At 40.0% G+C, this 144,179-nt stretch overlaps 1 protein-coding gene across 3 annotated transcripts; it reads left to right on the top strand.

Annotated features, from left to right (window-relative positions):
• The first annotated feature begins 42,232 nt into the window (after positions 1–42,232).
• On the top strand, positions 42,233–133,016 carry ZNF608 (zinc finger protein 608). Of its 3 annotated transcripts, XM_074856488.1 has the most exons (11): positions 42,233–42,401; positions 45,170–45,263; positions 45,521–46,569; positions 85,337–85,592; positions 123,601–123,688; positions 124,164–126,615; positions 128,347–128,764; positions 129,326–129,498; positions 130,402–130,555; positions 131,811–131,892; positions 132,907–133,016. In XM_074856488.1, exons 3-11 carry the CDS (start codon positions 45,682–45,684, stop codon positions 132,911–132,913), a joined length of 4,518 nt encoding a protein of 1,505 aa, XP_074712589.1. In that variant the 5' UTR covers positions 42,233–42,401; positions 45,170–45,263; positions 45,521–45,681; the 3' UTR covers positions 132,914–133,016. The 3 variants fall into 3 exon arrangements, with proteins under 3 accessions (XP_074712589.1, XP_074712588.1, XP_074712590.1); XM_074856487.1 differs by lacking the exons at positions 42,233–42,401; positions 45,170–45,263 and adding an exon at positions 44,105–44,580; XM_074856489.1 differs by lacking the exons at positions 42,233–42,401; positions 45,170–45,263; positions 132,907–133,016 and adding an exon at positions 44,105–44,580 and having other exon boundaries at positions 131,811–132,204.
• The last annotated feature ends 11,163 nt before the right edge of the window (positions 133,017–144,179 follow it).

Below are 144,179 nucleotides of genomic sequence, written 5' to 3'. Positions count from 1 at the left end.
TATTTCTTTATCTCATGAAATACACTGTGAATTACTAATTGCTTGAAAATGTTTCTAGGTTGAAATTCACTGAATTTTAATATTCTGGGACAAGATCAGAGGGAATGTGATGATTTCTGTGTCATCAGTTCTACTTTCCTGTTATCATTTTCATAAATTAATGGAGGACTTCCTTGAAAATGGTAAGATTTTCTTCCTCTTGCTTTTTCCATGGACTTTCCAGAATTTCACTGTGCTGACAAATAGCAACCTCTTTATTTCCAGCATAAATGTATTTGTGAATAGCATATACCCAACAGTTCATAAGCCTACAAATCCTTCAGTTTATCTTTCCTATTTGCGATCAGTAATCCAGAATATGTATTATCCCCACCATGGGTCCAAATCCAGCTTGGATCTAATAGTAGTATCTATTTCTAGAACTGGAATCACTGGGAGAAGAAGGGGGCTACCAGGAGCAGACTCATCATTAAATGTGTCCTCAATGAGTGAGCTCAGACCAACAGCTTGATAACATCATCCTGCTGAGTCTGAGCCAACCTGAAGCTCCTGCTTTTGCATGAATGCCACAGGACATCTGGGTTTATGGACAGTCCTTATAACTGAGTTTCTTCAAGTCTTCTGCTGTTCTTTCATCAGACAGGCTGCCACAGATCTGGTTCAGAAGAGGATTGTAGAGACAGTAAGGGCACAGCCAGATGAGATCATAAAGTGTGTGCTTTGTGCTGCTGAAGATCTGTTCCTGCTGAGTTACCCTGGCATTCTACTCCATCACAGCTCATGCTAGCAGCTCTTGATCACTGTCAGTCTTATGTAGCTTTGAAAGAGACATCTCCCCTTGAGGAGAAACACCCATCTCTCATTGGTTGTTCACTCCCTTGTCTGTGTTTTATGACACTAGAAGTCAGCTTTACAGCTTTGTTTATGTACTTCTAAAGAAAAAAACTGCTACTATGCATGAGGGCTAAAGTGCCTGAGAGAATTAAGGCTGCTGTAATTTTCAGAATTTTCTTGTACTGAAAGCTAACAAGTTAACAAGATTTTGGAGGGCTAATGGGGTAGAGATGAGGTCAAGTCCAATGTTAATGTAGCATTTATTTGTTCTTGTTGTCTCATTTGTTAACCGTTATTATGGCATGGACCAAAGTACTTGAAAAGAATTGCAATCTCACTGCCAAATACTATAGCAGTAACTGACAAAAAAAAATTAGACAGTATGGAAATGGAAAATACTCGTCTAACAGGTTCTCTTTCCATTTCTAGACACTCACTAATATGTTACTCCAGGGTGCATGGCGGTATGAGCACTTAAGACAATGAACTGTGTACCCATTTAATGTCCTGACATTTAGAGTATATGCTTGAGTTATCATAAGGTTCAGATTTGCAAAACTGTTGCAGTGTTTCACCTGGCCAAAACTCTCCTTTGTCATCCTGTCTGTTTAGGACACTCTTCTAATAGGTTAGAGCTACTCTGCATGCATGGTGAGTGCCTCACTATGCCTGCCTTGGCAGGATGGGTGTTATTTGTAGTCACTGACCTTGTAGGTCTGGTGCATCCTATTACAGTAGGTTGGCTATGAATATCCTCTAAACCACATGTGCAATTCATAAGTTCTGGGCAGTGTCCCACGTCACCTGCTAGAGTCCTGGCTGGCTCAGTCCCATTTTCCTCTCCTGATTTGGACTGTAGCTACATTTGCCTAGGAACCAAACTTAACTGGTTTGCTGTACAACATAGTTTGTAAACTATAGGTTGGACAACTCTGGCATAATTTTTGACATGACACGTTATTGTTCTCATTTTTTTCTGTGGGATATGGAGCCTTGACTTGACTGGGAATGTAAATTAAATGCAACCAGTATTATTTCATGTACCTTTCATTTTACAGGCTTGATCCTTGATACATGGGTGTACCTGTGCCACAGGTACTATATTTTTCCTCATGTCCATAATCTTTCTAGCAATTTCACAAGACATCTGTAATAGAACTGTCAATCAAAAAGGAGTCAGAGGAAAACACAGTCTCAAAGCACAAGGTGGCCTTGGCACACTTTCAACAGTGCTAATTCTCAGACCAAATGGCAACTGCAAAGCTGTTGAAACAGCTGGCAACAGGGCTCACCAGGAATTCAGTTGCCATCACTAAAAACATGTTACCTACAGTCTCACATCATGGTCCTGAGAAAAACAGAAAAGTTACAACTTCTTGGATCAAGTGGCACCAATGTATCAAGGATCTTGTTTAAATTTCAATACAAACCCTCAATTTAGAATGTGTGTTTAAAATTATATCTTTATGCTTAACTAGTCTCAAAATCTTTTTCACAGAAGTAAAAGAAATCTGCTGCATGACATAGCCAGTTGAGAGCATTTGATCACAGAACAATTGCATAGGAATTTCACCAGTATAAGAAACATATAGTCTTGATGCATTTGTTCTACTTTTCCATTGTAACATATTCCTAAAAATTATATTCCTAAAATTAAAGGTCTTATGATTAAATAAACATCATGTCTGCAGATATGGATATGGATGTATAAATATATATATCATGAGTATGTGTATATATATATATATATACACACATACACATATACATACACATATGCATACCCATGCATATGAGTAATTTATGTGCATAGATATGTAGCTTCTTTTTGTTATCCAGACAGTTATCCTGTATGTAACAAAATACCCCCAGAAAGTCACTACAAGAATCATTTCCCTAAAAAAATTATACATAGATTATTTCTTCATGAAATCCAGGAATCATTTTCCTTTTTTCTTGAGAGTAGGAGCTCTCTGAATTTGTATATGATGTGGAGCTCTTACTCTTAGCTACGTATGCTGCTAATATTATTTCAAGGATAGAAAAGGCTGAGGGGAGACCTCATCGCCCTCTACAACTACCTGAAAGGAGGTTGCAGAGAGCTGGGGATGAGCCTCTTTAACCAAGTAATAAGCGATAGAACAAGAGATAATGGCCTCAAGTTGCACCAAGGAAGGTTTAGACTAGATATTAGGAAGCATTTCTTTCCAGAAGGGGCTGTTAGGCGTTGGAATGGGCTGCCCAGGGAGGTGGTGGATTCCCCATCCCTGGAGGTGTTTAAGAGTCGGGTTGACATAGCGCTGAGGGATATGGTGTAGTTGGGAACTGTTAATGTTTGGTTGATGGTTGGACTGGATGATCTTCAAGGTCTTTTCCAACCTAGACAATTCTGTGATTCTGTGAAATATGCACTTTTATTCAGTTTTATGTAATGTCATTGAAGGTGACATTTTACTTGAAAGTTAAGGAGAATAGAAAACATTTTATAAGAACAATCACTTTCAATACAGAATGCACTCATAACTTTTATATCCAAACACAGTCAACTGACAATTCACAGGCAATTAGTAATAAAAGCTGATTATTATATGGTTTGCATCACGTCTCTGTATGTTTTGACTCTCCTAACTGGGGAACAGCTCTGTGGAAAGGGACCTGGGGGTCATGGTGGACAAGCTCAATATGAGTGAACAATGTGCTGCAACAGCAAAGCGGGTTGCATAAACAAGGGCATCACCTACAGAGATGAAGAAGTCATTATCCCACACTACTCAGCACTTGTCCAGCCACACATGGAATACTGTGTTCAGTTTTGGTCCCTGCTATACAAAAAAGATTCAGACAGGCTGGAGAGGGTCCAGAGAAGGACCACAAATGATCAAAGGACTGGGAAGCCTGCTGTATGAAGAAAGGCTGAAAGAATAAAGTTTGTTCAGCCTCGAGAAAAGAAGGCTTAGGGGAGACCTTATCACTGTCTTTCAGTATTTAAAGGTGGCTACAAAGAAGATGGAGACTCCCTTTGTAACAAAGGAGTCACATGGAAAAGACGAGGGATAATGGGTATAAGTTACTCCTGGGGAGATTCCAATTGGACACAGAAGGAAAATTTTTCACAATGAGAACAATCAGCCATTGGAATAATCTCCCTAGGGAAGTGGTGGATTCCCCAACATTGGACACTTTTACAATTCTGCTGGACAGGGTGCTGCGCCATCTTGTATAGACCATGTTTTTACCAGGAAAAATTGGACCAGATGATCCTTGAGGTAACTCCCAACCTCTTATTCTAGGATTCTATGATAACTTCTTTTGGTAAGATCAGTCTTTGGGACTAATCTCTTTCATGTGAAAGACTGCCTTCACTACAGAGCAAAAGAGAAATTGTTTAAGTAAAGGTAGAGACTGTGTAAGTCATAAACCGCTTTCTCAGATAAAGGCCAAATTTGTACCAAAAGGTAGAAATTTGACACTTTGTTTCCTTGCTTTTGAGAGTGGTTTAGACAAGCTTAAATGTACAGGATCTGACTAAAGTTTTCAAAAATTCATCATGGAATATTTGTTAACCTTGTTCTCTGTGATAGCTGTAGAACAAAGACAATATTCTTCAAATAGAGATAAATTACTATCTTTCAAAAGATTATCACCAGTCTTAATTGAGTTTGCTCCTACAGCTAAACAGTTAGTGGTCTTGTTACTTGCACAACAAACATATCTGCTACTTTACATTTACAGGGAGTAAGTTTAGTCTAACCAGCCTGCTGAGAAGAACTCCACAGGTTTGCTATGGTTCTAACTTCTGTAGATAAATTAGGGAATTCAGCTAGCTGAAGGGTAATTTTTGAATTATTTAAATACCATAATTTGTGAGATTTAGGTAAATTTCAAATGGAGCTTCTGTATATTGATCAGCTGTTCAAAAGACATGCTGAATCCTCAGCAGATGTAAATCAGCCATGGCACCAGAGATTTCCAGGGTGCTGTACCACACCTACTCCTACTCGAGCTGAGAGGCTGCCCAGGCACCTGGCTGTCCTTTCCTTCAGCAAGAAAGAAGATCTGAACAGATAATGAGGGATCTTCCCATGTAGCTATTTGTCTTTTCAAAGGCCTTTTTTGGTTTTGTTTTATTTCAGCTAGGAGTACTCTTACACCTCGTTATTTGACATAAACCTCTCAGCATCCATTTTTCATATTGTAACATGCTGGCTTGGCAGCAACTGCACTGCAGGGATTTGGCACTCAAGCCAGTTATGTCCTGGCTCTTGTTCTTTGCAGAGGTGTTGGGGTAGAGATTAGATTGTTATTAATTATCTCCTAATGGCATTAAATCCCTCACTGTATGAAGTTTTGGACTGCCCATGACAGCCCAAGTTCAGCAGAATCAGATTAAACATCACAGGTTTAATATGCAGTTTTTGCAGAGAGAGCACTTTTCTTTTTTGTTTCCCCCCCATTAACAACATGACCTTTATTGGAATCGGCACCTCTTGATGTTGCACAGTGGCACAGCATGGTAAAAGATGAAGCTGGGGTGAGGGAACATCTCCTTCTTCTCTGAAGCAGCCTGTGCACTGGTGGGCAGAGCTGTCTGAGCACAGTTCAGAGTCAGTCCTGACATGAAAGTTAAGCCAAGGCGACTCTTAAGATAAAGCATTTAGCATTACAGCAGGTCTATACATCGTAGCTATGAGACTTCCTCTGCTTTCTTCTCCCGTCTTTTTAGTTTAATAGCTATTGGGTTTACTATTTTTTTCACACCTTTTAGAAAAAAAAGGCCCATTGTGAATGTTGCTGAGTGCTTAGCTGCCTCAATGGGAATGGAGGTCACCCAGCACCATACAGAATCAGGCCATTAGCAATGACATCCTCAGAAGTGGTGGTGGGGGGAAAAAAGCCCTTTATTGCACATTTCTCAAAACTGCAGCCAGGGAAATAGCAACATTTTGCCCTCATTATGGAATCTGGAAAAAGTTTCAAGGCCAATAATAATAATAAAAAATGACTACTGTCACATAGCCTAAAGACAAACCTTCATAGAAAACTGCCAAATGATGTTTTGTGCATTTGATGTTCCTCTGCCCTCTTTCATTTCTGATTAGTCTCCCTCTTCTCCTGGTTTCTTCTGTTTTTGTGATCTCTGAACTGTCCCTGGAACTGTTTCTTATACACTTCTACAGCAGGCTTTGAATAAAAGAAATAAAAAATCCTTTGAGGTCTTTCACTCATTTACTCACCCTGCTGCTGCATGAGTTGATTATGCCAGGAAATGGTTAATGGTGATAAGTGGGTTTATATGCTATAGCAAACCCCAGGATTTGACTGTTGCTTTTGTAAGTGAGCTCATGTGATTTTACTTTTTTAGGGAAAAGAGGCAGTTTTAATCATATGGCTATGAACTGAGATTCATTTTCTAACAAAACAGCACATGAGACTTTCTTCACAAAAGCAACAGTAAAACCTTAGATCCAGAGCGGGGGGGTTGTGGGTTTGACGCAATTATTTTGCATAACCTCAAAATAATGCTTACAAGGCAAAAATATGACAAAGCTAAGCAGATTCTAGTATTTATCTTTTTTTATCTATGCCTTTGGGTCAGCTAAGCTCTGCTTTATGAAGAGATAGTTGTGAATTATCTCTGCGTACTCCTTCCTTTGCAAGCAAAACCAGACCAGGGCCCTTAGCAGGACTGCTGCACTTATGGAGGTCACTGTTGCTTGACTTCTGGTTCGGAATTACAAGCAAACCCCTCTAAGTTCTCTGGGTCCAAGGATTACACTGGATTGCATGGCACACACGCAGGCAAAACAGATTCATGTCATCAAGGTAGACAGAGTCACAGCACCAGTCATAGCGCCCCTTGTTCAACTGCCTTTCAGAGCTCACAGCCCTATTTCCCAGGTGGAAGTCACGCACCTGCCAAATTCTGCCTCACAAACCTCAGTGCAGTTGCATGCTCAAGCAATCCACAGCTAGCCTCCCTTTTACTTACCCTTTCAGGCCCCTGTCGTGTCTCTGGTGTACTACTTGAGGACCACAAAGCTGTCTTAACACAGGTTCTCTTAACTTATCTTTGTTGTAGGTTTTGGCTAGCAGATTTAGTCTGGTGAGGCACGTTAACACTCACATACACCTGTGCAAACAGGAACTTGCAGACTGGTTAGTTAGGCTTACAAATGCAGAAGTTGCATGTATCTGCAGGTGTGTACATACATTTGGTAGGCATCCAAATCAGCTGCGCTGCTTGTTCTTTTAAATTTACACACAAAGATTTTGAGGAACTAGAATAATCATTTTACAAACAGCTGAGCATTTTCAGTTTTCAGCTGAAACCCTCAGTAGGAGCCATGGAGAGAGACCCCATATTAACAAGTTGTTGCTAGAGAATAAAGTTATGTTTTCTTTGCAAAGATAACTCTCAGAACTTCATCAGAATACCTCTGGGCATCACGACTGCACACTATTGAATACTAGTGGATAAACCCGCAGTGAGAGCAGAAAAAACTGTGAAACCTTGAGTAGTGCTGGGGCTTTTATTACGTAGCAAGTCTATTGCTTGTAACATCTGAGCTTCTGCAATTTTGAGCCAATTCATTCTCTTAATCAGTAACAATAACTGTCCTGTTGCTCTGCGTTCCCATATAAGAAATTCATTGAAATGGTGGAGACTAGAGATGTCTTTGATCTCCCCCACCCTTTTCCTGTAACTTATTCTCCCTTTGTTGTTCTATATGAAAGATTTGCTGAAGCAAAGTGTTTTGAGGCTGGTCATATGCATGAGAGGTGGGACTCAGTGCTCTGCTGTTGCCTGTAATCACAAGTGAGCAGGTGACAGCCCAGGTTTCTCATTCCTGCCACTTTCTGGACAAGAACTTCAGTCATCAAATACAGACTGAGCACTTTGATTGTTTTCAAGAGTCAGAAATACATTGCATACATAAGCACATATGTTCAGTAAAAAAGGCTGAGCATGTGAATTTGATATTTGCTGGTGGGGAGTTATGCAATTGTCAGGAGACAACTGCATGCACAAAGACCAATACACTCTCATTATGGTAGCTCAGGAACAGGTTAGGCGAGCTACTGCATGCAAGGTTCTTCTGCATGATTGCACATTTGACGTTTCAAATTCAAGTCCAAAATGTCAGTAATCACCATTTTTGTTTGTTATACAACTCTAGCTGCATAACTGTTTTTACTACTACTCTTTGTTTTTATTACTACTCTGTGGTTAACCCCAGGACTCTAGAGGAACTGTTGCTTGCTGTATCACACATGTTAATTTTGCTTATTGTGCACATTTTTGCTTTTGCATGACTCAAAAATAAGACACAGTGAATCTGTTGCAAGTAGCCACAATTAAGAAAGAGCCTGTGACTCCACAGAGCTGTTTGTTCAAAGGACAGCCAAGACAAAAATGGTTTGCAGAGATGTTTTCACAAGCATTCTTGAAGACTGGACTCTAATCTGCCTCATGGAGATTGCTTGTTTGCTTTTTTCTTGTTTGCTTGTTGTTTTGGCTTCCTTCTTTGCTGCTTCCTCCATCTGTTCATCTCTTTCCTTACTGTGTTTTTTCAGCTATCTGTGCAGGAAACATCATCCCTTCTTGTTTCACACCAGGACATCTGGACAATGCTCGTTTTTGTCTAGCATTAAAATGGTTGAATTAATAATAAGCTGGAACTTGAGGGAAGTTATGTAGAATTCCTATAAATTGTCCCCTGAATTTGGATAATATTTATTACAGATGTCTGTTATCACAACCTATTTTAGGCCTTTCATCATGATTCCGAAATTCTGCAAAGGAAAATATAATTCTCTCACTGAATTTGTGGCAAAATTTGAATCTTCATTCACAGTTTTCTTCTTGAAGATTTCACCCAAAGAGCAAGAAAAATAGAAAATGAATGTATCATTATACTCCAGGACAGGTTCTCATCTTCTATAAATATATCTAGCTAGACATAATTTTATGTGAAAACACACCTTCAACATTCCCTAAGTCCTTGCAAAAGCAAATGGTAAATCACTTACCTAACTAACGAATAACATGACTGAAACCTCAATTTGCATATATAACATGAGAATCCCTGTTTGATTTTCAGCACGAACAATTTATAGCAAATGCATATATTGCATTTGGGATAGTCTGACTAGTTATATTATATAAAACCTCCATATGCTCAATACAGTGATTTTCCCAATAACAGTTGTTAGGAAATTATTAACATTAAGGCTTCCTTTCTTCCACCAGTGTCAGCAGTGTTCACCTCTATCTGGATATACTTACATGTAATTCTTTTACAAAAGTTGTAGGAGAGAACATAGTTCTTCTAATACCAAAGAGAACTTGTCTCCTACTTCTGTGCTACTGCAGTATCGTATTACAGCTGTTTTAGGAAAGCAACATACTACCTAAATTAAATGCTTTTTCAGATCTGTGACTACTACACTAAGATCAAATATCAGCAAAGTGACACCAGAAAATCAGTGGGATCTAATCCACCAAACTGGCAGAGTCCAAGGGGAGTATTCCCTATGTGTGACGTTATATTTCTACAAAAAGTGCCTAAACCAGGATGTTAGAATGCAGTGGGTGAGTCAGCCTGTTTAAGTACCTGCTTCCCTAGGCAGAATCTATTTTTCTTTGCTAATTTGATAAGGAATGTAGAGAAAATAGTTTTCTAAAGGTACACACTGTAATTCAAGAGTTTTTCCAAATTTTATCATGACACCTCTGTTCCCACATTACTTACTTAGGGCCAGGTTTTCCAAACAACTCTAGACACAGAAAACAACTTTAAGTTACCTAGGGTCCTTGAGAGGGATGCCTGAGTGGGTTCCATGGTATTCCTATGGAGAGCTTGGTGGGACCTAGGTACATCCCACAGGGTGCAGCACAGCCAGCACAAGGAGCACTGAAGTTACTATCCTAGCAGGCCAACGGGCACTGCAGCCTTGTTCTGAATCTCCAGGCTGAAATCTCTTCCTGCAGAAGGCTATCTGAAATCTTTTGTTTGAGGATCATTTCTCTCTCTTGTAAATACATCTAGAAAGTATGAAGCTTGCATAGAATGTCATCTCATCAGGTGTCTCTCCAGCCAGAGGGAAATAAAACCATTTCCTCCCTCTTCTTTTTCCCCACCAAAATCACCAAATGACAGGGCATTCAGGGTCTGAGGCACTCATGAGTCTTTTTGTTGAAGATATTTTATTTCAAATAAAATAATACAGGATTAGCAGGATCATAGAAAGAGAGTAGATTGTCTAAACTTTGTGCTGATTCCTGCCTCAGGGGCTGTTCATATGGATGTGGAAAGGGCCAACGATAGACACGATGCATCTTATTAATCTGACAATTCTTGTTGTATTAGTCAACAAAGGCAGAGTTAGAAGACTGTAGCACTAGGTGAGTACATGAAATACTAACTTTAAAGGGGAGAAACATAAACAGGCAAAGTTAATTGCAAACTGATGAGAGTACCAGGGAGCATCAGAAGATGTTTACCCAGAAAGAAAGGATGACAAAAGTAGAAGAGTGAAGGAAATACATAAAAGCAAAGCTGTAAAAGGCCAAAAAGCTAAAAACAGTAAGAAAGGAGCTAAAGGGATCAGAAAAGCAATAAAAATGTTTATGAAAAATGATGAGGCCATTTGTGATTCCACTGTTAAAGCAGGACTGACTTTGTCTGATGAAATGAGGCTTACATCCTCATTTACATTAAGCAAAGAGCAAATGTGGATTGTAACCAAAATTATACCACCTACTCTGGATAATGACTCAATTTTATCAAAAGTTACAAGAAAATTGTTGAAGGAAATTGAACAAATACCTTTGAACTCAATGACTGTTAAAACTCACCTGAAGAAATTATTCTGAAGTTTCTTTACATGTCTTTGTGTGCCTTATATATCGAAAGGGAGGAAAATTGCAATTGCAGGTTTTTAGACTGAATAGTATACATCATTGGTTTAGCACACAAGACTGTCGTTGAAGCCAGTAGGAGAGGAAATCATGCCATGAGCTTCAATTTCTAAATGAGCAGGCCAAGCTTCATTGCACATTATTAGATGTATTTTCAATTCTACTTTTCCTCATGAGCAAAGCATAGGAAATTTGAAGATGGCAGATACACTCAGTCATTAATCGCTGTTTCAATTGCTTGTTGTTCAAGATGTTTCAATAACAGTCTTGTAAATGGCAATATGGAACAAAAACTCAATCCTGGACATTTTATTGCAAAAAAAAATGAAACAAATCAATACGAAAAATCCCACTGCATTATTTTTCATCTCAAGAAATGCCTCAAAGAACCACTGCGACTTTCTCCAGAGGATGTCTCCAGGAGCAAAGAAACCCAAATATTTTACTAATTTAATTGTTTATAGTTAATTTATTTATATATTCCTATTAAGTAAAATAATAATTGAAATAATTAAATACTAAACCTTATATATAGTAATAGTGAAATATGAACTACAAATAAACAGTAAAATAAAATATATTAGTATTTATACCAATTTTACCTTTGTGTTATTTATACCTAAGGTTAATGTTCATTGTACCTGAGAAAATCTCCCCTTTACATTCTGGGAAGTTCAGGATCCTATGGCCAGCAGGATTCTCTTGCCTGACATCCAAGTCACACTTTTAAGGAGCCACACTGAGAGGTACCCCTGGCCCCTGTACATAAAAAAATGAGTTGAAGTATTATTCCTGGATTTTAGAAAGTCTTCAGAGGGATTTAATTTGGGAGTAAAGAATACTGACCAGGGAACCATGATGAAGAAGAAGCTGCAGAAGTTTCAGCAACCATATAAAGAGTCATCGGAAAGACTTTAGCATCTTTGTTTACCTCCTCTGAAGCATTTTCATACCTAGATTTGTAAAAAACAAAAATGTCTGTTCTCATGCATATGTAGTGTTCATCCATATGCCCTACTCTTTCATGAGTTTTTCATTTTCCCCAAGACTTTGCTGATTCACTGCTCCTATTTCTAAAAAGTTAACATCTTCTGTTCTGTCTGAAGTATATTTGAGTCAACCACAGTTCATGGTGTCAGAACCAGGTGATCATTTATTCCTGTGGAATTCCTAATATCTATAATAGCTCCCACAGTATCCATAACAATGTTTCATGCTATTCTTTGGGGAAGACAACAATATGTGGAAATCCATTTTTGAAAGGTCATAACTGTCTATTAAGTTGGACAACACCACCAGAGAAAATTAATTGCAACTTTCCTTGATGCACCACTTGTGTATTAATTTATTTAGATTGTATATTACTTTTCATGAAGCAGCCTTTAATTAATACAAATCTTACAACACATGCTGGGACACAATGTGAAGTTTTTCCCTATACGCAATTTCTTCTTGGTTTACATGGCACTTTCCCTCAGCAGTTCTCCAGGTTCTCCATCCTGGAAGTAAGTGTTGTTTCTTTTACAACAAGGAAGCTAAAGGCAAACTTTCCACATAAGTATGGGAGATATCCTTTAAATAGTAAAACCCAACTTTTTTTTTTTTTTTCTTTAATATGCCATTTCATGCTCTAGGGAACAGCATGCCTCTCCCCCCCCCCCACCCCGCCCCAATTGCTGACCCACCCTTGCTGGAGGGCCAATAACCTTTGGTGTGCAGCTAGAAACAAGCAGCCAAGGACAGATGGAGGGAAGAACTTCTTAAGCTTGTTTCACCATCACAGAAAACATGTAATGTAATTGCAAACTGTAGTACAGACAGGTTATCCTATCTTTTAGTTTCACTGAGGAAAACATGAAATGACATGAAGCCATGACTTGAAACACTGAAAGAAATATTGTGAAAGCAGAAGCTGGACCATTTTCTATTTTAGTCAGTATGGTGTTGATGGCAGTTTGGCCACTGACAATACGCAGGAGAGATGGCAGAGATAGATCAGTGTGAGCATATGCTGTTTATTATAGTGCTTCCGGAGGTGTACTCTTAGAAGCTGCAGGTTTTTTTATGTGATCAGAGGTAGGGAATCACTTTGAATGACAACAGTGATAACTAGCGCTGGTGACCAGCTGTGTTAAAGCAGATCTTGTTGGCAGTTTATGGAGATTGAGAGGTTGTTGGAAAGACATCACTGGAGATTTAGGGACTGCTATCATAGGGATTTTAAGCATGTTTGTGGAGTCATTCTCAAGGGGGATTTTGCATCATAGTTGTTCTACAGGTTGTCATAGTCAGATAACGATCAACCTCAAAGGAATTCAGTTTGAATTCAAGAGCAGTTTCTGATGATAAAAGACTTGACTTTGTCCCATGCTGTACATTCATTGCTCTTCAGGGCATACTGCAAAGTCCTTATCTTTGTGGGTCTGCAAGTTTGTAAGAGAAGGAGCTAAAGATTATGGGTGATTCATCTGACTTTTTATAGCATCCTATTGTCAGGCCTCCTTTAGTGTTCTGTGAGAATCTGCTAACAGGAAAATGCATGATAGACAATCTAATGAATGAAGATTTTTTTACTGGGAAAGGTTACATTTTCTGATTGAGTATTAAATTTTAGAGGATTTCAAGAAGTCTGGATAGGTACCAGAAAATAAAGAAAAATGAAATTAAATAAATAATTCCCATCAATAAGAGCTGATGTTACAAAATGAGGGCAAGTCTGGATTGAAATGTTTAACATTGTTTAAAGAACATTTAAAGAGCTCCATCACTAACTCCTCCCTTGACAGGCTTATTCCTTTAGCAAATATTTTTTTGAAACATTTTTTTTCATGTGTCATTACCATATGTTTCATATTGTATAGAGTTCCATAAACAGAGCACATACACACATTTTACAGACTATTGGTCTTTTACCTGTTCTAAACAATGTTGATGAGAGTTTTTTCCCTGACTATTATAGGAAACATTTTATTATTTTTTAACAGATTGAACTATATCATGTGCTGTTGGGGAAGTCTATACTTTTCTAAGCTACTCCTTATAGTGACTATATAGAGACTAGGAAGTAAACTAATACAATTTCTTGTCTGGAGAAGTACATCCATCAGTCAGCCACCCCAAACGCTCATCCCGGTAAATTAGCTCTACCCTGAGCTCTGCTACAGTCACTGAGTAATGTCAGCCAAGAAATCCCACCTCTCTGCAGCCTATCCATATCCAGGCCTTGCCCGTCTTCTCTTCACACACTGAGACCACCACCTCCAATGCTTCCATTTTTATCATGAGACTTTAAGTAAGATGCAATTTTCCAAAAAATTACATCTTTTAAGGTATGCAGTTAAGCAACCTGAATCACAGTCCCTACTTTAAAAAAAAAAAATTCTAGGCTTAAATACATCTCTGAGCATTTATAGTGCCGTTGTCAGACATACTTCTCTAATTCATAGTTGCATTTCATTTGCAATAATGTTAGTTTCCATTATAGAGAAAAATGCTGAGGAAAGAGATCACAGAAATATGTCCAAATATTAAAGCCGTACTTTGAGATGCACTTATGCCATCCCTGTTGCTGAACTCTCTGCCTTCTTAGCTGCTGACTGCTCCTCTCCAGGCTGGTGTCACCTTGCAGCTAGGGCCAGCAGAAGTGCTTGCATGCTTGTGTTGTGAGGTGGGATCAGGAAACTGATACAGCTGAAAGACAGCCCAGCATGAAGTGTCTCCGTGTGTTTCAGATTGATCCGTTCCCTCAGCTCTTTTAGTCTCTGCTTCATAAATGCTACTTCCAGCATGTCACAGGTCAGCACAAGGGAGGGAATGGGCAACATTAGCTGTGCATGGGGATGACTGTGATTTTGGCAGCACTGTCAGCTTACAGATGTCTAAACCTGCAGCCTAAGATTTTCAATAAATGATGAGGCTTTATGGCATAAGGACTCCATGAATTCTTTCATCTTACAAATTAGACATGACTCAGAAATTCTGTATACTACTGGTACAGAATTTATAAATAAACTAGGAATGGAAACACAGAGGTAATACAGACCTAAGAACAATTTACCAGTGTTGCATTTTTCTCCCTTCTGTATAATACCTGTCTCTGTGCATAACATTAAGTCAATCAGTTAAGTCCCTCTTTAATAATCTCTTCTTAGTTCTACAGGATGGCCTTGTCTTATCATCTGCTTTAATGAGGGCAACAGTACAGAAGAAAGATCACTTACTGATGCAGCATTTCCTTTGTTAAGGTTATTCCAGGTAATGCAGAGGTGAACAAGGAATATATCTGTTTGAAAGAGCAAATTTTCAAGGTGTATCATGTTTATTTCATTTGAAAATGTCATCATGGTAGGGAAATATCTTCAAAAAGGAAAAACTGGTGCATATTGTTATATTCTGAAAGGATTGTGTGTGATTTTTAGAATAATAACAAAAAAGTTAATATATGTATTCCTTTAATTCCTCTTTCTCCACACAGACTATCTAGCCGATTATTATTGCAGCATTATTCCCTCTGGAACATTTTTACAAATGTTTTCTTTCCTGTGACCTGTCCATATATCAGTAAAATTGACTTGTACTTAAGGAAAAGGGAAATGAGCAGAATTTTCCATTACAATACCATCCGAAACCATCCTTTTAAGGCAATATCTTTCCTGATGATAAACACCATAAAACTGCCACTTCACACTCATTCCTCCAGCAAGTGGTAGCCACTGGAAATAAAAACAACACAGTTAGAAAAGTAAGTATTTGCCTTCAGCAGATATCACTAAAATGGAAGAGAAAATGGTGCCAGCTCTCACAACTGAATCTTAACCACCACTCCTAACAGGTCAAACGTTGACATGGCCAGAGAGATGTCAGAGCTGGTAGGGCTACAGCAATACAGTCCATTAGGCTGTGAACAGCTTCGACCATCTGACCAAATCCCTATTTGGTGTTGATTCAGCTTCCCCTGAATCTCAGTTTATTTTGCCTTGGTGAGGTCTAAGTTTTAGGACTTGGCCTAGAGCAATGCTCTGTTTACATGTGATTTTTAAGTGATGGTTACTGATTGTATTGTACTTGCAGAGATCTGAACTCTCTCAAAAGATCTTGAGTGAAATTTTTCATCTCGTTTCCTCTCGTCATGCTCCCAAATGTTGCAAAGAAAAAAAAATCTTGTTGCTTGTCATGGTTGATAAAATAAATATGTTTTTCAATCCGTTAGTGATATAGTGCTTTCAACAGAGGAGTGAATAATACCAGGTGTTCTGTGGGATAGAGACACTGTACTCACATTTCGTTTAATAGGAAACCATGGAATAAAGCCATGTTTGCATTCTATAGCTGGAAACAAAGAAGTGAATATTCTGGAAGTGGCTGCCTTCAGTGTGAAATGTGGAATGAGGGAGGTTTTGTTTACTGTGAGGAATGTCACTACCAAGTCTCTTAATCCTTTGTCAACACCAAGCTAATTCAGCTTTCATAAAGACAGGGTAGGGCAATGAGTAAATGGATCACTTACATCTACTATCACACTATATTAACGTTAGAGTTTGCAGGTTGCTATGCTTAAAGTGCTGTCTCAAATTTATGTTTCATGGGGATTTTTTGGCTAAATCTTTGGCAGACTGTGCTTTAAGAATATAAGAAAGCAACAGAAAATGTCTGTGAAACAAACATGACGCATTTCACAATTATCTCAGCTATGCAGTAAGCAATTAAGAGCTACAATACCACAGTGGTCATTACAATTAATGGCATTAAAGTAATTAGGCCCAGCAGCTGTAGGGTCAAATAAAGACAGCTTTGTAATGACAATATGGCAGAAGAAAATTACTGACATTTCCATCTAAATTATATTCCCTAAATTGTCATCCTAATGCTAAATAAATAAAGTTATGATAATTCAAAGACTGATTACAGATGAAATTAGTGCAACTACTTGCTCTGCAGTTGGCTAGGGTTAACGTTTTAAACTTAATTAATAGCCTTTACTCGCTGTGTCTGGTTATATACATGGTGTTTCTCATTTACATTCCTTTGCAATATGCTGACAGCACTAAATGTCTGAGAAGAAAGATCTCATCCACTGGAGGAAAATGGTTCTTCATGTTATAGTGCTTATAATGGACATGGTTGCTGCACTGTTCTAATAATAATGACCAGGAAAGGAATGTGGGAGAGAGAGGATCTATGCTGTTTTCTTTTCAGTTTTGTGTTCCAAGCCTTTCCTGGAGTCAACGTGAAATGTAATTGCTCTTTTGACCTCTATCTTCTCTCTCCCCAGGTCTGAGGAAGAGCTACACTGGTTGATTATTGCAGGAATGAAAGGCACTCTGACCTTGTCGACCGAACGCCTTGCTGCTTTCAATGTTGCCCATTATGCTGAAGGCAGGCAACTCCTGGAGAGAGGCTGAAATCTACAGGAGAGCTGCTTGCCGGGCAGCCTGCCAGCAAGGCCTTCGGCAGCAGCACGGCACACACCGCCAGGCAGCGAAGGAAGCCGGCTGGGGGAGGGAAAGGGGGAGACTGTATCTAAACATTGTTAGCACAGGGTATAAAGAGCTCTCAGATGCTGATCACAGATTGCTGCTTCATTAATATGACTTTACATCATCCACCTCAAATGAAAAGTAGCAGAGAAGCAAAGGAGAAAGAAGAGTGACTTTTTTTTTTTTTTTCCCCAGTGGAATGTGAGTCATTAAATTTTAAAAATTAAAAAACCTCACCACCTCAAACACACAGTTTTCACAAGAATAGAGAGATTGTTGCTGTATAAGGATCCGTTGAAAATACTCCTCCAAGGAAAACGGGTCAAATATTCAGTTGCTATAATTGCACTAAATCGGAAAACATTCACCATAAAATCTTCCTTAGAATATTTTTGGAGCTGTAAGAGGCTGGAAAACATACCACCTGGCAAACATTCTCTCTCTTTTCATGTGTGTGTGTTTTTATATATATACATATATTTCAGAAAACCAAAACCTTAGAATTCACAGTCATAAGAAGACATTATTTGAAATTATTTCCTATTACTCTGACTTTAACTTTCTTTGCTCTGAGTCAGCCATGATGACTGGATGAAAGAGGTTTCTAATTTGACCTGAGGATAATATGGGGACTCAGGCAAAGCTGTTGAAGGGCACTGATAGTGCAAAGGTGGTCGATTTTGAATGAAGCCATCCAAAAAGAAATTCAAATAACACAGGCATTTCATTTAGAAACAGAGCCTATCCCAGCAGGGTCACTACTGTTTCAATGTCATCATGACTTGAAGGCTGTCTAGTGACTCATACAAATGAATCAGTACTGGGTTTTTTTTTCTCAATCGTGTATCCCTATCACAAAAAAACACTGCTAAAACATGGACAAGAAATACTCATGTTGTTTCCTCAAGCTGAAGCAAGGACTGGATGATTGTTAGATTACACTCACATTCATGGAAGCTAATGCTGCCTGCCACAGTGGAAGAGACGAGAGACACAGGGTTAGAATGACAAACATACCATGTATCACATGTCCAGTGGTCATGTCACACATTCCCCAGTCCTGATAGATTCCTGCATGTCCTGCCAGGCTGTGGTCAGGGTTGATGGCTGCTCCTCATGGCAGTAGGGCCAGAATATGATGGCAAGTGGCTGCCCTGCATTGCCTCTTGCCATTCCTCTTCATGTCTAGTAGAGAAGGCACGTACTTTGTCTTCACAGGCACCTTCTACCTTGAGAGGATGGTTATAACCAGTCATTGCTGCTCAGAAAGAGGAGTCCTGTCCCACACTGATGCTGTATCGCTGCCCAAGAAGCCCAGAGCAAGAAAGCCAAAGAAATTGGTTGTAGGTCATGTCCAGAATTGGGCACAGATTCCCCTCATTTCTTGAGGCAGGTTGTTTGCACCAGCAATGGAGAATCTATCAAAAATCTTTGCATGTGGTAAAAATAGTTAATGGCCTTTACTGTTAAAAGGAATGCCTCCCATCAAGATTGCACTGAGATGGTCTGAGTTTGTCTAAGTTTATCACTGATTCATTCTATGCAGTTATGTCTCTGATGGAGGTCCATATCATCAAATTTCTGATTCCTTGTAGAAATTTGCAACTATGACCAATGCTCCCATTTAACGTTCTGTGATTGATAAACAAAACTGACTGCACACCTCAGAACTTTCATAGGGAGGCTTGTTGTCCAGTCTTTAAATTTATCTTCTGGTTCTCTTTTTGCGTTTTCTCCAGAATATCAACAACCTGTTTGAACACAGTGGTCCTGTACAAACCATCACACTGCAAAAAAAAAACCAAAAAAAAACCACCTTTAAGGTGAGATTTCATCTCTTGAATCTTATTTGAGAGTCACCCAGCTTTGTTATTCAGCTGTCTATTCCCCATAAGCCTCAGCTCATTTTCAGAGCTGCTGAAGTCCTCAATCCTGTAAGCAATGGCTTCTATTATTTGTTCCAAGCTGAATTGCTATATGGTATGGCTGGTCCCTTTCTCTTTCCTTTTGTTGGAAAAAGAAAAGTCACAGTGTTATGTCAAAGTGAGAGAAGGCATGTTTTAAAATAACATGTGTAAAGAACCTGAGTGTGCTAATACAGGGGATCCTTTCATGCAGTTACCATACCTTCAATAGTTTTTCCATGGAACAAATACAGACTGTAGACAGGAACTGTTATATTTACACTTCACCTTATAGTGAAAGGGCATTCATATTGAATACTATTTTTAATATTATTTTTACTCATGCCCTGTACATTTCAAGAAGAAGTTAGCAGGATTAGTGTTGGACAAGGGACCATATTGTACAGGCAGAATTGGCATAATAATAAGAATGAAGGCAGGTGAGCAGCACTCTAACACACAAACGAGAGTAAATATATTTTCTCAAACACGCTGCAGGAGCTAAGTGGCTTTTTTCCCCATTCTTTCCAGAGTTCATATCCCTGGCAAACAGCTTGCTGCAACTGAAGTTATTTTGTTTGAAGAAATCTAAAAAGGTTAAGCCAACTAACACCATGAAACAAATGGATCAGAGGTATTTGAGCTCTGGAAAGTCAAAGTATTAAATAAATTGTATGTTCATATGTGCCAGTTCTTAGTTTTCATTGCCTTAATCTGAAGGATGAAGTAAAATAAAACTGTGTCACATAAAAACAAAACAAAATAAAAAGGTATGAGTAACATAACATGACATATATAAAATAGAATTGTTTTCACTCAATCTGCTCACATAAAACCTCAGCAAATCAGCGTATTTTTCCTGAAAGCAGTTCAAAGAACATGTGCTGAAATTTGTAACCTATGTTTTTTGTGTCTCTCCACGCTTGCCATCTTCCACGCTTGCTACCTAAATGCTTTGTATTGTAAATACAAAATAGGAGTTTTGATTGTGAACCTGAGAATGTATCCAGGTTTTTTTGCAGTTTCGATGGGTGTGGTTCTCCACAATACAAGTACTCACTTACAGGAATGGCTTATGAATATATACAACGGCATGCACCTTTAAAACCAAATATCCCTGAATGTTGAATGCATTTTGCATGCATTGGCTTGAGGCACAGATCTTTGTTTTGCCTGTGAATCAGGCCTGGTAGGTATTCAAAGAGCTCAGAAATGCATATTATATAATACATTCTCCTGTACACCTAGACCTTCACTCTATTTAAAAGTAATAATAAATGTAATTTTTCTAAAGTGTGGTGGTATGTTCACCATGAAATCACTGGAGATAAAGCAAAATGTTTAAAAATTAGCCAGTATAACTCTAAAAACAACTTTATGAGGACTTTGTCTTGGTCCAAAAATGAAAAGTGAATACTAGCAAAATTGAAAAGATACATGTAGTTTTCCAGTGTGTGTGTGCATTTTGGTGTATGATCTATTTTGAGCTATTTTTAATCCTTATTTGCTCTGTTTGTTTGTTTTGATTGTCATTGTTCTCACACAGATGATGCTTTCTACTCTTAAAGCTTGGGGGAAGGGGTGTTAGTGAAAGATAACCAGAATGGAAACCCTGAAAAATACATTAAATTGTTGGTTCTTATGTTATCTGTCCAACCCTGCAAGGTGCTGGAGTTTTACTGTTGTCATTGAACTGACCTGGGAGAGATGATAAATCTCTGGAAAAATCATGCACTCCTGAGGGTTGGGCTCAAGTGTGTCTTATGGGTTCAACAAGTGGGATTGATGTGTACATACAACCTACGTTTGATCTTTGCTTTACTTTAAAGGTTGAAATGTGGCATTTCAAAAACATAATGTCAGGTAAGTAATAAGTCTGAATGTTAAGGGTTTACTGAATATCAGATTTCATCCAAGGAGATGAGAAAGGCATAATTTCTGCACTATTTGCTAGATTAGGGCTTTTATTTTTGTAGGAAGAGTAGATTTTGTCAGGGTGGCTTGTCAGCAGACGGGCAGAGTACAGGAAGCTTCCTTGTGTTTAGTTTCAGCAACTCCTGTTTAATTTGCATTTGAGGGAGTTTTTTCCATAGTGTATTCATTTGCCAGTGAGTTAATGTGTCTTTGCGTAATCAGATAAGAATGGAATAGAATTACTAATGATAAGAGGAGGTGGAACAAGGGCATGCCAGTAGAGCAGCCTTTCCTTCACCTGCCTAATCTGAATAGACCATAACTTCAACAGTCTCAGGTTTGGTTTGGTCTTATTTCTTTTCCCAAGGTAGGAATAGAGGTATTTTTTTCTCTCAAAACTGAGTTTAGAAAATTAAGTGCTGTGGATTGGCTATGACAGCTACTACTCCATTCTGTGAATCTGGAGTTAAAGAATAAAACACTCTCGCTTGCAGCTAGGCAAACATGTCACTTACCTTCTAAATCCAATCCAAGAGCTAATTAATTAAAGCAGAGTAAAAAACATTCTCTCTGAAGCATGAAGAAAAAAAAAAATTGCTCCCAGTGCAACATAAGTTTAATGTGTGCAACTCAATAGTTATAATTGCATTAGAGTAAATGCAAATGTCATAAATCTTTAGGGTTGCAATGTGCCGTTCATGAGGCAGGTCTGCACAGTGAAGGAAGGAGGACTACCAAACAGCTTTGTCGGCTGGTATGGGAAAGCAGGTTGTGAGCAGCAATGTGTGGGCTACCCTGCCAGACTTGTTGGAGTTCTAAAGGTGTGGCCTTGACCTCACTCCAGAGGTTATGGCTGCACTGCAGGGGTTTGTGCTGCAACGGCAGTCTATGCTTCAGGCTGTTTAGCAATGCACTGGTGGGCCCTTCTCTAACATTCGATAAGGGGGCACAGCGATGAGCTAAAGGCTGCAACATGAAGATGCAGCATTTTAAAACATCGCACAAAACCCCCAATAATTTACCACAAGTAAATTCATCCGTTCTAGTGTCTCTTTGACAAAGTAGCAGTACAAACACCCTGGAGTTTCATGTCGTATTATTAATTCTAAATTTCTGTAACTTGACATCGATTATCCCTGTAGCTGAAATACTTTGTAATGTAGATGAAGCTACTTTTGTATCAGAGACAGGTGTTAATGGCCAAGATGAAGCAGGCCCAATTTTAAACTCCTGTATGATGTCATTTCATTTGGCTTCATTCAGCTTCTAATTTGGTTTTGTCTGAGCAAATGCTCAGTTAACTCAGTGAGCTACACCCTTTACACATGATAGGTAATACAGAAAGTGCATAGTTCCTGTGTCTGGTAATTCAGCTTCACAAATGTCATAGTGATTTTAAAACTGTGAGCATATATGTGATGATATATGGGGGAGGGGGGAGGCAAGGCGGAGGCGGAGGCAGAGGCGGGGGAAGGGAAGGGAAGGGAAGGGAAGGGAAGGGAAGGGAAGGGAAGGGAAGGGAAGGGAAGGGAAGGGAAGGGAAGGGAAGGGAAGGGAAGGGAAGGGAAGGGAAGGGAAGGGAAGGGAAGGGAAGGGAAGGGAAGGGAAGGGAAGGGAAGGGAAGGGAAGGGAAGGGAAGGGAAGGGAAGGGAAGGGAAGGGAAGGGAAGGGAAGGGAAGGGAAGGGAAGGGAAGGGAAGGGAAGGGAAGGGAAGGGAAGGGAAGGGAAGGGAAGGGAAGGGAAGGGAAGGGAAGGGAAGGGAAGGGAAGGAAAGGAAAGGAAAGGGAAGGAAAGGAAAGGAAAGGAAAGGAAAGGAAAGGAAAGGAAAGGAAAGGAAAGGAAAGGAAAGGAAAGGAAAGGAAAGGAAAGGAAAGGAAAGGAAAGGAAAGGAAAGGAAAGGAAAGGAAAGGAAAGGAAAGGAAAGGAAAGGAAAGGAAAGGAAAGGAAAGGAAAGGAAAGGAAAGGAAAGGAAAGGAAAGGAAAGGAAAGGAAAGGAAAGGAAAGGAAAGGAGTTAACACAATAGCTCAACTGATCTGTTATGGTTTTTCAACCTTTAAGTCTCTAAATATGTATTACGTGGCAAATATTAAACAGTTACCACAGCCTAAAACTTTCTTGTGGATTTTGCTTTGGCCCCTTAAAAATGTATGTATACATTTCCTGTTTGCATATCATCTGCTCAGCAGGACAGATATGACAACTATAAAGTATTCTGCCTAAGTAACATAAACTGTACGACCTTGCACTGGCCTTTGCAAATGATTTGGACCAATGATGTGTTTAATTGAGAATTTAATGGGCAAACGAGATATTCCTGTGCTTTTCCAATCCACAATTATGTTCTTCTGTTTTTATTTCCAGATAACTCTACTCACTTTGAGGAAGGCACACTTCCGACCAAAGAAAAAAAAAAAAAAGTAAGTAGCCATGCAACAGTCTTATGACAACTTCACTGCTGAAAATCAGTGGAATTTGCACCACCATGGAGCAAGCACATCAAGCTGTAAACCAAAGTGAGTAACTATGGTGTCTGCTAAAGTAGCTTCCCCAAAAGAAGCACCAAATCCTTGAGAGATATTTCAGCCACTGTCACTAAAACTAAACTTTGTGACTGCTAACGCTGTGAAAAGCACTGAAGAACACTTGATCCTATCATTGACATTACAAGCATCTCCATGCAATACAGCTCAAGAACCACCGTAAAGATTACAACAGCCTAGTCCTTTCTGAAGAAAACCTATGCTTGATGCTACCAAGTTCAGCCTCTATAGTTCTCTTTCTTCTAAACTCTTTTCTTAGTAATATAATTGAGAAAAATATATAGCTATATAATCTGAATAGGTTTTTATACTTTGTCCGTTGCTGTAGTGCTTGAACACAGTACTGTCTTGAGAAATGTAGCGGTATCTATCTACATAAAGGGTTAGGGGATTCCTTGTTTAGATAGGAATATGCTTCAGACATCACCCTCAGAATTCAGATTCTATCCAAAAATTCTAGCTTTGATTACCTCCAAAGGCACCCTATAATTAGCAAACTACAGAGAAGATGAAATGTGCAAAAAAGCTGAAGGTATTAAGATCCAACCTAGCAGCAGGACACAGAGCAAGAGGGCTCCTCTTGTGGAAACTGGAGCACATCTCAGGCATTGTTTAATGCAGAGGTGCCAAGCTAAGCACATCTAGCACCTGAGGTAGATACTCATACAGAAGGAACAGTCCAAGTAGGATGCTTATTCTTTCTAAAAGAGAGAGATTCAACCTATGGACAGTGCGTTCAGATCACAGAGACATTGGGAGAAAAAGGTTTTGTTTCAGTGGTAATCTTCTGCACAGAGATTCTAATTTTCAATTGGTTTCTATTGGTGCCATTGCACCTCACCGGAAAAAAAAAAAAAAAAAAAAAAGTATGGTCTGACTGTGTTCACACTAGAATGACAATGATTAATCACTAACTCTTCATCCACTCATAGAGTTTATTTATGGTAGGCAACTAGTAAAGTGAAAAGAACTACATGCTTCTGATTTTTAAATATCATTTTGTTCCTTCAGTACTGAATATTCTTTTCAAGCCCAATACATCATTCAGTGAATCACTGAACTTAGAAGAATCTCAGGCCCGCACAAAATTTTCCAAGAATAGGTGCAACTTTGTTACTTCAACTTTCCCCCAGACCCTTAAGGCATTGGTGCTGCCCTTCAGGTACCCAGGGAATGTCTGGAAATGTCTGTGATGTTTAATATACAAAATTCCAGCTCCACTGTATTTGTATGAAAGCCAATTCTGTATTTTTCCCTAAGCCATAGAAAATGTCAAAATGTGTAAGATGCAATGATGGTCAGAATTAGATCCCTTATTGAATTATTTATAGACATTAAGAAATGTCACAGCAGTTGTCCTACATATCGAAGCTCAAGAAGCTTGTATTTTTAAAGTGGATATTTACATAATAATGATTGTAAAGGAGTAGGTGTGTTCTGCTAGGCAAAACTCTGTAAGTCATTTGTTTCTGCAATTGGCAAGATCTCTTTACAAAATGTTATAGGAATGTCTACAAAGTTGTTGCCATCTATCCAGGAAAAAAAAAAAAATCTGCCTTTTAAGAAGGATTTATTCATTCACATAACCAGACTCTAAAGCCATAAATGGCTGTGCTGTGCTGTATGTTTCCATTGTTCCTAAAGCTGCTGCACACATTCATTGAATTGGTCCTTTCCAGAGGTTAGTGCTGGTCAAGTCTGACTTTTTTTAACTAAAAGGGGAACAATTAAATAGTCCCCTAAGCTGTGGTCCTGAGTTCGCAGGAGTGCAAATCTATGTTTAGGATCTATTTTATCAAGTCTCTTCTCTAAACTCCAGTAACAATGTAAAGGCACTATTCAAGACACACAGCCTTAAAGAAAGTTATACTGAAGACTTTGAACAGCAGGGATTTTGATTCAGCAATAACAAAGATGAATATCCATGCCTGCCTTTTGATAAGCCATCAGAGGATTTCTTAAAAAGTGCACAGACCTTAACTTTCATGGAGAAAAGTCACAGACTGACAAACAGGATCCTCTCTAGAAACAGGATGATCTCAAATAATCAAAAGACATGGGATATGGTTTCTGTGCATACACAGTAAGATGGTAGGATCAGACTTCCAGTACATGGGCTGCTCTCCATTGTTTGCTGATCATCGCTGCCCAGGCAGCTGCAGGGACACCTGCAGAGTTGCAAAGCAGCTTTGTCCGGAATTCACCATAGGTCCGGCATGCCCGGTGGTAAGCTTCCTGCAATTGCTGTCACAGTCTCTGTGAATGGAGGCCTGCAGCTCCAGGGATTCCTGCTCTGAGATGACCAGGAATACTAGCAGTAAGAGTGAGAAGCACTCAGAAACAGATTCATTATCCTTGTTGATTGTTTTGGTCCAATCTTACTGAGTTGTGAAAAACAGACAAAGCAATCACCTTTATGCTTTTGAAATGTGTGTGGTGGTGACACAGACATGCATCAATTCTGCCAACAAAGTTCATTTCCCTTTAGTGCTTCATAGCAATCAACAAAAAAGTCCAACAGGCAAAAGGGAAAATAGTGTGCAGAATAGAGAGATGGTGTTAATAAACAAGCGTTCAAATATTTGTTCTTTTTTTCTCCAGGTTTTTGTCAAACAACCACAAATCAAAATCACATTATTTGATTACAGTGTCTTGTGGATCATTCTGTATAATTGGTTCTATTGCATTTCTTTAGCAGTGTGGAATACACGTCAATTACTATTTGCAGATTTAGAGATGTATACATTTGTTACATCTTCCCTGAAAGGCTTGAAAATAAAAGCATTTTCATTTAGCTTATTAACATTATGTAAATGGCAACATAACTAGCCTTGATTGCTGCCACTACCTTGAAAATATTTAAACATTATTATTACTTAGCTCAACATTCCAGTTTTATCTCTGAAATTAATGCTTTTAGGCTCGATTTATGCTTGTCAACAAATAATGATCATAGATGTGAGCTGGTTCATAATCCAGAGGTACTAGGTTACAATGTGTTGCCATGGAAACTGTGTTTTATTGCATTTTCTCTACTTGATTTAAAACATTTGACAATCATAGCAACTGTTTGCCTGTCTTCCCATATCATAAAAAATTCAAAAACACAAACAACCGATAGGTGACATTCATACAGTTCTTAGACCTCACTATAAAAATAAAAAAGAAATGACAACCTTATATTTAATAGGGACATTTTGTGAATAGTTTATCTCAGAGAATGTCTAGGAGTGTTGGAAAATTCAATCAGTGGTTAGTCATTGAATGGACCTGTCTTGCCTGTGGTTCATTTTGTTTATTGCATCATATATCTTTTATGATCACTGGGACTTTAGCCTGAAACAGCATTTTCTTTAACAAGAACCATGTTTCCTCTAACGTTGTTTATTGCATCTGAAACATTACTCTTTGAAACCACAGTACATTTTCAATTGAGCAAAGGTCTGTAACAGAATACAGCATGTCTGTATTTATTCAGGATCCTGAGTAAAAAATATCCCAGTTCATGTAACATTAATCACTTTGCCAGTGTTCAGCTGAGGTCATTGCCACATTCCTAGCAGTATTAAGCCGAGTCAAGATTAATCACGTACATTAAACACTGCAAGGAAAGCACGTGAAGCGGATCTGAAATTAGACATTTGGTGAAGGACTAAGAGAGCACTGTAACAAAATATGTTAGCAGTGCTGTAGCAAGCTTTCAGAATGATATGAGATTTTCCTAATATGAAGTTGTCAGCTCATCTATATTTAAGGCTTTGTTGCTGTTTCCTTCATTCAATGCATTTTTTAGAAGTTTTAAATAAAACCACCAAAATCCTTTCTAGATTGTAGGAGTGATTTTTTTCCCCTTTTTTACTTATTTGTATATTTAAAAATGCATTAATATATTCTTATGTAACTCAAACTAGGCTTCTGGGATTTTTAAAAAACAGGTAATAAAATCCTGCAATATTTTAAGACAGAAAAATTAATAATCAAAGAGTATTTAAGATCAGTTATCCTTTCATACTTTCTCTCTGTATGTGCACATACATTAGTACCATAATGCTTCGTATTTCATGCTGATGTTGCTGCAAGTGTAAAAAATGCATTTTACACTATGTCTTTATGTTCTACATGGTAGACTGTAACAATTCCTTCATCCATTCTTGTAAACTTCCATTAAACCTTTGTTTGCTTTTATTATGTTACACAGTCATAAAAGGATAATTGAAGCACAAATAATTTCCACTGAAAACCCCAAGGAGAAAAACCTATGGTGACATGAAGTTTACAGTCAGTATCTCTATCCTGAGAATATATTGAAGTGTCAAAACCACTACATTCATGGTTCTAAAAAATTAGGAAACTAGGCAATTCAGCAACAGGAGTGGAAACTAAACTCCTGATTATAAAATTAAAGCAGATTAACATTATTTTGCCATTCTACAATGGCCTAGCAATGGCCTGCAATATCAAATGCTCTCTTTTTCAATGACAAGAGAAAGCTTTCTCATACAGCCAACATCCAAAATCTGGACTTGTCCTAATTGTAGCTGTATAAGGTCGTGGCCTTATACAGCTCTACAGAGTCACAGAAGTAAATAAAACACAGTCTCACACAGTTGTCTCACTGGAGTACAAAAAAGGCTCCTGGCTGGGGCTGGATGGACTGAGAACTGAAGGCAATCCTTCTCTCCTTGGAAAGTCCCGTCCCCCCTACTTGGCTTCTGTGATGTGCAGGAGGGACATCACCACCTCAGGGTCCTCAACAGGGAAAGGCTGTTTTCTATAGAAAAGGTAAGTGGCATTTCATCTGGGTAACGACCCTCATCCTGAAAAGGACATGTAGCACCAAACAAGCTTTAGGAGAATCATGACACTTCTGCAAGGGTTCAGACACTATTAAGTTTTAATCTCCTTCCCTATGAACTTTCACTGAGCAAGAGTGGGTTTTTTGTAATAGACCAGCACAGAAAGCAGTGAGAAATTCTAATGCTTCCCTGCACTTAGAAAAGCATGTTCCCCTTGTGGATCATCAGAGGCTCTGGTCACAGCTGAAGGCAGGAGATGCTTCTAGTAGCAATGAAATTTATGAGACATCTGTTTCATGTGTGTTTGCCACAACTTTATGCCAAACTGATGTCTGGAAACAATCTTTATTCAGATCTGATTGGCATGTACTCTTGATGTTCCCCTACAGAATTAGTCTTTTTCCAGTGGTTGTCTGGGAGGTTTCTCTAACAAGTTTCCCTCTGCTGCAGAGGCTTACAACATTGGGGGGAAAGAAAAAAGTCTGCTGCCTTCCTGGGACATATTATAGATGTGGTTTTCGTTGTTTGGATATAGGTCTCATATTTGCTGTAGGACTTGGGAATTAATTCTGTGGCCTATGATGTTTCAGTATTGTGTAGAATACATATTCTGTGCACCTCATAAAATACTTATTGCATGGTTTTGTGCAATGGCAGGGATTTTGACTGCTGGTACAGTGCCCTTTCCAAACCCACACTCTGATGTTCTCTTACAAAATGGTTAGGAGTCCAATGATTTCAACTGTGCTCCTAATTCTGCCACAGACTCCACGCGTGGCACTTGAACTTGTACTTGTCCATTCTACCTGTCTATCTAGCAGTTTGTCTACTACATAATTCTGTCATATTTGGGCTTCTGTCCAAAGGGCTTTAGGTGATGCCATAATATTATATTGGGTTGGTAGTATTACTGCAGTTAAAGTTCTACCACCACAACAACCTGACAATGTTTTTCTGAGTTCTTTTTTTTAAATTAATTGATTAGATGACTGATATCCCATTACAGATTTAGAATTAATAGTGAGTCTATGCCAGTCGTAGAAGTAGGGATGACTCTTAGAGATATTTCTCCATGATGAACTTTAGAGCTGAAGAGACAAAGTGAATGTGTCAAGAATGTCACTAAAAAGTTCTGGCTTTGTTAAATTCACAGTGAAGAATAAGACTCTTGAAATCCTCTGTGAAAAAATATGAATCTGTGGCTCCATGTGTGCCAGTGAATGGATCCCAGACCGATCCACTGAAGGCCAAGAGAGATACAGCACGAAGTAGCCCCTGTGGGAGAGTCTGAGACAGGCATGTGATGCTTCAACAAATAAGTAGCCTGTCCAGAAGACAGGGAAGAAGCCAGTGGGCAACATGGCAAGAAATCAGGTGACTTTGTATCAGGTTCCTTGTATCTGAAAGAAATCATACAGAGATTTACTTTGGGTTTCACTCAACACAAAAATATGCAAATCAAGACAAGAAATAGTAACTCTTGCAATTATTTCCTCACTCCCAATTTCTTAGCATTTTGGAACATTCTTCTGTAGTCAATGGCCTGGCCCAGAATATTCTGTGTGATTCTTCCAAACCACTTGTATTCCAACTGCCTTCAGCTCAGCTCATCATCGATTACATGTGTTGATCTAACAGCCAAACCTCTCTGCTCTGCTATGAAAGCAGGTTTATTTCTTTCCTTCATTTGCCTAGGACTTCCCATGCACTTCTGTGAGTCCCTGTTCAACACCCTGATTTCTTTGCTCTTTTTTTTTTTTTTCAGTGAGGAAGGTACTCCAAAGTATACTGTTGTGAATTTATAGCACAGTCATTCTTCTGCACTAAATCCCTCACAGTGCAGATGCTCTACAGATAGAACCAGATAATTTCTTTTTACTGCAGCTATGCTAGAGGAAGTGGTTTCTATCTTTAGGTACCAAAAGTTTTTACCTGTTCCACTGAATGAGGTGCTTTCATAAGCATGTCTTAGTCTGCTCCTGGCAAAATGAACAGGACTCGTTTATATCTAAAATGTATTTTTTGGCAATTCAGCTGGCAGATCTGGTGGTGGCAGCTGGGACAGCAGTCTGAGAAGAGGCAGGTTTCTGTCCCTACAGTATGGTTAGATGAAAACCCAATTTCATGGTCTATTGTGACTCGAAGGAGTGGTCCTGCTCTGTTCAGCCCTGTTTCCTGTCCCTCACTACCGCCTAAACTACATGCTGCCAGTGACACCCTTAGAGGTGACACAACTGCCCCCCTGACTACAGAGTGAGCTGATTCAGCTCACTGAGCCAGCAGCAAACTAACCTCTCAAAACAGTCAACATTTTTTGTTGGCTTAACAAACTTCACTGATTCACTTAGGGGTCAAATGAGTGCTAGAGCTGTGCAATAGAGAGGATGAGACCACACAGCTTGAAGGGCTGGAGAAAAAGTGCGAAAGAATGGGACTGCCCCTTTTGGCAGCAGCAAGCTCTTAGAGCAGCTCAAGTGTCTGGCTGAGCTGCACCCTTACCGTGCACAAAGGATACCCATATGAGAAAGAGTGCAGTAGTCAGTGTGCTGTAAAGTCACACCCCTGCATACTTTGCAGTAACTTCACCTGATCCGTAAGTCTTTTGTTCTGTGTTTGTTCTCCAAATTCCCTCCCTGCAGGCAGGTAAGGGAAGTAGCTCCAGCTAATCTCCTTAGCATACCTACTGTCTGGCCAAAGTACAGTCATTATGTTCAACAATCCTCCATTGTAACCAATCTGGGAGAAAGACACAATCTATGTGAGTTGGATACCCACTTACCAGGGCATTCTGAAGTACAGCAAACCTGCAAGCTCGCCACACCAACCAGAACTCCTAAACCTTATGCATTCACCCCATCGCTGCATTATGTCAGAGTTCAAATTACTAGACGTTGATTAGGTGGGAGAAATGTTTGCCAGAAAACTTCTTCTGGCTGAATGCATATACATTGCACAGCAGAATATGTCTGGCCCCTTATCTAATTAATTCTGTAATTAACAGACATTGCCCAGTTTTGAAGAGATCAGCCTTTTAGTGAGCACAAATAATGCCAGTGACTGGGACAGAAAATGTGGGTTTGAATTAAATTTTCAGTGACCAGTTTTGACCTTATTCCTTTTAGTAATTAGTAAGAATATTCTACTAGAATCAATGGCTTAACAACAATAGAGGCAGCTTCAAGATATGACTATTAGACTGTAAACAACCATTGCAGATGAAATAGTTATTTTCTAAGAAGTCTACTGTGACTTGTTTATCACTGTACTCCCATGCTTCTTTCCAGAAGTTACTAAACTTCACCTCTTCCAGTAAGAACCCCCTCTAATTCACTTCTGCCTAAGCGGGTTCAACTACTTAAACAGTGGGGAAAATAGTTTTGCTAATTTGTCTCATTTTGGCTGGAATGGTCTAGGGAGTGCTCAGGTCAGGGAGAAGATGATGTACTATGCCCAGATAGATGATGGGCAGTATCTCTTCCACTGGCACAGCGATTTGCAGAGTAAATGTCTATCTCTACTGCTCCAGTCTCCCAGGGAGATATCCAGTGATGTTTACAGAGTAAAAAACTTTTAAGGAGCAATTACATATATATTGGGTAAGACATTAAAGCATCATTTCATTTTAATGATTTGTATCTGCAATAGGATGTATATTAGTAATGGCTTATCAAACTTTACAGTTGAAGTTATTAAAAAAGACCTCTGAGTAGTAGATTATTTAAAAAAAGTATATATATTCATATACATGCATATACATATACACATGCACATACATTACTGCAGGAAGAGCTAAAATCAGTTGGGGGGTTTTTGTTTCTCATAAAAGAAATGGTTCACACATGTTGTCCAGCTTGAAAGTTTCCAAGAGAGCTGATTGCCAGCAATTATTTTATATCTTATGGTGCATTCTTTCACTCTATATTTGGGTTTGTTCATATGGAGTGCTCAGTGCAATACAAAGGTTTGTAGAGGGCTGGAATTCCTAGAACCCTCCTGAAAGCTTGTTATTAACAGAGGCTGCTTAAAAGTACTTTTCATAGCTGCTGGCTGCTCCTGAAATGCATAACAACAACCTTGGGGTGGGGGGGGGGGGTGGGGGGGGTGGGGGAAGGAAAACCTTAAAAAGAAAAAAAATGAGAGAACACTAATTTTCCTCATTTTGAGTAGGAGGTATAATGTCTTTATAAAGTAATAATTAAAAGAAAAACAATTACTGGTGTCTTATCTGGACCTTGCAGCTGTACTTCCCCTTTTTGCATTAGCAGTGTGTGTTCTAAGGTTAGGAAAAACCATGAAAATTGCATCTTGAGAGAAGTTTTATTCTTTTTCCTAGGATTTGATTGAAGCAGACAGCTACATTTTGTGTATATATAATTAGGCAGTAAAATAGGCTTTGAAGGCAGATTTCTGTTTAGTATGTGAGTCACACGCACAACAGTCTTTCATTCAGCAACCGAAGACTGATCTTTTTAATGCCTCAACTCGCTCAACATGTTTTCTGAATGCTACATCTTGCAGGAAAAAAAAAAAAAAATAAGAGAAGGAAAAAAAAAAATCCAAACAGCTTTTAAGCCATATTTCTCTCTTTCTTTCTGTTTTTCCTCATTTCCCCAAATGGAAAACAATCTGAAAAGCCAATCTAGCTAGTCTGTGGTGATTTAACCTCATGACAAACTGATTTTTATCGTCTTTCTTTCCAGATTGTTGTCCAGGGCAGCACTGAATGCTGCACCAGCTCTAGGCGTATCTAATCCCTCTCATAAAAGGCCATTGTGGTAGTAAAACTGAGACCAATGGCTTTTTCATTCTCTACCTCTCAGCTCTCCAAAGTAATGGCAATGGGGTCTCCTCTTCATGTTTTTCTTTTCAGATGCATAGTTTCTCCTTTTAATAAGGCTAAAATAGAGAGAAATAAAAGGAACACAATCACATTTTCCTCAAAGCTCCTTCTATAAATACCTTCTGGAGAACTGAATTTAGGAACAATTACCTTCAATCTGAGTTGTTGTGACACTGTGTGTGAATACAGCAATATATCCTTGGAAGTTTCTGATCATTCTGAAGTATGTGAACATGTTAAAATGTTGGGCAGATAACACTTAGGGCTTCATATTTTCTGCTTAGGGTCACACTCTGGCATTCTTCCTCACCCTGAAGCCTGTGGAACTAAGGATGTGATAAGAGTAGTACTCCACACTGGCACAGTTCTCACACCTACTCCTTGCAAAGTAATCATGTAGAAGCCATTGTCCACTTATTTTGTGCACTTGCAATGCATTCCTGTCAACAATATTTTCTCCCTAAAAGACAAATTATAACTCAGTTTTTTTACAAAGTAAGAAGAGTAGACATCAAATATTCTCCTGAAAAAGCACACTTTCCTCTTTTTTTGAAGTCTTGACCTCAGTAATAAATGTTTTCATTACAATAATATACTAAGAGATTATATTTCAGAACTAGTTCACCATTTTGAAGGGCAATACAAGAGAAAGTTGGTCTGCATTTGATTATAAATTTTTATTTGTCCTCAGAGGAATGCTTTTAACCATCAAAATACAGAGTGCTAGATAAAAAGATTTACAGTTAGAATAGTTCACACAAGTACATTTTTCCAAATAAAACCACTGCATTTTAGTACTTCTTATTAATATCAATGTACTTACAGATATGTTTTAATATCACCATTAAAATTAAAACCCAGCAACACTGGTTAAAGGCTATAAAACTCTGGGCAAAATTTTAACACAAGTGTTTCAATTCTGAGGGCATTATATTTGTATACTTATAATTATAGAAGTGTAAAATGAAAAAGCAAAATTTTATAATAAAAATTATACAATTTATTCCTAAATTTCAAATCTGGAGAGAAAGGGAAAAAGAAGTATGCACTCTGCAAAATGCTGTTCTGTGGTCCACAGTATGGAATAATTCCTAAGCATTCTTGTCTTTTTTTAAGTGCAATTTGGAAATCTTCTGTTGGACATTCTTGATGGAGTTAGAACACACTCTGTAGAAGCAGTGATCTTCACAGGTTTTTTTATAATATTTCTGTAGGAAGATGGTTGAAAAAATATTACATCTGGCTTCAGGACATCACAGAAAACCTTAGCCTCCAGAAGGATCCCTGATCATCTCCTAAAGACTCAAGACTTCTTTAGAATTACAAAATGTGCACCAGGTCTTTTTTCACATGGCCATGGCTGTTCAGGGAATAAGACAAAATGTCTGCTGCCATCCCCAATTAAAGGGTTTGAAAGAACAGTCTTTACATAAGGCAGGTAAAGCTGAGACCTGTGTGTGACTCTGGACTGTCTTTCTCTTCTCTAGTCCCAAAGAAGAGAGCAGTTTCAGTCACTGGAAGGTCTGCTTTAATAGTAGTTATTGCAATACACATGTCTAAATCTAATGCAGATGTTCTTAATCACATTACTCTTGATCTCAATATGCTTAACAAGCAAGTCCTCAGGGCACCCTGTAAGGTAAGTAATCGCTGTTACACCAAATTACCAGTGAGGAAGCAGAAACATTGTGATGAGAAGACCCACAGGTTTCAAAGTCCAGATTGTACAGAAGCTCACCGGCTAAACAGATCACCTCTGCCTTGTGTCTGACACGAATAGTGCCAGCTTGAGTGCATGCCACTGTTTTAAAACATACATAAGTGATGCACTCAGTTTAGCTACAATCATAATTTTCTTTCCTAATAAGAAGAATGATCAACCAGTGATGAGCATGTTTGTTATTTTATCGTATCACAGCTGTGGTGTGTAACACCAGCCATGAAACTTACTTCATGGCCTCTGCTGCGGTACAATTCCTGGATGTTGAACCAAGGAGCATAACAAGACTACTGGAGTGTTGTACACATACCACATAATGCCAGAGTAAGACATTACTGAAATAATTTTGAATGCCGTGTAAAATTTTCTGGATTCTCAGGTGATTTATTGCCTTTTGTGGGAAATTCTCACAACATTAAATTGTTTTGTGACTTGATATTCCTTACCACCGGAATTCTAAATTTATGCATTGCTCAGAGGTTTTTTTTCTTGCTGCTTTCTTCTTTTTTTTGTCAGGCTTCTTCTCTTTTTAAGTATTCAGTCATATCTATACAGGAAATTATCTAAAGTCTGGTTGGGTCTTCTCCTCAAACATCAGGATCACAGTTCTGCAATGTTTCAGGTAGCTTCACGGAGAATGTAAGCCTTACAGATAAATAATATCTTATCTGATCCAAGCTCCCTTTCCACTAAAAAAGACAGCTGCATTATTTTTGACTGAGGCATTAGGGATGCTTTTACATCCACGCATTGTTTTAGTTACCATTTCAAGGCAAGATGGCCAAGTCACAGAGAGAAGCACCATGAACTTCCCAAGGTCACATAATAATTGTGAGACAGCTGAGAGAACAGACCACCCCAATCCCCCATCCTATGCACCGAGATCATTCTTCCACTTTTGTATTTACACTGTCCTCTTTTCTGTCTCCCTCTCTTGGTCTCAACCTCTCCCCCACTACTTTCCTACCGCCTCCATCTCTGTCTCCTCATACTTCTTTTCCAGCAGATCCCTTCTTGTGCTATTGAGGGTTCAAAGCTCTCTTTGTGTTTCTCTCTTCCTGCCCCAGTACAGCAAAGGAAACGAGAGCAACAAGGACAGTCAGGAAAGCAAGAAGCCACAGTTGCCTGTTCTGGTACACATAGAGAAGTTCTTAGGGATACTCTCTTCACTTGTAACTCCAGTGGCCCACATACTTCATTTGTTAAAATGCCTCTTAGCCTGATTACCAAGATCTCAGGCATTCATCTTGTCCCAGAGCATTTATTTTCTTCTTCCATGCCTCTGCAGTTTTAAAATCTACCAGACGTGAACTCCCAAACACATTCTGATAATGCCTTTGTGAGTTTTCAGGGTCATTCCTCTTCAAGTTCCTTTCTGTCAAAAATGTAGCAGCATGTTTCCTCATTCCTTCCCTGAGGATGATATACCTAACCTTGGCTTCGAAAACTTTCAGAGATTCATTCCTCACTTCACCAGCCAGTACACACTCTGCCTCTTAGTCATCTTTATCTTACTCGTAGTATGTACTATCTGATCTTATCTCTGGCCTATTCCTTCCTCTCCTCCAGCATCATGCTTCTTGCTCTCCTTTCACATTGAACAACAAATCCCTCTTCCCTTCACTTCTGCTGCAGACTCCTTACATCTAAGTGGCTACTCCTCCACAAATTCCGTGTCAAGACTCATCTTTCCTCTCTCTGGCCTATGACTCCCAGCCTTCTCTCTAATAAAACAATCCAATCCTATTCCCTAAGATTCAGTTTCATTTCCCCATGCTCATTTGTTCTCTCTGAAAATCTGAAGTACATCACCCAACACTGGTCTTTTGTGCATTTTTCACCTTAGAACTATTATAATGTGGATGCTGCACATCTAAAATACTGAATCTGCATCCGTAATTTCTATTACAAATTACAATCGACTGTAAAACATTAAGCTATTTTGTGTGAAAGTAGCTGTAAAAAATACACTGTGTAATAAGGCTATAACAGATTTTAACATGTATTGCCTGTTTTTCATCACACCCAGTCTATTAAGCAGTAAATACATGTTTTTAATATTATCTGAATGTTTACACAATGCCCTACATAAATAAATAAACTGTTGTTTAAATTACTTGAGGAGAAATTGAGTAGCTATACAGTGAACTGAAGGCAATATTCATGTCTGGGTAAAAGGTTTGTAGTTCAAATTCTACGGCAGAACTTCACAGAACTGTTAAGTTATGAAATGGAAAAGACTTACTAGGTCATTCAGTCCATTCTAATGCCAAAATGGAGTCATTCCCCACAGTATTTATATTTAGTGCTTTTTCCAGGCTAATTTTCAAGTCCTGTGCAATGGGACTTAAGAACTTCATTTGGAACATTATTTATTTCGCTGATTAGCACATTTCACTGCTAGCTTTTTTCTTAAATAATCTTCAACTGTTGTTTTTTTCTTTCATTTTTCTTTTTTTATCCCCTGTGCTCTCAGAAATATAGTTTCTATCCTGTCTACCTTTTACACTCCCTCCCTACCCCCAAATAAATACACACACATATACAGCCTTCATAAATCATTCCCTCTAGCTGCCAGTTGCCAGACCATTTTTGTTGCTCTTCTAGAAACACCACAGCAGTACTTTGTTTCCATATATAACCTGTATTTGTGTGCTGAAACTGATCAGAGACACTGACCGTAGGATTAGATATCAAACTGAGACTCCTTATGAATATGCAGATAAATGTAAAAGAGTCTGTGGACCGTTCTGAAGAAGAAGACAAAATTGTTAGTATTGTCTCTTACATAAGTATCTGCCAAGTGTATAATGACTGCTCTGTACGTTTGTATCACCAGTTCCCACACTCTGGCCCATGGATCACTGGCAGTCTGCAATGCTGTAATAAATTATCCACAACTAATCCGCAGAGCCAGTAGCTTGCGCACATCAATTAAGTTTGTCCATAAGACTGCGAGATAGGCTGTGATAAATTCTGAGGGTTGTAAGGATGTGCTAATCCAAATTTTTTGGATCAATATGATAATTTCCAATGTAATGCTTTCAGACTTGCTGTTAAAAACCCTTTATGTGCAAAAGATTGTGTATGAGAGAAATGCCTCTCGTTTACCTAATTAATCTGGCAAATAAGCCCTCAAGGGCAGTAGAGATTTGTCCTCTCTTTAGTGCAAAGTTGAAGAAAAAAGAACGATGGTTTGATCTTTGCAGACTTGCTGTGTATAATACTGAGATTATCTGCACATACACGGACCTCAGCTCCCGAGACATGAAACGCAGGAACAAAGGGTGCAGTTGGAAGAGGTCGTTTGAGGGAAGGTAATTAAGGCTCAGCTGCAAATGACGGTAGGATATGTGGCATTTTCAGACACTAATAAGTTTAACACCACTGATCCTAAAGTTCGTCCTGTTAGCGAGACAGTGGCATCGGCAAGGATAGAAAAAAAGTCCTTCCCAAAGTCGTCCGTGAACTAGTACTTGCTGCAGCCTTTCTCTTCCCACGGAAGCCTGCCTCCGGACACAGGAGCCCTGCGGTTTCGGGGCCCGGAGTGCCCCGGCCGCCCCCCCCGCCGCCGCGGGCAGACCCGGGCGCGGCGCCGCCGCCAGCCGCACACCCCCGCCCAGCCTCAGCCAATGAGAGGTCGGGAAAGCGATTTCTGGAGCGGTGATTGGCCGCTGTCCGCGCCGCGCACGGAGCGCCCGCGGCCGGGGGCGGGGGAGCGGGCGGCGGGCCGAGTGCTCGGCGGCCGGCTGCGGGCTGCCGCCGGGCCGCGCCGGCTGATCTCATCGCCAGGCTGCTCCGGCAGGAGAGAGAGGGAGCCTTTCCTCATCACAAAAGTGTTTCTAAACTGTCAAGGAGTGTAAGATAAGAGCCTCGCGCTCCCTTCGCTCAAAACAGACGTTTGCCGGTATTTTTTTCTTAGCGTGTAAAATGCGTATGTGTGGCAAGATTAAAAAAAAAGGAGGGGGGTGGATGGGGGTCTCTTTGGGATTGTTAGCGGTCTGCAGCTGCATTAATTAAAAACGGATTTCCTATTTTAGCCAAACATCACTAATTTATTGGCCTCTTGTCTGTCTTGTAAAACGTACACCAATACAAAGTTGTAATTTAATTGGGCGAGCGGGCAGAAATTAAGGCGAAAAGGCCACTAAATCACACAGCAGACACTGGCCTCGTTTTGAAATAGGGACACTTCCAACCTGACAAGACAATGTGAGTTAAGTGGTCTTTTTGCAGCCACTCATGGGAATCGACTGCTGCAGATGCACCCAGGGGCCTGCGAGTGATCTTGCCACACGAATAGATAAATAAAACTCTGCTTCGGTAATCATGCGGTGTGTTGTGCAGGCTCTTTTCCTGTATAGTCATACACAAAAGCCGGGAGGGAGAGGGACGAGAGGGGAGACTCCTCATGAAACTTTGTGATCTGAGGTGGTTTGTGAGGATATTTTACCCATCAATTAATTGGCAGCTGTGGTTGGAGAAATGGCTTTTCCACTGATCATGCTTTCAGAAATTAAAATGATGTTGGGATGCAGATAAAGCAGAGGCATTTTTGCAATCTCTCCCAGTGACTGTTCCTTGGCTAGTTAACAGACCATCTATTCAGGAGCAATTTTCTTTGGGCTGAAATTATGTGCTGACCATAGCAGATCACTTCCCATAATATCCCTTCCCCCACCCAATGCTAAATACAAACTGTCTCCTACTCACTGTATAATAATGTGAAAATGACTGTAATTTTGCAGACAAGAAACAGCCCAAAGTGAAACGTGTTTAAAGAGAGGTCGATATTGAAAAATCAGGGCCATTACCTAAATCTGAAAAATACATACTGTAAAGAAACAGAAACAGTGATCTGCAACTAAGTGGACTAAAAAAGTAGGCTTGGTGTTACTGATCTTAAAATTTTCCCTAACCACTGAGTGAAATCACCCAAAAGTCACCCCGGGGAACCTGTGATTTTCACTACCTTGTAACTTCATGCATGCTCGCTCCTGCCCCCCCGAATTGCAAATGCACGGGTGCAAGTGGGCCATCCCTGGGTGGGCCATCTTGGCTGCTACGCAGGCGGGAAGCAGCCCCTTGCGGGTGCTCCTTGTGGTCACTCCAGTGCTGCCCCGACGCCAGGGCAGGAGGGCAAGGACACGTTCACACCACAGCATTTCTTGTTTGTGCTACATGTGTGCCATGCTTTTTTTTTTTTTTTCCCCTTTGTAATCACTTAAAAATTTAATGTGATCAAGGGCCTCATTGGCTATGAACTTATCCCTGCTAATAAAGCTTTCATTATCAGCCCCTGAAGGGGAAGTGTTTCTATGCCAGGAGAAACAGAGCAGGTTTTCTCTGGGTGGCTTCAAGGCCTCCCAGGGGAGCTGGTAACCCCAGTGCCTCGGCACGAGGCCGGCGGGGCGATCGTGTGCCGGAGCTCACGAGACCGGGAGGGCAGCCGTTCCTCCCAGGGGCCTTGATCATGGTGGCCTGGTGGCCAAGGCACAGCAGGCGCCGTATCACGGCCGGCTGTTACCACCCCAACTTGTGTCACCTTTCCCGATGCCCCAGCAGCGAGCAGGTTTAGGTTTCTCTACCTCTCCACTAATCATCCCTTTGATGGGCAGGGCGTAACACGGGGATGCTAACGCCTGTAATTTGCTCAACTGGATGAAGTCCAAAGATGTGTTTTGTCACCCTGTCACGGGTGCGCAGGACATCATGAACGCCACGCTTTGACTTCTCGCCGGAAACCTTGACTGGGGCAATGCGTGAGTTTGGCAAGAAAAACATCCCCTATCGATTTTCACAGGGAGATAATTCCCACAGAGATCAAGGGGAAAACGAGAAGAAAAAAAAAAAAAAAAAAAAGGGAAAAAAAAGCCGTGCTTAAAGACGGGGACCGACCCCCGTCCCGGGAGCACGGCGGTGCCCGCGGGTGCCCGGCGGCGGGTGCCGGCGAGAGGCAGCGCCCCCTCCTCCCCGGTGCCCGCGGGCGGCCGCCGCCCCCGCCCCCACCCCCGCCGCCTGTGAAGGGTTAAATGCAATTTAACGCAGTGGTGTAGCATGATGTCTCCCAAACTAAACAAAAGGAATGATTAAGGGGGATATTTTCGAGCTACACAAAGCCCGATAGGGAAGATTTGTGTTACTAATTCCTGTGAAAGGATGTTCACGTGGTAGTTATACGGTCGCTGGCATTCACACTTCAGTGCGTGCAGCATTAAATCAGCAGCCTGGAAACAAAAGGGTTATTTTCTGCTCCCCCTCCTGCCGAAAAAGGGGGGAGGGGGGAGGGGAAATCCGACCTGTCTAATTTAAGCCATATTGTAAAAATGAACACGAAATACGTGAGGAAGAGAGTGAATGCAAGAAAGAGGGCTGGTCCGACAGCGCAGCAGCGCCTCGGTGTCCTCACGAGCAGAGGTGGGGGTGCTGCCCTGCCCTGAACCTCCCTTCAGCCCCTTCCTCCAGACACTGTTTGCTTTTATCCTCCAGTAAGCACGAAAATAATCGCACATGTGTATCAGCAGTCCTCTCTCGCTGGCTTCCAGCTGTTATAATTTTGAGGGGGCATTTAAAAATTATGAGTGAGATTCTAAATTGGCTCTTTGAAACCGGCACAGAAAAATCGTTTATCATCGCTTCAAAAACTGCTCTGAAATTAAATTAAAACGAAATGAGGGATTCTTCCTCCCAACGTGTGAGTCTTGGCAGAGCTAGTCTCCACCTTGGTTTTCTATTTTCCCCCCTCCTCCCTCTCTGTTTTTTCTTACCCTAAGCCCTAAATATTATATAGGATAATTGAAATGGGAAACATGATTTGTATTTGGCTGCAGCAGGAGGCTGCCGACTGCAGCACTCAGCGTAGGCTGAGGGCCGCAGAGCGAGGGGCTGTGCGTGTGCCTCCCGTGAGCGCGGGTGTGTGTATGTGTACGCTAATGCCTGTGGGTACAATATGCGCGCGCGCCCGCGCGCGCGCGCGCGCGTGTGTGTGCGTGTGTGTGTGTGTGTGCGCGCGTGTTTCTGTCTCTCACCCTCGCCGGCAGGCAAGAGGAGAGCCGGACCAATCAGAGAGCCCGGTTTCATAAAAGCTGGCTTCTGATTGGCCAGGAGGGAAACGGCATTGTGAACAAAGAAAAGTCCCTCTCAGGTACCGCGCCGGAGCCCGCTCCCACTCCCCCGCCTCGGCCGCCGCCGTGGGGCAGCGCCCGTGTCCCCTGTGTGTGTGTCCGCGTGTGGGGGGACAGATGCAGATGCTGTTTTTTCTTCTCTCCCCCGTTTTTATTTTCGTTTTGTTTCTAGAAAGAAAGGAAGGTTCATGGTATCTGGTGCTCTCTTCTTCCAAACACAATAAATCTGTTGAAGACATTAGATTTTTTTTCTTAAAATAAAAAGCGGCTGCAACAAAAACACACTCAATGCAGTTAGAAGGAAAAGGTCAACTCGATCCAATACAGATCGTAAGTACGGTTGCGTGGTGTGTCTATAGCACTTAGAGGGGATTTTTTTTTCTCTGCAAAGGGGAGTGTTAAAAAGAGTTCTGGGAGTTGAGATAACTAGGTTTTTTGGGGGATTTTAAAAAGAAAAAAAATCCCACAAGCAGGATGAGTTACTTGAGGGAAGTAAGAGGGTGAAAGCACTGTAGTCACACAAATCATACTTGACGGTGCACTTGGGGGGCGTTAAAGCCTAGTGCCTTTTTGGGGTTGTAACTAACCAAGGGGGGAAAATAAAAGTGACACAATTACAGACAAGCCTGCATACCTCCCCCTCCCCCTTGGCACCGAGAGCAAGGCGCTCGTTAGGAGGAGTGATGGGGTACCGACAGGTCCCGGCGACACGGGAGGCATTTCTCCAGTCACACGGAGACGCCAGAAGCGCGAGGCCGGAGGGGCGCGGGGGGGTGTGCGGGATCGCCCGTTGGTCGCCGATGCCTCGGCCGTTTCCCCCCGCCTCGGCCTGCCAGCCGGCCGCTGCTCGCTGTCCCGAGGCGAGAGGAGAGGAAAGCCCCGAGGTAACGGCACCCCCCCCCGTCGGGCCGCCGGGAGGTGGCAGGGGGGGCTTGTAAGGTGCTTCTCGGGAGCACCCGCTTGGCTGCGGCACCCCCAAGGCTCCAGGGATCCCCTCGGCTGCGGTGGCGAGAGGCAGAGCTGACGGGCTGTGCCCGCCTGCCTGTCTGTCTGTCTGCCTGTCTCTGTCTGTCTGTCTGTCTGTCGTAGTGTGGTGGTTGTGTGTTAAAGACCCGACCCGTACTCGCTGGATACGCTTGTCACCCATTTTTGTTCTCACGACAACCAATGGAGCCCGCCAGCCTCACGTGACGCGGGCGGCCTGAACTGTAACGGAACCGCCGCGCCTCGGGGGTTGGCGGTTGCTGGCGCGAGCGCCCCTCCCCCACCCGCCCGCCCGCCACCGGCAATTCATTACGGCTTTTAGCTTCCCATCGCCGGCTAATTAAAAATACTAAGCTAAAGCTCCGAGACTGTCTGACTCGGGGGCGGTCGGGGGGGGCGGGGAGGAAGGGGGATAGAAGCAGGCTGCGAGGTTTGCCGAGACAATAAGGTGGGAGCGATCTGTCCCGAAAAAAAAGGTCGTCTGCTTTATCTCCTCGGACTCTAATTACTGAATTACTTACCGCGTGACTGATTAGCCCAAGCTCCCAGGTTTTTATTATTTTTTTTTCCGAGACAGCAGTTTGAAACTCTGATCTGTGCCTATGCTTTTTTTATTACTATTTTTAAAAGCGCTGATTTGAGGCGGGGGGGGGGGAGGGAGAACAGAGACACCTCCCTCCCCGAAATTTTATCCCTGGGAAAATTTACTTCGTTTGAGAGCACTCTGTCCTTCCTCCACTCCCACAAAATGTTTTGATAACCCGTTTATCAGATCAGTGATTCCCCCCCCCCCCCCCGCTCCTCCTCCTCCTCTTCCTCGCCCCCCCCCCCCCCCCCCCGCCTCCTCCCATCCCCCCCTCCACCCCCGTTTCCCCTCAAGTTACTTCAAGAAATCAGATCTGTCAGGACGGGCGAAAAAAATGCCACTTCCCAACTAACAGGCGGAATCCAGCCCAGATTTTCAGTCCTTTCTTCTTCTTTTTTTCCTTCCTCCCTTTCACTAATTTATCCCGATGTTAGCACATTCTGTCTTGTAACACCCGGGCGCCTGTAGGTTTGTTTCATGGGATCATTACTTACTGATCAGGATGGCTCCCAGGTCCGGGGCTGAAGACGGAGTGTGAAGTTGGGGATACATTTTTTTTTTTTTTTTAATTACTGTGATGATTATTACCTCTCGGTGCTTATTCAGGAAAAGCAAACAAACAAAAATCTGGTCCTTGATGCTTCAGTTCTGAATGTGAAATATTACCTACCAGCTGGTAAAGTTGTGAGGCTCAGCATTTTTTTTTTCTTTAAGCAAGGAGGAAAAAAACCTAAACAAACAAAAAAAGGACTTCTGATACGTGTGCCAAAGTAGGGGGAGATATGTTATTGACCGATTTATACTGGCTGAGATGATACTTGCTTTCTACTTCTTGATCACTTGCTCTTTAAGTAAAATGAGGCACAGAGTTGTTGCTGAGACGAGTGGGAACAGCATTTTGATTTGCTGGTTTAATTAAAAAATGATAAAGGATTAAAGGTAAGCATTATGCATATATATGTATAAATATTTCGACAGTCGACTGTAAAAGGGAGAGATCCCTTTAAAAATCGTTTTAACTAAGCTTTGTCAAACACACACTCATTTGCGGTCACTGAGGCCACCTTGGTGCAGATCACTTAAAGTGTATGTCTTAATCAGTTTCCTGTACAGTCAGTAATACTATATTTAACAGACCTAACAGTTGTGTGACCTAGGAGTACATTAGAACTGCTTTTTAGAACTGTTATCTTGAGAATATTTTTTTAAAGAAAAAAGATCTTTTTATTTCTTTTTTTCTTTTTTTTTTTTTTTTTTTTTTTTAATCTATGGAGTTTAATATTTTCCAGTAAACATTTGTGTTTAAAGGTTGTTTTTTAACAGAAGCTTTTAACAATTGTGGCAAGGAAAATTAGGTTTCCCGCTTCCCCTAGCGCTTCCTCTCCCCCCCAAGAGATTAAGTGGAAGGGGGGTAAAAGATAATACAGGAGAGTCACAAAACTTCAAGGGTCTGCTTTAAAGCCACAAAATCCATGGAATGCAGTGAAGAGTGAATCTGTGTCCTTCCTTTTCTCCCTTTCATGCCTAGGTGGTGGTCCAAGGGGTTGGATTACAACATGTGCTCCAACAGCTACGCACCACTTCTAAGACTGTATTTCCTGAGCTTTGTGGATTTAAATAATGTAGGTTTTTTTTTTCCCTTTTTTTCTTTTTTTGTGGACATGACTTTTTAAGAGAGATGTGGATGTTGGTATACAACTAGATTAAAGATGCTCATTAATAAAAGCTCACGGCCATTGCCTCTGGTTTAACAAACTTAAGAAAAAAATGTGGCAACAGTGAATGATTTCACTGCCCCTATGTTGTCCCCTTTTTATTAGTCGTATTATATTCTAGTAACACCCAGACAAGAAATATTCAACTTTTCCCCTCCTCACAGGACAAGTTGGACGTGGACTGCAGGTTGTGAACCTAGACACACTTGGGGAGGGAAGACAAGAAGAGTTGAACTTAAGACGAGTCCAACGGAGATAAACGAATGTCCCCACATCTCCAAAGGAAACTTCATCGAATTTTTACTCTAGAGATCTCATCTTCAGGATGTCATTGAACACTTCCACTGCAGGAAAAGGTGTGGATCCAAACGCGGTTGACACTTACGACAGTGGCGATGATTGGGAAATCGGTGTTGGGAATTTAATAATCGATTTGGACGCCGATTTGGAGAAGGACAGACAGAAATTTGAGATGAATAATTCTACTAATACCACCAGCAGCAGCAACACCAGCTCCAAGGATTGCGGGGGTCTGGCTTCCAGTGGGGCTAATGCTACCTCAGCCTTAGCTGATGGCCTAAAATTTGCTTCTGTTCAGCCCTCTGCTCCCCAGGGGAATTCCTCTCACAAAGAGACTAGCAAATCAAAAGTGAAAAGGAGTAAAACTTCTAAGGATGCTAATAAATCTCTGCCTTCTGCTGCCTTGTATGGGATTCCTGAGATCAGCAGTGCTGGCAAGAGGCAGGAAGTCCAAGGGCGCCCTGGAGAGGCAACTGGCATGAATTCAGCACTGGGTCAAAGCATGAGCAGTAACCCAAACGGCAATAATAACAACACCAGCAACACTACCACCATTGCCTCTTGTGGGAAAAACAAAGAGGAGAAACCAGGTAAAGCTCCGGGCAGCAGAGGCTCCAAGCGGGATAAGGATGCAGGAAAATCCAGGAAGGACAAGCAACATGACCTGCAGCAGGGCCACCCCAACGGCAGTGGGGGTGGCAGCAGCCAAGCTTCCCCTGGGCACCTCTATGGCTTTGGGGCCAAGGGAGGAGGCGGTGGAAGCAGCAGCCCCTTCCACTGCACCTCCTCTGCCGTGGGGGAGGTGAGCAAAAGTACACCGGATTCAGGGTTAATGGGGAACTCTATTTTGGTAAAGAAGGAAGAGGAGGAGGAGGAGAGCCCCAGGCGAATCAAGAAATTGAAAACAGAAAAGGTAGGACAAAGCTCCTCTCCACCTCTTTCCCTGTGTCTATAATAAATGTCTCACAACTGTGTGTTTGGCTCCTGTGCCCTTCTCTCTGCCGTGTATTTGTGACATGCCTCTCTTCTTCCTAAAAAAAAAAAAAGCAGAGACCCTGAGACCTCTTCCCTAGTAAGAAGACACTGTGTTTTGAGTGTGCTGCTCTTCTTATGATTTCCCCTCCCTGTCCTCAGACCTGGAGAATGTTTCTGTTTTGTATGTCCTTTTTGATCGCACTCACCCAGAAGGAGAAACCCCAAGATGATCCTGATTGAGCTGTCCCCGGTTTTAGCAGAGAGCAGCAATGTTGGTACCAGTGGGATGGCATGTGTTTGCAGGCTGGAGGTCTGTGTGTTTGCCTAGGGGGATGTGTAGCTCAGGCTCTGGGAGCAGCAGGTCTTGTATGTGCTGACACTTTTCCACTACACCGGCGGGCATTCGTTGCCATTCCTCTCCCAAAGTCTAAAGGGACCCCTCTCCCTTCTCCTCTGACCCACCGTCTGGAGTTGAGATTATGCCTGGGGGGGAAATAGGAGACGTCGGCAGATACCCAGGCTCTGCCGTTGGGCTTTGTGGGACACAGGATGCTTATTGTGTTGGGGCTCCGGTGGTACGGCAGCCCAGAGGCCCCAGAAGCTGGTGTGGAGGACGGGGAGGAAGGAGCCAGCAGACAGGCGGTGCCTCTTGTCTTCCTGGAAGGAGGAGGCTGGGAGGAGGGGAAGGCACCTTGTGCTGAGATGCATGTGTGCAAAGCAGCTTTCGGAACAGAGGGGAGCAGTTTGTCTCCTGTCCAGGAGAGCTTTCCTATCTGAGCCTCACTAGCTCTTGGATGTGAGCTACTCATTTGTTGAGTGGTTGAAATGTATGAAAGAAATCAGATGTGGGTGTGTGTTTTTCTTCCTTTATCTTACATTACGAAGGATGCTTTCTGTAAGAATAGATGGCCATGACACTATTCGTCAGGCAGGGTGGAGGGAGAGCTTGGCTTTTGTTAGCCACTGGTTCAAGGGAAGTTCTGATGTTGGCGGGAATTGTTCTGTCCATAGGGCAGAAGGTGTCTTCTGGGGGACCTCCGGGCGAGCATTGGCCCAGATCACAAGTCCAATAAATTCTACAGGTTGTTAAACAAAGACAACCTGGTCTGCCTGAAAAAATAAAGCAAACCAACACCCCCCAAATGAACAATCTCAGGGTGTTAGATTGTGACTTTATTGTCAGCTGTTGGTCTTAAATTACCTGCTTTTACAACTTCCCAGAATGAATGTTCAGTGATGGGAAAACTTTCAGGTCAGTGTTAACTCTGTGGTCTGCAAGTGTCTGTGAGGGCTGAAGGTCTCACAAAAAAGTTACGTCTTTTTATGACCTGTTAACTGTTTTGTATTTCGGTCATGTTGAAGTTTGTGTAATATTTAAGTTGACTGGGGGATTAGATTTGGCTGTTCGTTCAGATATGTGCTAAAACGGGAAGATAATTTCAGGAGTTTATTGTTCCAGGCAAGGAACAAATTAAATTTCATATTGTATGCATATTATTGCTTTTAAGATAGCATATCTACGGCTGAATTTGAATGAGCCTTGTGACCTTTTCTAAATGCAGATGAGAAAAACAGATTGCTGTTATTCATGTATATATGTTTGTGCTTTATGAAAGTTGTGTTCGCGGTGGAAAGGTGTTCTAAAATCTCATGGTCTCTTTATTAACTTAGTACAGTAGGCATTTACTTCTGTTGCCAATAGTCTTCAAATTGCAGTTCTCTAATCTGTTTTAACTATCTAGATAAATTGCCCTAATCCGGTCTTCACAATGGCTGTGGTTAAAGAGTCAGAGCCATTTGATTGGATTCAGTGGCTGCCTGGAATGTGGGAGGTACTGCCCTTTTGCAACCCCCTTAGCCTTTTAATCTCTCAGCCAAATGTTCACATTCAACAATTTTGTTTAGCTGGCAATCTGAACATTTCAGTATCTCAAAGGCTGCTGTCATGGCAACAGAGATTAGAGGGTGGTATGGTTTCTCCCGGTTTTGTGTTCTTTTTACTCTCTAGTCACACAGGAAATTGTATGAAGAATCCATATACATGCGAGTAATCTTACATGCAACGTAATTTGGATGGCATGCAAATTCAGAGCAAACATGTATGGAGCGGTTCAGAGCCAGTGGTACACTTTGTGTTGTAGCTGTTGCTCCAGGAGGAGGTTTGGAGCTTGCATTTCCAGCAACAGCCACTGCTGTTGGCACACACCGACTTTAACACAGGCTTCGCACATTAGAGTCGTGCAGTGTTGGCCATTGTCTGGCACAATGGTGTGCTTGCTTGCTGTCTTAAATAACATCCCTTAGTATTTCTCTTCGCAAAGAACGTTCCCTTCTAGACATACAATAATAGTAAAGCTCGCTGCTGCCAATGGTTACAACCTTAAGCCCAGCTTGTGGTACTATTAGTGAAACTTCAGTGTTGTATGTTTGTTGTCCTGGCTTTTCTCCCAAATGTTTAATAATAATTAGAAATATATTTTTAAGGGTTTTAGATTCCGTAAGTGTTGTTTTGACAGTTAACACTAGAACATACATGCTGTACTTGCACAAAGCCCCTTGTGTCTGTAGATAAATACATAATTTTCAAGCCTGCATGTTAAAACCAATTTCTAGTTATCTTAATGTTCTGAAAGACATGTCTCATAAATTTGGATGTTTCCTCTTAGATACAAATGAGTTCATGCCTGCTGACTCAAAATTACAGTTTTTTGTATGTGGTGTGGAATATAATATTGCATTTGTTTACTATTTGTGAAAAACTTGAAGCAGGTTCCCAGGAGTGGTAGTCACTGTTTAGCTTTCACAGCATGCTTTAATGTCTATTTTTGGTCTATTTACTCTGTTTCCTTGCAGCAGAAAGTCATGTAAAACATGATAAATTGGATCTTACGAAGCCTAATTAAATCAATGACTGTGTTCTGCTGGCTCTTTTATGCAGAAACCGCAAGTATGTTGTAAAAGTCGCCACTCCCCTAATATGTGGATAAAGTCAAAGTATGCTGTAATTCTAAGATGTTTGAGCTATATTCGTGCAGCCCATTTTGTGGTTAAGCCACCAGTGACATGTCTGAATAAGTAGCTTTGACAGGTAGGGTAACCACTCCTAAGATTTTTGATGTTAAAACCTGTCTCCATTTTCCATTTCTTATCCATACTGTTTTTAGCACAGTTACTGTCAGCATGAACTCTTCATCTCTTTTAGCTAAGTTTTTTTGAATTTTTAACAGCCGATACATTGAAAAGTGTTCAGAATACCTGCAAGAATTTGCTTTGTGTGTGTTGCAGGGCGATTTTGGGATTCAAACAGTCACAATTTACTCAGATAAGAAAAACTGTATTTGGCCTGTGAAAATCAGTATGTTTACATGAAAGTAATACAGAACATAAAAAGCTACAATCGGAGGTGTCTGGCTGCAGGTTTTAAATGAATCAGTCTAGTGATACTTCAGGATTTAATTTTTCTCTTGTATTAGCTTATTGCTCTCTTTAAGACTGCATTTCACATCTAAAAGTTGTCTTCAGCAAATGAACATGTTGGCTGGTATTGTTTATTTTATCTTCACTTTTTTAATAGCAGCATTGAGGGTGTTTTAATCACAAAACTGTGCATGTTACCTATAGATGTAAATCATTTAAGTACATGCTAATGATGTTATGGAGATATGCTTTTCATGTACTTTTCTTGCCGGCCTTGGGTGTAGTTTATTCACTGTGAAATAAAAGGGCAGGGAGGTCACTTGCTGTAATTAAAGAACAAAGTCTATTGTTGCTAGACACCGAACTGTTTTGAAAGCTACATAAGGGATTTAGCTGTTAAAAACATTGATAACTATGGGTGTCTAACAATAAGCACAGCTCAAGGTTCTTAAAGCTCTGTAGTGCTGTCTAGCAGTGTGACGGTGCTTTTTGAGCTGGGTGAAGAGGTGTTGCCCTTTGGCCGAGGAAAGCTTTCCATGTGAACCTGCTGACCTCTGTCAATATGTATGACCAGATCTACTATTGAATTCCTGTGCAAAAGCAAGCGTTAGTGTAGCACAATGGAGGCTGGTCTAGAACATTTATAAAATAAAGTAGGGAAGCTGATAACCTTACTCAGAACTACTGGAAAAATATTTCACTTTGGGCATTGGTAATTTTACAATTTTAATAACTTCATAAATACCCAGTAAAAAGGAGAGGATTGATTGTCCAGATGTCATGAGGTTAACCATGTTCTCCCTGTTAAAGGGCCTTCCTGCAAGACTGTTTTAATTATAGCTATATAAAGACCTGTTTTTCCAAAGTAGCATTTTATAGTGCAATAAATGAAATGTATGTTAAAAGTGCTAAGCAAAATCTCCCGTAACCATAGAGGTGTTCAATAACCAGATTCAAGTAACATGGAAAGTAACCATCTGTTCCTAGTTTTCAGCATAAAACCAGGAATTGAATAGCTGAGATTTGCTCTTTTTTTTTTTTAAACTTTCTTTTTTTATTATTATTATCATTATTTTAAAAAGTTCACCTGGCACTTTATAGAAGCTTTCTGAAATGTAATAATACAGGAGAGACTGTGAAAACACATGTTCGTACATACAGTTAACCAGTTCCACTTTTATTTAAAGAGATTTCCAGAAGCTCAGTCATTGAAGAATTTATAATAGTGAATCACCTCCTGCAGGCAAATACAATAAGGGTCAGTTCTTCAAAGGTCTTACTATTTAGGTAGAACCTGAATTATTCTGTCAATTTTTCCCTATGAGGTAGAAGGAAGCAGGGGGGGAAAAAAGCCTCTCAAAGGATAACGTTAGCAAGCTCTTATCAGTTACCTAATTGCATATGATAAAACCATTGACTAAAATTTTCCATACAGAGACTTTTCTACTCTTCAGAGAAGTGTTCTAGAATTGTTGATGGGGGAAAAATTGCGCTTTTAAAGATAACTTAAGTTCTGAACTGCTAGGCTATGAGATTCTTGGCTGCAGCCTACGCGCCCTGGATAAAACGCCATCCGGCCTTTGTTTGAGGTCTTTTACTGAAGCTAATGACTGGTCTTGTGCCGCCTTGAGATAAATGACATTATCTCTGAGTGGTCTGACAGGAAACAGACATGTTAATGGTGAAGCTGCAGGGAGGATCTGCTGTAGCTCTGACAAAAGAGTGAAGCTTGGACCCCTGGTTGTGATCATTAACACATAATGCATTCCAGCTTCTCCTACCACGGCCTTGATAATTGGAAAGCTATTTTATCGACAACAACGTAAATCTGAAACGCGCAGTTTTCCTTCCGTGCTAATACTCGTGGGGTTTTTTTGGTTGGTTGGTTGTTTTTTTTTTTTTTTTTTTTTTTTTTTTGCATAAGAAATGTATGATCTAGTTTTTAAAAGGTGTCTTCTGTAGGCTCCGCAGTACTGACCCTTGTGGGAGAGATTCTGTGGCCTGCTTTCTGTTAATTGGAGACATCCTTTGCATGTTTAATGCAGGTCCCCCTTTATTTGCTTTGTGTTATCCATGCATTTGTGAAAATAGGCTAAAAGAGCAAAAAATCTGTGTTTCTCCACATCTTACACGATGTTACTGGTACATGTGGTATCGAGCACCTTATACAAGCATCATCAGGAACATAGTGTCAGAAATACTAACGTTTCTGCTATCAGAAACACCACCTTTACTTCTGTTTTTGATAGAGATAGGTATTTTGGATTTCCATCACTTACCCTTGAAAAAGCTTAGATTACTTCTGCAGCTACTTAGGCAGCTTTGTGTTGTTGCCACATGTTCTGTATTTCTCAGATACAGTAGTTGCTTTTTGAATGGCGTGTCTGCTACATGTTCCAGATTTGTTCCATGGGATTGCCTGAATATAACCAAGTTTTAGAGTCTGTCTTGCTCTGAGCTAAGATACTTTGTACAGATGATCCAACAACCAGGTTATTCTTTATGAAATATGCTTAGTACTGTAACAGCTTTATATTGTGCTTGTACAATGTTCCAGTGTATGTGGTGATATGTCACGGCATTTCCTGAAAGGCTGGAGAGATTATCTGATTTCTTAATTGTGCTTTATTTCTTACAACAGAAATACATCCTCCCATGAGTCCTCAGATAGGGTTGAACCTGTGGATCTGTGGATGCAGACTTCAGTTGAAGGACTAGCCATAGTTTTGCTAAAAACTAGTGTTTGTTTTAGTGTGTTCATGTGTCAAGCAGTTACTTTTATTTCTTAATAATAATCACAGAAAATATATTGATCTTTTTCAAAGTTTTGGTCTGTACAGAACACTCCCTGTTGAGTGAAAGCAAAACGGTGTTCCATTAAAATTTCTGATGATGACATAATTGCAAAAGGTAAATAGCTTTTTAAAATGCAGAAAGATTTGTTTATATTTCTTTTTTTTTTTTCCTTTTCAATCTGATGAACTCGTTTTCCTTTTCCCTTTTTACACGAGAGTGTTTCTGCAGAGTGGAGCTCTTTTATAGTGCAGCGTTTCATCAAAGTGAATAATAATACAAGCTATCATTTTTTAATTTGCTTAAAAATATGTTTGAAATGAGATAATTTTAATGAAGATAATTACCAGTTATTCATAGCAGGACTTGAGGGGTTCTCTTAAAATGGTATTTTAAATCACAAGATTTATTATTATTATTATTATTATTATTATTATTATTATTATTATTATTATTATTATTATTATATTCTTGAATTAAAACCGCAATTTACTGCAGGCTATGAGTAGCCATTTGGGCAAATACGAAGATCAGACTATGCCTTTTGGTTGTGCTGTAGCCAGGGATTCAGTTAGTGCTCTCTATTGCATTTTCTTTTTTAATTCTGACTTAAGTGGTCTTGGCAATTGGAACAAAGCCTTTACATTTGAATGAAAGGTTGTCAAACTATTCAGAGTGACTTGACTGACAAGCAAGTTCTTTGTAATTTTTTTTCCCATTTTTGAAAAAGCTTAGAGAAAATTCAAGGGGGTGGGAATAGGTAGTTTCCTCTAGTGCCCCTGTATGCATGTACATGTACACATATGTAATATATATGCTCACATATTAAGACTACTTGATTAAACAACTCAATTGAACATGTAGGGTAGGTTTCATGCAATGACATGGAGTTGATGACTGTTCATACAAGTTTTCCAGCTTTAGGGTAGCTATGGTGTTGATTAAATTTAATGAAATGTTAAGCCAACACTGCAAATAAAAAAGTTGCATTTTAGTGACAGACTTTTATAATACATCAGCTTTTCCTGTAAGTTAGCAAATACTGCTAAATCTCAAAACGAAGGGATGAACATTCCTAGCACCAACCTGTAACATCCACTGAGGTTCTTTGGATCAAAGCCATTGGAAATTAAATGTGAAACTCTTTGTTTCAGTAATTTTGAAGTGAAGATGTGCTACGTTGAATTGTATGTCCTTCATGATACATTTTCCTCAACCATTTTGACTTACTGATTTTCAGAGAAAATAAATACTGAACATTTGGTTCCCTTATCTTCTCCCATCTTCTGCCAATTTTTGAGTCTTCCTAGCCTAAATCTTTTTCCTGGGCACAAACCCAGCTTGGCTGAGGTGTTTCTATCTTCCAAGAATCTCCACCAAGTAATAACATAAGAAAAATGTCCTCATGGGGAAGCTTGAAGCATATGCCAATAGTGGCACGTGAATGCAGTTTTTACAGTCAAAAGAGCAAACTAAAATCTATTGATTATGGTTACTTGGTGTTTTCAAAACACTGGTATTCTAGTTGTTGAATTGTCTTGTCATGTTAACCAAGAAGCAGATGGCATTATGCCACAGAAGTGTATTTTTACTGAAAGGAACTTTAGAGATTTTGATGTGTTTTCTTTTGCTCTTATTTCCCTGATGGCTTATTTTTATTGAAGAGTAACACGAGGAGACCTGGTAGCAATTTTATTGCTTTCCCATAACAGTTTGAAATAATAGCTTGGTCTTTGGTTGCCAGTCAGCTTGATTCTGTTTTTTATCATGTGGCAGTGGAATATAAAAAGTATATGTTTGTAGTTTGCCCTCAGAAACTGGCTTTTTTTCATGCTTCAATTAGCAACAGAAGACTAAACTCCAATTGGTCACACTTTTGTAAACTCTTAGAGCTCACTTTCTTCATTGTGATAAAAGAAAGCGCCAAGTTTAGGCTCAGTTTCCCAGGAGGTACATCTGGCCTCTTTAACTGTGTGTACTAGACAGTTTGATTTTGCACACATTTAGCCATTTGCATTAACCATTGAATTAATTCAGGGGTTTTGTTAAGTCCATCCCCCTAAACATAAATTCACACTACTGAAATGCCACCTTTATTGATGAATTTCCGTGATGCTGTGCTGAACTATGGTAGAAATACATCTGTCATGGGAGTGGTACCGTAGGTGTCTGTTACGTAAGCATAGCTTTTATGGTTTTCACTGCTTCCCTCAGACAGTAAGAAGAGTGAAAAGTAACTTGTAATCTCCTTTCTCATAGTGCACAGGGCCAGACCAAGTTATTTTTGGATTTCCTGTCACCTCCTTGGCTGATTTTTGTGGCTGGCTTATGTTAAAAGCAACAATAATGTTTGCATTGGAAGGGTTTGGTCTTTGGGTTTTCATTCTTCATGGAGAACTGTTTATTTGTGTGTGGTTTGCCACACTACATGGATAGTACTATCAAATCTGTGCTTTATTACAGGCTTATAGCAGTGGGTTAATGGCAGTAGTTGCATGTTTCAGGGTTTCATGATCTTTCCAATTCTTCCTTTTTGAAGGATGGAAACGAAACTAGATCTGTATCTCTGAAACGAAAGATAATAGTTAGAAGCGAATGCAATTAGAAATGGACCTTACTACTCAGTTGAACTTTTTTTTTGCTGCTAGGAGTTTTAAATCTGATTTATGTCCAGGAAGTTGTTTAGTTAGCTTGCACCTATGATAAGAATCTAACATTCCAGAAGTAATTCTGGATATATTGAACATACTTGACATAAAGTTTCACTAGTTAATTTTTGCCCTGGGTTGAACATTAGGCAGTATATGTTGAATTGCACTGGAGTTCGGGAATTTGAAGGAAAAATACTACTGCAATCTTGAGAACAATGAAGGTGGTTGTTCCACACCCATTGTTACTAAAAAACTAAATTCATGTTCTTACCCACTTCAGCCAGTAGTAAAATGAAGTGTCATGGAATGGTGTTACTAGTTGCTGTTTAAGGACAGGATTGTATGTGTGTATGTATATCAATAGATATATATATGGGGGAGGTGTATATGCATATATGTGTGTGTATATACATACACATACATGAGAAAAAAGAGCTGCTACTGTTTTATAAATACAGCAGCTGAGTTTTGGCTAATACTCTGTATTTACATTTCATGTCCAGATCTTTTAACAATCTTTCCTGTGATGCTGCACCAGATGCTGAACACTGAAGGAGAAAGCTAGCAGCTGTTTCTATTACAGGATTGGTACATTAGCCTCTACACTTTATTTTCATTTTTATATTCCCCTCCAACCTTTCCTAATCGCCCTCTAAAAAGGATTTTTCCCTCCTGCCTCCGATTTATCTGTCTACAGGGTTCTGTATTATTCTTAGCTTTAAAAATATAAAATCTGTGTGACTTTTTTTTTCCCTCTTAAGAGCTTAATGCTTTGACTCTTGCTCACAGTGAGAAAGGGCTGTAAGCTCAAGTAGTTCACTGCATTATGTCTGTGTAAGCCCTACTTGAGATGAGTCCAGGTTCCAAACAGGGCCCAGTATGACCAATTTGATTATTCTTGTAATAACCTGAGCCACTGTATGATTTATATTTTTTTTTTTGCACGGCGCCTGAATAGTGTTTTGTTCATTTTTACTCTTTCCTTCACCATCTCTCTGAAAAGAATAGTTTCATGGCTATATGCTGTTATTGCTGAGATACGGCTGAAAACTGCATGCAGTACAGTGAAGCACATTCATTTTCATCTAGTACCCGTTTATTGCCTTGAGCACTGTAAATCTGTCAGCTCTTCACGATCCTTTCACCTCTTTCTTCATTTGCTCCAGCTTCTAGTTTGACAATGTTCCCCTGAGGCAGAATTCTAATCTGCTTCCAATTAGTTGCAAAATGTGACTCAAATTTCCACATTATAGCTGCTGTTTTACTTGCACGCACACATCTAAAAACAAATTAATGCTCTTGAATATTTGTTTTTGAGCCTTCAGATTTACTCTGGGAGGAAGAGTTGCCAACTATTTTCAAACTACTTCCAAGATTTACATTCTTCCTCAAACTGAATTATTTATTATACGTTTAAAATGCCCCTTACTGCTTAATTTTTTCAAAACCTTTTCAGCTGGTCGGTAATTATTGAAGATACATTGCATATGGATAAATTCGAAAAATGAATAATACTTATAATTAAGGTTAAAATTTGGTCATGATTCCTGTGCCAATTCAGGATGTGAGGCATTTCTTTTTTGCAGGGCTAGCGCAACTTTTTTTTTTTTTTTCCCCTCAACCTTTAACTAGTTTTTCAGGACGACCATAGTATTTGCCTTGCCACCTGTGCCTGCCACCTATTATCTGCAACTTCAGAAGTTGTCGTTTGGCTGAGGGGAGGGAGACAGACTCATTTGGTCTTTGGTGAGTCTTAATAGGTACATCTGATTAAAATCTCTGTGTGTCCCTTTGTATGTACTTGTGTGTGCATGCATATACATGAGTACTTGAGTGTACCTTTAAAATATTTTATATAAATTGATCTTTCAGGATTCTCCTGTAGTGTTCATATTCCTATGTGCAGTTGCAGTAGGAATATGGCCCTTACTGTTGTATTCATGGGGGAAGAAGTGAAATTTTGAGTGGAAAGTGTGAAAATCTAGACTAAAACACCGTGAAGATGACTGGAATTTAAACCCAAGTGGGAGTCTGAACTTCAGACCTTGTTGAGGCAAAACTGGCATCAGAGGCGCTGTGACAATTCTGCTTTATTGCATTGTTCATCTCAATGCCTCATGTCTGTAGTTGTCTATATGGAAAAACACAGTGTATTTAATTCAAATATACCAGTAGCTAAATTTATAGGTGCAAATCTTCAGTGGAGCTTAGCACTCTGCAACTTGGCAGATTGATGTCAGCAGCCATAATAGACTTTAAATAGGCTTGCAGAATTTCATTGAAAGGATATTGCTTAAGCTGATATTGCTAAGTACCTGTCATTTCTAAATGAGATTTACACCTGTAAATTTAGCTTTTCATTTACAATAATTCACTTATTTATACACACATTTTGCAAACTATTTCATTGTCTTTACTGTCCCACATGAGGTGGTAGCAAGCCCCATATTGTACGTATAAACATCTGAGTGAAGGAGAACACATACATGCTGTGTTTTGGTTCATAGTCCCTGAGAACTTATTTTCCACCAAGAAAAAAACATAAAATTAAGGAAATTACCTTGATGTTATTTTGTTTTCTCTTGGGTCATGACTCTAACTGCAGAGATGAGAAAACTAACATGTTATTTATTTCTCTTAAGGTTTCACTGACTCTAGTAGACTCCTGTGATTCATGACATCCTTTTATATGGAAACAATAATTGCAAACATTGTGAAATGCTGCAGCAGCATGACATATTTTTTTTCTCATACAACATCAAAGTCTTTGAGGTTCAGCTCTGTAGCCACGATGAATTGAAGTTCCTGTGATTGTCAGTTGTTGAGAAAAAGTACACAGAATTAAAATTGAAGTGAAATGCATGCATTTGTAGCTTACAATAACTGACTTAAAGACATCCAGAGTTTTTAACCAGGCCAGCACATAAAAGAACACCCCCACACATCCACACGTATGTATACACACACATGCACTCAACCACACATTAATAATTTTTCCAGCAAAAGCCACAGTGCTTCAGAGAAGCATTAAATGCTTTTGTTGATAGCTTATAGTTTTATAAACTCTAAATGAGCTTATTGCCTTTTAACCAGCACTAAATAATAGAAGAACCTATGAGCCCCCACATTGGACGGCAGCCAAGCAGCCAAAGAAAGAAAAAAAAAATAAAAGAGAACTGAATGGTTTAATTGTAGAGCAAATCATTTGTTTACAGATTAAGACCTATTTGGTAGCCAAATCCTATGGACAAGGAGGTGAAAGAATGAGGCACTAAGGTACAGGAAATGAGCTTTATATTTTGTGACTAAGTCCTGCTATTTTTGCCTCCTCGTAAAGCAGAGGAGGCAAGGAAAAAATGAATTGTTTAACAGCAAAGACTGCTGAGCAAAGTGCACATATTAAGTAGGAACAAAAGGGTGGGAGAAGAGAAGCGTTGGTGCGCTTTACATGCTGACAGGAACCTGACAAGTGGAGCTGCTTCCAGCTAAGGGGCACCAGTCGGTGGCAAGAAGAGCTGCCCTATTTTGTTTTCCGTCTGAATGACATGGGGGAGAAATGCTTCTGTTAATGTGAGCAAACATAATACATTTTCTTTCACCTCTCTCCCTGAAATGCAGTTTGGCTTGCTTACAAGACCTTTTCCCCCTCTTTTTTTCCTCTTTCTCCTCTTTCCTTTTTAAGAGCAACTTTTTAAAATGGGCCTTTGTTTCAGTATCATAATTAATTAGTTGACAGTTCAAATGGTTAAGAAGTGGTTGTGGTTCCTGCTTTATTGTTGTACAACATTTTTTTTAAAGACCCACTTACAGGTGGCCTGAATATTTGAGGGTATCATTTTCATGAGTCATTGGTTTAAAGATCAAAGTCAAGAAAGCATTATAGCAGAAGTGGAGTAACCTCTACAGTAAAGGTGGTTTAAGCTCCTTCTTTTTCAGTAATTTATAGACTTTCAAAACTTATGTTTTGAGTTGAATTTTCTGTGACTTCTTTACTGTAATTTCCTCACGATCACCACCTTGAAAATGAATTTATGAAGTCTGAACAGGGAAAATGTATATTGGGGGAAAAAAACTTCATGGAAAAGAAAGCATTTTATTCAGAACATCCCTGCTGCCAGTAGCTTAGTAGGCAAAGCCTTCTTGGAAAATGTGTCATGATTGTTTGTGTGAAAATTGGCTTTGATTTGATCAGATTTTGAACCTTCTGAAGTACATGGTTGGCCTGTGTAAAACGGGCTATAAATATTCCTTTTTCCATCTTCATTGGCCATAGCAACTTTCGCACGAAAGAGTGGGCATAGCTGTTTGGCAAATTGTGTCTGAAGTAATTGTAAAATATGCTTTTACATATGCTTTTATCCCCTTTAAATTATAATAAATTGGACACTGAGTTTTTTATCCCTTTGACTAATGGCAAGTTTATGTAAAGAAAAATCAAAAGATGCAGGAAAAAAATAATTTGTTGTTCAAAATCCAGCACAGGAATAGGAAGTTTTTAGTGTACATTATATGGTGTAGTTTCTGTATGGGAACAGGGGAAAAGTTAATGAACTTGAGGTGTGGCATTTTAAGTGCTTAGCAATGTTATGTGTTGTTTCTTTTCATATTGTTTGATTGAAATTTACGGATGGTATATAAAATGTTACCCTCTGCTTATGTATAAACAAACATAAAGAGCATTGCCAGTAGCTTGTACTATTAAAAATACTACTCTCTCAAACGGTAGTCCACTAAATAGTAACTTCAACAACAATGTTTTTCTTAGTATTTTTTCTCGATATTTAGTTACTGCCGTATTTCCTTATCCAGTGAATGGGATCTAGAACATGTTGAAAGTACATGTAGCTGTATTCCAAGTAACAAGCCACATTACATGTAGAGGCAGAAACTGGTTGCTTTGAAATAAGTAGCAGCATTAGCACTAACATCTCTGCAAGTATGCTGCATTGAAAGTTATGTAAGAATTTGGTCTCTTATATGCAGTCTAATTATATGCATATTTCTGTACATTTATGTCCCTTTGTTTTCTCCCTAGGCAGTGAAATGACTATTTCCATTGGAACATTAAACCAGTCTGTTATCTGATACCTATTTGGTAAAATGAGCATTGACATCATATTTTAAGTGATTGAAAGCAGTGTTCTAAGTGACCCTTAAAGAACTTTACATTATATTCTGGTATTGTGATTTTGTTCAAATTGTACTTCAGAACTTGTATAATGTGACTGGCAGAGCTACAAAACCAGTCTAATAGGAAATTTGTAACAGGAATTTTTAAGGCATAGCCTCTGCATTTTTTTGCATAATATTTTTTTGCATCTACTTAAAAGTATGTAAGTTTATTGTTGTTACTGCTTCTACCAGATACACAGATGGTCTTCACACTAAGGGTTAAAAATGGTAGCATTGAAATAATGGGTGAAGTTTCATAAATTCTCAAGAAAAAATTATTCTTTTTTTGTGAGTATGTAAGGCTTAACTATCAGTAGACAGATTCACTCCAGGGTAACTCTTCCATTTTTGATCAATGTAATGAAGTATGTAATAAAAAGTTAAGGGTTTTCTTTATCAGTAGTACCATATCCAAATACTTGGTATACTTAATGAACTTATCTGTGGCCTTGGTAGAATAAAAAACAATAATTAAGCAATGTTGCCCTGAATGTGGGTCTCAGTAAATTCAAAAGGAAATTTCCATTCTAAATCAACAGTGTAAACCCAAGAAATTATTTAATCTCAGGATTTGGGGAAATTTGATACAGGATTAGTTTGATTTTTCTTGTTGTACTGGAAGCCAAGAGGCTCGTAAAATTCTGAGAAAAAGGAAGCTGCTGACATGGTTTTAATTCATCATGATAAAAATAGCTCTGGATAATATTTATGGTGGCATAAGATCTCTTTCTTATAATTATGTTTATAAACTTGTATTTCATTCAAGAAAATCTATGCTTTTCTTGAAAAACTGAGGGAAGGGTGAGTGGTTTAACCTGCACTAACAAATTTTCAATATCTTTCAGGAGACAAACCTTTGATAAATTTAATTACCAAGGTCAGAGTACATTTTTCTCTGTCCTGTTTGGCCTGCCTTTATATGGACTATGGGTGGTTTTGATCTGGTCTTGCATCTCTTGCACAAAGGAGTCACTGTGTTTACTTACTTTTGTGAATAAAAACCAGCTCCATGGATGAGGAGTGTGACACCTTGTTGTTCATTTTCATACTTCAAGTATTTTCAGTGTTTTGACTTAAAAAAGGTTGTCTGCTCTGGAAACTGAAAGCCAGTATACCAGGTTTTCCAGGTAATTAGGCTAATTCGTTTTAGTCATTACTAAATTTGTAAAGCATTCACTGAGAGACCAGGCTATGAGCAGGGAGGAAATATGAGTTACTTTGAGATTAATTGACTCTCCTTTTAAATTACAGGTTAATTTAAAAATAAACTCATAGCCCATTTTAGAGTTGAATTACTGCATTCATTGGTTTGGGGTATGAGAGCAAAGCATCATTACAAGTTTGCTTTAAGTCAGGCTTCCCTTAGAGGGACCAGTACCTCCGAGGCTAACTCCTCTTAGAGACCTACAGAAATTCTTCGATATCTTTATGGGTTTGCAAGTGTGGACGTGGGCTTTCTTGTTTTCTTGATTTGCAGACACAAAGGGTCACATTTTTGCTCAGTTCTCTCACAGAAGGTTTGGCACAGCTCTCTTACAAAACAGTGTCTGCACATGTCTTGGCTGTACTGTAGTCTTCGCATCTGGATGTGTAGTGAAGTTGTATTTGTGAAACGGGTGTGAATGGAGCAGTGCCAGGACACAACTGGTAGCTGACCACCAGAGTGTGCCTCAGCCTGCAGGTATCGGTGGAAGAGTTTTGTTAGGTTTCTGAAAATAAAACTTGAGCTGTAATCCCATGTGGGTTTTAATGGCATCTACCCAGAATACTATCAATACTCATCGCCAATGAGTACTTTCTTATTTTCCCTCCTTGTTTTCTACAAGGTGGGCCATTCCCTAGCTGGCTTCTGTCAAAAAGAAAAAAAAAAAATGTCCAGGTGATCACAGTAGTGTGCTTTTCCTAGTCCAGTGTCAAACTTGTCTGGGATGAAAGGTGGAGTTACATGAGCAATGTGGAGGGAAAGGCAGTGAACTCCAGAATAGGTGAGGTGGAGCTGCTGATTAGTATCTGTGTTTGATACCCTTGTTTCAATTTAGCTCGTTTGCAGCTGTAACAAGATGTGAGACTCCAGCCTAAATGTATGGAGTTTATTTAGGTATTTAGACTGACATTTGCAATCTTCTGGTTAACCAGAACAATTTATTTAAAAAAAAAAAAAAAAGGCACTGAAAATCTTTTTATTTTATCACAATACCTGCTTTTTTCACAAAGGCTATCACTACGTTATGTGTAATTCTTATTTTTCATTTCCACAAGATGAGTGATTATTCTTACTTTTGCTTGCATTTGTGTAATACTAATTCCTTGGATTTTAGTCTCACATTGTAGTGGCTTTTTCAATTTTTCCCATCTCATGCCATACTTAATGTTAGTAGAAGAGGTGGAATACAGGGAGAAAATTTTCCTCAAGGCCCTCCATTTCTGGTTCTCTGGTGTACTCTGTGAGTTTCCCCTGTTCTTTCTGTAGACTTATCAACTGGTTACTGAGGAGAGAAAAGTATTTCTAAATTTATAGGAAAATGTGTCATGAATCCACAAAAATATATAGAAGTCTCCAGGATAAGCTGTGTATCTGGAACAACTCTCTCAGGGCTTTCCTTTTTGAAAAGCTTTCATTAACCTGAAGGGGCAGTGCCTGTGGAAACCTGATTGATGAAATGCTTGTCTTTGCTGTCCTTTGCTGTCTTGGAAGTCTCCATCTAGATGACCTCTTTAGCAATATTTGAAACTTCTCATCTGGCTGTCCTGTGGCCAGGTGCTCTGGATTTAGCTAGGAAGAATATCACAGATAGCAAGAAGGACAGGTTTTTCAGACATAATGGTAGGAGCCAGAGCTGAGTCACTTCGTATGAATGAAGCTCACTTAGTTAAGACCTTGAGTTCTTCAGGGGAAGCTGTTTGGGGAGGCAGGGATGGGGGGTTGGGCAACATTGTGTCTTCTGGTCATGGGGAGGGTTCTCTCCCCCCTCCCCCCTTTCACACTTAAAACCAGACCCTGGAAAACACATTTTTTGGAGCTGGCGCAAGACAGGAACAGCCTTGTCTTTATGGCACTCTTGAGTGCTAAACAGTCTTTTGGGGATCTTTCATTGGTCCATTGATTGACCTGTGTACCTGGTGAAATAGTTAATGGTAACCTGTGGAAACAGGTAGCCATATCATTCCTTGTGCAACTGATATAATTTGATAGATTCTGCGCTTATGTGCAAGTCTCTTGGAGTGGTAGTGATATTAATGTAGAAATGGCATGCTGTTGTTCAGCATTTAATGCACATTAGCTAGCTTTCTATCAGCTATCCCAGGATGAGGAAGTAAAAAAGCACTTATTTGGAAAGGAAGAAACAGCAAGAGAGTGTAAGCCCTTAGCAAGGGAAGGACAGTCTCTTCACTGAGTCTCTGTGTTGCCCACTTGAGGTTGTGACACATGAATCTTGGCTTTGTTGTTCTTCTGTGGTCCTAGCCAGATACTGCAAGTGCTGTGTTTAATGCTGAAATGTAGCTTGTCAGTAACCAATGTAAGTCAGTGAACATTTTGTATGAACTTGTTTCTCTTAGATGTGTTTTCACAGTGCAAAGAAGCCTGTGTCAGTAACTAATTGCCAAAGGGTTAGTTTTGCTTCGGTGCGCCAGCATTTTCATATAGATGCTTGGATTTCAAGCTACTTTCATCCCAGCAAGAGAACCCTAAGAAGCACAAGACATGTATATTGGCTGTTAGAGTACTGGGGACTGAAAGCAAAACACCATCTTTTCTGGTTACAGTTAACCTCTGGTTGAACTCTAGATGGTTTGAACTGGCACCAGCCCCATCTCTCTCTTCTGGAGCTTCCTCTTCCGAATTTGTACATACAGATACCGTGGGAGTTATCATGATGAGTGATGCCATTTACAGGGCAGTGGAGAGCTAGCTTGAATGACCTGGCCTGAGAAATGTGCTTTAGGTAGTTCTAGAAAGAGACAAAGATATTTAATGTATGGGGCAAATGAGCACAGCAATGACAAAAGAGTTTCCAGACTGTTATTACTTTGTCTAACCTAATTAAAGATCTAAAGACTTGTATTAATAAGCCACAGATATGTTCTGTGCAGAGACCTGTTGTTGCTTCTATATAACTGAGGTTGAAGAAGTGTGCATAACTGGAGAAAGTATTTTTGTGTGATGAGTGTGGCTGTAAATCTTGTGTATCTAGAAAATGGAGGCTATCTTTGGTTTGCCCACAAAATCTATGACTAATTTAGTGGATATTAACATTGCCTTGGATTATCAAACAGTTTCAAAGTATGGGGGAATGTTTGTTCCCAAGCTGTTAACTTTCTGAAAAGTCACTGTATATGAGTTAATTAATGATGTTTATAGGATCAGTATGTTGTTCAATAAGCAAATTCCTCACGTTAATTAAAAGAGTCACAATCTTAAAATGCAGTTATCAGACCTTTTAAAAGAATGACTTGTGTGCTACTCCTTGCAACCGTTTTAATGAATTAGAAATAAAAATCTAATAATGAGTACATTTTCTCTCTAATGAAACTAAATGTGGAGATCATTTCCCCTTGTGTCGCTGCCATTACATCAAAGGTGTTGTCAGTATTAAAATTTGAATACCTCCTACTTAGTCACCACTGAATAAACTTGGTTTTGATTGTAACTTTACAGATTAGCAGTTTCTTACTGTCCATATTGCTCTCCAAAGCACAAGGGTAGCCTAAAATGGCTGCAGATTATGATGTATGGCTGCTCTTGTGAAGCTGCAGCTGTGAATCTCAAAAGAGGATGTAACCATGCAGAATCACTCTTTTAGATGGTCATTAGCGCTGCATAAGTACAAGCCTCTTTTTCAGATAGCATTTATTCTTCACGGTTCTTCTACTAGTATGTGATGGCGATGTCATTTGCCAAGCATTGAATAACAATGAATGTTTTATTGAAGTACAGTATTCTGAACCAGTGCTTTTTTAAGATGTTTAAGTGCTTAATTTTCATTTGACTGCTCCTTTTCATGCAAATGTGAGTGTAGCAGAAAAAGCCAATACATCCTCCTCCCTTGTGCTAGTGTGATGTATTGGACTAAATGAAGGCTTGTGTGTGGGAGAAGGAAACATAGCTTAATTTGTCAGTTATCCACTGGCATCCTATCCTACTCCAGTTTTAGTAGTCCTTCTTCATTTTGCTTAGAACAAAAATGTGCAAAAAAAAAAGCAGAAAGCTTTCTGTGTGATACTAAGGAAAAAGTGAGCCACAAAACAGTCTCTTCTTTACACCCAAACTGACGGAAGACCAAATTCTAGATTCCTTTTATGTGAATGAAAAGAGGAATTTCAATGCATGGTTATTTCATTCTTTTTCCAAGGATCTCAAAGTACTTGAAGGTATTACAAGTTCATTTCTGAAGGGCACATTTTTAATGTGATTAACACTTACAACTATAGTAAGATTTTTGAACAGTCTAGCACGTACTTTTCCCATTATGAGAATCTGAGGTAAACCCATACACCCAGTGTGCTTTGTTCTTTTGAACATGTGGCCTCTTGTTTTGATTTGTGAGCTGTTTTGAAAATCTGGCATCAGTTCTGAGTTTTAAGTTCTAATTAAATATAGTACACAGTCTGGCCATAAGCTTAACAATACCCAGAGAGAAGGGGGGGGAGGGGTGGGGGGGAGGGAGGGAGTTATCCCCACTTTATAGTCAGTGAAATTGAGATGGCAAGAACATAGAGTTACTGAAAATTGCCAATATATTTCCATACTGAATAGCTCCATCAAAAGTGGCTTTCAGAGCCTAAATTCAGACCAAAAGAAATGTGTTTGTGATCTCAGCATTCCTAGGTTTTAGAACCACAAAGCAAATTGCTTGCATTACATCATGGAAATCAGCCATACTATGCCATAAGCACTGGCTGTATCCATTGCTACATTATCACAGAATCACAGAATTGTCTAGGTTGGAAAAGACCTTGAAGATCATCCAGTCCAACCATCAACCTAACATTAACAGTTCCTAACTACACCATATCCCTTACCACTAAGTCGACCCTACTCTTAAACACCTCCAGGAATGGGGACTCCACCACTGCCCTGGGCAGCCCATTCCAACGCCTAACGACCCGTTCTGTAAAGAAATGCTTCCTAATATCTAGTCTAAACCTTCCCTGGCACAGCTTGAGGCCATTAGCTCTTGTTCTATCAGTTGTTACTTGGTTAAAAAGACTCATCCCCAGCTCTCTGCAACCTCCTTTCAGGTAGCTGTAGAGGGCGATGAGGTCTCCCCTCAGCCTCCTCTTCTCCAGACTAAACAACCCCAGTTCCCTCAGCCGCTCCTCGTATGACCTGTGCTCCAGACCCTTCACCAGCTTCGTTGCCCTTCTCTGGACACGCTCGAGTCATTCAATGTCCTTTTTGCAGTGAGGGGCCCAAAACCGAACACAGTAATCGAGGTGTGGCCTCACCAGTGCCGAGTACAGGGGCAAGATCACTTCCCTGTCCCTGCTGGCCACGCTATTTCTGATACAAGCCAGGATGCCATTGGCCTTCTTGGCCACCTGGGCACACTGCTGGCTCATGTTCAGCCGGCTGTCAATCAACACCCCCAGGTCCCACTCTGACTGGCAGCTCTCCAGCCACTCCTCCCCAAGCCTGTAGCTCTGCTGGGGGTTGTTGTGGCCCAAGTGCAGCACCCGGCATTTGGCCTTATTGAAACTCCTACAGTTGGCCTTAGCCCATGGCTCCAGCCTGTCCAGATCTCTCTGCAGAGCCTCCCTACCCTCGAGCAGATCAACACTCCCACCCAACTTGGTGTCATCTGCAAACTTACTGAGGGTGCACTCGATCCCCTCATCTAGATCATCAATAAAGATGTTAAACAGGAGTGGCCCCAAAACCGAGCCCTGGGGGACACCACTCGTGACCAGCTGCCAACTGGATTTAACTCCATTCACCACAACTCTTTGGGCCCGGCCATCCAGCCAGTTTTTTACCCAGCAAAGCGTGTGCCCATCCAAGCCACAAGCAGCCAGTTTTGCCAGGAGAATGCTGTGGGAAACGGTGTCAAAGGCCTTACTGAAGTCAAGGTAGACAGCATCCACAGCCTTTCCCTCATCCAGTAAGCAGGTCGCCCTGTCATAGAAGGAGATCAGGTTTGTCAAGCAGGACCTGCCTTTCATAAACCTGTGCTGACTGGGCCTGATCATCTGGTTGTCCCACATGTGTTGTGTGATGGTACTCAGGATGAGCTGCTCCATCAGCTTCCCAGGCACCGACGTCAAGCTGACAAGCCTGTAATTTCCCGGATCATCCTTCCGACCCTTCTTATAGATGGGCGTCACATTGGCCAATTTCCAATCTGTCGGGACCTCCCCGGTGAGCCAGGACTGCTGGTAAATGATGGAAAGCAGCTTGGCGAGCACCCCACCCAGCTCCTTCAGCACCATCGGGTCTATCCCGTCTGGTCCCATGGACTTGTGTATGTCTATGTGATGTGGTAGGTCACTGACTGTCTCCTCCTGGAATGAGGGGGGGTCGTTCTCCCAGTCTCTGCCTTCTGGCTGAGGAGGCTGGATTCCCTCAATACAACTAGTCTTGCTATTAAAGACTGAGGCAGAGAAGGCATTAAGCACCTCAGCCTTTTCCTCATCACTCATTGCCATGTTTCCTCCTGGATCTAGCAGGGGATGGAGGCTCTCCCTGGTCTTTCTTTTGCTGCTCACATACTTATCTTCAGACTCTAACATAATTTGGGAATGTGAAATTATATTCACTTGTTTGGGGGCAGAACAACAGATACTGTGTTCTTTCTATGGAACAGTGGAGAAATACTCCTTAGAATTCATGTGCTATGACACTAATTTTAATAAAACACATTCTGTTACTTATAAACAGTACTGAAAGCAAGTGGTCAGTCTTCAGTAGATACTCAAGCTAATCCAATCTAGGATAGTTTAAATACCTATTTCTTTGCTGTGTAAGAGTGAAGAATTTTCTGTATCATGCCTACAGAGCTCAAAGCAGCTTATCCGATTTTTTTTTGCCATTTTCTCTACAGAAAATCTAGCTTGCAATGTGAGAACACGAATGAAGTTCCTTGCTTATATTCAAAGATCAGCCAACTCTGTCTCTGTATCTCGGATGTCTCTGTGTGCTTTTTCCAGTGTTTTTGTGTGTGTGTGCGCGCCTTCCTTCTCTATCCTCAACACACAAGCAGTGCATCTTCAGGTGTCTTTGATCCATTGGTCATTGTCTTTGATCCACCTTGGCCATTAGTCATATTGCTTCTCCACTGATAAAGGAAGCTTTGTCCTCAATGCAGTTTTAACAGTACAGTATCAGGGCCTTTCACATAAACGTTGATATCAAGGAGGCTTTGCAAAAACATGTAATTTTGCAGAAATACAAACTGAGTTGTATTTCACCTTTTGTATTTCAGGTACAACAAGGAAAACTGATTAGGTTGGTTTTAGTGTCCAAAAGGAGTGAAATTCCAGAAGCAAATAAAAACAGTGACAAGAAAATGTAACTTCTTCCTTTTTCAGTTACCTGAAATGCTAATAGTAATACAAGCAAGGTAGCTTTGTTTCTAATCTGTCAGTATCCCTTTAATGTAATTTAGCACTGATACTATTTTCTATGTTCTCAGATAGAGTAGCTCCCTCAAAATTGAAAAATAAGTATGCCATTAATTTCAGTATCTGAGAATTTTGAACTACTTTGTTTGCAAGTAGGCTTTGAACTAAAATACTGTGTTACATATTGAGAACTGCGTCAACCAGGGCCCTTTTTATGTTTTATTGTAGTACAGTATTTGCTTTAACCCATTTAAGAGTCAGTCGAATAAGAAGGAAAGGTAGCAGAGGTGTAATAAACACTGGTTTAATTTTTACAGCACAGTACATTATAGAACTATAAAATTGTGTGATTAGCTAAGTCATTAACACTGTCTTAAAGCAAATAAGTGTTTAGAGCTTGACACTTAGTGCTGAAAACCTTTCTAATAGTGAATTTAAAAAGTAACCCGTGTTGCTTGGAATAAAGATTCTGCTGCTGTGCATCATCAGGAGCTCTGTATTAGTGCTATCATCCAGTTAATATATTCTAATGCACTCCCTGTTTTACAGCACTCATATCTATATTATTTTGACACTTCCTTGAGAACTGTGCCACGTAGAACCTGCGGAGCATTTGTACAGGATCACCACCAAAAATAAGTAATTGACTTAAGTCCTGCCCTCCACTTTATGAAAGTGTTTCTTTTCACTTGCTGTTTTATCCTGCATTTATTGGCAGTGAGTTAGGAGACATAGTAAGAGCTAATCTAAGAGTCATTAGTGTCAGTTAAAGTCTTCACTTTTCTAATAGGATCTCATTGATCCAGGTGTTATGTTAGTTGTTTATGCTCTTAAATTAAAATTTTCAATTATGATTGAAGAGATCTCTAATTGCCTGGTATAAGACATCTCAAAAGTCCCGCATTTTTGTACACAGACTGCTCAGTGCTTTCTGAAAATGATGCCTTTAAGTTGGAAATTTAGAAAATCTTGACCTGGTTTTGAATACAGTCTAAAAATAGATAAACAGTCTCTCTTTTTAATTTGCTAGGTACTGGAAGGCCACTCCTGTCAAACTTCACTCATGTCACTTGGTGCATTAAGTCCAACATTTGGTATTAGTTTGTAACAGTTCTGTCAAATTTGAAAACAATATTAGAGAATGTTTGGAAGACAAATTTCTTGTCCCAGCCAGCTGAGCCAAACCATGGCCTTTTCATAAATTTAACCTCTTTTCAATCCAATTCTGCGCCCGCCCCCCCCCCCCCCCCCCGCCCCCATTATCAACTGCACAAACTGCACAGTGGTGGAATCACTTTCTTGTTTTATTATGCTTTTATTAAGTTACTGTTTTGGAAGACATCTGCTAGATAAATGTTTTCTCAGGTTAGCTTTTAAGCAATCAAATTGCAAAATCACTACTCCTCATAGAATGACAGAGAGAACACTGAAATGAAAAACTTGACAGATGTTTTAGGGTGGCTCTCATGTCATGATGTTCTTTTTGGACATGTAGGAGAAACATAGCCTTTTTGGATATATATCAGAGAGAATCTAATCTTTTCAAACAGTGGATATATTTCCAAAACTTGTCTAGGATAAGATAAAAAGTATTCCTAAAACTGTGTTAGCTGTTAAGCTACAAGTGATAGATCTTTAAGGACCTGGTGTGTTCCAGACATTTCTTTCACTATCAGAAAATAAAGTGCAAACCTAAGTGAGCAAAGGATTATCACACACAGTATTAAGCTATTAAGCATCAGTGTGTGTTTAAGATGTTGTATGTTTCTGCCAGCAGTTGCCATCTCCGTGGCTGCGCTGGCAAAATGATTGTGTGAGAGTTATCTGTCCCCATCAGTGCAAAGTGTACACTGCCTGTGGTTCCACCTCTGCAGAAACTAACTTCAAACTGAGCTGTCACTGTCACACTTTCCCACAGACGCTGGATAACTAACTGTCATGTCCAGATGAATCCCACCAAAAGTGTAAGACCAGTTGTGGGATTTTTTTTTTGGTCAGATCTGAGTTTTCCACATGTTCATGGACCCTCACCCTGCCGTTTCAGTGGAGGCAAGGGGTGAAGACATGCAACACAACAAAGATGCAAGGGATATTGATGGATCAGTAACCGTGGTAATGCCTGTGAAACCTCAGGCTGGAATTAGGACCTCTAAATGCGAAAAGGTGCTGGGGACATCAGCCCATCTGAAGTGCATCTGTACCAATGCACACAGCATGGGTAACAAACAGGAGGAGCTTGAAGCCATGATGAAACAGGAAAATTATGATGTAGTGGCTATCACAGAAACATGGTGGGATGCCTCCCATGGCTGGAGTGCGCCTGTTGATGGCTACAAGCTCTTTAGAAGGGATAGACAAGGAAGGAGAGGTGGTGGGGTGGCGCTATATGTCAGGGACTATTATGATTGCTTTGAGTACAAGTGTAGTGAAGACAGGGTGGAGTGTCTTTGCGTTGGAATCAGGGGGAAGGCCAACAGGACAGATGTTGTAGTGGGAGTCTACTATAGGCCACCCACCCAGGACAGAGAGGTGGATGAAATATTCTATAGGCATTTAGGAGAAATCTCACAATCGCTTAACCTTGTTCTTGTGGGAGACTTTAACTTCCCAGACATCTGCTGGAAATACAACACAGCAGAGCAGGACCAGTCCCGGAGATTCCTGGAATGTGCGGAAGATAACTTCCTGATGCAGCTGGTGAGCAAACCGACCAGAGAAGGTGCCCTGCTGGATCTCCTCTTTGTGAACAGAGAAGGACTGGTGGATGATGTGGCGGCTGGAGGACGACTAGGGCACAGCGATCATGAAATAATAGAGTTCTCTATTCTTAGGGAGGCCAGGAGAGGGGGAAGCAGAACTGCCATCCTGGACTTCCAAAGGGCTGACTTTGTCTTGTTTGGGCACCTGCTTGACAGGATCCCTTGGGAGATGGTCCTGAAGGGTACAGGGGTCCAGGAAGGCTGGGCACTCTTCAAGAAGGAAGTGTTAATGGCACAGGATCAGGTGGTCCCCAGGTGCTGTAAGAGAAGCTGGCACCACAGAAGACCACCCTGGCTGAACAGGGAGCTTTGGCTGCAGCTCAGGGAGAAAAAGAGAGTTTATGGCCTTTGGAAGAAGGGGTTAGCCACTCACAATGATTACAAAGATGCTGTGAGGTTATGCAGGGTGGAAATCAGGAGGTCTAAAGCCCAGCTAGAAATTAATCTGGCTTCAGCAGTCAAGGATAACAAGAAATGTTTCTACAAGTATGTGAGTAGCAAAAGAAAGACCAGGGAGAGCCTCCATCCCCTGCTAGATCCAGGAGGAAGCATGGCAATGAGTGATGAGGAAAAGGCTGAGGTGCTTAATGCCTTCTCTGCCTCAGTCTTTAATAGCAAGACTAGTTGTATTGAGGGAATCCAGCCTCCTCAGCCAGAAGGCAGAGACTGGGAGAACGACCCCCCCTCATTCCAGGAGGAGACAGTCAGTGACCTACCGCATCACATAGACATACACAAGTCCATGGGACCAGACGGGATAGACCCGATGGTGCTGAAGGAGCTGGGTGGGGTGCTCGCCAAGCTGCTTTCCATCATTTACCAGCAGTCCTGGCTCACCGGGGAGGTCCCGACAGATTGGAAATTGGCCAATGTGACGCCCATCTATAAGAAGGGTCGGAAGGATGATCCGGGAAATTACAGGCTTGTCAGCTTGACGTCGGTGCCTGGGAAGCTGATGGAGCAGCTCATCCTGAGTACCATCACACAACACATGTGGGACAACCAGATGATCAGGCCCAGTCAGCACAGGTTTATGAAAGGCAGGTCCTGCTTGACAAACCTGATCTCCTTCTATGACAGGGCGACCTGCTTACTGGATGAGGGAAAGGCTGTGGATGCTGTCTACCTTGACTTCAGTAAGGCCTTTGACACCGTTTCCCACAGCATTCTCCTGGCAAAACTGGCTGCTTGTGGCTTGGATGGGCACACGCTTTGCTGGGTAAAAAACTGGCTGGATGGCCGGGCACAAAGAGTTGTGGTGAATGGAGTTAAATCCAGTTGGCAGCTGGTCACGAGTGGTGTCCCCCAGGGCTCGGTTTTGGGGCCACTCCTGTTTAACATCTTTATTGATGATCTAGATGAGGGGATCGAGTGCACCCTCAGTAAGTTTGCAGATGACACCAAGTTGGGTGGGAGTGTTGATCTGCTCGAGGGTAGGGAGGCTCTGCAGAGAGATCTGGACAGGCTGGAGCCATGGGCTAAGGCCAACTGTAGGAGTTTCAATAAGGCCAAATGCCGGGTGCTGCACTTGGGCCACAACAACCCCCAGCAGAGCTACAGGCTTGGGGAGGAGTGGCTGGAGAGCTGCCAGTCAGAGAGGGACCTGGGGGTGTTGATTGACAGCCAGCTGAACATGAGCCAGCAGTGTGCCCAGGTGGCCAAGAAGGCCAATGGCATCCTGGCTTGTATCAGCAATAGCGTGGCCAGCAGGGACAGGGAAGTGATCTTGCCCCTGTACTCAGCACTGGTGAGGCCGCACCTCGATTACTGTGTTCGGTTTTGGGCCCCTCACTACAAAAAGGACATTGAATTACTCGAGCATGTCCAGAGAAGGGCAACGAAGCTGGTGAAGGGTCTAGAGCACATGTCGTACGAGGATGGGCTGAGGGAACTGGGGTTGTTTAGTCTGGAGAAGAGGAGGCTGAGGGGAGACCTCATCGCCCTCTACAACTACCTGAAAGGAGGTTGCAGAGAGCTGGGGATGAGTCTTTTTAACCAAGTAACAACTGATAGGACAAGAGTTAATGGCCTCAAGTTGCACCGGAGAAGGTTTAGACTAGATATTAGGAAGCATTTCTTTACAGAACGGGTCGTTAGGCGTTGGAATGGGCTGCCCAGGGCAGTGGTGGAGTCCCCATCCCTGGAGGTGTTTAAGAGTCGCGTTGACATAGTGCTTAGGGATATGGTGTAGTTGGGAAGTGTCAGTGTTAGGTTAACGTTTGGACTAGATGATCTTCAAGGTTTTTTCCAAACTAGATGATTCTGTGTTGCAGCTATAGGAAAAAAGAAGTGATACAAGACTGTACCCTTAGTTAAAATTGCCATTACAAGTGTCCCTGAAGCAGTAAAGCTGTGGAAGCTGACACTGCCATGGTTACCTGAGCAATCAATCTGGGACTGACATCTCTTTGCTTCAGCTGTTTACTAAAGGGGAATTCTGCATTATGAGTCTGCTGCTTGAAATGCTTCCTGCCTGTGTGTCCTTCCATGTGTGATTATGACCCTCTTAGCTGTGTCAATTTGACTAAGAATATGCCATCCTCCAGTAGGATGTGTATGTGTAATATTCCAGATAAGAATAAGTTAAGGGAATGTGTGTCTGGAAGACCACAGCAAAGTGGGAACTTTTAAAACTGGCTCATCTGACAAAGAATATGTCTTTTGGAGCTATGCCTCAAGGTTTAATTTCCACATTACCGGCTCTGGGGCAGCAGAGAGAGTCTAAAAATATTCATGCTTCTTGCCCCCTCTTTTCTCGGAGGTTAATTGCTGACACTACCTGAGATAGCTTATGTAAATGTAGCTCTGGAAAGTCCCCACAAACAAAACTTAGATTGCATACCCTTAAATACCATACTGGTAGAAATGAACTCAGGTTGTTCACAGCCGTGCTGTAAGACATCTCTATTTCTAGACCCTTGAGTAGAGTCCAGACAGGGTAATTGATGACTGGACAGTGATTGGACCAAGCTTAAACACTATCCAGTTAATATTGCTGCATTTAAAACACCAGCAACAGGTTGTTTGAGGTCCATCTCAACAGGCATGTTTACATTTGTACAGAGGAATAACTGCTCCCTTTGGAGGTATATTCTTTCCTTGTTTTCATTCAATTATATGTAAGAAGAGTAAGCCTCTAGTCAGCCACCCTACATAGAAGTCAGTAAGAAGGGCACAACTGTGGATTTTTTTTCCACACACTTGAAGACTGAAATGAACCTGAAGAGGAGTTGGTAGTATTTCTACTTTAGTTTTCTAAGTCATTAGTGAGACAGAGTAAATCGGTGCTTTGAATGCTGGGTAATTTGTTTATAATAGTAAACAGCTCTGGTTTTGAGGGAGAGAAAAGCCATCAAACACTTCTGTGCATGGTTGTTCATTTCCAAATATCCGAATAATGATTGAGGTTGTGTGATTGATACATTCAGCAAAGGAACGCATAGAAGTTGTTGCCTTTATCTACCAAATAGCTTTTGCAGCCTTGCACAACTTCCCATATGTTAATGAAAAACATTTTCTGAGAAATTGGCAACTTCGTGCTTTGTAGCTGATGCCAGCTTTTTTCATGGACCAGTCCAAGGCAGAGCAAAGGGAAAAATGCCTTGTTTTAGTTCGTGAATTACTCTGACAAGCTTTCACATTGTCCCACCTCTTATTAATATTCTTTTTGATGTGAGCTTGTAAAACAGAGGATTGGCTGTTAATCTCTGGGATCTCAAGGGCTTTTGGCAGTGGCCTATAATTGATGTGTTCACATGGCTGTTGTCTGACTACTGATGATTAGACAGCAGTGTTATCTCCCAGCTAAATCAGTGTTACTTATAAATCACACTTGATAAACTGCAGTTTTATTTCTTCAAAGGATCTGTACATGTCTGTATGGTTTGATAGAACTGCCAGAGTAATTTCATGATATGACAGTTTAGATTAGGTTTATTTTTATTTTAGTTAAGCAAAATATTTGAACTTATACCAAGCATACAAAAATGTTTCTTTTTGTTTGATTGTTATAAACTCATCATGCAATGGTTAGAATAGAAAGGATATGTACAGTCAGGGCAGAGCAGAGAATAGAAGGTGCAGGTAACTGCAGAATATAACACATGAAAAGCGGGATACTTGGACTACTGATTTTTTTTGCTTTATTTGAACAGAAAGGGAGCTTCATTTGCAGCAGCTGTTGATCACTCTGTTACACTATAAAAATAGTCTATGAGACAGTGTAAGAAAGGAGGAAGTTAAAGGTTAGATTGATGTACTGAAACACAAGGTGTTTCAACAATGGTGTGTGGGATTTTCTGGGTGAAATCAGGTCCTTTGCATGCCTCCATTCTTTCTCAGCAAGACAGGAATGATAAGCTGTTACTGAAACTCTGCAAATGTAAACTTTAGTCTGTGTTTGGGTACTTAGAGAGCATGCTAATGAGAATCCCAAGATACAAAGGCAAAATCAATAAGGAGGAATGGCTTTGAGGTAGGGACATGAGAACTGAGATCTCAAGGTGACCTGTTTCTAAGTCACAGAAAGGACAAGATGTGGCTGTCTGTTAAGTAGCCTATAGTCAGATGATTTGGTGCTGATGGTGTAGATGCTCTCCTGAAAGAGAAATAAGGGAACACTAAAAGAGTGTTTCTCCTTTGCTGAAACAGAATGGCCTCAGAGCTGAGGCAAGTAGGTAAGTAAGTTTAGAAGGGTCTTCCCTGCTGTCTCCAGTTCTTGCATTTGCCTTCATACTGTAAACTTAGTCCTTCAGTCTCATTGTTAAGTATTATTGGAGACTTGCATTATTACCATGTTCCGTAGAGAAGGGGAAAAAAAAAAACCACACCCAAAACAATTTGGAGGGAATAGGTATTATGGGTTTCCTTCTCATGAGGATTATTTTCCTCTTAAAAATCTTCATTGTACATGTATTATTTCCAGAATTTTTTTAGAGCTCTTGAAAAATTATTTGAAATGCTAATCACTTTTCTCCGTGATAATACAAACACTACAGTACGGAATTCTGCCTGTAGTTATGCTTCAGTGGAACTACTCTGGATCTACACCAGAGTAAAGTTATATACCAGTTGAGAGAAAAAAATGACATATAAGAAATTGGCTTTCCCTAAGATGCTGTAAGTACCTCAAACAACATTTGAGAATAAATATTTTATTTTTGTTAAGAACTATAGAAAATCAGCAGCGGTAGTTGTAGGCTTAGCTAAAAAATAATGCTTCAGTTCTTTTTTCAGTTGAACTATAACACTGAAAAGGAAAGCTTGAAAGGTCATTTTAGAAGTGTTTCCTTTAGTGACTTGCTAAATAATTATGAATGTGTATGTCACATTCTTAAAAGTAATAATACTGTCTTGTTCTTTAAATAAAATTAGGACACGATATCATACACTTGGTGGTGTTTGTAGCTAATACCATGAAGTTGGTCTAAGAAATATAGAGACAAAACTGATACAGGATCCTACATCCTATTGAAAAGCCGATGTGGGAGACCTAGGGCAATAATAGAGGAATATATTAGCCAAAGATCCACCTGTCTTGCCCAAAAAGCCTAACAACTAGCTAAATTAAAAATTATGGGGTTTGTAGACACTGATAAATATAGGGCCATGAAGTCAAATGATAGATTTTCAGAACATGCTAAAAAATGTCATCCATAAAAATGTGGTTAGGCAACTAAAAGTTTTTGGTATACATAGGCCACCAAGGAAGCTCAGTTTTGTTTCTGAGGATTATAGAGGTTCTTTGACAAGCTTTTGGAAGAGAAATTAATAGTTTAGCTGATTTTTCTCAACAAAAAATTTACTGAGTTGAGCAAGGAACAGTCTGAATCATAATGTACGCAACTTGGCACTCACAAAGTAGAGTAGTAGGCAAATGGGTAAAAGGCAACAAAAACCCAGTGATAGGCCACTGACAGGCAGGAAGTTAAAGAGGTGCAAAGAAGCCGTTTCTCTTCTGAGTCTTGTTTGCCACTGGATTACACATTGCGTATTCCTGTAAAAACTCAGTTATATTGATTCTCTGTATCCCTGCACTCCAGAATGGCTGAAAAGGTACCTATTCTACCAGACTGCAGTCACATCATTGAATAACTGAAACCATCTTTTGGTATGGAGAACTTCTCCTGCAGGGTCATAGGGTTGTGGTATGATTTGCTTGGACATTGAGAATGAAAACTTGAAACATAATGGTTACATGCATTCAGTCATGGTGCAATTAGATTATCCATTATCTTCCTATATACAACTAAGAGTGGGAAAATTTTCCTTGGTCAGTTGGTGTCTTGATATGTCATAGAGCAAACATAGCTTCATTCTGGACTCAAAGTCTCACACCTGTTAGAAATAAACATTGACAACTTCAGGGTACCATTTATTAATAATGCTGTGAGATTTTTATAAGCAAATACCTTACCTTTTTTCAGGCTCAAAACCCTGAAAGGTTGAGTGTAACAAAACCTTGACAAGCCAAGAGGTCATCTTTAAGATGAAAACCTTTTTTTCTTTAAAATGAAAAGCTTCTAAAGGGTTATAGAACTTGATAAAGCAGTACCTAATCTTTACCAGCAAATGGTGGTGCCTCAGTTTTTACCATATTCAGTCACATGACACCATCTGATACTGGATATCATCTTATGCACATTCTGTCTAAACCCAAATAGTTCAGAGAAATTCCTTACTTGACTGTGGAATACAGTGTAATCTTTCTAGGCAGGATAGGTATCTTGAGTGAATTTCAGTGTTTGTTTATTCTGTATTCAAGCTTAGCAAAGCACCCAGGCTCACTGAAGAAAAGTTTGGAAGTACAGACTGAAAAGCTGAACAGGAGAAATCGAGTTTCAATGGAGAAAGGTGTTCTAGATACCTGTGGCCAAAATTATTTCAATGAATACAATTTTGTTTGTCTGAATGAAGAGAAATGTCTTTACTAGAGATTTGCAGGTGGTGATCTGGGCATCCTCCCAGGATTCTGCCAAACATTAGAGTTGACATACAGTTTTTCACAGATGCAGTCTTTGGCAGAAGGATATCGCTGGCAGCTGTCAAATGCTAATCTTTCCCACAGTAAAACGGGTGAATGGCTTTGGGAAATCCCAAGCATCTGAGCTAGAATACAAGATATAAGAGAGGACAAGGAATTTTCCTTGCCTGTTGTTTAGCATCTCTGTTTCTGCATAAGACCCTACTTAAAGCTTTGAGTTTTCGTCATGGCCCTCATGTTATATTAATGCTGTCCTAAAAAAATATTAACAATATCGTGTCAGTGGAGGTGCTGTAGATACAGTTGCATGTCTGAGGAGGTCTGAAGGTCTGGATGTAGAAAGAACATGTAACTGTTGAAAGACTGTGAGTTTGCAGGTGTGTGTGCTGCTTCAGCAGTGAGTGGCATAGAAGATCTTCAATAAAAGGGGGAATTTTTTCTTGTTCCTTGTAGTAAAAGATTAGTAGCATGTAAGAGTTTTAAGTGGATTTTTTTGCTTAATAACAAATATTCAGAATATTGAAACTATTCCAGATGTGATTTGCTGATTTTCTGGGGGAAAAAACAAGTGTCAATTAGTGTGTCTTTCGCTTGCTTTTTTCTTTTTCCTTTCTCTCCAACTACTCAGTTGATTTAAGTGGAGAAGTTCATTTTAAGAGTAGGAAATACTTGGAATCTCAAAGTAGATACTACTTCAGTTAGTTCAGCACAATTACATGTCAGGTTTCTCGTCCATACTACAATAGTTGTAAAGCATAAGCATATTTTTTTTATTATTATTCTCCAATGTAGGTTTTTAAGTCTAAAATTTGGATGAAATTTAGGCAATCTGAATCTCCTTCATCCTTTTTTTATATTCAAGCTATTGTGATTTGCAACTAAATTGACCAAATCAAGTAACTTCCTTAGTACCTCTGACTTTCCTGCATTTTGAATGTAGGCCTGTAATAGATATGTCTGTCCTGTGACCAAAGCTCTTTCTACATCCATGTCTTGTAGTCTTTCCTATTTTCTAAGCATGTCCTTCATGGCACTGACATTCTCTTCCAACAATTTGTTATAGAATGTTTATTTTCCAAAAATGACTTTATTAGATAATAAGCATGGGTTTGAAAAAGTAAAATATCTTTATGTAATGACTAGTGTTTCAAAGGTATAATAAAATTTTTCTCATTTCAAAATTAATATGAGTTTATTTAAGAAACAAAACGTCAGTTCTGTTACGTATGGTGTCAAAACGCTTCTGAGTGGCCTCTTACATGAATTCAAATGTAAGAAATACTGAATTAAGTTAAGACTTTTTCAGATTAAATGGAAATTCTTCATGAAGTAATTTTTTTTTACATGGTAGAATATGAAGGAATAGCTTTAGTTTTTAGATATGTAAATTCTTTGTGGGGCAAGGTTTGTAGTAAGAAGAGATTTGAAATGAAATGTCCAGAAATGCAGACACACTCACACACAAACATTATTGCTATGTCACATTCTCCCACATTTGTTTTCTTCCAAAGTATCATTGATTTACTTAGAATTACTTCTGATTTATGATGCTGTGAATAAGATTAAGGATGAGGTCTTCTGAGGCCACTGTTGCTTTAGAAAATTAAGGTAGGAGCAAGCATACTTTATTTAAAACAAGGTTATCTCCCTTTCACCTTAAAATTAGAGAAAGACATTTGGAGAAGGCAAAACTTCCATATAGGAATGAATTCCTTTATTTCCTGTTTTTTATTTCAGATTTAGTGATTCTGTGAAGTATTAATTTATAACTCTAAAGAACTTGTCAATGTCGTTTTCAAGGTTGGAGGTTTCTTACTCCTTTCAGTCTACAAGGCCTCTTTTTTTGAAGGATTTAGTTTTTTAGGTATATCCCATAATAGTATTTGGATCTTCTTTCCACATTCTTTCTACTAGGGCAGACATTCCTACTGGGAATGCTTACAGTAGATTTTTTCTCAATTTAAAAATCAGTGGTTTATTGGAAGGGCTTATCCTGAGTCTTAAACCTGCTCCTCTGCCTTTCTCCAGACTCTATATTGGTAGATGCATTAAATGGCTTTTGGCATGTATATTTCAAAATCACATGGTGGGTGACACTGCAGTAGTGTATGACCCCATTTGGTCTTAGATTGGTACACTATGTGGTCATTGAGATGTATCTTCAAAGATACACCTTCATTAATGAGGTGGAACTACACACACATTCATAGTTCTACATGTGATAGCACACTTTGGTCGTTCACATCATGTGGCCTGGCTGCATGGCAGCTGTTTTCTACTTTTCATTTTATCATTTATGACAGAAATGTTTCACACTTAAGATACCCTCTGAGAGTTTTCAAAGTTGAAATAAATGAAATTTATAGGTACAGAATACTTAATAATATGATCAAAAATTGTTAATTTAAATCTCTGTGAAGTGATTTTATTTTGAATACTACTGTAAATCTGCTTCTGTCAGATTAGTACCATGTCAAATAGGGCCATAGGTGTTCCTGGTATATCACTCTTCTTTCATTCAGGTGAGTTTTCCACAGGAGTATGTGAGAGACTCTGTCCCATTAAGACTTAAAATTCTCCCATTTCTACAGGAATGGGAATATGATATGGCTGATTGAAACAGCATGATGTTGGGCATTCTTATCTGGAAAGTCCCCTCAAATCTGTGTACCTTCTGTGAGCTTGGCATTACCCACTGGAATCTCTCCTGGTTGTCAGGAAATTGTGTACAAAGGATACAAAATGCTGCTTTTCAGACATAATTTTAGAAGCTTGCACTTCATCAGGAGGATGAGTTTTGATGAGCAGAACTTAATTCCAGCATGTAAATTGCCTGAGTAACTGAAGGAGAACCCTGCTTATTAGAAAGTCTTGCCTATTTCTAGTTAGGATAATATTTCTTCTCTCTTTCATGTGCTGTTCCTCATACTGACTAATGTTATGCAGCTGCCAAAATATTTTTTTTTTTGTCATGTTCAGATAGAGGAGTGTTCCATGGAGCACTGACTACATTGCTTGGCAGGCATTCTTCATTTTCTGTGAGCTTTCTACTACTAAGAGCCATAGCTCTCTGATACAATCAAACACTTGGCAGTGGAAAGCTGCCATGAATAACACCCCAGCTTTGTAGTCTTTGTCACTAATCAGCTCTCAGAAGCTCTTGGAATTAGGTGAATGAAGAAAATATTGCTTGAATATTTGTCTTTTTTTGAGCCCTTTGACTATGTGTATAAAGAGAGCATCTATGTAAATAACCTTCCTCAGATTTAGATTTTCATTCTCATATTGGAATCTCTCATGTGATAAACACCAAGGCTACTGCTCAGTATGCGCCCACACCTGGGAATAATCATGCAAAAATAACAGTGAGAAACTGCAGAGCATCTGTTCTTGACATTAACTTTCCTCAGTTTGACAGACTGCCACCACCAGATGTTAGTCTTATGTGCCTTTTTTCCACTGGAGATGGCGGCCTTCCTGCCTCTCTCTTTGCTTCTAATAGCTTACATCAGTGCCCTTTGGAGAATTCATGAAAGCAATTGTGTCACCACTATGATTGCTGAGAACCACCACTTTGCTGTGCTGACGTTACAATTATCAAACAAGATGGGATCATTTTAAAATGTGGAAAACTAGAGCAATGTTTAAGCTTAGCATATTTTTTTCTTGTGAGTAAGGTCATATTTGTGCAATGAACATGAACTTCAGAGACAGTAAATGTCCACTTAATTCTCGGCCAAAGGCTTAGCATTTTAATTTACAGAGCAACAGCCCCTTTTACTGAAATAGCCACTCTGTGGCCTTGTCCTGTGTGTTTCTAGTGGAAAACATGAACATTTATTAGCAGCTCTAAATAAACCAGAACTGAGTGCAAATATTTGTAACAAAGAATTCAGTAAGGTACCCTGTCAGATCCTTGCTTTCTTTAGCTCACCCTCACTATTTATAATACTTGGAAGATGGAAGACACCTTTGCCAATTTAGTCTATGTTCATTTAAAACATTGGCTAGTTTAGTATGATAATAGCAAACATTTTGTTTTATCTCTGGCTTTGTGATGAGTATATTTCATGGAAGAATGCTGTTGAATGTATAGTAGAAGGTTTTGCACTGCTTTGCAAAACACCATGTAAACTATCAGGCCATTCATCAGCATTTCTTGGTTTTATAAAGGGATGTGGCTTAGCTTTTCTTAAGCACTAGGCTCCATCTCCCTGGCAGTTAGAGATTCTGGTTCTCTTCTGGCTTGAAGTAAGATACATTAAGAACTCCTCTAAATTATGCCTGGGGTACATATTGACCCCGTTTCATTGACAGAGCCCCATTATGCAGCCAGTGCTAGGGAGCAGGGCTCTGTGCCATCCAAATGTTTGCCTCCACTTGGCATCAGACAGCCAGAATCTGTATAGTGTAGAATCAGTGTCCCCCTATATTAGGCATACACGGTTACTGTTTTATGTTATGCTTACTATTAGATATTGCAAGTAACAGCTGCTGTTGGGGGCCAGTTGATAATTCACTTGACTACTTGCCTATGTGCATTCAAGTCTGCTCTGCAAAGCATTCTTGCCTGTGCTTGAACTCTGCAATTGCAACGGCAGAAAGAGAAGAATAGAGATATCATTGCTTGACTGCATTGTTTTTATGCCACAGGAACTCTGCTTTACTCAGTTGAGTTTTGCTGGTATTAGCAGGTTTTTACTCCTAATGGATGCTTTTTAGTATTCATATTTTGCTTCGGGGTTTTTTTTGTGGTTGTTGTTTTTTTTTTTACTTTGTTCTATCTCTAACCTGAAGATTATTTTAGTCCTAAATAACAAGATCCCCCCCCAAATTACGAAGAGTTTGGATAAGAATGTGGTTATAGGTCCTTCCTCTCTCCTCCCTAGTTCTAGGGTAATTGAGATCAGAATCCAGGCTGATCATACAAAGATCATACAAAATATTTTTGTTAAATATCGAGCACACTTAAGGTTTGTGTGCACAATTAAAAGTGTTGGCTCTCAGTTTGTATGTATGAATGATGCTCAAAGCAAAAGAATCATTACAAAGGCCAACTGTAACAATTGTTACAATTTTTTAAAAGTTATTTTTAATTTTAGATTTCCATTTTATTTTCTCATTATGAAAAGTGGCCATGTGATGAAGTGAGCTGATCTGTGATACAAAGGATATATAATACAAAGATAATACTCTTTAGTCCTTTATTCTCTTTGTATCCTTATCTTCCAACTTGGCCTTAAAAGAAAGCAGAGTTAACTTTGATCTACATTAAGATCCATTTGAATGAAACCTAGATGACAAGGTACAGTGAGTCATTATATATTTACTGTTGAGTTGTCTTATGGGGTCCAAAATTAAAAACAACATAGACGTTTGATCATCTATTTGAAAGCAGCTAGAAAGCAGCCATTTTGTAAAAATCATTGAAGAATGATTTATTGGTGTGATACCTATGATCCAGTGGGCCAAATAAACATAAGTGTGCCCACTCATATCCTCATATAGCTGTCTTTATGCGACAAAGGACCTTATGGCCACAGCAAAGTACTGAGAACCCTCAGGCCAAATCTGTATACAGAAAATCTCCTACTAGTAAATTGGAAGTCATATGGGAAAGATAACGTCTTCAGTTCATATAGAGATATTGTCTCTGTGTGAATTGTCTGTGTGCAGACTAATTGTCTGGCAGGTTGTATTCTTCCAAGTATGCATTTTGGAAACCCTGAGAAATTACAGAATCACAGAATTAGATTGTTTGGATAGATTCTTGTAAAAGTTCTCATCTGTTATGTCAAGTAGAAAGATGTAAATGTTATTTGTAAGCTGTTAGGTGGGTGATCCTAATGTATTTTAAATGATTGGATTACAAGAGATTATATTTGATGCCATATGGATATTAGAATTGTTCCAAGTGCTAATTTCTCTATGATGCAGATTAAAAAAAGGCATTTATATATCTTTGTGCTGTTTTTATAAATGTTTTTCTTTAAACAGAAAAATGAAGTTCCCAGTTTGCAAAATTAATTTCCATCCACAAATTATTCTTTGTCAGATCCAAGAAGAAAGTGGCCTTAATCCTTGTTTTTAAAGTTTATTTCATACTAACAGTCTATGACAATAGGGAATAGTCTTGTAGAAACTTAGCAATTTGCTTTGTTTAGCACGGTACATAATTTTGTACTTAATTTTTCATGTGTAGCATTTGGGCTGATGTAAAAAAAAATTAAACTCTTAAGATTGAAAATACCCATGAAACAGCAAATCCCTGCATACATAAATGCAGTCTCAGCAAACTGGACTTTCTTTTTTAATTTATCTTTTTTTTAAATCTCACAGCACCATTATAGTAAGTTTGTCTGTTGTTTTCAGGTTGATCCCCTGTTTACAGTGCCTGCACCTCCACCTCCGATTTCCAGCAGTATCACACCTCAGATTCTGCCTTCCTACTTTTCCCCATCTTCATCCAATATTGCAGCACCAGTCGAGCAGCTTTTGGTACGGACTCGTTCAGTGGGTGTAAATACTTGCGAGGTTGGAGTAGTAACAGAACCCGAATGCCTTGGACCCTGTGAGCCTGGGACCAGCGTGAACTTGGAAGGAATTGTGTGGCATGAAACTGAAGAAGGTAAACTGTTTTTTCCATTAGGTTTGTCTGTGAGATATGTTAACAAGGAGGAGACTTTGCTGTATCTGCCTGGGTGCTAACTAAGGGCTTGCTAGTTATTGGGACACCATTATGTACCATGGTAGTCACAGCTTTATAGCTCAGCTAATGAGTTTTTCTTTTAAAAAGAAATGGCAGGTTTTTTATTATTTAAGCAACTATTTCCCAAATGACCTACCATGTAACCCCATTTAACAATAGAATTGTTTCCTATTGCTATATTGAGTAAAGCATATTGAGAAATATTGAGAATATATATTGAGAAAAATATATAATGAAATACGTAACAGAATAGCATAAATGTGCTATTTAAATGTGCATCATGAGGGGGGTATACATGATGGGAGTGGATAAATTAATAGTTTAGATGAAAACTTAGAAAGCTGAATATTGGAATTCAGACACTATGATCAAAAATGCCATCATTACGTAACAATAGAAGCCCCAGAGACCCAACAGAAATTCAGTTTGATGTGATTATTGTTTGCATTTTGGTTATTTGAAACATACTTTTAAGAGGAAAGCATTCTTGCTCGAAGAGAAGTGTTCCATCTGGTGAAGAAATGCTATCTAAACCAGAGCGATTTCTTTAATATCCTTTGAAGGCATTTGGCCAAGTAGGAACGCTGGAGAGCTTTGGGTAATACTAAACGTTGATTTGCTATGATTTAGAACAAAGGAAGTAGGAAGAGGATTACACTGTGATATGCAGATTTTTCCTTTTTGGTTTTCAAAAGCTCATTATTAAAATACCAGCTTTTTCCTGTTAATGCCAAAAATATTGCATGTATACACTAAAGTTCTGCAATTTTTGGTTTAATAGTAATGGTTTTCTCCAGTTACAGCTGCTTGAGAGTCTTCCTGTGATTGTTCTTATGTTTGTTTTGAGGATTATTTTTTAGTGATCTACCTCCCTCAACAGTGAAAACCAGATTATTTATAAAAGGATATAATGAAAGAATACCACAGTGCATTGCTTCATGATAAATCCTGACATCCTTCAGGCATACGTGCAACAGCATTTGGTCCTTTGCAGTGATATATAAGATCTCACCAAAGTGCTCTACACTGTCCTCTCAAAAATCAATAGAGAGTCAGATTTACTTGCTTTTATATTCTTTCATCCATCCATCTTTCTCTCTGTTTATGTCTACAGCAGATTCATAAGGTAGATTGATCCTTTTAGATTGTTTTTAAAGCACAGTATAAATTCTGTTTTAAAATATCCCTGCAGAGATGACTGCCCTTAGCAGCTCCAATCTCCCTTGACTGGAGTGTATTAACCAGAGTTGGAATGTGTGGGCGTTAACTGTGTTGACATGAAGGAGCAGTAGCTGTTAATAGTGTTATTCTTGCTGAATAAACTAAACTTCTGACCCCCACTGAATTTAAGAAGCCTGCCTTGTTAAAGGTTTGGCACCGGAAATGGAAGTATTAAAAAAGTGCATTTTGGTCAGGATGACATTCCATTTACCAGTTTCTCAGCATTTACTGGTTTAAAAATTCTTGTTAGTTAATAGAAATTAACTCCCTTAACATTTTCCCAGTTTGTCTAAAACAATTTTCTGAAACAACTCACGAGTTCAGTGACAGCATGTTTGAGTGAAACTCTTTTGAATGTGCATGTTTTCACAAACAATACTGTTTGACAACACTACAGCTATGAGTGACTACAATAATAGATAAAATGGGATTTTAGAAAACTCTAGAAGTATAGCTGGAATGTAGCTTAAGAGACTGAAGAGAACTGATATGATTTTATATTGTATGGTCTGTACTGTGCTGTGTTTTACTGTTTCAGACTCTGCTGACTGAAGAAAATAACAAATTTTACTCTGGTTTTCCCAGTGTTCACAATCAACACTGTATTATGAAAAATGAGTTCCTAATGATCATTTTTGCATTTTAATTAAGTTTTGACATCTGGGGCACACATATATGTATATATTTAGCTGTTTTCAAATTTTCTGACATGTTCATGAAAGCAGCTATATAGCAGCTTGCATGAAGCCATTTCTGCCAAATTTTAGAAAACAGGGTGCAGATGGGTCTTCTATTTATCTTTAACAGACAGAAGATTATCAGATACTCATTTCCTCCTGTTATGATTTTGACTTTAATTAGGTCAGAACATGACCTTTCCTAAATTGATGTAAATCCAGAATACTTTAACTGAAATCTTTGTAATTGGTGACATCTAAAACCATCTTGATGTTCAGAATGACCAACTGAAATACAAATTTATTTTGTGATGCCCATATGTTTCTTTCATATTCACCCCCTTCAGTGCTTTCCAAAACCTACTAAAACACACATGCAAACTGACATCTATCTAGCTGTCTATATATCCGTCAGCTTTTTAACGTAAAACAATTCTAAAAAGCTAAGGAATGAAAATTTCTGACCTTGGTTTGTGTTTTGAGATTTTTGAATTGATATGTATCTGATTTAGCCACTCTGTAAGATGAGTTGTGAGGTGATTAGAATAGGCTTGTAGGATGTCTGCGTATTCTATGGCATATTGGAACTATGAACCAAATGTGCTGCTGAGCAGCATTCATATGCTGCACCAGCTAGCTATGGGAATGCAAATACAGAAGAAATGTGGTGATCACAGTTATTATAATAAGAATAGTAGAGTGAGTAGAGAAAGATGAAATCAGATAGTTTATGTAGAACTCATTATGTAATATATGCTTTATAGAGGAGGCGTATACTTGAGAATTCATCTTTTGAAGGTTTTTGGTATCTGAAATAACCCATTTTCTTTTCGGAATGTTAAACAAGTTGTCATACTCTGTGGCATTTGTTCTTCAAGGTCAGAAAAAGGATGATGTTTGATTTTATTAGTCATATTTTTAAGATAATCACTGCAAAGGAGGGGAAAAAGCAGCACTGGCTTTCCGAGAAAACTCTGGCTGATGAAAGAAAGCATTGTTGCTACAGCTCTTTACATTTATTCCATGCCAATCAATTTCAGTTGACTTGATCAGCAGATTTAATAAATCAGACCATTTTTCCCAGAGTGTTTCAGTCTTAAGACGTGTACAGGGAAGCTGGCATCTGAAGTCTGTCACATTTTATTACAGGGCTTTGAAACTAACCGTAGCTGGTTACTCATATAATTGATTGAGACTGCTGGTTATCATGTGGGCATTTCTCAGTTGCACTGCTAAGTTGTGTAGTGTTTAATTTCTACATATGTATGCTTTAGATATTTTCATCTGCATAAGTTTGGATATGACTTGATAATGGCTGTAGAAAAGAATATTGAAGGAACTAGCTGACGTACCCTGTAGTAGTGGAATGGGAAGTGGTTACCGGCACATCAGCCTGAAAGTGAGCAGTCAGTGCAGATATTTGACACCAGAAGCTACCATCCAGTAACAGTAGTTATTGGAATGTATTGTTCTGTTCAGTTGGTTCTTCTGATAATCTGGGAAACCGCTGCGAAAAGTCTGTATGTCTATACTGAGAAGTAAATTTTATCTAGAATCAGGTACTTGCTAAATTGTGTATCTTCTGGGAAAACAGTTTTGAAGAGAGCAGTAATTGTTTCTTACTGCCTCGAGGAAATAAAAATGACTCAGAAAAAAGGGAAACCACTAACCAACTTTCTAAATTGCTTAGAACTTGCTTTTTTGTTTAGTTTCTTACATGCAATTGCTCTGGGTCATGTCCTGTTTTTGGTTCTGCACCTAGTAGTAGTGTCTGTGTTTAGTTGTGGGAAGCAGTAGTTCTGATGATGTCTCATTTGCTTGAAAACTGTGTAGGAGACAGCCATCCGTCACCTTGCTCCCTTTTTGTGCAGAACAAGCTGTCTACATGTGGTGTTGGAGTTCTCACATTGCTACACTGACATTCTTCCTCTTTGTGCAGTTTGGGCACAACTTGCTGTTGTTAAATAACGAATAATGGGGAAATGAGCTGCATTTTTTAAAGTGTCCTCTTATCAGGGTTAGCTTGTTGATTTTTGTAACTGGAGACTAGTTGTCAAATCTAAGAAATAGGGATATGCTGGATCTCAGAAATCTCATGGGATCATCTCCAGGGTATTCCAAATTTATCAGTTCTGACATTATTTTGCAGAAATTTTCAGTAGAAAGGAGAACACTTAGAAGACAAAGAAGCATGCTGGTACTTGTTGTATATGGGTTTTCCAGCCTGCCACATTTGCAGCTAGTATGCATAGGTGTTGTTTTGAAAACATGTCTGCTGCACAGAGCTGATGTGGATTCCTCCCTGCCTTACTATGTGGTGTTAGTTTTGCAAGAACTGTTTTAAAAGAACAGTATGTTTTAAAATGGTTATCTATGTGTTTGTACATGTACATATATAAGTAAGGGTGTGTGTCTATAGAAATAGAATTAGAAGAATGAGAAGTTGTCTTTGACTGCCTCTGATTCCCCCTAGCAATTTTTGTGCTTTAACAACCACATTTTCCCACTTTGACAAATACATGATTAAACGATGGAACTTGTAATGTTGAAAGCCATGTCAAATATGTAAGTAAACAAATTGAGGAATTAGAGATTTTTTTAAAAAAATCTGTTTTATCAACATTACAATAATTCATAGAAATTCAGATAAACATGATTAAATCACACTGTTTTCTTGAGCTCAGGCAAGGTTTATAGAGAGAGGTAATATCCTTTATCAAACCAAGTGATACAGTTGTAAAAAACAGGTAAGCTTTCAGATTGGTGCATTTATATTCCGTCTTTTCTGTGTGATGTAGACCAATGACTTGCTGGGTTCAGGAAGCAATGGTTTGGTATTGTTGACCACCATGTTCAGTTCAGAATTGAAAGACAGTGGATAGGAGCATAAACATATCCCTTGCTCAAAATTCAGGCTTTGTTATGTCCGTGTTATAGAGAAGCGGTTTGTGGAGAAGGTAGGGGTTTTTTTGGCTAGCTACATTAAGAGAACACCAAAAGTCCAGCGATTTTCTACTGTCATGTGAGTCATCTGCTAACCAGTATGAATGTCAGCCAGCATCAAAATGTCATCTGTTCAGAAAAAATTATGCATCTGTTTATACTTTGAGATATAGTGTTTAGTTTTTCTTCTTTCTAGTCTGTGATATCAGACCCAGTAAATTAGTGGATTTAAGGAAGCCTGAGACAGGTGATTCTTCATAGACCTCAACTATTTCATTATATTATCTAAGACACTTGGAGTCTGACACCTAGTACGTGTTACGTAGCAAAAGAGAAATGGGCTATATCTCACAGTGGGAAGACACAGACTTTCATAAAACTGTTTGTAGTTTATGGAAGTTCTACCTACTTTACGAAAGGAGTTTGGGATATTGTACTTTGGGATGTACACAGACTATCTGGGAAAAATTTTAAGAGTTTAACGTTACAGGACTCGAACTGTGAGAGGGATTTAGCTGTACATACACTAAAGTTTGTTGGGTCTGAGGAGCCTTTTTGATGATCTCAGCAGTTTGCCTGACCTTATCAGTGTATGTGCTTGTTTAGGGACATAATCATAGAATCACAGAATGGTTTGGGTTGGAAGGGACCTTAAAGATCATCTAGTTCCAACCCCCCTGTTACGGGTAGGGACACCTTCCACTAGATCAGGTTGCTCAGAGCTCCCTCCAGTCTGGCCTTGAACACTTCCAGGGATGGGGCATCCACAACCTCTCTGGGCAACCTGTTCCAGTGACTCAACACCTTCACAGTGAAGAACTTCTTCCTTATAGCTAATCTAAATCTACCCTTTTTCCATTTAAAGCCATTACCCCTTGTCCTATCTCTACATGCACTTATAAAAAGTCCCTCTCCAGATTTCTTGTAGGTGCCCTCTAAGTACTGGAAGGCTGCTGTAAGGTCTCCCCAGAGCCCTCTTCAGGCGGAACAATCCCAACTCTCTCAGCCTGTCCTCATAGGGGAGGTACTCCAGCCCTCTGATCATCTTCATGGCCTTCCTCTGGACTCACTCCAACAGGTCCATGTCCTTCATATGTTGGGGGCCCCAGAGCTGAATGCAGTACTGCAGGTGGGGTCTCACGAGAGCAGAGTAGAGGAGGGCAATCACCTCCCTTGACCTGTTGGTCATGCTTCTTTTGATGCAGCCCAGGATAAGGTTGGCTTTCTGGGCTGCAAATGCACATTGCTGGGTCTTGTTGAGCTTCTTGTCAACCAGCACCCCCAAGTCCTTCTCTGCAGGGCTGCTCTCAATCCACTCATTGCCCAGCCTGTATTTGTACTTGGGATTGCCCCGACCCATGTGCAGGACCCTGCACTTTGCCTTGTTGAACTTCATGAGGTTCACACAGGCCCACCTGCAAGCCTGTCAGGGTCCCTCTGGATGGCACATCCCTTCCCTCCAGTGTGTTGTGCACACCACACAGCTTGGTGTCATCAGAAAACTTGCTGGGGCTGACTCAGTCCCACTGTCCATGTCTCCAACAAAGATGTTAAACAGCACTGGTCCCAATACTGTCCCTTGAGGAACGCCACTCGTCACTGCTCTCCACTTGGACATCAAGCCACTGACCACAACTCTTGGGAGTGTGACCATCCAGCCCAATTCCTTATTCACCAAGTGGTCCATCCATCAAATCCATGTCTCTTCAATTTAGAGACAAGGATGTTGTGCGGGAAAGTGTCAAATGCTTTGCACAAGTCCAGGTAAATGGTGTCAGGTGCTCTTCCCTTGTTCACTAGCACTGTAACCCCATCACAGAAGACAACCAAATACATCAGTCACGTTTTGCCCTTAGTGAGGCCATGCTGGTTTCAACCCATCACCTCCTTGTCTTCCATGTGCCCTAGTATAGTTTCTAGGAGGATCCGCTCTGTAATCTTGCTGGGCACAGAAGTGAGACTGACTGACCTGTAGTTCCCCAGGTCCTTCTTTTTTCCCTTTTTAAAAATGGAGGTTATGTTTTCCCTTTTCTGTAAATTCTGACATTGTCCTGTAACTGGCTTCTGCGCTATTTCTTGCTTGAAACATGTGGTGCTGGCCAGTGTTAGAGGCAAGGAGTGGGCGAGATGGACTGCTTAGTCAAAGCCAGTATACCAGTAATTTAATTTTTGATACATTTTATTGCTATAACACAATGTGTTTGTGCTGAGAGAACAAAAAGGGAACTGTGAATCACAGAATCATCTACATTGGAAAAAAACTTCAAGATCATCAAGATCAACTATAAACCCAGCACTGTCAAGTCCACCACTAAACCATGTCTCTTAAGTGCCACATCTACCCATCTTTTAAATACCTCCAGGGAAGGTGACTCAACCACTTCACTTGGCAGCCTGTTCCAATGCATGATAGCCTTTTCAGTGAAGAAATTTTTGCTAATATCCAATCTAAACCTCCCCTGGCACAACTTGAGGTCATTTCCTCTCATCAGTTGCTACTTGGGAGAAGAGACTGACATCCCCCTTGCTAAACCTCCTTTCAGGGAGTTGTAGAGCAGTAAGGTCTCCCCTCAGCATCCTTTTCTCCAGGCTAAGCAACCCCAGTTGCCTCAGCTGCTCCTCATGAAACACTGGCACACACGACTTCCCAATTAGACAACTACTTGTAGTCTATTTGATACTGTTTTCATCTAAAATAAATTAGGCAAATAGTAATTTTAGAGCCAAACCCCCATGTATCTAGAGAAGCTCCCTAAAGTGATTTTAAACCATTGGGACTGGCTCTTATGAACCAGGTGTACATGGTTGAGTTGATGTGACTTTAATGAGTTGCCATGAATCAGCTGGGCTATGATAACCAAACCTTTGCAGGCTCTTTGTTCACAGCAAACAGTGGATAAGGAGACATGCAAAATAGGTTATGGATGTTCCCTGGTGGCAGATTATATGTCAGATGGGAGATATTTTGACATCTTGAGTTTAATTCTGATTCTTTTACAAAGCACTAGCACTCCTTTTCCCAGAAATGTTCAATTAGTCATTCATTTAAACACTAATTTAAGTTTAAAGCTGTTTGTGTAGGTGATGGAAAGCATCACACATTAGTGAAGATCTGTAAGAGGAAAAAAAAAAAAAAAAAGAGGTGAAAACAGAACCACTGCTGATTTCCAGACTTTGTTAATGCAGCAAAGTCAAGCTAATTCATCACCCCTTCTCTTCCTTCCCAACACTATTGCTTCTGAAGATTTTTGAAGTCTGCTGACCACCACTGGAAGAAAAGCACTCAGGAAGTTTGTGAAAGATGCTGTTAAATGTTAAATTTGGTATTTAAATGTCAGCATTCCTCCTTGGACATATTCACACTGCAGGGTCTAACTAGTGCTAGTCCTACAGTTTGTTTAGAAAGGCTGTACATCTCTTTGCATGTAGGGATGCATGATTTGTTTACTGTCTAGTGCTTGACTTGTTGCTTCATTCTTACAGGTACAGATGTAATGCTAAACAGAGCATAGCCACAGTACAGTTGCAGTAACTGACCAAAAATATCTGCAGTATCTTATTTAGCCAGGGTAGTAATAGCTAGCTTATCTAAAGGGACCTGGCAAATGCCACATTTTACAGCTCTGTGAGAACTCTCTTGGTATAACCCAAACCAGAGAATGAAAAAACTTAATAAATTCCAGACAGTGCTTACATAAAAAGCTGTATACTGCCAGACTGCTACAGAGGAAGACTCCCTGTGCTGCTTGTTCATACACAGAAAATCATCCCTTTTTACAAACAGGCATATGGGGGCAGGGAGGGTGCACAGAAAAAGGAAGGAGAATAATTGAGATTGGAAACATTTGCTTGGAGCTACTTGAATGTGAAACTGAGTCTGCTCAAGCAGTGAGGTTATGAACACTGAAGAGTTGCTTTAAGAAAAGCAACAGTTTTGAGCATCTACTGCTCAAAAGCAAAATCTCAATAGCAGCAGATTACTTAGAAGTGAGACCATTCCAGTACAAAATACTTGCAACATGTGGTGTTTGGATTTGCAGATAGCAGGGGGGAGAGATGACTGCTAATGAAGAAAGTGTGTATGCGTGCAAGTGTTTTCTTACTAAATAAATGCCACAGGAGTAAAGAATGAAAGCACAACTGAAATGGTATCTTTAACTGATGTGGTTCAGGGATTAAACCACTTAAAGATGTCTCACAGTCACTCTAATTTTGTACATAGGTTAACTAGTTAGGACAAGCTGTGGTCTTCCAGTTTTGTTACACTCCTAAGTATTGCTGGTCTTCTGCAGTGGTGAATGAGAGCTTCTTTCCATTGCTGGACTCTACATTTTCACTAATATAGATTAATATCAATTTAATAATTTTTTTTTCCCCTGTATTATAGGCTACGTAATGGAAAGCTGCTTTTGGCATTGGGACGAACTTGCCTGTATAAGATCAGTGGCTAGCCTAACATCTAGCTTTTCATTTTTTAGAATCAGTGGAAACTTACATTTTGTCACCTGAGGGCATATTCATAATTCTTTCCAGTTATTACTGATGTGGTAGTAACTAGCTACTAGTCTGGAACTCTTGGTGACAAGAGGCAATCTAAAAAGCAGAAAGAAAACCTCAACTTAAAAATTCTGAACAGTGAAGAGTTCTTTGGCCTTCAGGGTTACTAAAAGATTACAGTTTATATTTTTGTTCTAAAAGAGGGAGACAGGAAAGGTAGAGGTTGAGGGTGAAGACACTACAAAAAAAGAAAAGTTCAAGGGAAATAGCTTTCTTGGTTTAGATTGAAAAACTAGGTCTAGCTTTACTAAAGCTAGTGTTGCAATGGAAACCACAATTGAGTTTCATCAATTTTATATCCACAAATGCCATGAGATCTAGGGGGAAAAAACCTGAAAACATCTGGTATAAAAAACAAAAGGCCAGTATTAGACCACTTTGCTTTAATTCTGGGGGGTTTTGGGGGGGTATTTTGGTGTTTGGTTTTGTTTTGTTTTGTTTTAAAGGAGTATCAGCTAAAACAGAAATACTTCTGTGTCCATCAAAATGAACATGGGTTTGTAGTTACTAGCTGTAATTAAAAAGTATTTTTAAGGGGATATAGCTGTGGAAATAAAAGCCATAGAATTAATTTTTAAGGGCAGAATTTACTACCCTTGTTAAAGATTTAATCAGAATAAAAAGGAATATTGTAAGAAAAGCCTTCTTTTCCCCTACTCTTTTTTTTTTTTTTTTTAAACAGGTGTCAGTTACTTGTTAAGCTGAGTTGGGAAGTTTATTAGGGCTTTGTTTAGGGTGATATTTTAGTGTATTTAAGTGATGTTTTGAGTTTTGCTGTTCTTTCTGTATGGGTGTTAACAGGCAGATCAGGCCATTTGCTTTTTCTATAGTGAGCTAGCCAATAGTATAAAGATCCCCATTAATAAAATGGAACGGAAGTTAGTTATCAGTAGATGGTAATTCTGAAGCCATTCCCTAACACTGAGGACAGGTGTTGTAGAGAATTGGTTTCATGCTGGGGCAGTTCCAGATCAATCTTCGGTTAATCTAGGGGTGGTTTTTTTTTTTTTCCCCGCCAGTCGCTTAAAACTTCTGCATTTAAGTAGGTTGAAACAAGTAATTACGTTTTACTGTGTGTTTACTTTCCCCTACAGTGACTGAACCTGTACTTCTTAACATTTCATTCATATAGAGCTGGCTTTTGTGGATCTTTTAAAGCCTGAGGCTATGTGACCCCCTCTAGTTGGGAGATTTTAGAAACAGAAGAGTTTCACGTTTCACTAAAAGGAGCTGTTTTCCTTAGGGAGGAGATAAACTGATATCAACTTTTACCAGAGTATGACTTCTAATGTGTGTTACATATTCTTTAAAAAAGCTTACTTTTTACATTATTCTCTACAATTTTATTGAAGTCCTGTTATGACTGTAGATTCTGTCTGTCATTCCTGATAAAGTTTTGCAATTAATTAATATTTGCTTCTTGAGAAGTTTGTCTGCATCCAAGCCAATTTCATCCAGAAGAACCGCTGCCTGTTGGTAGACTTCATTTAGCTTCAGAGTAAGAAGTATGACTGGTTACAAGGCTGAGCAATTCAAAAAAAAACCAAAACCCACAACAAAAAATACAAAATTGTTCCCAGGTTGCAACAATTCCAAGCTAGACACCTGTATTTAGAGGCAGTACAACCTGAAGTAAGGTCAGTGGAAGCTACTAATGTTTGTTAGATGCACACAAGTCTGTTGGATGCACACAAGTCTGTGGGACCAGATGGGTTGCACCCAAGGGTGCTGAAAGAGTTGGCAGATGTGCTCGCCAAGCTGCTTTCCATGATTTACCTGAAGTCATGGCTAACTGGGGAGGTCCCATTGGACTGGAGGGTGGCAAATGTAACACCCATCTACAAGAGAGGCAGAAAGGAGGATCCAGGAAACTATAGACCTGTCAGTCTGACCTTGGTACCAGTGAAGGTCATGGAGCAGGTCATCTCGAGTGCCATTAAAAGTCATATAATGGACAACCAGGGGATCAGGCCTAGTCAGCATGGGTTTATGAAAGGCAGGTCCTACCTGACAAACCTGAACTTCTTCTATGACAAGATGACCCGACTATTGGATGAGGGAAAAGCTGTGGATATTGTCTACCTGGATTTTCAAAAAGCATTTGACACAGTTCCCCATAGAATTCTCATAGAAAAACTGGCTGCCCATGGCCTGGATGAGCGAATGGTCTGCTGGGTCAAGCACTGGCTGGATGGACGGTCCCAGAGAGTGGTGGTCAATGGAGCTAAATCCAGCTGGTGGCCGGTCACAAGTGGTGTTCCTCAGGGCTCGGTGTTGGGACCATTTCTGTTTAACATCTTTATTGATGATCTTGATAAGGACATAGAGTGTATCATCAGTAAGTTCGCAGATGACACCAAGTTAAGCAGGAGTGTCAATCTACATGAGGATAGGGAGGCTCTACAGAGAGACTTGGATAGATTGGATCAGTGGGCCAACGTTAATGGGATGAGCTTCAACAAGGCCAAGTGCCAGATCCTGCACTTGGGCCACAACAACCCCATGCATCGCTACAGGCTTGGGGAGGTGTGTCTCGAGAGCTGTCTGGAAGAGAAGGATCTGGGGGTTCTCATTGACAGGCAGCTGAACATGAGCCGGCAGTGTGCCCAGGTGGCCAAGAAAGCCAACGGCATCCTGGCTTGTATTAGAAATAGTGTGACCAGCAGAAGTAGGGAGGTGATAGTCCCCCTGTACTCTGCACTGGTGAGGCCACACCTGGAGTATTGTGTCCAGTTTTGAGCACCTCAATATGAGAGAGATATCGAGGTGCTGGAGCGAGTGCAGAGGAGGACAACGAAGCGGGTGAAGGGCCTGGAGAATAAATCCTGTGAGGAGCGATTGAAGGAGCTGGGACTGTTTAGTTTGAGGAAGAGAAGGCTAAGGGGAGACCTCATCACTCTCTACAACTACCTGAAAGGACATTGTAGAGAGGTTGGTGCTGGTCTCTTCTCACAGGTAATTAGCTATCGCTAATTTAAACTGCAACAGGGAAGGTTTAGACTGGACATTAGGAAAAAATTTTTCACAGAAAGAGTGGTCAGACAGTGGAATGGGCTGCCCAGGGAGGGGGTGGGGTCACCATCCCTGGATGTGTTTAAGGGTCGTTTAGATGAGATGTTGGGGGATATGGTGTAGGGGAGAACTTTGTAGAGTAGGGCTGATGGTTGGACTCAATGATCCCAAGGGTCTTTTCCAACCTGAATGATCCTCTGATTCTGTGATTCTGTTACTTAAAGAAAATCAGATAATTTTTGTTGAATTCTGAAAGAGAGGATGACATTTCAGCATAGTCTGCATGCACCTGAAAAAGTAATTTCTCTGATGCTGTATAAAGGAAAGAAAAAGTTTTTCATGACAGTTTTATAAAAATTAAGAATTCAGTATTTTTAATCATGTCAGACCTGTGTGTCTCGTAAGTGGCAGTATAGTTTAGTTCTTTGACAGTAGCCAGTGTCTGAGCTTTTACAACTTCACCAATTTTTTGCAAACCCCAGGTAGGCCCCATTTCTTCCAGACTGGAGAGCTACTTAAAGTGGGGGTAAAAGATCTTGGGTTTGAAACATAATGACACGGTAGTTTGTTTCTCATTAAACTGGCTAGTCAGGGTTTGTTAGAAGCAGATTCAGTTGGGAAGGTGTTCAAACATAGTTCTGATGGGCAGAGAAAAACAAAGTTCTCACAAGTCCTGGTGGAAGGCTAAGAGATCTCCACTGTGCTTCTGACTTCCTCTGATCCAGCATGTGAGAGGTGGCATTCATTGAACTGCATGCATTTTCTTCAGTCTAGTTCTTTTGGAAACTTCCCACAACAAATCTTCACATCTTATTTGAGAGTTGTCTCCTAGGTTTTGTGCGTGCATGTCCCACAAGCTGCACAGACTGGTTTCTTTAAATTTTCCTTTCTCCAGCACTTGAAGTTCTGATGACCTCAACTGCTTAAGTTATACCGAGGTATGGCTTTTTGCTGACCAGGGAGACTGCAGATGCCAGTGGACTTGAAACACATTTTGAATGACTACACCTCCCCTGCAAACACCTTCCTATTGACAGTGGGAATGAAGTTGTGTAGCATTTTAGTCATTTATTTCATGATACCCTGTCTGGAGGTTTTTCCGCAAGAACTGACAGGCAGTTTCTCTCTCAGATGAAGATTAAAGGTGGCACAGAGGTTCAGATTTACCAACTGATGGTGCATTTTTATGAAACATGAACCAGAATGCTAATGCCATTTCTTCTCATTTTGATTCTGCCCATGCAAGTGGCACATAAAATTAGTGAAAATAAGGGAGGGACCAGGACACTTATGGGGAGGGAGTAAATCTGTGCTTGGTTGTGCTTCAAGGCAATGGGTGGTGATTGAGTTACAAATGGTTCTGTTGGTCTAGACAAGCAAGTGACAGGAAATAATTTAGAGAAAATGTTTCTCTATCCCCAAAGTGTTATCCTCAAGGCGCACAGTTACTAATGCTGTTGTGAAAAGAAACCTCCATTTGGACAGACAGCTTGATGCAGGCAAAGCTGCTAATTTGTTTTCAGCTTCAAGGAGATTTAGAGTCTTTGCATCCTTGGCAGTAACACACAATGTAATTGTTTCCATTCTCTTTAATCTTCAGTCTAGCTGTATTGGCTTAGTGTAGTCAGGAAAGGCTGGAATGTTGACTGAATTAGCTGCATGGGATAGCTTCTCCTAACAGGCGAGGAGAAGTTACTCTGGGACTCATCAGACTTTCTAGTATGTGAGGAGAACACTCGCTGTTCTTTTCATGGTTACATCTAGACACAGAAACCCTTTTCCGCAGAAATGAAAATAAATCGATGGGTATGAAAAGGAGGTGACAGAATTAATGTTCTTCCACTGGCAATGTTACTCAGTTATTAGGGGCTCTCTGTAAATAACAGCTTTGCTTTCATCTATTTTCTGCCTCTTTCTTCCACAAAAGTAATTTTGTAACCCTAGAATTTTTAAATACTTTAAAAAACCCTAACTGTGCACCGGGAGATTTGTTTGCATTCCTGTTATTCAGTTTGGCAATGTTTGTGGACTGCAGCTGCTTACAGTTTCAGAATATGTGCCATTAACATACCACTGGTACAAACCTAGCTCAATTCACCAAAAATACAGTCTTCAGAGAAGGGATATAGCATATCATTGAGCAGTTAAATTATTTAGTCAATCCAGTGGTTAAGCTTGGGTCAGCTTTGAAGGGTAAATTTCATTGCTGGGATACATTCTTGGCTATGAATGAATGCATGAATAATCTTTCTTTGAACCTTAAGATGCACAATAGACACAATAACTCTTGAGTTGAACTCTTGAGAGTGGGCTGATTTATGGCAGCTGTTGAAACTGCTCCTAGTCAAATTATTTTTTCATCTGTGAAGTAGAAACCTGTAGTATATTAATTACTGTATGCCATTGCAGTGGTAGACAGACAAAAGCTGTGCAAGTCTTTACTACAGGTTTTTAATTTATAGGTTAAAAGAAAAAGTAATGATTTTGACATGGTACACTGCCATAAACTGAAAATCACTTGTCAGGGTTCCAGGAGACAAATAGCTGAAGGCGTCATTGACCTCAACTGCTCAGCCAGTTGATCTGTGTAAGTTACCTCCCATTTAGCAGAGGCAACAGCAGGGATTGTGTGTGCTCCCCCAGTGCCAGCAAGTTCACAAACCTGCATAAACCAGCGCTTGTTTCATTTATATTAATGCTGTGCTTGCAGGTGACCAAGGATCTGACACACATTTGTTTCCACCCTTCTTGCTCCAAGGGCTATAGCCTCAAGCAAAGGGCTGTCACAATTGTACAGGAGGGGGTAGCATCACACACTACATCAAAATTTGGCCAAGTTTATCTGCTGGAGAGCTTAGTTTGCTGAAGAATCAAGAGAGGTCTGTTTTGTGATCAGCAGTAGTGGCTTGGCACAGCGCCTTTTCAATGCTAGAGAAGGAGGGAACTTTTCTTGTCTTGATACCCATTTCTGAGCTATTATGTCTACATTGCACAGTGCTAGGAAGTTTACTGATGTAACGCGTCTGCATTATTAATATTGTGTCATGGAAGTTGTTTTTTAGGGAGTTCTTTTGAGAATTAGTTGCAGAAGGAGCAATTTGATTTTATTTTCCTTCAGTTAACAGGCCAAGCAGATGGGAAAGCAGACCTGGAGTAGTTTTGCTGGCTGGCTGCCACAATTCTGTAAATTTTGATTTGTGTGGATATGTAACAGTTTTATTTTTCCCTTTTTGGAAATGTATGCCTGTAAGTCTTTGGGAAATTAATTATTGGTTTCCTGTGAAATGTGCACTTGTAAAACAAATGTAGCAATGCGCCATCCAGACCCTGTGTTGTGTCAGTTAGGAAGTGTGACATCAGCAAACTCCATAGGCTGTCAAAGGCTAAATCACTTTTCAAAGCATCATTCCTTCACAGGTCTCCAGAGAAAGGATCAAACAATGACAGAAATTTCAACTGCAGTTCAGTACAGTTTTATTGTTTGCCTTTTCCACTCAAAAGGCACAGGGTTTGCAGTTCTACTCAAATGAGATTTTTAATGCCATATGACCTTACACTATTTCGTATTTAAAATTAACAGGGCATTCAGATTTGCAAAATCCGTACTAACAACTACATGTGAGTTGATCAAAAGTTGGAAAACTTAAATTTAATGTTCCGCAGGGAGAAAGATGAAAAATACAACTCATGTTTCACCTTGGTCTGTCTCCCCTTTCCTTCTTGCTACTCCCTGCACCTCCACACCAGAATGACCTGCAAAAAAAGAGTTATTTAAGCATTTATTAACTGTGGTGTTGATGATGACATCACCACTAATTACATGCCAAGAGACCTACATTTAACAGTAAAAAATGCTATGGACTTAAGCACATGACTGACAGCCTGGGTCATAGTTCTTTTTTTGTAGCTTTTTCCCTAGAAATTTAAAGAATTTAGATTCTCACTGTTCAGCATTTGAATCTTCGAGATCAAAAGGCCTTCAAAGAGTTTCATGTTGTTATTTAAATGGTAATTGGCTCTATCCTCATTTTGACTGTGAGCATTTTAACTTTGGTAGGTTTGGGATTTTCATTATTTTCAGTTCTGTGCTTCTAATGGAGGAGGTGATTTGGGGAATGACGAAGGTGAATTGCAAATTTGGAAGCTAGTTCCTAGTGACAAGAGTTGATAACTTTTGATGAGGCACATATGAATTTTGAGCAACATGCGATCCATAATGAATCATTTTGCTGCTGTGATAATCTGTCTCTTCTTTACTGGTGACTTTTACACCTGGAGTAGTTCCTCACTGACAGGTGAATGCTTCTGTATAGCATGGACTGTGAAGTAGACATAAATTACAGGATTTGTTAAACTATTTGCCTGAAAACTTTCAGTTCAATTCATTACTCTCTGGAGAGAAGGTCATGGCCATGGAACTCTGATCTGCAGCGAGACAGTGCTGGAAGAGTAGTAATCTTTGGTGAATACTTTCTACTGTAATCTTCAATACTTTCTGTGTAGAAAAAATCATGGTCCCATGATGTTTTTAGGAGACAGAACCAACATTTTGGTTTAATTCCTATTAACTGCTTGCTGAATTGGACTTCACTTCCTCACTTGTAAATTCTATTACCTTCAGCTGTCAGTGTGATGCAGAAAAGTGCTATCCTTGTTATCAAGGAAAGGCTAGAATACTTTAACAAACAAATGTATTACTATATGATATCATTAAGGTAAGTAAACTGCTGTTAAAAAGCGTGATGAGACACGATTATATTTGCGGGGCTTGGTGACTTGGTTTCCATTCTACTGAAGGGGGGAGGGGGAGGAAGGGAAAAAAAAGGGGGTGGAGTGGGAAATCCTCCAAAGATCCTCAGGTATAATTAATGCTAAAATGGCTAAACTGTATTCAGGATTAAAATGTCTTCCTGCTAAACATTAAATAAGAACCTGAAGGCCTGGGTCAGAGAAACGTGAATGTGACAGTTTTCAAAATGCAACAATTCAGTTTATATGTGTAAGGGGAAGATGCATCTGAGGAGTGTACAGAGGGGTCTTTGTATTGGTGATGTAGCACCAAGGACTGCATTAAGAACCTCTAGTGTTTTCTAATAATGTTAGAGGTATCTTCCCGTATATGTGTTCATTTTCTACGAGCTTTAGACCACCCAACATCACATCTAACCTGCAGCCTTTTTTTTCCTGCAGTCTCTTTCCTCCCCTCCCCCAGACGTATGATGCATGTGTATTCATGGTTTTGCTTTCTGTTCACGGAGGTATCCAGCTGGGAAAATATAGTGTGTACAATACTCTCTGCCTTCAACTGACATTTCTCATAAATTGCAACAGAAACACTGCTATCAGCAGCTTAATAGCAGGTAGAATAGAGCTCTACATATCAAGTCTCAGCAGGACACAGAAACTATGGTTACCAAATTTCCAAAGAGAAAGGGTTGGGAGGGAAAGTTTTTATATAAGAATAACTGGGGAGGGCGGTGAGAAACATTTAAAATGGGTTCATTGAAGGCTGCCTTTCTGAAAAAAGTCTTATAGGGGCTGAATCAGTGACTTCAGCCTTAGTTTTCTGCTGAATTGTTGTTTTAGAAGACCTCACAAGAGGCTTCTATTCTAAGCAGTGCAAAAATAGCAGTGCAACAGTCCTTCCTCTTGGTCCTTAACAACCTACCCTCCACACCCGTTCCTTGAAATACTTTTTGAAAAATATGTAATACTTAACTGCTGCTGTAGTATAAGGTGTTTATGACAGAAAGTCTGGGTCAGCCACAGTGCATTTATGCAGGAAATACATGTTTGGTGGAAATAGACTAGTAAATAGCATTATGTTCCTAATCACAGGATTTAATTAGTTTCTATTTTGCCCCCAGCTCTATTTAAACCCAAATCTTGACTCAAGAAGGTCAGCATAGGTTAGAAAATAACCTTACAGCATAGGTTAGAAAGTATATCACAAAACTGAAATTAATTGATTTAGAATTTTCTTGTTTGGGTTTTTTGTTTTGTTTTGGGGTTGGTTTGGGGAGAGCGTTAAGTCAGATGAGATCCTATTTATCACAGGTTGGTCTGTTCTTTGTGACCATGGTAGAAAGTATAGGAAATAATGATCTCAAGTTGTGGCAAGAAATATTCAAGTGAGACATTTGAAGAGTATTTCTAACAGCAGGGATAATGGGGCTGTGGAGTAGGTTGTCTAGCAGCTTGTGGAGTCCTCCATAAGAGGAAAATCTATCCAAACATTTTTCAGGGCAGAGGCTGATACTGCTTCAGAAGTAGGGGGGTGGACTGTACAACTTATTGAAGTCCTCTCAGCTCTACAGTTCAGTGTTTCTACAAGCAGGATAGTTCATAATTGATTTGGTTGGTTTTTTACTTCTCACACAGGGATTTCCTAGAAAATTTTAGGACATGGTGTGTCACCTTTAGTTTTTTTAGATTTAACATTAGTTGAATAGCATTAGTGAAGTAATCAAAAATGGCAATAAAAAGGAAATTTTCCTGCCCAAACCAGGGCTATATACAAATTATAGCAGACAGCTATTAATCAAGGGCTCATGGGAACCAAATATGAAATAGAGAACAACTCTGCTATGGACAGCCTAGTAATGAAGAGGCCAACTGCTGAATCTATACAGCTGAAGGAAAAAGAAGAGTGTGCAGGTCCTCTTTGTTACCCCTGTGCTTGTTTTAAGCTTTAATTTTTCATACCAATACCTAGCTAGTAAATATCTCATAATTTTGAAGGACAGTTCTCCAGTAACCTTTGCTTTTCTGTAATGTAATCTTTTAAAGCTGTCATATGAGGAATAAGGGAAGGCAGTGTTATAAACATAGTACAGCATATTGAGATCCAAGAATACCATTGAGTCTGAGTGAGGCACATAAATAACATTCATTTTCCTTCTGTGAGGACAGCTGTTGGTTTCAGTTTGAAGAGTAATAAAGATATACTGCTTTTCTCCTTCAGTTTTCAAACTATATTCAGTGGAATATTTTTCCAGCAGTAAATATGTATTAGCATTTTTGTTTGTTTCTTTGAGGGGTATTGGTTGTATGCTGAGTTTTGCTTGGAGAGAAGAAAAAAAAAAAAAATCTCTTCAAGGTCTCAAAGATATTCTGACCAGATATATTTTATTTATGGCATCTATAAGACAGTTGGTGGCCAGCCATGAAGAGACAGAATTTAATTCTTAGTATTTCCATTTTTCTTATTCCTTCCTCATTATTTTCTACAACCTATCAGTAATAGTATTTAAGATTTTCCTAGTTTTGTGTTGTTTTCCTTACAGCTAACTTTACTGTGACAGAGTAATAGCGAGCTTTACCAACCATGTTCTCTTTGATTCATCATTCATTAGGGTTCTTTCTGCAGTCCTCCCTTGCACTCCCTTGAAGTTTTATGAAGTCTAAAGATCTCATATGAATTTCTCAGTTTGTCAGCCATATAGTTTGTCAAAGAACAGTCTTTACCTATTCGACTATCTAACCATGAACCTTTTTGCCAGTGACTTTAGTAATCTCCCACTGAGAAGGCCTTGAAGAAGAGATCTTCAGCCAATAACAACCTCACATTTGATTGTTTCTGCTACACTCTCTAGACAGGACAGGTGAGATGGTAGAATCAGAAAAATAAGTTCAAAGCAGTTTTATCTAGACACAGATTTCTACCAGCCTACCAATCCCGTCAGCTGGAAAGAGACAACGAAAACCTGATGTGGGTTTCCTTTGGTATAACTCTTCTGTATCCTCAAGCCTTGGAATTCCTTGGAATCGGATTCAGTTCACCAAGCAGCCTTTTTATTTGCCTATCCCCAAAAGGTTTCCTACTAAAAAGAGGTTGTTTCTGCTTGTGCGTAGTGCATTGGACTCTCCAAAGAAAAAGGTGGCTTCTCATAAGGAAGATGCTAACTGGATGAGGGCTGTCAGTAATATGGTGGAGTGAAAAAGACATAGCCACTACAAATATTTTCCATGGACATTCATTAAAAACCTAGTTTAGTCTCTTTTTTGAGTAGTCTGGTAGCTATTTTAGGTGGTTTCAGATCTTTGTTAAGAAGAATATATCAGTTCCTTATTAAATCTGCAGTCCTCAAGTCTCCACTGGTATTCTTGGTTTCAAAAGCAAGGTGTCCCCCTTCTGTGGAGTTTTCATAGCTCACTTAAACATTTTCTCAAAATTACATTTGGAGAAGCTCTTCATCCAGAACAGTCCTACTTTTGTTCAGTTCCCAAAAGAGGTGGAAAGACCTCCATGTTCTTGTGTCCCTTAACAGTTAAAACAAATATATGGTCTTTTATCTTCATCTCTAGTACTCTTTTCTGTCTCTTGTCACAGAGGAGGTTCCATGAGAAAGAAACCCAGCCTCTGTAATCTAAGTAACTAGTTGACTTAAATACCCAAAGATCATTGGTAGAACCTCTGAACACAGTGAAACTGAGGAAAAGGTGCCACAGCCTCGGCTGCCTTCTGGGTGAAGAGAGAGGCTTCTGCCAAAGATTTGAGAAAGGCGGCCAACTGTCATTCCTTTCACACCTTCCTGAAGTGTTACAAACTTCTTGTTGTGGCATCTGTTGTTACTGCGTTTGGTTGACTACTGCTCAGACACACGATCCATCAACAGGAACCCATGGGTGGGGCCATAAGGAGGTCTGACCTTTTCCCCACTGGCACCCTTTCTCTATCAGTGCTGCAGCCTTTTCCTGATGAAATGCCCATATCCTGTGTGATTCTACTCCATCATTTCCTCAAAGCAGCCTTAATCTGCTAGTGATCATTGCACAGAAAGTATAAGGGAGATTACAGTATTGGTTTTGCTAATTACTATTGTGGTTTCAGATGGTCATCTTCAGGTGATCATGTGTCCTGAAACACAAAGACTCCTCTTTATAAGGCAAATAGGTGAGTTAAAAGATGGTAACAACTATACGAATAGTGTGGAGGACCAAGAGCAAGGGAGCAGTCTTTCCATGCAGTTGTCTCCCAGTCTACAGGAGGGTGACTCTCTACCCCAGCAAACTCCCACAATCTCCAGGGGTATAACAAAAAATGCATTGGCTAAATGGGACTGCATTCACATGTTAGGACTGAGGAAACAAGATTTTATATGGCTTTGATACATCACACTGGTATTTCATGAAAGGGGAGGTCCACATGAGGTATGTAGATTATTCCGTGTGGTATAATGATGGCATCATTTCACTTGCTTCCTTCATGACAGAAACCATTAGCTATAGTGGATTAGCTGCTGTCTGAGTGGAAGTTGTTCTGACAAAGATGATCATGTAAGGAGTGAACTGTAGTTTTATATTAGGAGAGAGGTCAGGAAATTAATGAATTGGACGGTTTGAAGAGAAAGAACAAAACACTCACAGAAGCCTTGCTTTTGTGGCCCATCAGAAGCAGCTTGCTTCATGTGGTCAGAGAGAATGTAAATGACAATAAAACATGCAGTGAGGAGCTGTACTTAATCTGATTAAATATTATGCATAAAGTCTTTATCAGACTTTTCTGCTCCTGCTCTTGCAGCCATATATATTCAGACATTCAACACACTTCCCCCTCCTTCCCTTTTACTCCTATTCAGGGCTGGCAGAAAATTAAATTAGCTGAAATTTTCAGTATCATAGAGGATGAAGGGTTATACTACTGTGATCTGGTGACAGTTACCCTGGTTCAGGCATGACATTTCTTTCTTTTTTTTCCCCGTCAGTTGCATTATATTATTAAGCACAATTCGCAGTGTAATGGCAATTGAGTTCACACTGTCATCACAAAAATGGGAAATTAAAATGTTCCTTGACAGACTTTATACCGAAATTGTGGGTGAGGAGTGGAAATCAGAATTAGGCTCTTGGGGCTGTTGGTCAGTGTACGGTACCCTCTCCAGCACGAGTCTGTGTAACAGAATGAAGGGAAGAATTTTCCTCATTAATTCATGTGACAAGGAAGTGAAACAAACCACACAGCTTGTACTACAGAGTTTTTATTGCTTCATAAATTTTATTGAGATAGAAATTAACCAGTTTCCTCTGTGTTTTAAACAGAGTCAGTTTGTGTTTATTGACACGGGAAGCTCATCTGTGTTCAAGAATAGATCTGTTTTCTGTTAGGAAAGGCTGCACTTCAAGAGATATTTTTAATAGTACCATGTATTAAGTTGATGCACCATGCGCAAGAATCTGTGGTATGGGATTTCTTAATTTAACAACAGTTTTTCTACCTGATTGGTTTTGTGATAAGCGGTGAAGTATCAAGGAAGAGGATCAAATCATAAGAAAACCTCTGTGAGATGCAGCAGACATACAGAAGTCAAGAAATCTTTTTATGCATTTTCAAAAACTTTTCAGTACTGCATCCACATTAGGGGTGCTGCCATGTTTACTGAAGCATTTGAACCATGTTTTCCTGCTCATTTAGGGAGGAACATAAGCATGGGTGTGTTACATTGTGGCAGACATATTCAAAAATGTCTTTCATTTAAACTGTATTATTCATTAAGAGTTTTAAGCTGCCCTAAAACATATGGAACATATACAGCTGTATTTGAATGCTTCAATACAGACAGGTCCATGTTTGAAATGGAAGCTTAATGAGCTGTGACTATCTGAAAAATGAAAATGTATAGGCAGAGCCCTTGAAACGTCACCCATTTTTTTCTCTATTTTTACATTAATGATTGTACAAGATAGGATTTGCATCTCAGAGCAATGAGTTAAACACTTCCAAATCTCCTTGAAATCAATTTCCTGTGATCACGCATGCAGATTGAAAACCATGACTGAGATTTACGTTCTGTGAATAAAATTTACGTTCCTTGAAAAGCAAAGAAGGCTGTCATTTCATGCTTTCTAACCTTCATTGTCTATTTCCCTTTGGTACACACAAGCCCAGTGCGCCTGCGCACAGTCTAGAGGATCAGCTTTCTGCTCTGTCGATTTTGTTTTATAAAAACCCTGTTTTCTTTATAGCCTTTATCTGTTACATCTGTAAAATTTATTTAAGCAATGAAAAATTTCTCTTTTGGGCCTGGAGTCTAAAAGAATAACTACTATCAGGCTATTGGTAAAAGATTTGTTGGATATGACTGTTCATTAAATTGCAAGGATCTGTGGGTGAGGCTAGCTGTCTGAAGCTGCTGTGAGTAGGTGGGTTATGGGCTGTACTTAGTGAATATACATCATCAGAGAGACAAATGTGCTTCAGCAGCCTCTTGTTTTGTTCAACTAAAATGGGTGTTGATTTTGGAAAGCTCAGCAAAATCACTGTCATTTTTCTAAATCAGATCTCATTCATCCTACAGAGCGCCCATGAAAAACAGCATTTAGGTTAAATATAGCAGCATTACTTCTCAGCTTTGTAAGTTGACAAGAATAGCAGTACATTTATTTTCCTTCAAAAAAATGCTCAAGCTGAATGCAGTGCCTGTGAGTGAGAGCTAATTGACAGCACTGTAAACAGGAATCCTTGTACACTGCAGGTGTACAGTCCAGGGTGCTGCAGTGCTTACTTTTTCACACTGCTCTGCCAGTTTTTCTCAGCCATGTTTTATGTCCCTGTAGGGACAAGAAATTTAATGTGCATGCATTGTTACTATTTTTAAGGAAGAAAATAAGAATATTCATAAGGGTAAAAACTAATACTGTAACTGATCACAGTAGCTACATAAATAAATTGAAAGGCCTGCTGTATGTTTAATTTTTGTTATGCTACTCCAGCACTACCAGTGCTTAATGCTTTTCATTCAGGTGTCCACCTAAATAACTGTGAAGCTTCATCTTCAGCAGAATCTCAAGACTACAAATTATGAGTTCTTCTCATTCTTCAGGGTGTAAATATGCTTTCAGCTGAAAGCCAGGGAGGAAGGGGAATCCTTCATTTGAAATGAGTTTTCAGTCTGCACTTGATCTCCTCTGGTATTGTATGAAAAGCCACATTGGACTGAATGACAGCTGAAAAGGCAAGCTGCTGTATCAGGGGATTTAGCAGAAGGAAGCTACTGTTCTTTCAGCCAGCACCTTCCCAGAAAGGTCTCTGAATCTTTTACCAGTTCAAGTCCAATTGTAAAGTCATTGCACTAAAAATATGTGGATGAAACAGTATAATTGAAGTACCTCTCACTGTCTTGGTACTGATATTCGGGTTTAAGAAAGTAAATAAATATTCACTTATGGCTATTAATTCTGCAATTTAAAATGAGATTATCCTTTCCTAAAAGCTGAAGTAATAATGGAAAACATGGAAAGCTGCAGCTAATTTAATGAAAAAAAAAAAAAGGAAAGAAAGGCACTCTGATCTCTGGAGTTACTGCAGTTGGTTTCTGCTGGTTGATCACAAGTTCCATTCCTATCAAAATGAGTCCTTAAAAAACTGCTTTCTTTATTATTCCAGTTTTAACTTTGATACATAGGAAAAAAGCCATAGAATACTTTGCCAACTGTAAAATTATGCAATGTTGACATTCTTACGCAAGAAAAAGGGTTTCTGCACGTTTGGTGACAGCACATTATGACTTTTTAAATAACCTGTTGGTGGTAGTAAGATTTATGTGTTCGACTGAAGTGATACACAGTTGTTTAAAAATAATAGTAATAATTAAGGGTGAATGTTTTCAAAGACAAGTTAGTATTCTTCTGCATCAGACATGTAGGAGTCCCACTTAAATGTTCTTCAGACCTCAACAGAATGCTAGAGAAAAATAATGACATCATGATTAGTTCTGAAAGTATTTTTCCATTTTGAGTACAATGTGATATTGATCTCAAAATACTATAGAGTGGTTAAAGAAGAACATATCTGTTTGTCCACAGTTAGCATAGCATGATTCCAGATGGGATATTTTTAATCAAATCTGCTTTGGTCACTGGTTTTCTAATACACAAGTTACATTACAGAACATACCAACATTTGTGTGACAGTTCTGTGTCACTGAAAGGTTATTGTTCTTGGTGTGCATAAAAGTATCTTAGGAAATCTTTCTTAGTATGTAAAGATGATGAGTCTAGCTGTTTGGATGTTACACCTTTCTTTTATAAACATATGTGTCTAAGGGCTGATCTTTGTTACTGATTATTAGCAATTAGGAACGTGTTACTTTCAGGGAAAAGGCTTTTGGGCCATTGTTGTACAGCTCAGAGTCAATAAACTCTGAGCTGCTCATAATAGCCTTTCTTTCTCATTGAAGCCTTGGACTTGCCCTAACTTCATCAGAACAGAGGAAGAAAGAATAATGTGAACAATAGGAGCCATGGAGTTTGACTTAGGCCTAATGTGAGGAGGCTGTAAAAGCTGTCACGGAGCTTGACTGATTGGCTCTGGGGCTGCAGTCCTCAGTGCAAAGCAATAATGTTCCTGCCTCTTGTGAGAGGGCTGGATGTACCACCTGGGGTCAGAGCTTATCAGCCTCAGGGGCCAACATTTCAGATGAGGCCAAAGTGCAGTCAGTAATTTATACAGAAATTTGTGTGGGGGTTCTGGAGTAAAGTAAGCTTTATCTTGATACCTTTTGTCTGACCAAGGAAAGAATTAAGTCATGTCTGAAAGTCCAGCCTCTTTTTTCTTTTAGTGACATGGGATAATAGTCTCCTAATATTGAATATGTGTTTCTGTCATCATGTTGGTTGTACTGTAAAGAGGGAGGGCATGCCTGTGATGATCCTTTGAGGGATGTTTCATTGCCAACAGAAATATAGAGCTTTTTAACTGATGATATTAGGATTCGTAGAACCCTAAGACTTTACTTACATTTTATGCAACACTGGTTTATCCTCAGTGTCTAAACAGTTTTGTTTCTAAACCTATGAGGGTTGAAGGCTCTAGTGCATGAAGAAGCCAAGAGAAGCTGTAGCAGTGGTATAGACCACAGCAGGTCTGGGAAAACCAGCCAGGCTCTTAGTAAAGTGGACAGCCTGCACAAGGAACACTTACAGCAAGATTGTCCAACCAGTTGCTGGCAAGAGAAGAGAAGCCTAGCAGAAAGTAGTATACCAATAGCTAGTGGGAAATGAGTTTGCTGGTAGCTTGCCTTTGCATTGCATCAGTATTGATGAACAGCTGGAATAACCAACTGGTTAACTAGATGTTTTACTAGTTTACCCACTTGGGAGATAATTTAAAACAGAGGAGAAAAAAAATCACAGTGAACTACTCTGTAGAATGGACACCCACTGAAGTTGGCGAGTTGATAAGTAACTCACTTTTGTTCTGTCCCAGCAAAATGACTACTTTGCTTCAGTAGAGCTAACAAAAGTCCTTCTACCTTTCTTCTGCTCAAGGAGAACACCATTAGTCACAGTTCATTATGCTTGTTTACAAAACACAACTGGTATCTTAAGTGTGTTACTGAAATACTTTTAACTGTTCTGAGCATCTTTTTCCCCACTACAAAAATTTTAGAATAGGAAGACCAGCACTCTCTACTATTTTTTAAGAAAAAGAACTAGTTTGTCAGATAAGAGCTGTACAAATTATGTAGCATTTAGCCTTGGCGATGCATAATACTGTTTTGTGGTTTTCAAATCTAGAAAGTGGAGTTTCAAGCATAGTTTTGTTTTTAATCTGTTTACAGTAGCAACAAAAGACCTTACAATAAGGTTACTCCAAATCCTAAACTGAAGCAGTTGTAGAAGAAGAAGAACTTCAGATTTGTAAGGTTCTTGATCTGCTTTTCTTAGAGCAAAAAGTGAAATGGTGGGCCTCACGATACTATACTTAATTGATTCCTTATCCGTGCATGGGTGGGAAAGAGGTAGAAGAGACAGAACTCCTCATTTACAGTTGCAGTATTCATAGGACTCTAATGTACATCCCATGCTGGACTATATACCACTTCTAGCTTTATGTATTTTAAGTTTCATGGTAAGTTATTACTGTATAATAGAGTTTACCTCCACAACATAAAAGATGTGTCCCTGCAAGTCCTACAAACTGAGTGAAAGAAGAGGTACTTGTCTCCTATTAGCTGTAGTAAGAAATCCTGAGGGAGTTTGGCAAAAGAAATCCCAAATGTTTGGGGGTTTTTTCCCTCCTCTTTGTCTTGGGTGTGTTTGTCTCAGGTGTTTACTTACCCTTTCCCAGGCTGAGGACAATGAAGTCTTCATGAAATAAGTGAAGCTTAATGCAGAGAGAGCAAGAGATGTAAAATGATGTTCAGTAGGTTTCAGTGTTTTCAGCTGCTGCTTTAAATTGCTATTTTAAATTCCAGTGAGTGGAATAATAGAGAAGTTATCAAGTCTAGTAACTGCAGTTGGCCTTTGTAAAAAATGGCTTGTTACGAGGCTTTATGATTTACTGAGGACACAGGTGGCTGCCAGCAGAGCTGCAGAAATGTGTTCTCTCTTGGGCCTGGTAGCTAGAGATGAAAAGGATCCAAAGCTGGCACAAAAGCAAATAAATGCTTTGACTTTAAATAAAGCATCATAATTTATAAGAGGATCTGCTTCTCAATCCCAATGAGGTACATGGATCAGCAGCAGCTCTTTGAGGTTGAGCAGGATTGTCTGCCTGGCTCGACAGCAATTCTGGTATCTGCAGTCTACAGATTTGGAAGCATTTTCATGGTTTGGGTTGGAATTGTTTCTTTATCCATGCTGTTTCTTTTCCATAAATTCTCTCTCTTCTGTCTTCCATTCCTTTATGTTTCATTAGCTGCTCTACTGTTTGGTAAACGACTGTACCACTGTTTGCACCTGGCAGTTCTTTATCATGATGTAGACCACTGGGGACCTAATCACCAAACACACCTGAAGGTCTATAAGTGCATTTTGTCATACGTTATTTGCTTGTTTTTTACTCTCCAAATGAATTGTTCCTACAATAGCAGAGTTCAGAGCTGAGACACAAACTTCTATTGAGATGTCCTAATACTCACCTTAGGAAGAAAAACAAAAACGTATGAGCTCCTTCAGAGGGTTTTTTTTTTGATAGACAGATACACACACACACATGCATACATACATAAATTTATACCAGCTTCCCTATTTCTGCAGCTGTTTCTCAACAGTCTGCTGATGAAAACAGTATTCCTGTGGTCTGGTGTCTGAAATGAAGAACAGAAATGAGGCAGATAATTATTAAAGGAACTCCTGAATGCTTGTCAGGGTGAGAAAAAATGGTTTTGGTTTTTCTTTTTTTGGTCTTACTTCTCCTATGTAAATAACAGTGCTTTCCCCTACACTCCAGTCTTGTTTTACTTTGCTATTTACTTGCTTTTAAGGGTGAAAGTTTGGGAGAGAAATAACTAGCTGAAAAGATCCTGTAATTAATATAAACTGCAGGAAGTGAGTGTGACAGATGAGTTGAAAAGCCCTATGTTCTGTTGCTTATCTCAGGTAACATATGGTCCTGGAGTGCAAGCAAAGGCAGTGGATTGTAGGGCTTCTTTTTCTTTTGCTCTAGTAGAAGGCAGAAGAGAGTGTCCGTGTGTTCCACAGGGCAGCTGTATAAGAAGCTGAAATAACATTTCTTGAGAAGTGAGTGAGAAATTCAGGGGATTACAGAACAGCATTTCCTTTTTCTAAAATTGAGATTATATGGCACTTCTCAGTGTCAGGCTATGTGAATCAGAGTTATGATTGCTGAAGTAAAATAGAAAAAAATCTGCTAGAAACAAAATATTTCTGAAACAGATTTGGTTTTCTTCAGAACACACAGATGTTAAATGATTTTCAACTTGCATTTTTAGTGTCAGCTGAAATAAAGTAATACTGCAGTTTTATTTTGAAGCTTCAGTAGAAAAGCAAAGTGGTTCAGTTACTCTGGCCAAAGAAAAGGTAAGGTTTGTACAAAACCAAATCTTTAGTTGTACTCCAGAGGTCAGAAACCTGTGGTTAGTTTATAATAACATTAATTGCACATTTTCCTGTAAACACTGCAAACATGTGGTCTGACATTCAAGCGGTGTAACAGTAATTTATCCAAATGTTTTCCCAGTCTGCCAAAATCTAATCACTTTGATATAAATCTGACAGAAAATTATGTTGGTTGCTGTGGCTTCATAGTTTTCAGTCACCATTCTAAGTAGCTCGTATTTTAGTAGAACTATTCAGTTGTGGATAAGCCTACAAGCCATTTGGGATCCCAACTGATGTACTTTCAGGGGTATTACCCAGTTTTCATTGAGTCTTTTATTGCTATTTTAATGAGTGTAAATTTAGCCTTGTATTTGATTAGGACCATTTGTTTTTCTTTCTGCTCTCCATTTGCATTTAGGTCTTGCTTATGAGTTATTTTTTAGGCAGACTGTCTTTAGAAGAAACATACATTGAAAAAAATCATAGTGGCATTGTTATTATAACTGATAAGGGACATAAGCTCATAGATTAGATGCTGCCCTGTTTTCCAGAGCCAATCTGCCTTTAGCATTTCAGTCATAGCTTTGTCTGGAGGCACTACCATTTCAGCTCACCCTTGGCAACGTATTCCTCATGTGCTGGTTTGTTCTATACTAAAGCTGGAAAAGGATAATGTTACTAGGGAGGCAACAAAAAGAAAAGAAACAGAGCTGCTTTTAGCTGACCATTCAGCTGAATATTGACCAACTGTCTTCATGAGAAAGAAATAGATGGTGGTGAATAAGCTAGAGTGTAGTTTTCCAAGAAGCTCAATGATTTTCCCAAATCAATAGAGCTCATCAGGCTTCAGAACAAAGGCTGTGGGACATGTGACAGTGATGGAAGTGGCTGTGTGTCTTTTGTGTATTAAGCACAGGGGCTCATGGGGAAACAGGCCGCCTTCAGTTATTTCAGTGTTTATTCTTCTATATGCTCTGAGATAAACTTCTAGATTGAGAAAATACATTAAAGTTGTTACTAGGTGGGATGAAAAAGTTGTCTCCTTGATGGCCCAACTCCATGGCTTCAAGAGGTACTCCTCATTGTATAACTGCTGCTGCTTTTCTGAATGCAAATGGGAGTACGTAATGCCAGTCCAGGGAATATGTTTGGTTTGTATATCATTGAAAGCATAACATAGCTTTTTCAAGATACGGCGGAGATTGCTACTCTAAATATATTGTCCTGATGACTTCATAATGAAGGGGGAAAGAAAGGGCATGCCATTTGAATAAAGTATCCATGAATTTAGGTTGACATTACTCGGAACTTGCGGGAAATCACATGAATATGAACTAAGTTTGTTATGCTGTTGAAGCTGTAGTTTATGTGGCTAGAGTAATGCCAACCTGCTTTAGCCACCAGCAGGGCAACATTAACTAAAATAGCAGGTTTTAGCCTCTCAGCCCTTTAACCTTTAAACTTACTATGCTTTCATAGAGTACTAAATCAACACCACAGCTAAGTGTCTCAAAGGTTTATGATTGTACCAGCAGTATTTCATTATGCTTCTTTTCCTTAATGCTGTCCAATCTTCCCAGCCTCATTGCTACACCGTATTTGTTCAGATAAAGTCCACTGTCCACTAATTGCAGATCTGTGCTCCAGATGGTTTGATTACAGGATGTGGTTAGTGACTTTTCAAACATTTAGCACAGCAGTAGGGCTTTTTTTAAAAAAAAAAAAAAAAACCACACCAAAAAAACCCCACCAACAAAACAAACCCCCCCCCTACCAGTCTTGCATTTCCAGGCCACCTGACAGTCATTACATTCTCAGGCTTGCTGATGTTGATATCTGTTAGATGTGCACCTGCTGTAAACGTAGTTAAGTTCTTGTGTCATGCTAGACAGAGTATGATTAAAGTAGTAAATAAATTGTATGTCTACCAGATCAGTATTCAGTGTAGAAGACTTGACTTTATATGTAGAATGTTTACTGTTAATTTTAGATTACTCTCTTGATGGAAGCAATCAGAGAGAAATAAGCTATTTGCATCGCAAGGCTAATATAAACATTGTTCTGTGTTTTTTATACCTGGATGAATTGCAGGTGTATATATGGATCTGGGATTGATGATGATGTGGTGGATGTTGTAAGGCAAATGAGTTATACTGCTCTTACTAAACCAATGGCAATGAAAAAGCTTGAGATTACCCTAAGATTATAGAATTTCATCGTGTGGCTTTTGGCACTTCATATACTTTAGTTACTGATAAAACAGTGATGTCAGATAGATATGGGATTTAAAAATTCACAGTCCCAGATGCAGAATAAAATGTGTTTCATCTATGGTGGTAGTGTACTCACTGATGAAAGATATGCCGTGGTTTGGCTATCCCAGGCATGTCTGTATTATTTATACTTGGTAAGGCTGGAACAAAAGGCAAATGGAATTTGTGGATTCACTGATCGTAAAGATAGAACGAACTGATTTTGTTGTAATGTTACGTCAAGTGATGGTGTGATGCCTTCCCAATACTGAGAATTTCATCTCAACCTTGAAGAGCTGCTATGCCACAGGAACATTGCTACAAGAATTTGTCATACTAAACTTTTAGAGAACTAATCTTATAAAAATTACTACAAAGCATAGTATACTTCAGCAGAACTTCCTCTGGCATCAGCAAAAGTTGTCTTTTAAAGTGATAACTCAGAATAGTTAGGGCAGTAGGCAGAACTGTTAACCAAATAGGAATTTTGAGCAAGTAGGACTCCATGTATGTTTAAATATGACTTACATGGCTTTTTAAACACAAGTGACTTTCGGTGACTGAAAAGCAAACAAATAATTCCTAGTTTTGGAAGATTATTTAAATATTCTTCAACAAATCAGTTACAGAAGTGTTCAGAAAGACTTTATGCAGATCTGCTTTCTCCAGAATTTTCCAGATACTTTTGTCCAGATTCTCTGTTGAGAACAGAGAGAACAGCTCCTTTTACAAAAATGAAGCCTTACCCATTTAGATAACTGGTCTTTTGAGTTTTCTGGGAAAATAATCAGCTTGAACTAAAACAAAACTTGTAGCAGTTGCTGTGATCTGAACACAAAAGCAGCCTATGCTGTAAACATTAAGTCAGGCTTTCCAGTCTGATTGAGTAATGTCTACTTATATTGGAATTTGAATGAGTTTGTTTTTTAAAGCCAGTATTTTCAAAAACTGGGGCCTGCACTTAAGATATTAATGTGATAATTTGATTCCTAACCACATGATCTCATTTTCAAAGTTTTGAATACAAAGCATAAATATCCTTGACTTACATTCCTTGCAGAAAACAAGAGACAAGAAAGCAAAAGTAACTGTTTTAGACTAGATCCTTCAGTGTTTTGTTCCTTAGATGTAGGAGCATCTGCAAGAGTGTATCCTGTTAGATTTGAGTAGATCCTTACAAGCTTGATGTGGCTGCTAGAAGTGCAGTGTCAAGGTAGCCAACATGAATGGTACCCTGGCTTGGTACTGAAGATGCCTTGCGATTTTGATGTTTTAACGTCAGAATAGCACATCTGCATTTCTTAGGCAAACTTTAAGAGAGCATGGATCTTTTTTCAGATCATGAACAAAAAATTTAGGTAGTTAATTTCCAATTTGTGATGACATTCTTCATTCTATAGTTAATAGTAAATAGCCAGTTTTAGTTCTGGTCTTTGTTATGTAGTCACTGAAAAGAAGGAAGGGAGGGGAAAGGAAAGAGAACAGATACATTGCATCCACAGAACTCATAAGAAGTGCTTCTTCCTGTAGATTTCTGAGAATTATTTTATTATGTATCTCTTCTGTGACATGTGACCTTTCATTTCATAATAAAGTCCAAGTACAAATTGTCACAGTTATTTTGTACAGACTATTACATTATATCTATCAGAACTGTTTATGTTAAATGGTTTTGTGCTCCTCCTGTGTTAGTTTTTCCTATCTGTTGTTGGGTAATTTTTTGCCATAAACATTGTGGTTATGAACGTGATGAGTAAAGAAAAAAGCTCATAATGGTACATGCATTGTGAAGGAAAACACCAAAATACAAAATCTTTACTTGCTCCTAACAGGCTAATAACATTCCCCTCGATGTTAAAGGAGGGACTCCTGTTGACAGTGGTGGGCACTAGGCCATATAGTAAGGCTTTTGTGTATGATCCTGCCTTGACTAATAATGAATTTCAGCAGAAAAGGTACTGACTAGTGTAGGTGAACTGTGAAGTTTATAGGTAACATGACCCCATCTTCTTGTGTTAAGACACCATTTCATAATTCCTACACATAACACATTTACCACTTACTGTGTCTACTCCTTAAAGTTTAAAAGTAGCATGGGTAGTAACTTTTGACAAATTTTCATTTTCTTATTCTTGGCTGCTTTAATTTAGGATATTTGATACTAAAGACTGTGGAGGATATTGCTAATTTCAGACATACTGTAACTGTGAATAGTTATGTAGTCTGAAAATAGAATGATAAACCAAATCAAGAAATTTACACCCTGATTTTGGGATACATTTATTACATCCAAGTCTTGTGAACTATGCTCAGGTAATTGGTGAAACTCTTGAGTTGATACCCTTATTGGGTGGAGGAAAGATTTGCATGTCATCTAAGTATATTCACTATTGCTTAATCCAACCTCACAAGAATAGGATTAGCTATTTGCCAGGTTTCCTGACTTGGAATCTTGAGAGTCTCAGTACCCTCAGGTATACTGCATTACAAGCATCTGAATTTTTCTCAGTAGTGGTTACTTTAAGTAGTTTTAGCCTGTTGGGCTTTTTTAAAGGTGAACATACATCTCTGTGTTCAGACAGTGTGAAACTGGTGGGTTCCTCAGACTGTCTTTGCATTTTTACTCTTGTTCAGGCAATGCTAAATAAATGATTGTTACATGATGTGTAGTCTGGCGTATAGTCTAATGTAATGGGAAGTCTCATTACAGGGACTTATGACTTGATGCAGCCCCAGTGAGTTTTGATCTTGTATGTGCAATGTTACTTACCTCACAAGGTGGGAGGAGTATGTGGAGAGCTATGCCCCAGCACACATGTGCTCAAAAGAGGAGTTGGAACAACTTGGAGAAGGGTTAGCACATGTATGACAGCACACCCAGTATACTCAGATGCAATACTTGGAGGTGAACTGAAGACTGCTGTAGTACTATTTGTGTACTGCCCAAAGAAAAATCCCAGCAGAGGTTCTTGTTTTGGACTTGAACTCTGTGCCAGGACAAGTATTTTGGATCAAAGAAACCTCTAATAGTATACCCTGAATGGGTGCAGCAAGAATAATCCCTTCTCTTCAGTAGCGCATCTAGTATATAGTGTTGACTACTTAGCTTTCTCATCTCCGTTTTCATTTTCCAGTGCTTTGGTCTAATAAGCCTCCAGTTGCATATTTCCTTAGGGGTCAGTTTTACCTCCCATGTTACTTACATTCTCTTGACTGATTTCTATGATAATGTTAGAAGATTAAATGAACTACCTTCACAGCCAGTTCTGTGGAATCTTACCTGTGGGTGAGTAATGTACTGTTCATTAGGGAAAGGAAATTTATTCCTTGCCACAGTTACTCTGATGCAGCATGATTAATCTTCCCTCCTACTTACACACTGGGGCCTTTGCTAAGGCTAACAGACTTCATGAGATGCTAAATGTAACTGACTTTAAGAGAGAAACTTGTGTTTGCTTTTGAAGTATTGACTTTCTTACACCGGAAGGTCATTTGTGTATCTTCTAAGAATTACTGAAATGTGTATTGATTTCAGGGGTTTTTATTATTATACCTAATCCATACGTTCTACTTTGCCCTCTTTTCTATCAATAGATAACAGGCTATCCCTAGGTCGGTTATATAAATTAATTAATAAATAAAGCACACATAGACAAGACTATGGATACAGAGGAAGATGGGAGACTTATTTAGGAATACACCTTGATTAAAAAACAAACGCAAAACCTAACAATTACATTTTAAGAAAAGGATAAAGGTGAACTAGCAGGGGAAACATGAACGGCACAGTTAATTCTCCTAGAATACTCCATGGGCGAGTCAGAAAGCCCTCCTTGCTTGTACATTTAGAAGGAGATTGGACAAACACTGGTAAACGGAGAGGAGGGAGTAATTATGCTGCTGCAGGGAGATGGGCTGCATGACGTAATAATCAATGGACAAACAGCCATGATTTTCACTTGGAGCATTACGGAGTGACAGCTGACAAGCTATTACGGTGGAAGGAAAGCATCAAGTTTACCCGAGGAACACCGTTTCGGGCCTCTCTGGCGTGCCAGTGGCAGGTGAGAACATAGCTTGGAGTTGCTTGCTGCGAGAGACCCAATTTCCGCCGACAGACACTTCCGCCGTACATCCACTGACGTGTTCTGTTCACGTTTTTTGCCCATATGTTTGAGCAGGTGTAGAGGCTTCAAGCCACGGCGTAATCTCGAGGAAAACAGCACCAACACGCTCCCTTCCATTTCGGGGCCAGCGGCGCTATGAAAGCGCCTGCTCGCCTCCCGGACGAGCGGACGGTTCCGGCGGAGGCGCCGGGCCGCCCGCGGCGGTAGGAGCCGTTTCCCGGCGACCGGACTCCTCCGTCCGCTTGCCTTTGTCCGCCCAACACCCCGCAGGCGCCGTCCGGGCCCAGGAGGGCGGCTCCAGCGCTGCGGGGCGCGGCTGCCCTCGGCGAGGCGTCACAGCCCTCGGCCGCGGCCAGACGAACCCGTTCCCCGAGGGGGCCCGGCGCTGCCGGCCCAGCTGAGCGATGGGCAGAGCGCCGCGCTGCCCGCCCCGCCGCTGCCCGCAGCACGCTGCCCGCCCGCCCGCACGCGCCGCGCCTCCCCACCTTCTCCTGGCCTCTGCCACCAATGGGCTGGTGGCGGTGGGCCCCGCCGAGCTGAGCGTGGCCAATCAGGAGCCGGAGCCGGCGGCAGGCGCGGGCCAATGGCGGCGCGGGCCGGGGCGCCCCGCGGGGCTGGCGGCCGGAGGGGGCTCTCAGCGGCGGCGCGCGGGAGCGGCGGTGGGCGGGCGGCTGCCGGCTGCCGGCAGCACTCCCGACCCCGGCAGAGGCCGAGCCCCCGCCGCTTTTTCCGGTGGTGGCTCTCGTTCAGAGCGGGCGGGGGTAAAACGTGTTTGGTTGTTTTTCCAGGCTGCCAAGTTTGCGTAGGTCATAAAAGTACGGCAGAGCGATTTAACCCTAATTCCTCTAGGTATTCAAAGCCTGGCTCTGACCCTGGCTGAAAGAGCCGTTTATCATTCATCCTTCACACCAGTTTGCCCCAGCGTACAAAATTCTAGTCGCATAATGGCAACTTAAAACCACACGGGGAATAATTTTCAAATCTGCTACAGAGAATTTTCAACGAAATCCCTTCTTCCTTGGTACCTTTGCTAACAACACTTCAGATACTTCCCCGCTGTTAAAAGGCCCCTGAGGAAATAAGTGGCTGGTTGCATGTTTACCTTGGTGCAGTGGAGAGGGATCGTTTTAGTGAAAAATTAGAAATCGTGGTGGTAAGACAAAGCAAAAAAGACCTACTGGAAACATTCTGGCGCAATGCCATTATTATATCCATCATAGAAACACGACGGCTAGGACAAGGGAAGTGTAGAAGAAAAACAAGTTATGAGGCTGACAGCTGCAAGTTAGCCTCTCATAAATGGGAAGCATTTTGCATCATGCCTTTCTTTGCTAGATAAAATATGTTTTTATTCCAGTGTACATTCTAATGAGAAGAGATGGCTGGTTCAATAATACTACCTTGTGTTTATCCACAGAAGTTAATGAATTAAAGGAATCATTATGCTGGCTAGTCTATAAACATGATGATAAATTATGTAAAGAAGTGTTTGAGGACAACCTGAAAACATTTGAATGACATCCCCCACATTTATTTTATTGTTACTTAGGCTATTCTTACCATGCACACATTTTACAGGGATAATTCAAATAAACCAAAATTAGAAGTCTGTTTTAGGTGGGCAGACATATTTACATTTAATAAAAGTCGTACATGGAAAAGCAATTAGAGTACGTTTTTTAAAAGATCTCTCTTTCTATGTATCTGTATTGCAGTTCCTCTCAGCTGTACTGTATGGTTGCAATTTCATGTCTAGTCCCTTGTTTCCACAGAAGAAAAAGCAAGGCAGATAATACATGTTTCCATCCATATCTGGTGAACAAAACTTGAAACGTGTGTGTTTGGATATATGCAATTTCAAATAAATAGAAGCATCATTATCACACTGTTCAAAGCAAAGCAGATTCTTCTCCGTCACCTACTGATTTAAACACTGTAACTGGTGCTTAGTTTATGCTGGCTGGCTGCCAAGCGAAAGCAATTATGTGCAATAATAGCAAAATTAAGAGGTGAGTGTTGCTGTTTTACAGCAGGACATGACAAAACCCGTTTCCTTCTGTCAGCTGTATCTTGATTACACACACAGTCACACAGGCATATACTCTCTTTTACACACATACACATGCGTACATACTCTCTTCTTTGTCATTTGCTGTCTTTCCTGTGGGTTTTAACTTGAGGTCACTGAAACCAGAAAAGAGGACGAGTATAGACCACAGTGTTTGAAAACAGATGAGAATAAAGCTCTCACTTTGTGGGGAAGGAGAGGAAAAATGAAAAAAGAGCAAAACAAAAAGCCTACCCCAGTTATTGTTCTGACTGTGATAATACTTTGTTTGTCTCCCACTGACAGGTGTTCTAGTGGTAAATGTTACATGGAGGAACAAAACTTATGTGGGAACACTGCTGGACTGCACAAAGCATGACTGGGCCCCTCCTAGGTAGGCAATCATTCTGAGTCCGTTTTTTCTCTGCTGTATTTTCACCCCCAATCTCTGTCAAGAGACTGTACAGAGATTAATAAAAAACAAGTGGTTACAATTGAAAACATGCACCAGTGAAATGAGCAATTCTCTGTTCCACACTGAAATGTGGGGTGGGAGCTTTTATTTCTTTTTGTCTTGTGTTTTTGAGAGGGAAGGGGAAATACATGGGATTCAGTCAGAGGGCAATTAATTTAAAAATGCATTTCTGTAAGTTTGGAAAATTTTTCTCTCCATTGTTCTAACTAGGTGGTCTTGTTCTTAACATCTTTGTCCTTTTCTAATGACCTTCCCTTTGAGACTGTAACATTCTTATTTGGCAGAAGGATATCTTTCCTTTAACATGTATGAAGGTTCTGTTATGGGAAGTGGGAGTGTTTTGGTATTTATTCAGTTCACAGCTGCTGCTGATGAAATCTGCTCATTTATATAGGTTTTGTGAATCTCCAACAAGTGACCTGGAAATGCGTGGAGGACGGGGCAGGGGAAAGCGGGCAAGGTCCGCTGCAGCTGCAGCTGTACCTGGGAATGATGCGAGTTTTGCAGAGTCCAGAGGACTTCAGAATAAGAATCGAGGTGGTGCCAATGGGAAGGGGAGGAGGGGCAGCCTTAACTCGAGTGGGCGCAGAACACCCCCAAACTGCGCCATGGATGAAGTCAAAGCCAGCCCCTCATCCACAAACAAGAGGAAAACTAAACCTCCAATGGAGCTAGATTTGAACTCCAGTTCAGAGGACAATAAATCTGGAAAACGTGTTCGTACTAACTCTAGAAGCACTCCCACAACCCCACAGGGGAAACCTGAGACTCCTTTTTTGGACCAAGGCTGCTCTTCTCCAGTACTGATTGACTGTCCTCACCCCAACTGCAACAAAAAGTACAAGCACATTAATGGACTACGATACCATCAGGCTCATGCACATTTAGACCCAGAAAACAAACTGGAGTTTGAGCCTGACAGTGAAGACAAAATTTCAGACTGTGAGGAAGCATTGAGTAATGTGGCACTTGAATGCAGTGAGCCAAGCACAAACTTGCCAGGCTTTGATCCACTAAAGGCACCAACATCTCCTTCCTCCATCACTGCCCCAGGGACCCCCAAGGGAAAAAGGGAACTGACTAGCAATGGCCCCAGTTCAGTCATCAGTTCCAAAACCGGCAAGAATTTGGGCAAAAAAAAGGGTCTGAACAGTGAATTGAACAGCCTTCCAGTAATTTCTAATATGGCAGCCACACTGGATAGTTGCTCGGTCGGAGATGGCAATTTGCAAAGCGAAATGCCGAAATTGGAGGCTGAAGGGTTAATCGACAAGAAGACTTTGGGTGATAAAGGCAAGAAAGGGAACAATTGCAAAGTGGATAAAAACCTTTCCAAGCTGAAAACAGCCAGGCCTATTGCTCCAGCGCCAGCACCAACTCCTCCCCAATTAATAGCTATACCTACTACAGCCTTTACAACCACCACTACAGGAACAATACCGGGACTGCCCTCACTAACAACTACTATTGTTCAGGCTACACCAAAGAGCCCTCCACTAAAACCTATTCAACCAAAGCCCACAATTATGGGAGAGCCAAGCACTGTAAACCCAGCTCTCACATCACTCAAAGACAAAAAGAAAAAGGAGAAGCGAAAGCTCAAGGACAAAGAAAGCAAAGAGACGGGAAGCCCCAAGATGGATTCTAAGCTGGGAAAGCTGGAGGATTCAAAAGGGTCTGGGAAAGACCTATCTGGACATTTTTTAAAGGACCATCTCAACAAGAATGAAGTGCTAGCTAATGGACTGTCAGAGTCTCAAGAGAGCAGGATGGCAAGTATTAAGGCTGAAGCTGATAAGGTTTACACGTTCACAGACAATGCGCCCAGCCCTTCCATAGGGAGTGCCTCCAGGATGGAATGCAGCACTTTGGTGAATGGACAATCTGCCATGGCGCCACTGCATGTGTTGACACAAAACGGTGCAGATAGCGCGGCCACTAAAACCAACAGCCCTGCTTACTCGGATATTTCTGATGCGGCTGATGATGGTGGCTCTGACAGCAGGTCAGAGGGCATGAGGTCAAAGGCCAGCTCTCCGTCAGATATTATTTCTAATAAGGACGGTGTTGTAAAAGGGCATTCTTCAACCACAGCACAATCGGCTCAAGTGAAAGAGTCCCATTCTCCCTATTACCATGGCTACGATCCTTATTATTCCCCAAGTTACATGCACTCTGGACAGGTCAGTGCCCCAGCTGCTGGGAACAGCAGTACCCCACAGGGACTGAAGATCAAAAAAGAGGCTGAGGAAGAGGCTGAAAAGAAAGAGAAGGCAGAACCATCAGATGCTAAGAAAAGCGAAAGCACTTCCTCTAATTTGCAGCCACAACATCAGTCAGTAATAACGCAAAGACACCCTGCACTTGCTCAGTCACTTTATTATGGTCAGTATGCCTATGGGCTCTATATGGACCAAAAGTCCTTAATGGCCTCTAACCCTGCTTACAGGCAGCAGTATGAAAAATACTATGAGGACCAGAGACTAGCAGAACAGAAAATGGCACAAACTGGGAGGGACTGTGAAAGGAAGAATGACCCCCCCTTGAAGGAGATTGTGAAGGATGACAACAAGCAGAAGAATATTCCATCTGCCACTATTTCAAAGGCACCTTCAACTCCAGAGTCCAGCAAAAATAACACTAAAATAGGGTCATCAGTCCCTAACAAAGGTGAGGAGACAAGCAAATCACAGATCCTTTCCAATCACCAGCAGCAGCTTCAGTCTGACAGTTTCAAAGCCAAGCAAATGGAAAACCACCAGCTTATAAAGGAGGCTGTTGAAATGAAATCTGTTATGGACTCCATGAAGCAAACAGGAGTAGATCCAACTACAAGATTTAAACAGGTGAGATCACAGGAAATGGAACAAGAGTGTCTTGATTTATCCTTAAATCATGTGAGATTTTGTCCCTGATTCTGCTTTGATTTTGCCTTTGCAGCCAAACAAGCTCTGCCATCCTTTTTTCATGATGGATAGTACTGTAGTCTGTGAATAGACCAACAGACCTTTCAGTTGACCTGTTTGAAAAGAAAAAAAATAAAAACCTAGTAAGGTGGTGACAGAACCCAGGAATGAATTTTATTCATGCATGAATAAAATAGAAGTAGATTTCTCCTATAGATGTAAATTCTAAGCAGTTTGCTTAGTTCAGAAATTAGACATTTCAAGCAAAATAAGCAGCTTTTTCACTGTGAGAGGACTTAAAGTAGATTTGAAACATGGTTTGAAGTATTACCTTTTTTTGTTAAATGACAGTTGGCATTTACTAAAGATGGGTGAGCTGGTTCTTTGAAGAGTTGACTTGAAGCTCAGCTCTTTATCTTAACCCAGGGTGACCTTTTTGAAGCAGTTAAGTTCCCCTTCTCTCCTCAACCAACCTCAAGCCCCTACAGACCTACACAATGGATGAAATCCTCTCCACTGAAGTCAGTGATAGTTTTGCCATTGACTTCAGTAGAACCAGAATTTCATCCAGTGGCTTTGTGCTGACCTTCCTAGATGTCACATTGCCTTCTTTCGAGGCAATGCAACTGTCTCTGTGCTCTGAACCAGGGCCCCAATGCTTGATGCTTTCATGTTCTGGTCCTAGACTTCACCCTTACAGGCTGTCTTTCAAGATATGGTGGGGTTAGGTTGAGTGGAAGTTAGAGAGCTCTAAAGGAAGTAGGATGTGGTACAGCTCTTGAGTAGGAGGTTTCTGCTGATTCAAATGAGTATTTGAGCCAGACTGTCCAAGCATCTAGTTGTGTGCTTATGTTCCTGTTGCATGTGCCATAAATGTGTATGAATTGGAGACAATGTTTACAAGTAGCTCTTGTGTATCCTGTATTAGACAAAAGTCTTTCTCTTATGGCTCAGTACTGATTTGGTGTAGTCTTGTAAAGAACTCACCTACTTAATTCTATAGCATATGTATAAACCGGTCTATGTAATACATTATGCAAAACTGTATTTACGATATCCTGTACATGTCCTTTAAACCATGTGGTCCTGATCCTGTAAATACTTATCCATGTTTAATTTTACAAACTTGAAATAAGACTGTCAGCTGAAGAAGTCTGCCTTAATGTCTGACTTCTGCAGATTCCTGAGAGTTTGTAATATCAGAGGCAGCATTAGCATCTTTTCAGATCAGCTTTTCAGGTTCATTGTTCCAGGTAATCTAAGTCCTCTGGCATATCATTAGCCAGCTTTAATTTTGTGGTGCACAGATATTTTTTGCTCTCTAGTGGAAAAATATCTCTGGACTTTAATTAAAATGTTTTATGAATAGTGTGGTCTCAGAACTTTGATACAATGCATATGTATTTCATGATTAAACTAGTTAAAGGCATGAAGAAGGATATAAGATGAAGCAATTAAATTTTGATAATAGTCTCCTGGTCCTTCATGGGAATATTGGTTTGACTTTGAGCTCAAGGCACTCTGTAGCAAGAAAACCTCTCCTTTACGTAATAGGGATATGTTATTAAAACAGCTATTAAAAATACATTAACTAAAGTATGGGAAATATCAGTAACAATCTTAATTCAACATCTAAGTTCAGAACAAAATTTTTTTTCTCCTCCATATTAGGATCCAGATTCACGAACATGGCATCATTATGTCTATCAGCCCAAATATCTTGATCAGCAAAAATCAGAAGAACTTGATCGTGAGAAAAAGTTAAAAGAAGACAGCCCTAGAAAAACACCTAACAAGGAAAGTTCCCTACCTAACCTTCCTGTCTCATTAGCAAGCATTAAAGAGGAGCCTAAAGAGATCAAGCGTTCTGATTCTCAATCAGTGGATGAGAGCAAGATAAAAAATGATGATCGAAAGACTCCTGTAAATTGGAAGGACTCCCGGGGTGCTAGAGTAGCCGTTTCCTCACCAATGAGTCAGCATCAGTCATATATCCAGTACTTGCATGCTTATCCTTATCCACAGATGTACGATCCCAACCATCCAGCCTATCGCGCAGTCTCTCCTGTTCTAATGCACAGCTATCCTGGTATGTATCCTGAAATCTGCCTTGCACACTAGTTAAGATTTACACCCTCAAATTGTAGTAGAACCTGTATTTTAATATTTCCATTAGTAGCTAGTGTAAATTAGAAGCTTCATGGGTGACATTTGTTTTGCTTGTGCTTCTACTAGGGAAAGTTCTGTAGATGAATCTGATTTAATACAAGATGTTCCTTTTATGAACTGTCAACAGTTCCCAGCTACAGTTTTCTCAACCCTTGACAGTCTGGTATTGCTGTTAGACTGACAGATAGTTTATTGCCTATAAAAATATTCTAAGCACTTACTGTCAGAACCATTATAGTTACTATTCCTTTCACTTAAAGAGGACTCATAAATGTCTGAAATGTCTATCAGCTAAACCCTCTTTATAACCTCCATTCATCAGGGTAAATTAGGTAAAGGAATTGAAGAGCAAAGATGCAGTTTCATAGTCACGTGATCCATTTTTGATGTTATCCCCTGTCCTGGCACCCCCTCCTCCCAGCTTGATATAACCAAAATGTAAAAACAGTAACTTGATGTGGTATTTATTGTTTACCTGCAGGGGCCTATCTCTCTCCAGGATTTCATTATCCAGTTTATGGGAAGATGTCAGGGAGAGAAGAGGCGGAGAAAGTCAATACCAGCCCAAGCATCAATGCAAAATCAACCACTGAGTCCAAAGCACTGGATTTGCTGCAGCAGCATGCCAACCAGTATCGCAGCAAGTCCCCTGTTGTAAGGCTTCATCTGTTGTTACTGAAGAGTGGTACATACAGGGAGGGATAGAGAAGATAATTTTAAGAAGCACACAATCTGGCATCAAGCTCTGAATGCATGATTCTTCTTTATAGTACTCCTTAAAAGCAATTTATAGTCAGAATGCTTCTGTGGCATAAACTGGAAGTGACAGGTGTAACACAGGTCTGTGCTGAGAGTCTTCCTATCTTAAATGAATGGATTCATATAGAAAAATAAATTCAGAAATACCTCCTAGCGCACAGTTTATTTCAGTTAAACAGGAAACTCCTGTTTGGAAACGGATAATTAAATGACAAGTTGGGCTGTGGGATTTGGTAGTATAACTTCCCTAATTGCTGAGAGGCCACATCTTCCAAATTGAAGATTACCAGCCCCCATTTCTGAAGATTTCCTCATTGGATCAAATACTGTTATTTTACTTTTCTGTAAGTTGGGGCTAGTTTTAATTGTGAGGAAGTCACTGACTCTGATTCTATTTTTAAAAGGGCTTTCTTGCTATTCAGGCAGGCTTGATCCCCAGAGTGCATTAAAGAGGACTGAGGATTCGTTTACATCAGCTTTCAGCATCTCAACTATGTTGTTCTGACATTGGCAAGTCAGCCAAGCTTAAGGTAGTCCAAAACTAGAAGTCATCATGAGGCTTCAAGCTGCAGTGTGTTGCCTCAAAATCTCTGTGCCTTGGAAAATCTTCCATTAGCCTGATACACCAGATTTAGATTAGAATCAAGTGCAAATAATCCAGTAGAGATACTACTTCTTCAGAAAAAATCAGCTTCATTGTTTGAATGGTTGTTGCACGGTATTGGCAAGTGTGGTTTTGTTGTGATTCCATCCCTTTTGAAATTCGCACATCGGTTTTCTTTTACTTTCTATTATTAGCCTGTGGAAAAATCAGCAGCTGACCGTGAACGGGAAGCAGAAAGGGAACGAGACCGTCATTCTCCTTTTAGCCAGCGGCATCTCCATACACACCATCACACACATGTTGGAATGGGTTACCCCCTTATACCTGGACAGTATGACCCATTTCAAGGTGAGCAGAAAATTTCCAGTGGTGGAGTTAGCTTGCCTCATGAAGTTGTTACCTTGACATTGGAAATCATGCCTACGTGAAGCATTTTGAATAGAGATCCCCTTGTTAAATCAGAAGTGCTTTACATTTAGGAAGAAGTCTTGAAAATTCACAGCATGGACTAACAACAAATTAATAGCTTCACACCTGAGAAATACCAAATTTTGTTTCCGAAACTGTGTGTTAGAGCATGATCAAAGATGTACCAGCTAGGCTGTCATTCACATGAATGTTTTGATTCTTACTGAAAACTGATGTTAACTGGTGAAAGGCAGTAAAAAAACTACACCAAACAACCTCCTTTTTGTATAGTCGGGGTTGTGTAAGCAATGAAAGAAGTGTAGCAGAGACAGAAGGTGTTTATACTGTACATACTTTATGTACAAGGCATTGCAGTCACAAGGGTTTGAGCTGGTTATAATTTGTCCATCTGAAAGAGGGCTCTTTGTGTTTTGGCAAATACAGTGCACAAAGTTGCAGTCAGGGAAAAAGCAGCACAGTAAGATACGATTCATTCTTCCTAGGTTTTATACCAGTCTTTGACTGTTTTTCTCTAACCCTGGACTCTAGCTGAATTAAAAGATTTCCTCCCATGCAGCAAAGTACATGCTATCACAATTGGTGGCTAAATGACATTAATTCATTACATTTGCTTGGTGCCTCAGCAGTTATTTTTCCTGCGTAAAAGTCTTGACATTTCGCAGTTAGATTCAGTGATTCCATATGCCTTTTGGTATGCATTATGCTTGTTCAGTAGGAAAACTGTAAAAATGATAAGTTATTATGAAAGTATTGTATTCTGAGCAGCTGGCATGTTGTTTCTGTAATTCACTGTGACTTCTGGTTCTTGTTGTTTCCTGGTACCTATTATTTCTACTGAGCTTCCTATTCAGGAACTCATACAAACCACTTAGCATCATGCAGTGCAGTACTTCGAAAGGAATACAGTAAGTGGGAATGCTGTATTTGCTTGTAAAATACCTATCAAGGACAATTCAGTTTACTATATGAAATTGTATTGATCATACTGGGCAGACTGTCTTAACACTGTTGCCTGAAATATTTGCCATTTATGTAGTGTTAAAACCCCACCATTTTCCGATGGTGGGTTTTTTTGTCTGTTTGCCTTAGAGATGTTTCCTAACATTTCCCTGAGCACAAAAATCCATTAAAACCAGAAGTACATCAACATTCCTCCGTTTCTTCTTTCCCTCAGGATTGACCTCTGCTGCCCTTGTTGCCACTCAACAGGTGGCTGCACAGGCATCTGCGTCTGGTATGTTTCCTGCACAAAGAAGGTAAGTAGACAGTAAATCTTAAATTATGTATCTTAACATAGAGTGGAGAAAGGAAATCATAGATTTTAATAGCCTGATTGTCTGCGGTTCTTTGTGCGACACAGTTATTAAGGATGAAGAAAAACTTGGGACTTTGGGTTAATTATAGTTTTATTCTCTTTAAGGAGACATTTTGTCCTTAGTTGTGTCCTGTAACATAGATTAAGAAGGAACAAGTAGCCTGTCTTTTGAGATTTTCCGTAGACTATGTTTTAAGGATTGGTATTAAGATAAGTGATTATGAAAGATAATTTAAGATACAAATTTTTTATAAAAGGGGTTTAAAGTTCATCTTCAGTTAGATGCCTGTACTACTACCAGAAAATCTTAAGATTTTATCTATTCTGCAAGTCTGCCTGGTTTGCTGATTTTTCTTTCAGAGCGGTTTGCTGAGGAGTCCGTTAGAGGTGACATTGTATTTAAGTTACATACCCATTCCATGCATTTGCCTCTCAGTTATTTACTAGGTTTTCAGTAGAATTTACTCTTCAACCATCATCCTTACTCTTCAAGAGGAAACAGACTCTTCTGTGTTATAATGATCCCGTCTCAAGTGAAAAACACAAAGCATCCATAACATCAGGGTTTCTTTCATCACTGCCATGTTAAGCCTTAGAGTTTAATGTATTAAACAGTACTGTAACATTCCGTGGTTATGGGTGTCTTTCTGAAAGCTGACTCTGAAAACAGGTGACTGTGTAAGGCTCTTACCTGGAATTATTTGGGTGAGAAAGGTTTGTAGCCTTGAAAGAGCTGATGGATGCTATGGTGTCAGAACCGAGAAGATAAATCCCACACAAGTTACTTGTTAGTATGTTGTTCCTAGCAGGGGAGGGACAAGGACATGGCTTGCTGTCTTTCCTTCTTGGGATTGAGAGTACTGTGGAGATTGCATTTCATGGTGTATCTGAGGTGCAGAAAAAAACTAGGAGGAAAGGATACTGCATACTAAAGTATTATTCTTTCTTTTTTCAGAGAATGATGAGTTTGGAGATGTACATTGTCATGTGACTGGATCACATGAGGAAGCGCTTTATTACAGACATCAGTTCCATGGTGTTAATTTGAAATGCCTTAATGGCAGGCAAAAACCAGTCATTTCATTTTTGTAAATTGCAGATTTTATCACAGAGTAACAAATGTTGCTGTAATTAGACTTCTGTTTTTATATATATATATGCGTATATATATATATACATATATATATAAAAATATATATATATTCTTTACTTTTTTTGTATCAGTACCAAGGCTCGCACACAGGGTCTGCTGCTAAGTTGCGAACCACACAGTAAAAGGAGATATGTATTTGTCATGTTTTGAAAGCGTTAACTGCAAAAGGCTGTTTGTTTCTTTTTACCTTCCTTTTTTTTTTTTCTTTTTTTTTTCTTTCCAGTTGTAAATAAATAATGTTATGTATCAGTGTGCCTGAACCTTGCATACCCTTCTGATATTTCCCACAAGCTCTCAGAGAGGCTAACTGTGATGACACTTTGGTACAATGTAGATGTCTATTTGGTGGCTCCTATTAAGATGCATCAGTGTAAAATGTTACTGTATTCACTGTTTCATTGTAATTGTGTATTGTGAAAAATATACCTTTGGAAGGCATGGGGATTCTAGTACCACAAAAACTGTGTTGTATATAATGTAAAGATTTTAAATGGAGATAATGAGCATCTGTGAATAATGAAATGTCTTTTTTGATAATCTTGAATGGCAGATAACCTAATAGCCTGCATTACAGAAGACATCTGTGATTGTTCTATTACTTGAATAGTCCTGCAGTCTTTTTTTTAATGTTTACAATTACCCAATTTTAGAAGAGAGACTTTAATGCCATTGCCTGGTTACTTGTTTTATGCTGTAATCTAGTTTATTTTATGTAAAATGTATATCGAATGCTTTCATTTTTATACCTGCCTTAAATAATTTGGCAATCAGAATTAAGAAAAGAAGTTGGTTTTGTACTTTCTTGGTGTCTATGGGCCACTTTGAAAGATGTGTCATAGGTGTAGATAGCAGAGGCTGCAGCTACCACACAGCTACAAGTCTGTGTCCCCAGAGGTTCTCCCTGGGACTCAGTTACTGGTGTGCGCCTGCAGCCATTCCATGCCTCCTTGCAGGGACTGTGATATTGTCCTCTCCCAGCAGGTGATGCAGGGCCCAAGACAGATGGCAGTGGACCTCTTTCAGTTGACCCTGATAGGCTTGAAAAAGGCCCATAGTAACACCTTGGATGGTATTAGTGGAACTTAAATCTCTAATACCTGTTTTAGAGCAGCTCTGTGTGCTATGAATTAATTATAGGCAAATTTTTTCTATTATATCTGTATTGCGCCCCCCCCCCCATGAATAGATGCCTAAAAACAGAGGACCTGTTGATTTAAAAAAAAGAAGTCCCTTGCTGTGCTTAACCTGCATTACCACAAAATAAATAATTTTATGTGGCTATACCATCTGTTTTGTTACAGTGCGGTTAACACAGTACACAGTAATATGAAATCACTAATCATGACATGAAAGAAAATCATATTTACTGGTCATGTTTTTGAGGCTTTAACTTTTGTCCTTTCCTGCATATCCCAGTTATATTGATTGTCAAAACTGTTTTTTAAAGTTTTACCATTTTTTGGTTTTGTGTTTTGTTTTTTTTGACAGGGTGAATTACTACAAGTTAAAGCTTGTTCTTGACGTCAGTTCCATTTCTTCTACCTTGTGAATACTTAATGCAGAAGGATGAATTAAAGATTCCCAACAGACAAGCACACTTGGACATTTTATATTACTATGATGAATCTGCCATTAATATTGCTATAATTGTTTTATTTTTATAGGCATAAAATCAGTTCCCTTAGTGACTAGTTATAAGGTTTATTGATTTTAACTACACGTCATTCATCTGTGGCTTACTCTTATTGTCTTGTTCTGAACACATTCAGAAGTCTCACAGTGGTGACATACTACAAATTAGCCTCATAAAAAATGGGAAGGAAGGGGTGTTTTCTTTGGAAAGGGGATATTGTGAATGCAGGGCTCTTGAAATAATAAATGCCTTATTACTTCTATAGTAAAGGCTCAGATGGTTTTTGTATTGAAATGTCCTATTGATTTTTTTTCAGCCCAGACTGTTAATGCTTCTGCAGCAAAACAGATCTTATAAATTCACACTGTTGGTGATTTGATTTAGTGTGGTTTAAGACTGAGCATCATAAGTAACTGAAATGAACTACTCTGATTGATACAGGGTAAACAACTGTTAAAATTATAACTAATGTTACAGCTTTATTTTATCCTTGAAGTCGTAAGAGGGGCTAACATCTATCGCTATTTATTGTCTTCCTCCACTTAAGGTTATTGTCTTCCCTCTATAGCTTTCCTTTTGGTGTCCAAAAGCAACCTCCTTAAAGGTTTGTGCAACAGTGAGCATGACTCTCTGGTTCAACATTCCCCAAAGCCAGAAGGTATCCACCATGTGCCCAAGCATTGACATGCAGCCGCTATGGTCATTTCACCACTGTGTGAGCATCCAAAGGATGAGCAAACTGAACCAGTAATACAAGGAAGACAATTTACAAACCTTGGAACTAAGAGCTGCAGAGGCTGGTCACGGGAAAAGGGCAGCTGAACCAGCATGATACAGATATATTTGCACTTGTACTTTTTGTTACCTCCAGCTGACACCTCTACCACTCTGCTCTTCTAGCAGTAGCAATTGGTGACCCTGCTCCTATCTTTCATCCAGATGTTGCTGGATGTCTTGCAAAGATGAAGCAGGGCTTACACATTGCACTTGTTTGTTTGTGTTTCCGGTCTGTCCATGGAATGAAACTAGAGAAATGAAAGGTCTGTCAGTGGTAACCTATCACACAGACCAAAAAACCCCAGCCAGGGAGCTACTGCTTTTGGTGCTTGCACTGGGAAAAAAATGGATGTGAACAGAGAAGGGGTTGGAGTTTTTTTGAGCAATCATGTAGCTCTAGAGGCTGAAACAGGACAGGGGTCTAACTGACTGATCTGTCTGGCTACCAGGGCTAGGCTAGAGCTGGTGAAAATGGGGACTAGGAGTATCATTTCATCAGTTTTGTAGTTTTAGATTCCCTAGACACCTTAGGGAACATTTGAGAACTCCCAGAGCTAATTCTGTGCTGTGCCAAGTCCTCCCTTGCTTCTGAAAGGTGCATTGGTTGGGCTTAACCATTGGGTCCTTAGTCCTACTTGTCACTCTGACAAGTGCTAGCATGACAAGTGCCCCCAAAGGACGTGAATTTAGAGAACCCATGAATCCATCCTGAAACACACCAGGGGTTGTTGATTGCACCAAAACTGACATAAGCAAAGAACAGCACAATGCCCTTCAGCAGCTCTCCACCTGTCTCTTCTCAGGGAACCAGTGAAAGAGTCAAGCAGGGAATCGAGTTCATATTTCCTTCTGGCATCACAGTCTTGTCACTGTCTTTATCATAACTGACAAATGTACTGTCCTCATCTTTCTGCCTCAGAATCTCACTTTAATGTTTGCTTGCCACACTGTCTCCTCCTTTCTTCTTTCTCTGCCCCACTTGCCCACTTACTAAATGCTCTTACACCCATTTGGTATCATCGAAACTCACTCTATTTGCACAGCTAAAAACCTTTGTGATCTCAGCCCTTGGTTAGTTCTGTCATTCCTTTTATCACACTCTCTCCTTTGACCTGTGTTTTTTTCTGTATCTTATGCGGTGTTAATGTATTCTGTCTCTCTTCAGCCTAAAGTGTTTGGGACAGAGAACATGTCTCACTTCAAATTCATACAACATAGTTAATATTTATAGTTCCCTCTGAATAATAGCTATAGCGTCTCATAGATGGTAGCACAACATGCCATGAGTAGCTGGAGCAGACCATCATTAACAAGATGCTTAAGATAACTGACAAAAACCGTTACAGTTTTAAAAGGTATTGTGAAACCATCTAATGCCTCAAAAATTGGGAATGATACCAAGCTCACATAGGAAGTCTGAAGCTGTATCTCCTTGTATCAGAGGGAACTGGAGACACACAGTCATTACTTAATGAACCAGCTTTGTTCTGCTTGAGAGCGCTCTGTTTTCTTCATTTGTTTCAGTTTTAGCCCTTTACCTAGCTTTCTGTACTAAACACTCTATAGCATTACTGTGAACTACAGTTCTTGTAGTTTTTTTCTCTTAGGTCTGTATTTCCTAAATTCTCATAGCTTCAGCCTTCTCTGTAAGACTTTTTTGAAGTGATCTGACTATTAATCTTACCAAGAAATGCAAGAGGTTTTCATTCAGGAGAGGAGCCATCAGTTGAAGTTACATATGCTGCAGTGGTGGGAAGGTAGACACCATTAAAATCCTCACCCTGGCTGTTAGCAGTTTTTGTGCAGCATACGCTAAACAGTGCTTTCAACCTCGGTAGCAACTCTGAAAATTCTTGTCTGGACTGATAAATTAGCAAATTTAAGGATTTAGCAGAGGTGATTACTACTTGCAGCCTGACAATATTTATCATGCAGAAAACTTGTTATTCTCCACCATAATATCATAGAGAAGTGCTCTGGGGACTTTGAAAGCAGATTTTATTATGATCAAATGAGGTCCTGAAGACCCAAGCTGGTACCTGTAGTTCATTTCCAGTAGCCACATAGTCGTTTCAGCAGCATTCAGTAGTCATTTTGAATGGTATAATGGTGTATGTTAATTACATGACTTCCATCATTTGAGTTTGCTGATGGTAGAATAGTGCTTACTTACTGCTTTGAGCATAATGCTACAGGATTTCTATATGAAACTGAACGGTGCAGCAGTGCCTGCTAGAAAAAGAGCTAAGTCAGGAAGCAAAGATTCCCTGAAAGCCTATTTGAACACTTAATACAGGGGACTAATTCTTAAAGCATACATCTTGACAGGTCGAGTAAATGACTACAGTTCTCTTAATTGTTTCAGGGCCTTGAGGACGCTACCAAACCTTGCTGGTCCTGCCTACCCTCCCATGGAGTGCCCCACTGCCTCCCCCTCTCAGGGGCCCAGGACTCCCATTTCAGCTCAGCCCATGGCTGTCCATCCCTGCCCCACAGCCCCCTGATGTCCTGGGCTGAGGCTGTACCCCAGTTGTCTTGCTCCCTGGCTGGGATTGGTGGGATGAGACCTGCCAGCCTCCAGGAACCCCCAGCCCTGGCTATGCTCTCACAGTTGTGAGCAAGGATGTACAGTTTCAGCTCTTATAGGACTTGGGTTTAGGCTGTTTCTAATAGAATGCTATGCAGGGAAAGGGCTTCAGTAAGACCCTTACTAATATTTTCTTAATTAGACAAATGAAAGGTGAATGAGGAATTTTGTCTTAGTTTCAAATCAAATGCTTACAGAATAGTGGAAATGAGATATGGAATAAAACACCCCGTAGTTTTCTGATTGACGAACTTCCTGCCCAGTTAACAGGCTGCCATGAAAGAACAGTCCTTTTTTTCCTATTTCCCCCCCCTTTTTCCACAATAGCATAAACTTGTGTTTGAGAGTCCAAGTGACACTAGAAATAACAAGGGGACAAGGGAATTTTTTCCTCTCCCCATCCAGTGTGGGTGACTTAAAGGGACAAGATTTGCAATTAGCATTAAAAGGAGCTGGCCCTGAATAAATGTACTCAAACTAGCCACCTTCCTTACACAGAACAGGTTTCTCCTTGATAAGCTCCCTATTCAGCAGGGGTCAGCTCTGCTGGCTGCTTCAGAAATGTGACTCTGCCTCCTTTCTGGGCTCTGTGTTCACCAGAGAGTGGGAGGAACCAGATCAAGGGTTAGAGGGACAGTTGAAGTTTCTGCTTTTCCATTGCTTACACATGCCAGAGCAAGGCTTTTATAATCTCCTTTTGCCCGTACCTTTCCCCAGCTCTGTCCCTAAGTCAGCTTAAGTGTTTGCAGTGATGAGCCTCATCAAGCCACTGATTTTTAAGCAGAGCTCCAGATAGAAAAGGTCATTAAAATGTCAATGACACAATGTCTCTCCCCATGCTGTACATTGGAACATAACAATTTAATACCAAGCTTTGCCAAAAGTATCTGCTGTGCTAATTCATGATCTTGGAAAGAAGCTGGCTTCCTTTAATAGAGAATTTGCCAAATCCGTAGCCTCTGTAAAGGCTTATGGCTTTGTTGAAACCAGCAGACCACTTTCCCTTTTATCTGCCAAAAGTCTCTGCCCATTTTTGGAGTTACTTACCTGAAGGACCAAAGTGCAGAAGATACTACTGTAGAAAGAACAACTAAAAATAGCAAGAGTCAATCCACATTTTTATGCTGGAGCATCTCTCATTAGGCATAGGTGGGTTCTGCTTCTGCAACTCAGGTAAGGATTTGGTCCCTTGAGGGAGAGCAGTAATTGCTATTTGGTATAGCTCCTTACTTTTTCCTTAAATACATACACTTGTAAGTCTCTCTCAAATGCTCATGTACTCACTCTCCTTTGTTAGAGGGTCAGACATGAATTCTGTATGCATGATTTGATATTAATTTGTCTTAAGCAGAAGGGTTCTTCTGTAGCCCACTGGCAATAAAATAGCTTTCTAGGGTACTAATGACTGCTCAGCTTTGGAGTTTCACCTCTGCACATGACACAAGGTCATCAGCTTTTAAAACCTGTCCTGCTTGTAAAAGGGTTAATTCTTCTAAGTTGTAGATACACTAAAATTTTGTTTTATTGAAGAAGAGCAGTATGTATATGTCAGCGTATGAGCCTGGCAAATCATTCAAAATGTATACAGAAAGGGGAGGGAATGTTTAAAGCTGGGCCTGGTGGGTAGGGAGGACAGGAGGCTTAAAAGTGACCTGGCTGAAAACTTCTGAGTCTGCTCTAAAGACTCCAGTCCTGAGCTCTGTACTGAAATACAGGGATTTGGAGTCATGGTTCCAGCAAGGTCGCCCAAGCAGCACAAGAAACAGCGGCATCGCATAAATCACTGAGCAAGTACAGGTGAGTCTTCAGACAGTCATACTGGGGACTACAGTGGCTCCTAGTAAAGTAAGCTCTGTCACTGGACACGTGGATCTCCTTTACACAGCCAAGTGGAGCAAATGCCCTCTGAGCAGATCTAATTGTCAGGTTAACACTTGGGTAGCTTGCTACAGGTTCACATTCTACTGGCTTATGGGCTGCCATGTCTGTATCCCTTGCTTTCTTCAGTGGGAAGGGTCTGCAGCATCAAGAGACAGGGTGTTTACAATCCAGAAAGTGGTGATAGTTATTACATCTGAGCAACAGACAAGATAGAGCATGAGACAGCCTTAAAGTTCAAACATCTCCTTTAGAAGTCACTACACCTGTCCCATTACTCACATGCAACTCCCCTACCCCAAGGGAACATGATTTCACTTGCTTCCAACTGCTACATACCAGCAACCAGTCTCTTCTCTCTGCCATGTGAAGACAGGACTAAAAAGGAGTCCTCTTTTACAGAGAAAGAGAACTTTATTGCAGAGTAGAAAATTACCAGCCAGGAGACCATATGTGGCAAACCAGGAGCGTGTGTTTCCATTTACATTTCCTCTCATGGCAGAAAGTTGAAACCTTTGTTCTTGTTCTCTTTCATTGTTTGTTGTCATTAAGTAGATCGATTCTTACATTCATTTGGGACCCATTAAGTGGCAGTATTAGATTACTAGCCAACCGTACAAAGGACCCATATCTCCTCATTAATTGGCTGATACATGTTCAAGAAGCCATCTTGAGTATTTTTCTCTGTAAGAAGGATATTTACATCATAGGACAAGATAGTTTTGTCGTTACTAGATGCTTTTGTTTTGGCTGCTGTATTTTCAGACATTGGCACTTCAGCATGCATCTTAGGTGAGGTCTCAGCTGCATCTTCAGGATGCAGTGTTTCATATGTTCATAAGTTAAAAATTGGTACTAGACTTTCATATTAAGTGCCACCTATATTTAGTGATGTTTTGTCATGTGGGGTTTTTTTTGTTTGGTGGGGTTTTTTTTTTGTTTTAAAACCTTTTCGTTTGAAAGGGAAAAATAGGCTTCCAGGAATTCAACTTTGACAGGGTGTTTTTTTTTCCTATTTCTTTAAAAGGACAAAATTCATTCACAGATCATTCAGATTCTTGGAAGCATCTGGTAGCAGATCCAAAGGAAAACAAATTTCAAAACAAGTCACTGATTTCATGAAGATGACATTTATCAATAATATGATTACCCTTCTAACTTACACTAAAGCTCATTTGACTAGTATACAATGATCAGGATGAGAATTAAAAATCTCCCTATGTGAAATCTGTAAAGCAAACACATGACACTGGTTTTAGGTTTATCAGGGTAGCAGTGAGAGATGCAGACAACTTCTCCATCCCCCTTTCACACCCCCACACCCCTTTTTAGATTGTGTTTTGCCCCTGGCTCACTACTTCTACTTACTATCCATTAGTCCCTAGTGATAACATCAAGGTCGGATGCTCTACCTGAATCAACAGTTGAATTACCCTTATCTTCTGACACCATCAAAAGCAAATTGCTAGCTAATCACCAAGGAAAAGAGACTTGAAAAACAAATAGTTCTGTGGCCAGTGTAGCTAATAAAGACCATTTTTCAATGGCTTTCTTGCCAGTTTAGATTCTCAGATGTTTAATAAAGTGTGAACTTCCTAAATTTTTTCCTAAAAGACGCTACTAACAGGCTGTCTCTCCTTTGCCTGCTTACCAATACTTGTGAAATTATAGAGTGTCTTTGGGGTACCTGGTTTAATTGCAACTGGTCAATGTGTTCAAATGTTAGGTGCAAGGGAAAGGTTATACACATGGTGTGATCGCAGGAACTGTAAATGAGAGCTGTGCGAGGGTCTCCTCTGCGTGGCCTTGTGTGTGTATCCTGAGCAGTCAGAAACCTTAAAGGTGGCAGTGAGCATAACAGCATCTTCTCCCCTCAGAAAGACGGGGTGTGTTCAGGTCCAGGCATGGATCTTCTCTGTGAAATTACTTCAGTATCTTGCACCATGCTCTGCAGCACAAGTAGGATGCAGAAAGTCTCTGGCATCACAGCTGTTGTAAAGAAAAGTAACTGGTTTTTAATTTGTTAATTTTTAGGGTAAAGCTGTGAACAAGGGAGACTGAAATAAGCCTAGGTCATGGCTCTTGACTCCTAAATCCATTAATAATCACAAGAATGTATAACTTGGAAGTAGTCCATTACATTTATGTATTTAGCTGTAGGCTTTACACGTCCCTATTATATACACACAGGCAAAAGAGGAGCCTGGATTTAAGAAAACCTGTGGCCATCGTCTTTTTTTAATGCTTTTGGGTGCCAACAACAACAATGAATTTTTCTACTGTTTAATATTAAGCTAGTTAAGATACAAAAAAGAACAAAGAGTTATTTTTGAAAGCTCTGGGCAGTAACAACATAATGGTTTCATTATCTAAAGTTCAGTCACAACAAGGACAAAAAAAATCCTCTTGTGTATGCTGAAGAGCTTTTCAGTTTTGAAAAAAAATCAATACCATATTCACAGTAATGTTTGCTTGCATAAAATATTGACTGTAGTCACACTGGCAGTTCTACATAAAGACTTAAAAGCAATCTTGATCATCTGAAAGGTTCTAATTGTTTTTCCCCTTTCCTGAAAGAGTAATGAAAGGACAACTAAAAAGCAGAACTATATAGTTATTTTATAACTGGCACTAACAAATTTCACCAATTACAGAGTCCATTCTGTAAGCAATGAATGTGTGGCTCCCAATTAATCTAGTGTACCTCCAGGCAAGGTCTAAATCAGCTGGATACAGCTAAAGCAATTTGCACACAGCTAAAAGCAAATTGGAAAATAAGTGTTCCACGCTACTGCCTATCTTCCCAAGCCAAATACACAATCAGTATTCTGGCAGCAGCACTTTGTCATGTTATTTGCAGCTATCAATTTTAATTATAACAATTATTGATTAGTTGGGAAAGTGAATAATCTAATGTTCAAATGAGTTTGGCGTGGCTGCTGGGGATCTTTTTCCCTTTCATGCACATGCACATTTTGTGTTGGGAAATACCAAGCAAAGAACATACCTGCACCACAGTGCTGAGCTCAGATAACTATCACTGAAGTTGCAGCAGTGATTTTTTTTGTTTGCTTACAACAAACATCCAGTTTTAGGATTCACCAGTCTGCTGTACAGAAAGGTCGATATGAATTGAATTAGGGCATGAGAGGACTCAGTTCAGGAACGCAGGCCAATACTTTCAAACTTGGACACCTAAACTCAGGCTCCTATTTCTTACTTAACCACCCAGATGAACGAGCTGTTCTCTATGGGGAGAGTGCTCCTGTTGCTCATTGACAGCAGCTATTTTGCTAACCTATTTACTTCTGGAGACAAGCTGTTTGTTCTTGTAGAACAGTGCTTCTTTTGGAACAGAGAAAAAGGAAATATCCAACCCTAGCTGCACTAACAAGAGTTTTATGTGAGTCAGCTAAATAAATAGCTGGAGGAAAAATACATCCTGACTTGAGCAGGGTTACAGCCACAAAGGCTGAACATGAACTTTCTGGATCCAAGTTTTTGGTACAGTCTGATCTCCACTGCTAATCAAATGCTCTTTGGAGTGTTGCTGAAGACATGCTGTTTCCATTTGAAGTGATCCAGTAAACATTAATAATTACTGTATCCCACAGAAGCCCTTTAAATGTGCTGCAGACTGCCTCTGCTGAGGTTGGGAGAGCAACAGGAGAGCTTCCTCTGTATCTCCTGCTCCTCCCGAGCTGTAACCTCAGGAGGCAGCGGGAAGAGCTGTGGCGATTTTAACTCCATGGCTCTAGGGTGCTGTTGCCATGTGTGCCCTGATTGCCCCATGGCTGAACATGCCCATGGTGCTGGGGACAGGCACTGCGGCATAGTGCAGAGCTGCCCCACGTCTGCCCTAGACTGCATGGACCCCAACAGGGGAGACTGGAGGCACAGCCGCACTGCCTGGCTGGCTGCTTCTCACATGGTCATGACATTTTTTTTTAAAAAGGTAAGGGAGAGCGGCTGGGGGTAGCAAGATCCTAGAGCTCTGAGCTACCACTGAGGTCAGATGAGCAGGATCAGACCCAGGATCACAACATTAACCATTTACCCACTTGGGAGTTTAAAGCAGTATACCAAGTACAGAGGACAAAACCAATTTTTTGGGGCAGTTTTGCAAATAATGGCCGCTGGATAACTGGCATAGTAGGTGGTGCATTGCACTGTCATTCAGAAACTCTGGATGGATGTGAA

The sequence above is a fragment of the Strix uralensis genome, chromosome Z, assembly GCF_047716275.1.
Source record: "Strix uralensis isolate ZFMK-TIS-50842 chromosome Z, bStrUra1, whole genome shotgun sequence".
Lineage (NCBI taxonomy): Eukaryota > Metazoa > Chordata > Aves > Strigiformes > Strigidae > Strix > Strix uralensis.
Note: the sequence above shows the minus strand (reverse complement) of the source record. Positions and strands in the feature narration are given on the sequence as shown.

Excerpts from the sequence above, each read along its gene's own strand:
- ZNF608 (XM_074856488.1), top strand. The coding sequence starts at position 45,682 with ATGTCATTGAACACTTCCACTGCAGGAAAAGGTGTGGATCCAAACGCG. Across the intron at positions 46,570-85,336 it reads AGAAATTGAAAACAGAAAAG|GTTGATCCCCTGTTTACAGT; the intron begins GTAGGACAAAGC and ends TGTTGTTTTCAG. Across the intron at positions 128,765-129,325 it reads TCTAATGCACAGCTATCCTG|GGGCCTATCTCTCTCCAGGA; the intron begins GTATGTATCCTG and ends GTTTACCTGCAG.